This window comes from Furipterus horrens, unplaced genomic scaffold (genome assembly GCF_987537825.1).
Source record: "Furipterus horrens unplaced genomic scaffold, mFurHor1.1.pri manual_scaffold_11, whole genome shotgun sequence".
In the NCBI taxonomy this organism is placed as follows: domain Eukaryota; kingdom Metazoa; phylum Chordata; class Mammalia; order Chiroptera; family Furipteridae; genus Furipterus; species Furipterus horrens.
In genome coordinates this window covers 77,284,348-77,411,644 of record NW_028327181.1, presented here as the reverse complement: position 1 = coordinate 77,411,644, position 127,297 = coordinate 77,284,348, and the positions used below count along the sequence as shown (strand labels likewise).

At 50.7% G+C, this 127,297-nt stretch overlaps 2 protein-coding genes and 2 pseudogenes across 11 annotated transcripts; 2 read left to right on the top strand and 2 right to left on the bottom strand.

Moving 5' to 3' along the window:
• Window positions 1-7,362: 7,362 nt before the first annotated feature.
• Window positions 7,363-76,699, bottom strand: ARHGAP23 (Rho GTPase activating protein 23). Of its 5 annotated transcripts, none has more exons than XM_090257212.1 (25): window positions 76,631-76,699; window positions 50,651-50,812; window positions 50,021-50,131; window positions 48,149-48,176; window positions 46,911-47,006; window positions 46,632-46,710; window positions 46,414-46,468; window positions 42,190-43,354; window positions 40,587-40,742; window positions 40,266-40,380; window positions 40,012-40,069; window positions 38,625-38,768; window positions 33,597-33,911; window positions 32,226-32,287; window positions 31,852-31,982; window positions 31,121-31,242; window positions 30,595-30,750; window positions 27,400-27,478; window positions 22,446-22,519; window positions 22,083-22,172; window positions 21,323-21,448; window positions 15,631-15,672; window positions 14,967-15,063; window positions 12,848-12,879; window positions 7,363-9,090 (listed from the first exon to the last, which is right to left on the bottom strand). In XM_090257212.1, the coding sequence occupies exons 1-25, from the start codon at window positions 76,691-76,693 to the stop codon at window positions 8,062-8,064; spliced, it is 4,587 nt and encodes a 1,528-aa protein (XP_090113338.1). In that variant the 5' UTR covers window positions 76,694-76,699; the 3' UTR covers window positions 7,363-8,061. The 5 variants fall into 5 exon arrangements, with proteins under 5 accessions (XP_090113338.1, XP_090113343.1, XP_090113341.1 ...); XM_090257217.1 differs by having other exon boundaries at window positions 33,597-33,665; XM_090257215.1 differs by lacking the exon at window positions 76,631-76,699 and adding an exon at window positions 54,174-54,620.
• LOC149998343 (small ribosomal subunit protein eS12 pseudogene) lies at window positions 26,199-26,591 on the top strand (annotated as a pseudogene).
• A 17,261-nt stretch (window positions 76,700-93,960) lies between the features above and the next one.
• Window positions 93,961-124,104, bottom strand: SOCS7 (suppressor of cytokine signaling 7). 5 transcript variants are annotated; one of them, XM_090291210.1, is made up of 10 exons: window positions 123,131-124,104; window positions 116,553-116,617; window positions 114,117-114,221; window positions 113,552-113,653; window positions 112,557-112,687; window positions 111,896-112,064; window positions 108,640-108,768; window positions 103,248-103,383; window positions 102,704-102,853; window positions 93,961-99,595 (listed from the first exon to the last, which is right to left on the bottom strand). In XM_090291210.1, the coding sequence occupies exons 1-9, from the start codon at window positions 124,090-124,092 to the stop codon at window positions 102,733-102,735; spliced, it is 1,920 nt and encodes a 639-aa protein (XP_090147336.1). In that variant the 5' UTR covers window positions 124,093-124,104; the 3' UTR covers window positions 93,961-99,595; window positions 102,704-102,732. The 5 variants fall into 5 exon arrangements, with proteins under 5 accessions (XP_090147336.1, XP_090147337.1, XP_090147338.1 ...); XM_090291211.1 differs by lacking the exon at window positions 113,552-113,653; XM_090291212.1 differs by lacking the exons at window positions 113,552-113,653; window positions 114,117-114,221.
• Window positions 124,105-124,467: 363 nt separating this feature from the next.
• On the top strand, window positions 124,468-125,943 carry LOC149998340 (small ribosomal subunit protein uS11 pseudogene; annotated as a pseudogene). Its single transcript, XR_016507234.1, has 2 exons — window positions 124,468-124,491; window positions 125,206-125,943. The product of XR_016507234.1 is annotated as a small ribosomal subunit protein uS11 pseudogene (transcript).
• Window positions 125,944-127,297: the final 1,354 nt, after the last annotated feature.

Here is a 127,297-nt window from a genome sequence, read left to right as displayed (position 1 = left end):
GCAGCCCAGAGGAGGGGTATTTAATACTTTTAGTTTCCTAATTTAGCACTTTAAATGACATTAACTTATTTAATGGGGGTGGGGTGGGCAAGAATGAAGGGCCTGGATAAGTCAGTTTTGAGGCCTGGAGGGTGGGAAGGGCCTGGTTGTAAGGGAAATGGGGGGAATACAGAGGACGTTGATGGGGGGCAGTGAGGATGGCTCTGACCCCAGGGGTAGGGTGACTTGACCTTCAACCATCCTCTTTTGAGGTTTGAGGTTTTTCAGGGAAGGGGTGAGACATGGTTTTTAAATGGGGAGCTGGTTGGTGATCGCTGGTGAGATCCTTGAGGGTCCCCGAAGCCTGACCAATCAATCAGCCAGCACCCCCAACCTGGGACACCTGCCTTGCAGAAGCTGTCCACAGTGAGGCTAATGGCCAGGTCCTGAGATAGGAGGGAGAAACCAATTTTGGTTCTCAGCCCTGGCCCCCCAGAGGGCAGAGTGAGGGGCCAGCAGGGAGATTCTGTGGGTAGAGAAGGAGGAGGATGGCGTGGATCCCCAGGGAGCAGGGTTCCTATTTGGAGCACAAAGTGGGGTAAGCACAGGGGAGGGGGCTGGGATTAACCTCCCTTAGTAAGCACAGAAAGACGGAGCCGCTGAGGGGGCAGCACCTCCTAGACCTGGGACCTGGTGCGAAGGTCCTCTCTTAGGGAGAGCTTGGGGGAGCTGTGAGGGTTGGGGAGGGAGGGAAAACTGGGTTGTGCTTCTTCATTTCTCTTTTTGTTTTGTTTTTGTTGGTTCATCCTTGTTTTCTAGCTTTGAATCATTTTTGTACAAAGGCAAGTAAGCCTTTTTGAAAAAGAACAAAAGAGGAAAAAAATCCCTCCCGAAAAAAAAAAACCCTGGAAAACGAAAAAAAAGGACCTCATAAATGATGCAATTACTTTTAATTGCAGGCAACTCTTTACATTTAAGTGAAGTGTCTTAACATTTTATATTGTTTTAAAAATATATTTACATATTATATATATAATATACGTAATATAAATATATATAAATATTTAAAAAAGAAAAAAAAAAGAAAACCACTCTCCCTGGCCGCTGTTTTGGCGGGGGAGGGGGACTGGAGGATGCACATTGGCCTGGCTTCTGTGGTCCAGTGACACGGTTTGGTTTGATTTGGCTGTGCAGAGACCCTCTGACTTGGGAGGGGAGGGGGGAGTGGTGCCCCCTCCTCCCCCCACTCCATTACTCTTTGCTTGCTACTTTCACTTGCTCCCACCCTCAGCTCTGTGACCTGAATGTGTGTCCCACCGTCATTGTCCTGAGTTGAATGTCCCTTTTTGGGGGGTGAGGGAAGTGGGGGAAGTGTCCATCCCTGAGGGGGCAGATGGAGGGAAGCCTGGGCCCGCCACACCTGCTCATGTGGAGCCCCGTGGGATTTGCATAACTTTCTTTCACTTTGGTTCCTGCACATGATGGGTTGAGAGGTGTTTGCGTGGGATTGTGTGCAGCCTGTGTATGTATGTGCACTGGCACAAGTCCACCCCCCCCCCCCCCCCCGTGTACGAAGGGAAGTATGTGTGCATAGGTGGGGCCTACCACACCCTTGTTCAGGGAGGTGTGCATATGTAGGTGCATATAACCTGCTTGGGCATCAGTACTCGCCCACAGGCACGTTGGTGAGAATGCATGTAATGTGTGTATGCAGATGTGTGTAGCTGCGAGAGACTTGTATGTGTGTGGGCCACATATGTGTGGACAGAGGGGTGTATGTAGAGGTGCATGTAACCTGTGCATGAGTGTGCAAATGCGTGTAGACCCAGGCGTGTGGAAGTGCCTGTGGGTGTGTTCCATCATCCCTGCACCACTCGCTCCGGCTGCCCTCCCAAGCCCCCACCCCCACGGTCCTCTCAAAGCCCACAGCACGTCAACGCCTCCCCAGCTGCATGCGCCTCGCTGCTCTGTCCATCAGTGTGTGCTTGACCAAGAGAAAACTAAATTGTCTGGGGGGACCCTTGTACTAGTCCTCCCAGCCCCTGCCCACTGTGCTGTGTAACTCGCATGGGGGCTTTCTCTCCCACCCCTTCTACAATATGCTGTTTCCCCAGGAGCCCTCGGCTCTGAGAGGGGTCCCCCATGGGCCCCCCGTGGCACGCCCTGGCTCCACACCCCTCCCGGTCCACCCCGTAGGGCCCGTGTTGGTGTAGCAGTGATGGCTTCTGTGGATATTCTGTGACCTCTGTCAGTGTAACTTGACAATTTCTAAATGGAAAAGGGTTGCTGTGTTTTCTCTGTCACTCTCTTTTTTAATGTCCTTTTTCTTCTTCTCACTTCCCTGCTCTCTTTCCTTTTTGGTTTTTCTAGCCAAGTGTTTGGGGCTTAAATAAAACTTGTTTCTTTTTCCTCTCCTGGATCTCCTTCCTATAGGCTGCTGTCTCATTATTTCTCAGCTTCACCTTGGAAGGTGCTGGGATGGATGGGGCAGAGGATGGGGATCCTTGGTAGCCAACTGCCCTGCAGCTTAGCAGGCAGGGCTCAGGGAAGGAGGGGCGGAAACCCCCATGGGGCTGCTGCGGCCCCCGAGGGCCCTGCATGCTGGAGAGGAACATCACTAACTTAGGGGTGCCGGCTCTTGGCGAGGACTTGCCACCATCAGTGAGGTCGCTACTGGCATTACTTAAACTTGCAAGTGAGAAAGCCAAAGATGTGAAGTGTGTGGCTCAGAGTCGTACAACTAGTAAGGTGCATTCAGGGTTTGAATCCAGCTCATCCTGACTGCAAACCCAGTGCTTTCCCCCCAAAGCCAAGTAGAGTGATTACCTCCAGCTGTCCCCAGGGTTGGGTCTCAGCCTCCTGCCCTTTGGGTGGGATGACCCTTCATGGTGTCCATGATTTCAAGAGCAGCAGCTTTCAAACTTTTTAAAAAAGAACTGTAACTCATGGTAAGAAATTTTTCATATCAACAATTTAGACATGTATACACACAAACACCCATATATTTAGTGAAACAGCATTTACTATATACAATGCACCCTGGTGTTCTCTGTTAAATTCTAAACATTTTAGTCACAAACCACTAAACTGATTTCATGACCTTCCAATGGATCAAAACCCACTGCTTGGAACATACTGTCTGCAGATCTAGTTTCAGACCCCATCACGTCACACTTCTGCTTTCTCCTCCTCCAGGGTCTATTCGCTCCACTTACCCCATGGTCTCCTCTGAAACAGAAAGACCCCTGAGAGGAGAGTTATCCTTGGTTCTGATTGGGTGGGGGCCCTAGGCCCTCATCCTGTAGCCAGCAAGCTGCCTGAACCCTTCCAGGTCACCACATCAGAGTCCAGCCTGCCCCACCACTGAGTGGCCGGATGTTCTGATGGGGCTTTTTAGGTTTTCCTGGAATTCTGAAGGCTGTGTCATTGTTCCAGCATGTTCTAATGGTCCTTGAGGCTGTCCTTCTAGGCATTCTCTTGCTTGGCTGAGGCCTGGGGTATTATTGGGTTTCCTCTACCTTCACCCCAAACACCAACCCTTCTATTCCATGAGATAATGACAGTGTCCCAGAGCCAGTCTCCCAGGATTCACTGGACCTCCAGTTGCTATTAGCATCTTTGGAGACAGAGGTTAAGGATCTGTTCACTGTCTACAGGGAATGCCTGCTCCATGGGTCACCCACCTGCCAAGAAGCCTTTCAGATTCAGACAACCAGACCTCATTTCTATGTCCTTTAAAAAATGTCAGCAGATCTTGCCTTCTCTCTCCCATCCTATTCCCGGAAAGCTGGGAGATCTGCCAAAACCCCCCATATCTCCCAGAATAACCCCATTCATTGACAGTTCAAGAACAAGTAGCAAATGCACCCTGGCTGGTGTGGCTCAGTTGGTTGGAGCATCACCCCTTAGACCAAAAGGTTGGGGGGTTGATTCCCAATCAGAGCATATACTTAGGTTGCAGGTTCAATTCCCAGTTAGGGTGCATATGGGAAACAACCAAATCGATGTTTTTCTGTCACATCAATTTTTCTCTCTCACTTCCTCACTCTCTAAAATCAATAAACATATTTTTAAAAGAGCAGGTAGCAAATGGAACCATCAACTGCATGCAAGGAATTATGCCACTTCATTCATTTTTCTAATGCCTATGAAATGTCTACTCCTTGCCGGGCACTGCTCACTGGGGTGCTGGTCAGCGTCTAGTGGGGAAGGCAACCAAAACACAAGAATGCAAATACCTGAGCAAAGTTGTGAGACAGCGAGTCTGCCACAGGAGAGCAGGCCTGCAGCGATTATGGTAGTGAGTAATGGGGACCATCTCAGAGGGTAACCAGGCCTTGGGGTTAAGAATGTGTCTCCATGGGAGCCAGTGGCTGAGTGTCCCAAGCAGAAGTGCCTGTGGGGGAAGTAATTTGTGGCCTCTAGAAAATGGATGAAACCCAAGGAGAGTGATGGGGGCAAAGAGGGCCTGCCATGAGGTCAGGGTGGCAGGCAGAAGCCCTGCCATAGGAGATCTTGTGGGATGTAGTAAGAAAGGTGGATTTTGTGGAGCTGTGGAAACCATTTGGAAGGTTTTACGTAAGAGAATGACATGATCTGACACTATGTACTTCAGAAGTGACCTCTGGCTACTGTGTGGAGAGGAGATGGGGTGGGCTGGGGTCAGGAGTGAATGCAGACCCATTGCTGGAGGACAGGGGCCGTGGGGGCTGCTTAGCTCAAAGCTGATGAAAAAGCTTGCTTAACACTTTGTGATACTCATCACTACCACTTACTAAGTACTTGTTCCATCCTCACCACACGGCTGTAGGCGTGATTACCTTCATTTAACTGATGGGGAAGGCGGACTGAGCAAAGTAAAGATCTGACTGACTTCAGCTGGCCTTGGAGTTGGAGCCTAAATGGTTCTCCTACCATTTCTCAAGGGGATTGCTTTACACCGGACACCTGGGGAGCCCTCCTCTGCTCCCCTGCACTGTCTGTGCTGCTCTCAATTATGTGTTACAGGCCTGTCAGCACAGATTTGTAATTATTGCTTTATGCAGTTGCCTTTTAAAGACAAAAAAGAATTACAAATAAAAATGTTTACACTGTCTTTCATGATACCTACATAGTTATTCTTACTGGCATTCTTTATTTCTTTGTGTGGCTTCAAATTACCATCTAGTGTACTTTCATTTCAGCTTGTTGACTCCCTTTAGTATTTCTTACAGGGCAGGTCTACTAACAATAAATTCTCTGTTTTCCTTTACTGGAGATGACTTCATTTTGCTTTAATTTAAAAAAAAAAATTATTTTTAGAGAGAAGGGGAGGGAGGAAGAGAGGGAGAGAAATATCAATGTGTGGTTGCCTCTCACATACCCCCACCTGGGGACCTGGCCCACAGCCCAGGCCTATGCCCTGACTGGGAAGCGAAGCAGCGACTCTTTGGTTCACAGGCCGGTGCGCAATCCACTGAGCCACAGCAGGCAGGGCTTGCCTTTATTTCTGAAAGAGAGTTGAAGGAATTTTGATCCATTCTCTCATCCAAAGTCCAGTAAAGCCTACAGAAGGTGGCTCAATGGGCAGGTAACCCAGTCCTTAGGTCTTTTCTCTGGGCTTAGATTTATCCTGGCTCCACCACTTATTAACTGTGACCTTGGACAAGTAATGTCACCTCTCTGTGCGTTAGTTTCCTCTCATGTAAAATGGAGATGACAGTGGTATGGAGCTCAAAAGAGTGTTGGAAGATTGACTCAGGACCAGTAAAGCCCTTGGGGCTGATGTGAGTCCACAATTACACTAGCTTTTAGCTCATTTGCTAAACAAAAACCACCTTTGGGGCAGAAGTAGAGGAAGGAGGGGGATTTAGCAAATTACTCTCTTCGCAGCTACTGGGCCCCTCCCTCAGTTCTCTTTGATGATTGTCACCTGGTTTTCCTACAGATGGATACGAGGCTTATCAAAGGCAGCCTGGAAGCTGGCAGGGGAAACCACAGCACCAAGACAGCAAAGGAAGCCCACCCCATGTTGTAGATTCACACATGCGAATAAGGCAACAGGCAAAACCCATAATGTCCTCTTGGGGTACTGTCAGGGCCTAGAGTGCCTATGAAGACAGCTGGCAAGGGTGGGCCCTATTGGTGGCCTGGGCCTTGCCCAAGCCTCCTGTCTTCTGGGCAGCACCTCTGGACCATTCTGAAGGTCCAAGCAGGCCTGAGAAGGAAGGGCCTATGCACCTGCCTGGCCTCTGCAGGAATTAAGAGAGCAGGTGCATGGAGACCTTCCATGCAATGAGGGTCACCTGCTCTTCCACCCTGTTTTCTGTGCCCATGTCACTGCTCATATGAGTCCCCTAGGATAGGACCCCTATGAAACTACCAGGAGGTAAAGTTTTGCCCCAACTCTGCCACCACTTGGTCAGCCCCAATTGCCCTCCTTTCCCGAGCCACAGACCTCACTCTTCCCTCATCTCAGTCCTGCTCTGGCCCCTCCCTCCAGAACAAGTGAGACATGTGACTCATGCCTTAGGGAAGGCCATTTATTTCCAAGATATAGACTATACTTTTAAGACAGGACTTTTCGAAGCAGGATATCTTAGTTGTCGCCTAGAGAGGTGTGTCAAAGACACAGTGAAAGGAGACATGCTGACGAGGGCCAGAGGCTTTTGCAACAGTGTTACAACACTTCTTTAAATGAGCAAAACATCTTTAAAAATCCTTATAAATTCTTTATAATATGTTACACATTTAGAGACAATATTTACAATAAAAGGAGGAGAAAGGAGAAGATAAATCTACTTTACAGCAAATCTTTGCATAAATCAAGAGGACTGATAGACATGGCAGTAGGGTTCACAGCCCCACGTGGGCTTCCCTGGAATGAGTGAGGGTGAGTGTGGGAGGCCTGGGGATAGGAGGTCTATTTATAATGGGGGGAGGAGAGGGGTTGGGTCTTGCCCATCCTGAAGGAACAGCCCAGCTCAGACCCCATAAATCAGCGTGTGTGTCTGTGTGTGAGAGAGACTGAGACCAGGGATGTTTTACTGCTCCCCCCAACCCCCAAGGGCGGAAGGTGGGGATGTGTGCCTGAGTTGTGGAAGAAGCAGGCACAGCTGGAAGAACAAAGAGCGGCAAGGAAGGTCTAGTTGTGGGGAGGCAGGGACCCTGGACCCTCCCCAAACTGTCTGGGGAATGCGCAGCTTCCCATGGGCAAAGCGCAAGGTGGGGGGAGGGAGGCGTGATTTAGAGCAGGGGTCCCCCACCCCTCGGGCCTCCGTAGACCGGTACCCATCCGTGGCCTGTAAGAAACCAGGCCGCACAGCAGGGGCTGCATGGCAGGTTAGTCGCAGGCAAGCGAGGGAAGCTTCAAATTACCGCCTGAGCTAAGCCTCCTGTCTCCCGCCATCCCCATCCGTGGAAACATTGTCTTCCACGAAACCGGTCCCTGGTACCAAAAAGGTTGGGGACCACTGATTTAGTTTGCCAAAAGGTTTGTCGAGGCGTGAACCTTGTGCAAGTCTCAGTCCTGCCTCTGTGGAGTGGCCCCAACCCCCTTCTCTGACTGAAACGCAGCAGGAGGGAAGGATCCCTATGTGCACCAAGGGCTGGGAGCCCTGGTGGGGTGGGGCGCAGAGACAAAGGAAGCAGGGGTGGCAGAAGCTGCTACTGGAAACACCTTTGGACAGTGACTACACACACTTGCAAACACACTTGCAAACGCTAATGGGGGTGGGGGCAGAGGAAGGAAGTGAAGAGCCAGCACCTACCCCCTTTAGTCTGAGGGTAGGGGTTTCCCTACTCACACCCTGTAGTCAACAGGGTCTTTAAGTGCAGACACAGAAAGGTCCGGAAGGGCACTCTGTCACCTATCCAGGGGACACAGACCCCCAGCAGCCTTTCCCCTCTCCTTACCATCAGCCCCCTTCCTCCCATTCACACTCTGCCCACCCCTATCAATTCCAGCACATCAACTGGAGATGTGGCCTCAGTGCCCGACGCACCAGGGGCAACAGAAGAGCAGGTGCAAGCCAGAGGAGATGCCTGTTTCCCCAGGGGCTCTGTGGAGAGGGGAGGGGAAGGGAGGGGAGGGAAAGGTGCTGGTCACAGACACTGATGGAGGCGGGAGGCTGCGCGGCGCGGGGGCTGGCTCTGCAGGGTTCCGGGGTCCCCGGCTGTAGGCGGCAGCGAGGCTGCGGACGACAGGGCCCGCGCCTTGGTGGACTCCAGGCTGCTGAGGCCAGAGTCCTTGTTGTCACTGTGCGCCCGAGGGCCTGCGGGCTCCGGGGTACCCCCTCTGCCCATCTCCTTCCACTCGTTGAAGTTGAGGTCGGTCAGCGGGCTCTGCACGACCACAGTGTGGCGGCGCCAGCTGCTCCGGCGCCGCCGAGTCTCGGGCGACAGCGGCCGCCGCAGCCGCACTGCCAGCATGTCGTCTGCGGTGCCACGCAGGCGCAGCCGCAGAGCCTCGAGGCGCGAGGGTCGCGCCCCCAGCGCTGCCACCGCCGCGGCCACTGGGGGGCGCAGTGACTCCTGGCTGCTGGACGAGGCCGAGCCGGAGGGCTCCACGATGCGGGGAACACTGCGCCCCGCGCCCTCGCCGTCCTGTCGGTTCCGGGCCAGGCGGCGCCGCGCTAAGGTGTCGCAGGGCATCAGGTGGTGCGAGGTGAAGGAGGGCCGGCGCGCCAAGCGCCCCCCGGGCCCCACGCCTCCCTCCGTGTCTGTCTCCACGTGGCTCAGTTCGCTGCGCTCATCGTCTGCCTCGTCCCCGGCGCCCGCCCGTCTTCCGCCGGCGCCGGAGCACACACTGCGGTCCATGGTGGACAGCGTGGAGTAACCCGAGACGATGGAGCGCGTGTCCGCGGCCAGCCGCTCCTCGGGCACCGGGGTGCTGCGGTGCCCGGGGGCCTCTGGGGCGGCGGCGGTCGGCAGCTGCCCCTCTGGCTGGTCCTGGGAACCCGGCACCGTCGTCACCGCCCCGGACTTGTGTGCCTCCTGCTCCGAGTCGTCGTCTGTGCTGCTGCCCAGCCCCCGCGCCTCCCGCCGCTTCTTCCGCTTGCGGTTGACAGCCGAGATGAAGGAGATCGCCAGCATCTCCCGGGTGTACGGCTCCTTCTTGGGGGCCCACGTGCCCTGGACAGAGACAGGTCAATATTCAGGAGGTGTTCAGACCTGCACCAGCGCTGCGCTTTCACCCAGGCCCAGTCAGGAGGGCCTGAGCGCCCTCCACGTTCCCACCCGGATACCCCCGCACTATGGCGCCCAATCTCAACAGGTCCAAGCCCAGCCCCAGCACCCCCACCGGCACCATAAACCGTTTCTCCTGGACTGCTGTCCCAGCTGGAGTGTCAGTATCTGCTCTAGAGACTAACCCTGCTGCCCTCCTCCCTACCCTGGGGCCTCGTCTGCACCTCTCTGGTTTTAAGCCAAACTCTCAGCTCTCCTCTGAGCTGGGGGCTGGTCTAGCACCTCCGCCACTTCTAACTTCAGTTCCATTCTCCATATCCAGCACTAGATAAATCCTTTTAGACACAGTTCTGGTAATAGTCTCAACAGTGAATAACACTTGTCAGTTTGAACCCATTTCACATAGAATACCCTGGGTTATAATTACCAGATCCTGGCATGGACCTTTCTCTGACCACAGCTCCCACGACACCTCCCTCTCTCCACTCCCACCTGGGAAACCTGCCTTTCCACCTGCTCATTGTGCACAGGTCCCTCCAGGGCAACTGCCCAAGTTCACTTCCTTTTCCCACTGCACTCCACTGCCATGCATTTCAGCACACTGCACGTGCCGTCCCCCCACCCCTCGCCCCCCAGCGCCCACCCTCAACAATCCCCAACCCCAGATCAATCCAAACACCAGCTCTAGTGCCAAAAGCCCTGCTCAATCCAATGGTTTGGATGAAAGTCCCACGAGCGTATTTCAGTCTTGGTGTTCTGTGATCCCCAGCAGAGCCGATGCTGCCCATCACTGCCTCCTCCAACTTGGTGTTCAGTCCTCCCTTTCTGGCCTCTCCCCTGACTTCTGGTGACCAGGAGGGACTCTTCTTCTCCCTCTTATCCCTTAAGAAGTGTGTCTCAGGGGCTCTGTTCTCAGCCCCTTCTCTTCTCTCTGTTTATGTTCCCTGGGAAACAACACTTCCTGAACATCCCTGCTCCCAAGGCTTCCTTGTCTGACACCAAACTATTGCAGCTCCAGAACTCTTCTTACAACTTCGAATCAGTCTTCACCAGGGTGTCTGCAGGCACCTGAAACTCACCTATCTGGAACCACATTATGCTCCCTACCCCAGCCCCAAACCACCTCCTTAAAGTGATCTCTGACTCCTCCCTCTCCCCTCCTCTCCATTCTGCTGAAGTGACTCCCAAAGCCACCTCATCCTCATCATCCTCCATTGAGGCTCTCACTCTGACTTTTCTGGGTCCTTTCTCTTGTAATAGGACTCTCTGCCTCCACCCCTGCCTCATCCTAGTCCCTCCTCCTCTGGAGCAATCAATCCTTATCAGTCCTTCTAAGGGAAGGCTGGACTCGTCAGGACCCCGCCCCCACCACGGCACAGGCACAGAGCCCTTCACAACCTCCTTCCCAGCTTTCCCAGCCTAGTGCCCTCCCTGTCCTAACCCCAACTGAAATCAACCTTTACTCTGGCAATGCTGCCTACCAACCCTTCCCTCAATATGACCTGCACTTTAACATGGGCAGACCTTAGTTCCCCTCCCCTCTCCCCCCACTGCTACCCTATTTGCTGGATGAGTTCTTACTCCTCCTACCAGGCCCAGCTCAAACACGACACGCTCTGTGCAGCAACCTCCCAGACCTTCCTTTGGCTGAGCTGGTAAATCCTTTCTCTGTTCCCATAGCCCTTTGAAGATACATTTACATCGGCTCCTCTTACATCTGAATAGCTTTGTTTCCACATCATCTATATCAAACTCTGAATTCTTTGAGAACAAGTAAGGTCTGTGGCTTGTGTTTACATCCATGAGTCCTGGCACATAGTAAGTGCTCAATAAATGTTAAGTGAATGCAAAATGGGCGAATGGAGTTTCCTCAACATAGGAAGCCCTGTAGAGGCAGATGCTGGGACTGGTCCCCCTGCTGGACTGGAATGACCTGCCCTTGGACACCTCCTCATAGGCCACCTCCTGTTTCAGCCATAGTCTAAGAATGAATGGAGGAGTCACAGAGGTGCCTGGTGTGGCCACTGCATCCTGTGCACACTCTCTCACATCGGTTAATTCTAAGGAAGCCAGAACATGTCAGGAATTCAGGATTCACAGGCACGTGGTCCTAGCTCATGGCTGCCCACACTGCACGACTCCAGAGGCAACCCTGGAGTTCTGTGACATGGCAGCACTGCTATGATCGGTCTGAGGCACGTGGCGGCTAGTGCTGCTTTCTGTCCTGGCCATGCTCTCTGAGAGCCTTGAGAGGTCATAAGGACCATCTGACCAAAAGGCTCCCTCATCCCAACTAGTTACAGAAGTAATGAGGTCAGAATGGTCACTTCCAGTGAATGCAGAGGTCAGTAGGTGCACATAAAGGTTAAAGGGCCAGTCCAGGAGGGGCTATGGGAAACCAGGGGGCTAATAGGTACAATGGATGGAAGGAACAAAGAGCTAGATTCAGGTGGCTATAATGAACTTGCTCCCTGCCACAGAAGTCTTGTGATGGAGTGAGCTCCCCATCTCCAGAGGTATACAGGCAGAAGCTTTATGGAGAAGTTACAGGGCACCTGTGCTGACTAGAGCAGGCTTCTTTCCAGTGCATTAATTAGACACAGTGGGCTGACTGGGACCCACCAGTGCTTAGAGACCCAGACAGACATGAGCTCAGTTCAACCAGCCAATATGTAAATGATTTCACCAACTACTATGGAGAGAATTGTGCCCAGCCCCTCAAATCCATATACTGAAGCCCTACCCTCCAATGTGATAGTATTTGGAGATGGGGCCTTTAGGAGATAATTAGATTTAGAAGAGGCCATGAGGGTGGGGCCCTATGGTGACATCAGTGCTCATATACAGAAAGACACCACAGAGCTCTCTTGCTCCCTCTGTCTGTGCTCTATGAGAACACAGGGAGAGGGCAGCCATCTACAGGCGCTCTCACCAGAAACTGACCATGCTAACCCCCTGATCTTGAATCTACCCTCCAGAACTGTGAGAAAATGAATTTCTGTTGCTTCAGCCACCCCATCTATGGTATTTTGTATGGCAGCCTGAGCTTAGATGCACTCCTGGCCATCAACCTCTAATCTAGCAGTTGGGCAGGGCCTGCCTGGGGCAGGCATCCTCACCTGGCAGGTTCTGTCGCAGAGGGCATGCTGGAGCAAGTGAGCAGCTGGCTGTGGGATCTGGTTCAAAGAACCAGCTTTGGTTTTATTGATTTTCTCAATTGTTTTCAGTCTCATTGATTTCTGCTCTGCTCTTTATTATTTCCTTCCTTCTACTTGTTTTGGACTCTCCAAAGACCTTAAGCATAGTTAAATGGGGCATATTCATTGTTCACTCCTTTTATGGGGATAAATATTAGCCATCATTTACAGATGAGGAAGCTGAGGATCAGAAAGAGGTTAAATAACTAGCCCAGTGCCCCAAAGCTACCAAGTGGTGGGCCAGAACTTCAAACCCAGGACTATCTGTGCTTCTAACCAATGGGAAATACTGCCTCCCAAGCCAGATCCTTCGCTACACCAGACACCTCACTACCAAGGCAAGCGACTTCTCAGTTTATCTTGGACACCAGTGTTCCTAACTTCCTTCCCAGTGACCATCAATTTTCCTCAGGGTCCAATTGCAAGTCTCCCAATTCCCTTGACCAAAAAGTCAAGTGGGCTGGCTTATATAGGGATAAAGCCTTCAGAATTGTCTTGGCACTTACCTTGGACTTGGCTGAACTACAGGTGGTGGAATCTGTTGTTGAGAACAGAAAGAAAAATGAAAGTTAGGGGCAAGAGCAGGCTGAGACTTGTGAACACAATTCCCTTTCCTCAAAGACTTCAGAAACCAGGGAGTACAGAAAGCTGAGACCTCCCTGGGCCCTGGGAGCATGATTCACCTCTGATGTCATTTCCTATGGGGTAGGGACAGAGCTGAGAATGATGTCAATCACTACTTCCTTTTGAGGCAGGAAGTGACAGCAGGCAGCCAGCCACTGAACCCTCATTTGCCCAGAGATAATGGCAAGGAGGGCTTTTTGGGGGGCCAAGTTCCTCCCCCCTCCCGTCCCTGTTACTCTTAGGTACTAGAGAAAACGCCCAGTATCGGATGCCATCCACAAAACCACAACAGTGAGACACAGCAAACCACAGATGCTCTGGAGCAATGGAGACCACAGTGCACAGAGAGGGGGGTATCCTACTACATTCACCCTTCCCCCTTCCCCCACCTTCAGGACATGAGAAGGAAGAGGAACATGTGAATGAATGATGGAATATGGGGGCAGACAGGAAGCAGGCAGACACAGGAGGTAGAGTGGCCTGAGAGTGTTCATAGGTTCTACCTCCAGACCAGAGGTCAATCTGCCCTTATGGGGCAAGGCCCTAGTTTATAACCAGAGTTATGAAGGAGAGTAAAAATCGCCATTACCTCAATGGGACTTGGGTCCCACTCCTTTAATATCACTGGGGTGGAGAAGGAACCAGAAACGAGTCCTGGCAGTGTCTCCTCCAGAACTGGGGATCTAAGGACCTCCCAGGTCCAATGGGGCAGTGGGCAGGTGCGGTTAATCCACACTCTCTGGCAAGCAAGTTAGATGTCTCATCCCCAGCCCGCCCCACACATGGTGAGAAGAGCAGATGTGCTGATCACACAGCGACACACCACAGGGCAGGGAGCGGCAGCGGGTGATTAGAAGAGACGGGGGCTCCTCTCTGCCATCCCCACCCCATACCCTCTGGGCCCCTCCCCAGCCTGCCTCTTGCAATGAAGGGTGCTGTGATATGCCTTTGTCAGAGACAGGACCAGTCAAAATACTAAGAATAGGCCACCCATAGGGTGGGAGGAGTTAGTGGCTTGAGCCAAGAAGGAACTGTGCATTTCTTGGTCTCTGGGCTACTCTGCTACGAGAAGGCTGGATGCCTAGAAATAGGACTCAGGCTGAATGACTAGGGGTCTGGCTTCAGAAGCAGAAAGAGCCAGGCCTTGAAGGGAACTGAGGCAGGAGCTACAGCTCTAGAGGCTTCTGGTGTCCGGAAAGGCTGGTTCCTGCTACCAGCTAAGCCTCCCCCTTCTCGGATAACCGGGAGTGGTGGACTTGAACAGAGAGAAGGCTGCAGAGTGGGGATCTGTGGTAGGGCAGCCATGTGGGGCCCAGCCTTCTTGGCAAGGGGGGCGGGATCTGGCTCTAGCAAGTTGCCTCTTTCCCCCTAAGAAGGGGCTTTCCGGTGGGAGGAGACTGGGGTGAAGGTTGTTAACCATCATGGGTTGCTGGCATGTCGGGGTAAGGTCCTCATGGCCCAGAGGTCTCTGCCTGCCCCTCATGCCTGCCCAGCCTTCTTATAATCACCCGCTACTGTTAGTGACCGAGGCCGCGATGCCACACTGTACCCTTTAAATCTCCAACATGTCCGCTGGAGGAGGGTGAGGGGAGGGAAAGAGAAGGAACGGAATCCAGGGGAAGGGTGGAGAGGACAGGGAGGAGAGGGAGGGGGGATGGAGGGGTGCAAGGAGAAAAGGAAGAAAAATTAAAGAGGGGAACATGCCCAGAAGGACACAGCCCGTGAGAAATAAAAAGCTCAGGAAAGAAACCAGGAGTTTGAACAAAGCTCCCACCCAGCCCTGGGGTGGGGGCAGCTGAGCAGATGGGAATACAGGCACAGGCAAGCTGGACCTGCCTAGAGAAGGGAAGGCCCTGCCGGAGCCCCTTCTCAGTGGTGGTGGCAGGGAAAGGCCCCACTGGGGCAGGAGCAGGGAAGCTGGGCATCCGGCCTGGCATCTGGGACCCTCAGGAATGCAGAGCCCACCCTTACCCCCACCCCTTCCCAGGATCCTGCACTCACCTGAACCTGGGTCACCAGGGGGCACTGTCCTGCCAATGTTGGGCAGGAGATACTCAATGTTGGGCACTGACTGAGGCTCCTTGTCATCCACAGGGGTCTGCAAAGAGAAGGCGGGTCAGCCAGCATGCCCTCAGATGGCTGGACTGTGCGTCCTGCAGAGCGGGGTGCCCTGAAGACAGGGCCCAGGTCTCCTCCAGCAGTCTGGGGCTCCCCAGGGCAGTGACGCTCACTCATCAGTCAGGCCGTCTGAGGGCAGGTCCTAATGTCTCTTTTGTGCCTTCCCAAACACCTTGATTGAACCGCAAAGTGCTGAGCTGCTCACTCCGCTGAAGGCAAGAGCTGTGCCTGCCCACTCTGACGGCACCTTCCCAAAACCTAAATCCTCCACATAAGACAGAGGGTGGGGTCTGCCTTTGCTCCTGGACTCTATTTCCTTAGAGGAGGCCTATATCTCCCCACTGACTAAGAACTCATGAAGGCAAGGATGTGTCTCCCACCAGCCTAGATGCATCTCAAGAGAGGGTCTCTGTTTCCTCCACCAGACTGGGGATGCCACAGGACAGGGACCTTCCCCTGTTTGAGTTTTGCTTCTCCCCACCTACAATTTGGGGTGAGGGCCCACCTCAGACCAGCCCCCACCCCGCCTGCCCTCTGCGCCACTTACTCTCTCTCCCTTGTCCTCGTCATCACTGAAGAACCAGTCTGACTGCAGAGGAGACAAAAGCAAGTGATAAAATCAGCGTGGGAAGGGCTGAAGGGAGACAGGGAGGCATGCGCTTCCAGCCTGCTCAGTCCAGAGGACCACTCAGGCGCCAGAAGGAATGGAACAGGAGGGACACCGAGAGGCAAGGGTCCCCCTCTCCTCGACAAACCCCAGGCTGGCCTAGTTGCTGAGAGGTCTCAGAGGGAGGTTGACGGATCCTGGGGCCCAACCCCCAGACTATGAGAAACCCTTGAAGAAAGAAAAGATTGTACCCCCATGTGGACGGGAAATGCAGCTGCCAGAGCAGAGTGTACCCCACACCAGCCCTGGGCTCCACTCTTAAAGCCAGGGCGGGACACTCTGCCCAGAAAAGGGAAGTGCCTGGAAGGATGTGTTATCAGGAGGTTCCTCAGGAGGCAGACAGGCAAGAGGGTTCTCATAAATGCCGAACAGGATAGAAATTAAAGTTAAAAAATCCACTCTTAAATATATTTTGTGGAATTTGAGAATCCTGAAGCTAAAACTCTAAAAGTTCTCTAAAAAAGAAAGATTTCTTACTAATGAACAAGTATCAGCTATTACAAAACTTTCAGCAACAGACACAAGACAAGGAAGTAATTATTTAAATGTATTGCTGGACTCCAAATGTAGGAATTTAGGACCTAGAATTTTATACCCTGTTTAACTTTCATTAAAGTTTGAGTGTGAAATAAAACTATTCTAAGACATCAGAAAGTACTATGCAAAGATTCTCTTCACTAAGTGCATGAGCAAGTAAAGAAATGAATCCAGGGTTGAGCAATTAGCTTTGAGAAGGATAGACAGTAGAGTAGAAATGTCCACTGTCATCAAACCAAGAATGACACATACACACCAACAAAGTGTATCCATAACAATCTGGAATTCAAATTCGGAGGAAGAAACCAGTGACAGGTGAAAAGACACTAAGGCACTTGGTTTTAGATGTGGTGGAAAGAAGACACATATACTAATAGGCTTTAGAAATTGATAGTGAAAACTAAACATAAGTATGGGCTTTATAATTGTATAACTGAAGTATGGATTTTATAAATTGTATGATTTTCACATAAAAAAAATAAAAATCAATCCAGCCAGAGAAAGATAGGACATACCAAAATAAATGAAATGAAATGGAATGGAATGAAATGAAATGGCCCCAGTCAGTGTGGCTCAGTTGGTTGAGTATCGTTCCACAAACTGAAAGTTCGACTGTTCGATTCCTGGTCAGGGCACGTGCCTGTGTTGCAGGTTTGGTCCCTGGTTGGAGTGCATTTGGAAGGCAACTGACTGATGTTCCTCACATCAATGTTTCTCTCCCTCTCTTTCCCCCACCCCCTTTCTCTCTAAAATAAAAATACATTAATAAATAAATAATAATAATAACAATAAAATGGAATGAAAATGTGGTAACTAGAAAAAGAAAAGAAATGACACTTAGCATTAACAGAAATAAGTCCTAAAAGTACAAAAATTACAATAAAGTATATGAGCTAGGCTCACTGATTGAAAGTTAAAACACACAGAGAATATTATATACCATTAAGGATATGCATATATTTAAAATAAGTGTATAGAAGACGGATTGGAAGGACACATATTAACATGTTAAGAGTGGGTACTTATGGGAAGGGGAGGTAGAATGGAGTTAGGAATGAAGGGGGTGATTATGACCATGTGCCATGAAACTCAGTTATTATTCATCATAATAAGACATATGATTTACTCAAACAAGAGGCACAGAACAAAAACAAGAAAGAGACAAAAGAGGAAAGAATGAGAGAGGGTACGAAAGATCTGGAGTCAGTCATTTGGGGCTCAAATTCACCTCAGGCAAATGACCTCTCTGAAACTATTTATTTAATCTTGTAAAATGGGCATAATAATATCAGCATCTACATCTAGAATTTTGGTGAGGGTTAAAATGAAGTACTGTATGGCTATTGTCAAAAACATAAGGAATAACAAGTGCTGGCAAGGATGGGGAGAAAAGGGAAACCTTGTGTACTGGTGGTGGGAATGTAAATCAGGACAGCCACTATGGAAAACAGTATGGAGGTTCCTCCAACAATTAAAAACAGAACTACCATATGGTCCAGCAATTCCACTTCTGGGTATCTGAAGGAAACAAAAACACTTACTCAAAAAGATATGCACTCCCATGTTCATTGTGGCGTTATGCACAATAACCAAGACACGGAAGCAACCTTAGTGTCCGTAGATGGATGAATGGATGAAAAAATAAAACAGAATATTATTTAGCCATAAAAAAGAAGGAAACCTTGCCATCTGAGACAACATGGATAGATGTATTATGCCAAGTGAAATAAGTCAGAAAAAGACAAATACTGTATGATCTCACTTAAATGTGGAATAAAAAAATTAAGAAACCCCCAAAACCCAAGCTCATAGATACAGAGAATACATTTTTGGCAGCCAGAAGTGAAGGGATGGTAAAATGGGTGAAGGTGGCCGAAAGGTACAAACTTCCAGTTATGAAATAAGTAAGTCATGGGAATGTAATATACAGCATAGAGACGCCAGTTAACAATACTGTATTGTATACTTGAAAGTTGCTAAGAGATTAGACTTAAAAGTTCTTATCACAAGAAAATAAATTTGTAACTACATTTGCTGACGGATGTTAGACTTATTGTGCTGATCATTTCACAACATATATAAATATTAAATCATTATGTTGTATACCTGAAACTAATTTGTCAAATTATATCTTGATTTTTAAAAATAACCAAAAAATGCAATACCATATGTAAAACACATTGTTAATGCATCGTAAGTGACTATTATTAAACATAACATACAAATTATTATAAATGTGTAAAATACAAAAATTATTAAAAATAATAGCTGTTATTATTAAAAGGTACCGTCCCAAGAGACAGGCCTCACTAACTGCCAGGCACCGTTTTCAATGCTTTACAGATATTAACTCATGAAAACCTCACACTAACCCTGAGAAGGAGCTCCTATTATTATCTTCACTTTACAGATGAGGAAACTAAGGAACAAAGACAAGGCCACACAGAACATAAGGAGCAGAGCCAGGGTTCCACCATAGGCAGGCTGGCTTCGCAGCCAGTGCCCTCAGCTGACACACCAGTGGTTCTCAACAGGCGTAATTTGGTACCCCTATGGGGCACTTGGCAATGTCTGGAAATGTTTTCCATTGTCACAACTGGAGGAATGCTGCTGACCCCTAGCCTGAGATGCTGCTAAACACCCTATAATACACAGGGCAGCTGCCCGCAATGAGAACCATCTGGCCCCAAAGGTCACTAGTGCCAAGGTTGGAAAATGCCAGTGTACACATAGTAGGTATCACCATGTTTTCTGAGTGAATAGCTGAACAAATGCCTTGACAAGGTCTTTGAGTTCCCGTTGCCTTAGCGAACACACGTACGAGCTGGCTGGTGAGAGGCTGAGCACCTGGGTCTGCTCACCTTGCTACGCAGCCCTGGGCAAGTCACTGTTCTCTTCACACCTCAGTTTCCACCCTCTGTACAATGGGAGGGACAGTCTGATGCCTTAGGGCCACTTCCAGCTCTGTTGTCCAAGGGTTCCACAGATGACAGGAGTCCCAGGCAGGGGAGACCAGGTGATGGCTGCGGCTAGAACTCCCAGCAGCAGGTCATGTCACCCACTAACTCCAGCCATCAACTGACTGGCCATGGCTCAGAGCCAGAGCCAGAGCAGTCTCTGTGCAAGTTCAGCCCCTGCCTGGGCCCATGATTACACTGACCCCCAGCTATACAGCCTCTGGGCTAGGCAGATCCCTGAAAAACTGTGGGGGCTGGTGGCTAAGGGGCCTGCGGAAGGGGCAGCTCACTCCTTCAACAGCCATCCAGGGCTGACTATGTCCAAATGTCAAGGAGGCAGAAAATGGAGGGTCATCAGCTCAGTTTCCAGGAGTGAACACCTGTGTGGCAAAGCCCAGACTGGCATAACTTCAGTAGCAATTTATTCCTTCATTCATTCAATAAACACTGAGTGTTCACTATGTGCCGGCACTAGGCTTGGTGCTGGGAATACACCTATGAAGGAGACAGATGTGCCTCCCCTCCCCTTTCCCCCCCAGAGCAGGGGCTGCTGTTGGCTGGGGACTTCCCTTAGGGCTCTAGGGGAAAGCAAGTAGACACACTTTGGGCTTCCTTTATCCCTGAAGGCTGTTGTTTCTGATACCCCAGCTGACCACAGGCCTCAAGTTTCTAGGCACTTCTCCAGGAGCCATGGGGCCAGCCTCCCTTTTGTCCCTACTGTGCTTCCCAAAGCACACACTCATGGAGGCTCCAGTGGGGGTCCCTGTTGGGCTGGAGAGCTGAATTTTTACAAGAGAGATAAGCTTCCCCAGACCAAGGCCTCATCAGGATCCCTGACGCTGCCTGGTGGCCCTGGCCTCCCTGACAGCTCTGGGACAGGCAGCCAGGCTTGTTGTCACAGTTTTAAGGTGAGGGCAGGCCACGATGTCCCCTCCTATGGCTCAGAGTGCTGATCACACAGTAAAGGAAAGAAACAAAGAGGCAAGGCAAGTCAGCATGACCAAAGTTGACCCCTCTGCCCTCCTTCACTGGTCCTCACTCCAGGACAGACCAAGGAACCTGTCTTCCCAGGAGGTGGAGAGGGAAGCACAGGCTTTGGTCAGACAGACCCAGGTGAAAATCCTGGGGCTGCCATTTATTCGCTGTGTGACCTCGAGCAAGTCACTTTACTCTCACCATCCAATCTGGCTTTTGCCTGGTAAGCAGAGCTCCAGTCCAGTTTCCTCATCTGTAAGATGGGGGTAACATTATCCAGTTTCCCTTCCCTAAAGCCTGTATGAGGTGGGGGAGGCTAAGGCTCCTTTCCCTTCCTATGACTAGCTGCCAATCTTATTTCTCCTGGCAGGAGGGGTTCTGGTTCTGCCCTTTGGGGGCTGGACCACAGGCCATGCCAGGATTTCGAAATAGATGAGGGTTAATTTTAAAAAATCCTTGCACTCCCAGAAGGGGGCACTGCCGCTCTGGGTTTGGCTCTGGAAGACAAAGGCCTCCTGCGCCCTCTATTGGCCACTCTGGGTTATCATTCCTTCATGGACAATAACAAGAATCCTTAGAAACACAGGCCTCTGGGGCCTCCAAGCAGCCAAGAGAAGGGAGGTGACCAGCCCAAGATACGCGGAGCACAGTGCGGGATCCTGTTTCAGACCATATCTTTCCCTGCCCCGTCCGCTTCTGCCCAACCCCTGGAAGCCTCAGTGGGCCCCGTAGGGCAGAGCCTCCACTCCTGCATACGTCCACCTGTTGACGCCAGGACACCTCTCCTGGGGGCCAGCTTCTGAAGGCGCCCCTGCACGCACGCCTCGGCTCTGCAACCCAGCAGCACCTTCCCTGACCCTCCTCCTCCCTCCGACTCTCACCCCCATCCTGGAAACTCAGAGGCCTCCTGTGTCCCCTGCTGGGAACTCAGGGAATCCCAGAATGACAGGGATTCTAGGGTCTATTCCTGTTTGACCTTGAAGGGCATTCACCATCCCAGCAGCATTTTCTTGAGCTGCCTCATCCTTCCCTGTGCACACCCATCCAGGCAAGCGGCAGCAAGGTGCTCAGGGGGACGCGGCCCAGCCAGGGTAGCTACTTACGTGCTGGATCAGCGTCTCCACGATCTTGTATCGGTCAGGCATGTGAGTCACCATGTCTGCCATGTTGTCCTCAGATGTCCTCACCAGCGTTGGCCCAAAGACCAGGGCCAAGTTCCGAGGCTCCATCTGGGCAGCACAGGAAGCAAGCAGGTCAGTGTCAATAACCCTGTGAACCTGACTCCAGTCCCCCAGGTCTCCCTCACTCTGGGCCCCTCAGGCCCCTGCCCCGAACACGTCCTGAGCTCCCCCTGGCTTAGGGGCTGAACACCTCCTTACATGGGCACGGAGGTGCCTGGTGAGTCGAGCAGAAGCCAGATTTCAGCCCCACTCACTTCCAGGTCTGACAGCCACAGGCAGTGCCCAATCTGCACATGCACTCTGTACTAGAAATGGGAGATCCTAGAGTAGGACCCACTGGAAGTTCCGAGGGTATTTTAGGGCTTGGACAAATCCTATAGCTCCCCTCATTTTCCCTGCTGCAGAACCAGAAGATGTAAGAGGTGTGATCTGGGAAATGCAGTGCAAGAAATTCCAGCTAAACCAGAGGACAGATTTTCCTTAGCCACAGGGGGACTATGGCTCTGGGCCCCTAGAAGACCCTCAGGAACTCAAGAGACGGTTCTGAGGGGGAAGCACTGGCCAGGAGGAGAGGGTGCCTAGAGGGGCTTGAGAGTATGTGACCTAGAGGAGCTCAGAATATTCCAAGGAGGACCCAGGTGTGCTTCTTTCACCCACACTCCGCACCAGAGCCCTCGCACACCTTGTTTTTCTCCGAGTGGTCAGCAATGGTCTTCAAATGGCTCACGAGGAATTTCAGTGTTTCATAGTAGTGTCCTGGGAGGTCCCGGATCTGGGCGGGAGAGAGAAGGGGCATGAGACCAGGCTGTCATGGCCTCCCCCCAATCCATCACGCCCCAAAGGGGCTCCCACTGCCATATCTACGGGGTTCTGGAATCTACCCTTCAACTGCCCCCCTTGTAGACATGGAAAAACTGAGGCCTGGAGTAGGAAAGGGCTTCCTAAGGTCACAGAGGGAACTGGTGTCACTGGACTCCAGGCCTCCTGGGACAGGGGTACTCTCCCAATCCAGCCTGCCTTTGCCTGACAGTGTCTCTTTCCTTACCAGCTTCCGCAGCGTCTTCATTCGCTCCCTCGAGTCTTCAATGCGATTGGCTTCGATGAAGTCGTTGTATTTGTCTAAAACATACCAAAGAACCTTTAGGGAAGTGCAAGGCAGTCTCTTTTCCCACCCTCGGGGTGAGAAGCTTCCAGGCTGAAGGTCAAGAAGGCCTATGCCGTTCCAGTTTTGAAGGGCTCCGTGGCCTTGGGTTCATGTGACCAAACCCACCCCAGTTGCACTCAGGCGTGTGTGCACCTGACCTGGGGTAGCCAAAGTGCATACATTTGGGAAGAAATAAGACCTGAGCTGCATGGGATCCCTACACCAGCCTTCAGGACAAGGATACCACAAGGTCAGAAGAGAAAGTTACTTAGAGACTTCCGGCCAAGATGGAGGCTTAGACGGACACGCTAGGTCTCCCTCTACAACTAGAGAGGAATACAACTACTTCAAAACAAAGGATAACTAGAAATTCCAGAAAATAAAACTACACGGAAGCCCAACACATGAAGTTATAAACCAGCGGTGCCATTTGGGCAGGTAAGAGTTAAAGAGGGCAGCGCTGTTTGCGGTCGCACCTGGGACAGCGGCGGGCGGCAAGGAATCCCGCCTGCAGTCAAGCCCCTGGCGGTGCGCGACCCCGGCGCTGGGGAAAGCAGCCACCGCATCGCCTTGAACAGTGAGGCCCAGGGGGGCGGGAGGACGGATCCCGGTCTCCTAGCTGAATAACTGTGTGAATCCATCTTGGACCCCCGCCCCCAAAGAAAGCACCACAGGGCTGCGAAATAGGTCGCGGACAGGCGCCGGTCGCTGAATTGTGACGAGTACACAGGCACTGCCCCCGACAGCTGGCCCAAGAAAACAAAACGCATCTGTCAAAATGAGGCAGACAACTATAGAAATCCCGGTGGCACAGCTCACCAGGCAACAGATAGAGAACCTGACAGATGAACAGATAAGAAACCTGTCAGAGGCTCAGTTCTGGGCCATTGTTATCAGGTGGCTTACAGAATTCACAAAAGAGCAGGAAAAAGATAAGAAAGAAGCGAAAAACATTCATAACGAAAGGAACAAAACCACATACGAGACAGATGGTGAGGAAAAAAAAATCCAGAGTTCATTTCAACAAACTGGAATATGGAGAAGGAACAAGCAGTCAACCAATGCAGCGAGAGGAAATGGGAAGCAACAATGAGAGGATCAGAAACCTCTGGGACAGCTATAAAAGGCCCAACATAAGAATCATTGGTTTGCCAGAGAGTGAGGAAGATGAACTAGAACTTGAAAAATTGAGTGAAAATATAATAAAGGAGAACTTCCCAGACTTGGGGAAGGGAATAGACTTGCAGGTCCAGGAAGCAAGGAGAGTTCCCAATAGACTGGACCCAGGGAGAACCACTCCAAGACACATTATAATCAAAATGTCAAAAATTAAAGATAAAGAGAGAATCTTAAAAGCAGCAAGAGAGAAGAAAAGAATTATGTACAAAGGGGTCCCAATTAGACTATCAGCTGACTTCTCAAGGGAGACCCTACAGGCAAGAAGGGACTGGCAAGAAATATTCAAAGTAATGAAAATCCAAAACCTACAACCACGAATACTCTATCCAGCGAAATTGTCATTCAGAATAGAAGGACAGAGAAAGTGTTTCCAGGACAAAATAAAACTGAAAGAGTTCATTAGATCCAAACCACTGTTATATGAGATGTTAAAGGGACTGGTTTAAAAAACAGAAGCTAGGGAGATGAAACAAAGGCAAACTAAACAGGCAACGAGAGTGGAAAAGGAACTATGGGTACGGGAAGCATATTGGGGGGAGGTCAACAGGGAGGGGGAGGGGGGAGAGGGAGGGAGATGATATAGGAATTGGGGATCATGGTAGGAGGGAATGGAATAGACGGAGAGAGGTTGGGAGGAACTGTATGCACAACTAATGGACATAATCTAAAAGGGGGGGACAACTGGAGGGAGGGGGGCCACCGGGTGGAGGGGAGCAGAGGGAAGGGAAATTGGCACAAATGTAATATTTTAATCAATAAAACACATTAAATCTGAAAAAAAAAAAAAAAGAAAGTTACTTAGAAAGAGGGAAGGGAGCCCTGGCTGGTGTGGCTCCGTGGATTGAGTGCCGGTCTGCAAACCAAAGGGTCACTGGTTCGATTCCCAGTCAGGCCACATGCCTGGGTTGTGGGTGCGTGAGGGGCAACCACACATCGATGTTTCTCTCCCCTCTCTTTCTTTTAAAAAGAAAGAAAAAGAAAGGGAAGGGCTTTTCAGTCTCCACACACCTCACCCCACCTGTGTCAGTATTCCCCCAAATCCCTTCAGAAACCCATTGGGAAACTTAAAATGGAACACGGTAAGTTTACTCTAAAACTCATCTGGATGAGGAAAGGCAGAAGGACAGCCAACAGTATGTTTTAAAGGAAGAATGACGAGGGAGGATTTGCCCTATCAGACACTGAAACATACAAAAGCCAGCACAGCTAGAGCAGTGGAACTGGGAGGGAAAGCTGAACAAGGAAAGGCACTGAAAGGAGGGGAGCAGGCCACCTGGATCTTTACTGTGTGATAGGGCAGCCCTTCCAACCAGTGGGCAAAGATGGGGGCGTCAATAAATGTCCTTGGAACAATTAGCTATCTATGTGGGGAAAAATATATGTCTAGCTCACATAATACACATTTAGTTGCATTACAGAGTCAAATATAAAAGCTATTAAAATATTGGAAAAAATAAGAAAATGGTTTCATAATCATGAAGCCTTCTTAAACATGAGATACAGAATCCATGGAAGATTAACAGCTTTGACTACACTTAAAATAATTGTTTTCAATTTCCCTACTGAAAGGCTCAAAGGCAAATGGCAGACAAGAGCAAATATTTGCAAAAACAAAGGATTAATATCTATAATATACAAGAGTTTGATTCCTACAAATCAATATGAAATAAGACGACCTAACAGAAAAATGGGCACATAGTCTGAACAGGCGAGTACAGAAGAAATAGAAAAGACCAATAAACAAATGAAAATATAGTTAATCTCCCTAGTAATGAGTAAAATGAAAATGAAAACGATAATGAGATGCCATTTCTCCTATCCATTTAGCAAATGTTTAAAATAGTAACAACATCCAATGTTGATGGGGGTGGGGGTGCGTACCAGGGCCCACTTCTCAGAGTGCCTCCTGACATTAGCTTTCAGAAATGCTTACCAGGGAAGGGTTTAAGATGTGCAAATTGCCAGTTATAAAAACAGGCACGGGGATGTAAATTATAGCACATGGAGTATAGTCAATAATATTGTAATAACTATGTATGGTGTCAAATGAGTACTAGACTTACCAGGGTGATCACTTCATAAGGTATATAAATGTCAAATCACTATGTCATACAGCTAAAAATAATATAATATTGTCATCAACTGTATTAAAAAATATTTTAAAATTATTTTAAAAAATGTTTAAGAGGACTTTGACCTAACAATTCTGCATCTAGAAATCTGGCTTGAGGACACTGATCCAGATGTGCAGGAATATACACAGGGAAAGACAGCGCAACATGTTTTGTATAGCAAAAATTTGAAGGCAACCTAAATATCCATCAATAGGGGAGTGATTAGACAAATTATAGTCTATTCAGATGATAAAATACTATGTGGTTGATTTAAAAGAAGACTGGCTCTTTACCTGCCACTGTGGAATTGTGTGGAGGTTTGGGTACATTCAAGATTAAGCTGTTCCCATAACCCACCGCCATGGCCAAGGAAGGCACTGCTGCTGGAGTTGTAATGGACATAAATACTGTTTTATAAGAGGTGAGGAAGACTACTCTCATCCACGATGGCCTAGTGCATGGAATTCGCGAAGCTGCCAAGCCTTAGATAAGCACCAAGCCCACCTTCGAGTGCTTGCTTCCAACTGTGATGTGTGTCAAGTTGGTGGAGGCCCTTTGCGCTGAACACCAAACCCACCTAAGTAAGGTTGACGACAACAAGGAGCTAAGGGAATGGGCAGACCTCTATAAAATCAACAGAGGGGGAAAACCCTGTACAGTGGTTGGTTGCAGTTGTGTGGTGGTTAAGGACTATGGCGAAGAGTCTCAGGCAAAGGATGTCATCAAGGAGTACTTCAAATGCAAGAAATGAACACAATAAACTTGGCTTTTGTTTCTCAAAATAAAATAAAATAAAAGAATGAAGTAGAGGCTCTTTGCACTGACATAGATGAATCTCAAAATCACAAGTCTCCTTTTGTTCAGAACAATCCAACCAGTGGTGTGCTGGACCCCGCCCACACTGGCCCCCCAGTGCCGACTCTGTTCATCTTCTCCCAGCTCCACAGTGCTGACAGTGTACAGTAACTTGCAATCAGCCATGGCAGAAATATTTACACCATGGAAATTAGAAAACGCTACAGATCAAGGCTTTCTGCCCAGAGAGCCAGATGCTAAACATTTACCAGCACACCACCGGATGCATATGTGTCTTTGTTGTGTGGGTCAGAGGGTTTAGAAGGAAACATAACAGGTTGCTAATAAGCAGCTCAGCAAATGGTCAAAGTTGAGCTCTGAAGCCAGATACCTGGGGTCTAGATCTGGCTCCAAAACTTACAACCTGTGAGACCTTGGGCAAGTCATTTAAGCACTCTGTGCCTCAGTTTCCCCATATCTGAAGTGGAGATAAGAGTATCTACCTTCTGGAATTGTACGGCGGAGCAGTGTTTGGCACATAGGAAATGATCAGAGAATGTTAGCATAACCTCGGGAGACGGGGAGTAGGAGAATGGCAGGGACCTCTGTGTTCACTTTATTTGTATCTGTATTACTTAAGAGTTTTACAAGCACATGCTTCTTTTGTATTAAAACAAAAACCCCCAAAATAAAACCAACACACCAAATTTAAAAAGTGGTCAGGGTGTGCCTCTTCCTCCCATTCTCCACTTCCACCCCCTACTCACCATCAGTAAAAAGAGGTTCAGGTAGTTTTCGGAAGAAGGACTTGAGCAGGCTGCTGATCACATTGAGGTCTTGCCAGCGCTGGAGAGGGTGCAAAGATGTCAGGCCACAGGTAGCCCCAGCCCAAGTGCCAAACCCCCCCTGCCCCCAGGTCCAGGGCCAGCCTGGCCCAGCCCTGGGGCCCAGCCCTGGAGCCCAGCCCTGTGGCCCAGCCCTGGAGCCCAGCCCAGCCCAGGCCCTCCCTGGGATCCACTTATACCAAGCTCTGCCCAGGGATCTCTGAGCTAAGAAGACTTATCAAAGGCAGCAGAAGAGAGTCCTAGCCCCCTGTCTACCTGGCCCCAATCCTTCCCTGCTCCAGACAGCCCAGTGAACTCCAACATTGGCCCATGCACAGAAAGTACCAGGTGCCTCTCTGGTACCTGTAAGGGGCAGAAGTAAGCAAATCCCACCCCTACATGAGTGTGCCCACTGGACCTCCATGGTGACTACTCAGTTCCAACCCCAGTGCTCTGCATTTAGCAGAAAGTCAGCCTTGGACACCTCTCTCCTAATCCCTGACACTTAAAAGATCTAAGTCAGTGGTTCTCAACCAGGGCGATTCTGCCTCTAGAACCATTTTGTTTTTCATAACTAGGAGGTGCCACTGGCATCTAGTGAATAGAAGCCAAGGATGTTGTTAAACCTCCTCCACTTAACAGGACAACCTGCTACAACAAAGAATTCTTCTGTCCAAAGTGTCACAGTTGAGAAAACCCTGATCTAAATAAATGGTTGCTGGATACAAAAATGAACAATCGGGTCATTTCCCCTTCTTTCCACCAGGGGCCACCATCATCCAGCATAAAGTCTAGAATAACAACTTTGATGAGAATTTCTCAAAGGGACTCGTGCACAGAAAACCAGACAGACACACAACAGAGACATACAACTTGACAATATACACAGACACACAGCACAATATACAAAATCATTACAATGGATCCACAGTTTAATGCCTGACCATCCCACAAATACTAACCTCCCACAGCCTGAACAGGAGTTAGATTCACCCCACACATAAAGCTAAACTTCCAGCACTACACCTCCCCACGTCCCATCACCACCATCAACAAATGACACCATCGATATCTAAGGCAAAACCACACACCCAAAACACTAGGCACACCACCACTGCCTGGCCTTCTTCTCCCCGGCTAAGGCCCAGCTAATGTGCTTCAGTGCATACCCACCTCTACCCAGTGCAGCAACTGCCCACCTCCCTCCATTAGCTCCCAGCCCTGATACGTGAGCCTTCTCATTTCCCAGCTGCCAACTCAAGGCCTTGCCCTGTATTTCTTGACCCTTCCTATGTGCAAGTATCTACCCCTCTGCCCCAGCCTCATCTGTGCTCTCCTCTGCTTCAACCCACTTAAGAGCCTGGGCCTTGCACTCCTGATACCCACCCTCTCCCCAAATAGCAGCTCCCTCCATCACCTCACCTCCAAGCCCCAGCATGACCCCATGCCCACTCATCAGTCTACTCTTGGTCTAGTATTGAATTATGCCATCACCCCCATCTGGGTGACTGATCACCCCAAATCCAATGGGGCCACTACCTGCTGCCGCCTCCCTCTCCTGTCCTATTCCCAACGTCTGCCAGGGATAGATATACCAGCCACCAACTCAAACTTTTGACTCTTCTTGTCCCTCCTTCTTCCCTCTCATGCAACCAACTCACAGAGCTGCCCCCATCCATCCTCCTTATTCTTCTAGGACTACTGAGTCCACTCCAATATATCAATAATTTATTGCCTAGATGCTCTGCTCTGGGCCTTCCTCATTCATATCCATTAGCTATGAGCTAAAGCACTACTCTTTCTCAAACCCTGCTCTCACTTATGCCTCCTTAGCTGCAGATCCATTGAAGGCTTCCTATCATCTATTGCATCAAGGTCAAAGGCTTCAGTGAAGCCATCAAAAGCCCTGCTCTGAGTCTTACCCTCCCCACTGCCAAGCCCAGGCACAGGGTGGGGTGGGGGTCCACTCTCAGACCGTTCTCTGGGATTTTAGAAATTGCCACCATGCCCTGCCTGGACTGCCTTCCTATCCACCTGCCACCCCCCCCCACCCCATTCATCCTTCAAATATTCAAATGCTCATGCCTACCATCTGCTCCAGCACTCAGCACCCTCTCCTTCCTCATCACACAATCTGGTCCTTGTCGAGAGATCAGCCTTTTCTCCTGCCCACGATTTCACACACACTTGTCTGGTCTCCCCGTTCCCTCCCCAAGGGCAGGAAGACTGCCATGTATCACATGAAGTTTCACGGTATGTGACTCATGGGATTTCACTGCCCAGATTCATGGTTTCCCAAAACCTCTTTTTCAGCAGAGCCCCTTTCATCAAATAGAATCACACATGAAAACCCAATACATCAAGGTTGTCCTAGTTCAAGCAAGGATCAGGGGTCCTGGCCCTGGCCTCCCATAGCACCTCTAGGGAAACTTAAGGTTCTGGAAAACACAGTCTGAGAATCACTAGTCTTGCTCAAAACTCTTAAGTGTGGCTGTCGGATTCATGAGCTGATCTTGTCTCATGTGATCAGCCCATTCTCTTCCCAGCTTTTAGCCCCCAAAATGCTGGCCACTCTAGAAAACACCATATACTTCCCTTCTAAGCCAGAGGCCTGCAAACCATGGCCCATAGGCCAAATCCACCCAGCGGCCAGTTATTGTAGAGTCCTTAAGCAAAGAATGGATTTTACATTTTTAAAGGATTCTGAAAAAAACAGGAGGAAGGGGAGAAAGGTATGCAACGGAGACTGTATGGTAACCAAAACCTAAAATATTTACTACCTGGCCCTTTACAGAGAAGGTACAATATGTTGACTGATGGCAAACTAGAGTTCTCATCTTTGCCCAGGCCATTTCCTCTGCCTGGAGTGCTCTTGTCTTGTATTACATGGCTTTTAGTGAAACTCTACTCATCCTCAAGGTCCGAAACCCTGTTGCTAGAGAGCCTCTGTCTTTGGCCTTTTCGGCCCTGACTGCAACTATTTGTTCGACTTCAGTTGGGGTGATGCCTGTCCCCAGGGCTGGCTTGCAAGGGCAAGTCCTATCTTGCCCATCTTGGTTCCCAGGGTATGATGAACATAACAGACACACACATGCACCAGCTCAGCCCATCTCCCACAGCCCCCCCAGCCATGCCCACCTCATCTTGCAGGTTGATGTCACTGGGCCCGCGGTTAAGCTGCTCCTGCAGGCTGGACACCACTGCATTGTTGCCAGGCACTCGGTAAATGCCCGTGGACTCCAGCCCTCGTGCCTCCACAATGCGACAGCATGCAGCCACGATCAGGGGGACATGCTGGGGAAACAAGCAGGGTGGGAGTGTCAGGGAAGGTGACAGTGGAAAACTCCCCCAGTGGACCAGAGGAGGTGGGAAGGCCAAGATGGGGGCAGTACAAGCCCCAGCTGCTACCAGGGACCCTATAAGAGGACAAAAGGCCCTCAATGCCTCCAGTCTAAGAGCTAGAAATAAGGCCTAAGGCTTACCCTGGTCTGAGACAGGACATTGGCCAGGGGTCAGGGATTCTGGGCTGTGCCTCAGCTCTGCTGCTCCCTCTCTGGGCTTCCCCCACTGTGTCTGTAAGACCAGGTGGGTAGCTGCTTTCAAAGTCCCTTGCAGCTCTGTATGCCTCTTCCTGTGCCTGCTCTGCAGTGCGGCAGGGACCCACCTGGTTCTCTGTGGCTGGCTGGCATTCCTCCAACCGGACCCCAAATGCCCTGGGGGCTGCCTTCTTATTCTTCTTGATGATGTTAATGCCCCAGGGACTTTTGGAGGCGGCAACATTGTCATCTGGGGGGGGGGGGGTGCAAAAAACACCAGGATGAATTGAACCCAGGGAGAAGCAGCCACTGCATTCACTCACCATATTTACACATGTTTGGACATGAGGGGACTCTGTCAGAGTAGCCACTGGGATGCTGAGGGCTGATGGAAAATTATACAACAAGTGTGAAGGCCAATGGAATAGGGGTGTTTACCCCAGAGAAGAGAGGCCTCAGAATTATGTGAGGACTTCTGTCAGTCTCCAGGGCTAATAGAACAAGGTGGGAGCCACAGATTCTGTACAATCAAAGGAAGAACTGTCTAACAGCCAAAAATATATGAAGATGGAAAAGGCTGCTTCGTGAGAGAATGAGCCTTCTGCCCCTGAAGGGACACAGCAGAGACTATCTAGCAGGGAAGTCTTAGAAGGAAATCAGGCTCCAGACCCTTCCAGCTCCAGGACCCTGAGAGCCCCAGACCCTCACAGACATACACACATGATCAGACACACTGTGATAACCCTGACACACACACACACACACACGCTCACAGGCCCTCTGCTCCCTTGCAGACCCATGGAGCTGATCCCAGCCTCCCACCTGCATGCATGTCACCCCCTCAGCAGCTGCCTCCTACCCTTGCTCCCTGCAGGCTGGTCCTGAGTCCTGAGGCCACGTGCTGCACTCGGTTTGAGGAAGTCGGACTTGAGCCCCGCCAGGCCACGAGAGCCTTTTGGGGAGGAATCAGCTTTGGGCCCAGAGCTATGGCTGCATAGGAAAAGGGGGAAAGAAGAGGTCTTCATCTGGGTGACCCAGCATGTCCCCTGCCCTGACCTCCTGCCACTGGATCTTCCCTCTAGCCCTGAGGGGAACCCTTCCTGCCCTTCTGGGGATGGTCACACTCCCTACCCCCAGCAGAGGGCAACTCAGGCCTGGAGGTGAGCCAGGGGGAGTGCTCCCCAACCCCCACCCCATAGCCAGGACTACTCCATGAGCAAGCACCATGCTCACCTCACTTTTCGGTAATCATTAAGCTTCTTGCTGATCAGAGCTTGATTGGCACAGCCGGGGTCCTGGAGGAGGGGAAAGAGAGAGCAGGTGTGGTCAGTGCCTGCAGCCAGCCCATGCCAGGACTCACCCCTGGCTCCTGCCTCCCCTTGCCTCCACCTGCCAGCTGGGGGGGCACAGACCCTAGAGCAAGAAAGACCAGGGCTGGACTCCTGAGCACCCCGTCACCAGCCATGCGACCTTGGATAATCCTCTTAGCTTCTCTGAGCCTCAGTTTCCTCAGCAGTACCAGGGGAGGGTAATAGAGCAACCTCAGGGTTTGCGTGCAGAGTTATGCACACAGTCCTGCCTGGGCACAAAAGAAGTGCCATGACAGGCAGCCACTGCAGTAGTGAAGGAGACTTGGGACCCCTGACCATGTCCTGTGGGGACAGCCCAGCCAGGCCTCCCAGAGCAGGGGCCCAGATTCCAGATACTTCCCTCCTTTCGGTGAAGAAAGACAATGTCCTGGGGAGGGCAGAGCCTGGTTCAGTAAGAGGACCTGTCCTCAACAAGAGGGTCTGTGGCCCACAGGCTGTGCACTAACAGCGCTCTCTCTCTCCGTGACCAGAGCAGGTGCCCGCTGGACCAGGCCCCAGGCCCACTGTCCCCTTGGCAGAGACCAGCCCCCATGCCCAGGACCCCCACACAACTTTGTGCAGATATATCAACATACTTTTGTGTGGGCACTCGGCCAAGGAGGGGGCCAGTGGAGGTGGAAACCCTAGCACAGGCCCCTGGTGTAGCTGCCTAGGAAGGGGCGCCATTTTTTAAATTCTCCCAAAGTCCCTGCCAAAGCCTTGGCTCAATCCCTGCTGCCTGCTGCCAAAGGCCAAGCCTCTTGGCCTCCTCCCAAGGTCAATGTGTTCATGTCCCTGCAGACAGGCCAGCCCAGTCAGAAGGGCCAACCACAGTTCTGGCACAGGGGCACCTCATTCTGTGACATATTCCATAGGAAACACACACACACACCCCCACTGAACCTGCAGCAAGAAGCTGAGGTTGGCTTGGAGCTGACCTCTCCGTGCCAGACCCTTCAATCATGACGATAATTAATAATAATAATAATAATAATAATAATAATAATAATAACTATCATTCTTACAGTTATTATTGTTACCGCCAGGCATGGCACACTAAAGATGACGGGTACTCTGTGAGCCACTGTGTATTTTCTCTTCCCACCAAACCCTACGTGGGTACAGCTGTTAACCCATGTTATAGAAGAGGGAACTGAGGCTCAGAGTGATGAAGGGAGGCCCACGGCAGGTGAGGGGTGGCCCGGGGCTCTGCCCTGGCCTCCCTGGCCCGGTGGGGGCGGGGCGGGGCCCTCACCTCGCCCTCGGCCCTGCTGTTCTCTCGGATAGCTCTGATCCAGCCCAGCATGTCATCCCGGTCCTCAGCCTGAAAGAGATATTCACAGAAGTCAGCGGTGGTCAGCCGGAACACGTGCCTCCTCTTGGTCTCGCTGTAGGAGATGTCCACCAGGCAGGAGCCGATGCAGACGGGCGCCGCCTCGTCCTCACCTGCGACGGCCGCCGCCCCCGCCGCCGCCGGCCCGGGCTCCCGCCGCTCCTTGCTCAGGGCGAGGGAGCGCGCCCGCAGCACGGCATGCACGCGCTTCCACTGGCGCAGGCCGCCGCCCACTTTCTGCAGGGAGACACGAGGAGGGGGAGAGATGGGAGGGGGAGGGTGTGAGAGGCCAGGCCTGCCTCCAGCCCCGGAGCCCGGAGGGGTGGGGGGCTAGAAGCTGTAGGCAGTGGACACCCCGTTGCCCACCAGGAGCCTCCCTGCTTCACTCCAGTGGGAGCCCGGGGCAGCCTCCTGCCCACAGTCCAACTCTCTCAGCCCCGCACCTGTGCAGACATCCCGACCCTTCGTTCTCAGGGCCCCCAGAGCGTCCGCAACCTTCTCTTTAAAAACTAGCAGGCGTCCTTAAAGACGAGCATCCACACTCTTCTGGCCGTGGCAAGGCCCCAGAGAGCCAGCGGGGGCTCTGGGAAGGCAACCAGGCCCCACCGAGCACGAGCCACCGTATATCAAGTCCGTATAAAGCCAGTCCTCGTCCACCTCTGCTCCCCTTCACAGCAAAGCTCAGGAGCGTCAACCACACTTGCTCTCCCCTTTCACTCCAAAGTCCACCCAGCGCCCCTTCCCAGGAAGTCACTTACAAGGCCACTGTATCCTTTCCTTAGCCTCTCGGAAGCATGCCTTCCCTCTTAGCATCTGGGACCCCACGGTCCCCGGCTTTCCTCCTATTTCCACTGGCTCCTTCTCAAGTCTCCTCCACTAGTTACCTCCCCTACATCACTGGTTCTCAAGAGGTGTGAATCGCCCCCAGGGGACATTTGTCTGAAGGCATTTTTGGATGCCACACCTGGGAAAATGCTATGGCATCTGGTGGGTAGAGGCCAAGGATGCTGCTAACAGCCTCCAATGCTCAGGGCAGCCCCCACAACACAGAATCGCCTGGCCCCAAGTGTCAGCAGAGCTGAAGCTGGGACTCTGCCCTAAGGACTGGAGCTCCAGAACTTTGTCCTGGGCTCCCCTCTCCCTGCATGACGCCATTGGTCTGCTCGTGGTGACTCCCAGTGCACCCCAGTCTCCCCAGCCCCTGTACCTCCTGCGCCCAGTGCAGCATCCCCACCCGCATGGCCCACAGGCGCCGCTCAGGGTGGAGCACTTGATCCACCCGGTTCCCCAGAAACCCAGAAGTTGCCCTTGGCTCCTCCCTTTCCCTCACCTTTGATAGCCAGCCTATCAGAAAGTCACTTGAGCTTCCCAAACATCACCTGCTAACACCTTGTCCATGCCACCAACACCTCTTGCCTGGACAACTGCACAAACCAGTCCAGTCTCCACTCTCGCCTCCTGCAATCCACTCTCTGCCCAGCAGCTGCTGCCATGATTTCAAAATGTCACCAAGATCTCGTCTCTCCTCTGCTTAGCACCTCTCATGGGTGCCCACCATCCTGGAATCAAACCTAAGGACTTCGTTATCGGTCCTCCCTCTCTAAACCCGTCTTCTGTCCTCCTTCTTCCTCACTCTGTTAAGCCACAGGGCCTTCTCCAGTGAACAAGCCAAGCCCACTCTTTCCAGGCCTCTGCACTAGCTGCTCCTTCTGCCTGGAGGCCCTTTTCTCACTTCATGTGGCTTCTCCCTTCTCACCCCTCAGGTATGAGCTCAAATGTCAGCAGCATCCCCTCCTCAGCAAGGCCCTCTCTGACCATTTTTCCCCTATAGGTAACCCCTCCCCCCGACTTAAAGGCAACCCCATCACCCCGTCTGTTTTCCCTGGTGCTTACTGCAGTCCCAGGTGATGCTGCTGGTGGTGAAATTCTCCATACAGGGTAAGATCCTGAGGGCAAAAAGCTTAACTCGCCTCTCAGTCCATATCCCAGATCCTAGAGCCTGGATGGGCACATGGTAAGTGCTCATCAGTATTTACTGAACAATGGATGAATCATCCTGGAGCACCCTGAGGGCAGGGCTTCCATCTCAGACTGAGAGGGCCTATCCTCTGGCTGGCAGCCCACCTGCTACTCCACACTCATCACACGTCTCTACCCTCAGAGCCAACCAGGTGGACACAGCCACGTCCGGCTGAAAGCCTGCCTACCACTGCAGACCTGGGGCCGGGAAGGAGACAGCAGGGCCCTCCAGGGAAATTTTAATGTCAGAGTGAGGTGGCAACAAGGGTGATCCTTTGAGACTGAACCATCTAGGTGACCTTGGGCAAGTCAAGCCCCTCACCTGGCATCAGCATTCCCTGCTGCTAAAACAAGAGGTGAACTAGCTGGGCTCCAAGGTCGCATCCAGCTCAAGTGCTGGGTCTGTGGCTGCGGGGACATGTCACACCCCCTCCCCTCTCTTACAGTCAATGTCTCTGAAAGAGACTGAGGGATGGAGGGGGTCACCCAGGGGAGGCTGGACTTGTGGGAACAGCCAACACCTGGCTGGCACTCAGGACCCTGAACAGACCAAGGACTTGAAGCTGACTTGGGGACCCCTCTCCTAACTCCCAGGCCATGGCACCAAGGGGTAAGTGAAATCGGGTTCTGGCCAAGATGGGAGTGGAAGCCCCTGTCTACCAGAGCTGGTCAGTGAACAGGAAGGGACCAGCTCCTCTCTGCCCAGCAGACACTGTGGCTGGGCTTCCAGGGGCCCCCTAGAGCTGGAGGACAGGTTACCCAGCAGGCAGGAGTAGCAGTTCTCAAAGGCCCTGCAAGGGACTCCAATGTTGGGCTAAAAGGTTTGTCTACACCTGGCTCCCCTTCCTGAGCCTCCTAGGTCACACCTCCATCACTTGTCATCTTGCTGCGCCTCCTCCTTGGCCTCCATCCCCCCACTGCCTTTCAAGGTGCAGCCTGTCTCTCGCCCTCCCCTCCGTGCTCCTGCACCCTCGCTGCAGGCACCCTGGCACACCCTGAGAGATGAGGGCCCTCACCTGGTGGGCCTCCGTCCTGAATGCCATGCCCTCAGAACCTCTGTCCCCAGGATACCTCCACCCTTGGGCTCCACGAGGACCCAAAGGAACCTCTTGGATTCCTTTCTCCAAACCTATCCCTCCAGTGCCTGTGGCTCGGGGGACCCACCACCCCAGAGCCCAAGCTGGGACCCCAGGGAGTAGTGCTGCCTCTCCCATCCTCCCTCACCTCCCAGCCATCACCAAGTCCAGGCCTTTCTTCCCCTTGAATCTCTAAACTGTCCCTTCCCCTCAGCCCATGCCACAGTCTTGGTCACCTGGACAACAGCAATGGCATTGTCTCTTCTTGTCAAAGGCACAACACTTGCCTGCTGGGCTCATACACACACACCCCCCCCCATTTAAATCTTTTGTCCTGAATGAAAAAGACCCCCATGCAGGTGTCTAACCTCCCCCTTGCTTTGGTCTCCACCGCTTGCCCTGGGGCCCAGCCACCCAGCACACACTCCCCATCTTTCTCCAGACCATCAGGAGGGCATCTCCCACCAGACCACTCCCCTCCCTCCCAGCTTGGTGGGTTCTCACACACCCTTCATGTCTCACCCACCCAGCTGAGGCTGGGGTCACCGTACTGTATGCTAGTGCTCGGGATGCCTCCATCACAGCAGTCAGGACTAGTAACTATTATGCAACTGAGCTATTTCTGCTTGTCATGAACCCCAGCAGGGCAGGACTGGCCTGGCTCCCTCAACACGAAATCCCCAGAACCTCAACTGAGAATCAGGGCAGGCCGCACCCTTAGTCATCATCCACAGACTGAATGAGGGCACAGATGAGCCCGCCCTGCCTGGACGACACATCTCACTTCATCCTCAGCCCCTGGAGTAAATGACGTTGCCCCCATCTCACAGATCAGAAAAGTGGGACTTAGAAGTTAAGGGACCTTAAGCCCAAAGCCTGCTACACTTGATAAGTGCCTGGGCAGGAATTCCAAGTCTGTCTGACTTCAAAGCTTGCGTTCTTTCCAGCTATAAGACCCCTGGAAGGCAGGGTGGAAAATTCAAGCAAAAGCAAAAGCAGAGTAGCAGCTCCCCCCGTGCCAGGCACTGGGAAAATCCATCTCATTCAATCTTCAACAACAGGCGTATGAGCTAGGGATTATTATTAGTTCCATTTACAGACAAGGAAACTGAGTCATAGGCAGGTGAGTCACCCAAGCTTCCCCAGCAATTCGTGTTGCAGTCAAGAGGCAAGTCCAGGTTGTGGTAACCGCTCTGCTCAGCTCTGCCTGGGCTGCTCAGAGGGGCAGCAGTGTGGCTGCCTCTCCTCCCCCCTCCTCAGCTATGGTGCTGGCCTGGAACGGAGGTTCACTCTTCCAGACCAGGGACCCCTTCACCCCTCCAGGCCCTCCACCCCCAGGCCCAGGCCCCCTTCATCTCTCACCTGGATCTCTGGGGCAGCTCTTAACTGGTCCTCTTGCCTCACTTTGGCTCTAATTCACTCCCCAGGAAGTCACATGAAACAGGCCCCAGGAGCTTTCAGGTCCTCTTAGGATAAAGACTAAAACTTTTGCTGGCTTTGAAAAGGCTGACCTCTGCTTTCTTTGGGGGCCTCAGCCCCACTAAGAGAAGCACCCTGGCCTTGCTCCCTCATTTTCTATGGCCATTTTTGGGGTGATCTGCCAACCAAGGATCATTGTGGGCTGGTTTTGTCAGAATTCCAAGCACAGCTTGATCAGATCCATTCCACAGAGCAGACCTCTTTTTCATGAGTCCTTTAGGTCCCCCAGAAGGTCTTCCTAGCGTCTAACCTCTGCCTGTCCTGCTACAGCCTCAGCTGGTTCTCTTTGGCTCCAGAGGCTGTGGGGGAAGAAGCTTGAGGGTTCTTCTGGATTCAGCTTCCATCCACCTGCACCTCATTCCTCTAGCCATCTTACCTTCCCCTTCTTAGTGAGGACCTGCTTATAATACAGCCAGCCTTCCCTCCTGATATCGCTGAAGGTTGCGTCCGAGAGGTCAGAGGTTGAGTGTCGCTTAGAAGGAGCGTCGGCATCTTCAGAAGTGCCCCAGCTATCCAAGGACTGCAACAAGACAACAGAGGGCAACTCAAGGTGGTTCCCACAGTGCCAGCATCTCAGGAATCCCATGGACCACTCACAGCCACAAGGGCCTGGCGTGTGCCTGTGCTCTGCTGTGCTGTGCTGTGTGGCCTCACGGCCTTGCTTGCCCTCCATGAACCTCTGGGTTGAGGTCATGAGACATCTGTCCTGCGGAAGCCAGAAGGGAGGAAAGGCTCTGGTCTGCAGACTACAGGCCTCTCCACACCAGAAAAGCCAATCTGGAGCCTCTCTTAATTTTATAGACTTGAAGGAACTAAGGAAACAGAGGAAGTGATTCTCTCAACACCAAGTTAAATAAACAGAGGAAGTCAGAACATCAACAAAGACTAAATCAGTGGAGCAGGTAGTCATGTCCACAAAGAGTTAAACAGAGGAAGTGATAGTGTCAGTAGGACTCCGGTCACAGAGATGACATGTCAAGGGAGAGTTAAGTAAGCAGAGGAAGTTATAAGGAATAAGCCAGGTGACAATATCATCAAGGTGTTAAACAAACCAAAGTGAGAGTTTAAAATCAAGATGGCTTTTCCTGTCCATCCATAATCAAGAAGGTAAGGCCGTTTCAGAACTGACCCTGTTTCCCCAGGTCCTTAGGCTGGAAACACTCTAGCTTCTTCATCATTCTCAACCCTGTGTCCCCTACGCCTTTCTGATGTCCCTGGCCCCTGAAGACCCCACTCAAATACTGACCAAGTGCCTCCCCAGTGTAGGCACTGGTTTAGGTACCCACAGAGATCAAGCAGCGGACAAGCCAAATAAAACCCCGGGGAGACAGGCAGGAAAGGAGATGGATGCATGAATTACAGAACACGGGAAGTGCTAAGGAGAAAAACAAAGTGGCGAAAGGAGGCATAAAATATCAGGAGTGGAGGCTGAAATTTCATGGAGGGCCTAAAAAAACCTGAAGAAAGTAAAAAAATGAGTCACGTGGCTGGGGTGGGGAGCCGAGGAAAGGGAATCCCCGACAGGGAACGACGAGCGCAAAGGCCTTGGCTGGGAGGGTGCATGGTGTCTTTAAGTGATGACAGAGCCCATGGAGGAGGGTGGATCACGTGGGTGACACAAGGGTGAGTGGGTGCAGGGAGAAAGAAGAGGACAGAAGCCAAAGGAGCCCATTTCATATGACAGAGGTCACAGGCCCGGACCTTGTGCCAAGGCCCTGCCCAGCACTCCAACACCCTCGCCCACACACACACACGCCACTCACCCCATCAGTAAAGAAGCTTCGAAGCATCCGCAAGCTGGGTACTCGGTTTGGCAGGCGCCTGGGGAGCGAGGACCAAGAGTAAGGAATGCGGGACGTGTAGCTAAGACCTGAACCACCACCCTCCCCACACCCCAAGGCTCAGAGGCCTTCTAGGGAGGAAGCGCATTGCCCTGGTAAGGTAAGAGGACCCCAGGCCTGGGAGCCCCACCACAGCCCAGTCAAGCTAGCTGTGGCAAACCCACCAGCATCCTCACCGAAGAGCCTTGCCCTCGTCCCGGAAGGTATTGAGCCCATCATCGCAGGACTTGGAGCGTTCCGTGGTAATGGCCAACAGGTAGGAGGAGCGCCGGCGGCTGGCCTTGATGCTGCCTGCAAAACCACCCACATTGGGCCACAGGGTCAGTGGGGTGGCAGGTCAGGGGCTTCTCCGGAGCCCTCCTGTCTGAGCAGGGCCAGGAGGAGCTGAAGCCAGCCAGAATAGGTCAGACATCAGGTAGCAGACTCAACAGAGACGGTGGGGACCAGACAGCAAGGGGAAGGCTGGGGCTGGGGTTGTGGGTATGGGGAGCACTCACTGCAGTCCCGGGAGTAATGGCGGCCGAGGGCAAAGGTGAAGGTTGGGGAGGATGGGCTGGTGCCCAGGACGGGAGCTGAGTTCATGGCACTGGAGACCACAGCGGAGGCAGGGACGTGCTTGGCTTGTAGGTCAATGCTGGGGCTGGTGGGCTCATCTGTGAGAGTGGAGGGAGTGGCAGGTGAAGGTGGCTGAAAGCTGAACTTGCCTGTCTGCAACCCCCAGACTTACCTCCAGGCCCAGACCACATCTCCAAGGCCCCTTAGGTCTCCAGGGCTCTGCTGGCAACATGCCATGGCCAATGGTGCGCCATCAGCCAGACCGTGGTCATGGAGGCTTGGCCCCTGCCTCCCCCATCACATCAAGGGTACCAGGCAAGGGGTTCAGCCACCCTCCTTAGACCGGGTTCCTGAGGGCAGGGACTGTGTCTCCCCCGCCAGACTGGAGGCTTCTGGGGGCAGGAGCTGTGCTTCCCCCTCAGACTGGGAGTATTCTGAAAGTAAAGGTTTTACCTCCCCGTCAAGACTAGGAGCTCACTAAGGCTGTGCCTGCCAGCTCAGACTGAAGGCTGGCTGCAGGAGGCCAGGGCTGGTTCTCCTCTCCCTCCCTCCCATGGCCACACTACATCGAGCTCGCCACCCTCAGCTCCAGTTACCATTTCTCGGCTCCTAGATCCCAGTCTCATGACCTGTCATCTGGTCTTTCTCCCAAGCCCCTAGACCCAGCCCAGCCCAGCCTGCTCCCTCATATTCAGCAAATCCTAAACCTTTTCCTGCCTCACTCCCTCTCCTTCCCAAATGGAGGTGAGGCATTTCCCCTTCCAGTGAGGAAAGAAACCTGGAAATCGCCCGGCTTCTCCCTTCTCTTGTCTTTCCCTTATCTAACATCTACTCAAGAGGCAGCAAGCTTTCAGCACTCCCTCTGCTCTCACAATCAAGTACAAACTGCCTAGAGCCTGACAAGCCCCCTCCAGACCCATTCTGATGACCTGGAAGGGCATCCTGCCTCTATCACCTCAGTCCTTGCATATTCTAGTCTCTCTCCCTGAACCTTCTCCCCTTAGCTAACTCCTTCTTGTCCTTCAAGGTTTAGCCAAAATCTCCTTTCTCCAAGGTTCTCTCCTTGGCCACCAAGCCCCGGTCTAGGCTACATGGCCCTTCCCTGTCTCCTAGAGTTCCCGGTACTCCCATCACAAACCCATCCCACTGGATTGCTCTTGTCTGATCATATATCCCTCTGTGGGACCATACACTCCAGGGGAGCACAGAGCCTAGCACAGTGTCTGACACAAATACTTGTTGGGTGGATGGAAGGTTGGAGGGTGGATGGAAAGAACAAAGAGTTAAAGGGACAAAGGAAGGATAGAAGGATGAAAAGAAGGGAGAAAGAAATGAAAAAACAAAGGAAGGAGAGAAGAAGGAGAAGGAGGGAGAAAGGAATAGAAGGAAGGAAAAATGGATGGATGGATGGATGGACAGACAGAGAAACAGCTTGATCCCACCAGCATCCAACCCACAGTTTTTGCCCATGGTGACAGGTGGGTGGGGTACAACAGGGCACGGGCAACCAAGTCTCCCAAGACAGCCCCCTGCACTATCACTCACCAATGAAGGGGATGGAAGCCAGAGAGTCTTCTGTAGCTGCCAAAGGGGCCATCTTCCTGCCTAGACGTTCCCCTCGCCCACTGGTCTCTGGACCTGGGGACTCGTCACCAAACCCACGGTTCATCTGTTTTGCAGGGGGCAGCGGGACCTTGCGCCCTGTTGGAGGTTTCTGTCTCAGGACCACCTCGTCTCGGCGATCCTCAGTGGGAAGCTCCAGGGCCCGGGTGCTGAGTTCTGGCTGGACAACCCTGGGTGATTCAGAGGCCTCTGGGAGGAATGGTGCAGAGGACTGGGCCAAGTTGAAGGTGGGCAGCCCCCCAAAGGGTGAGTCTCGGAAGGAGAGTGCGTGAAGGAGGCCAGTCCGGCGCTGGAACGACGGGCTGTAGCTCCGGTACCCGATGTACCCTATGTCATCCAGGCCTTGCAGACCAGGTGGGGGTGGGGCCTGGGGCCTGGGCAGATCCCTGGATGGGCAGGCAGCAGTGCGGGCAGATGGATGCTGGGAAGCCCAGCCACAGCGCTCGAAGTGGGGCGATACCAGTGCCCCTGGCCCCAGTGCATCAGCTGAGTGGGTGGTCCGGCTCAGGTAGTCATCTGAGCGAGCTCGGTGCCAGCCTTCCTGGCCCAGCTGGCTCAAGGCACCCTGGGAGGTGGAGTAGGGCCATGGGTGGTGGGTAGTCATGTCTTCCAACCGGTCCTGGGAGGCACTGCGGACCCGATGGGGCATGGCGGGGCACCGTCTCTCCCCCGCCCTGCGGGGTACCTGGTTCGACAGCCAGTGTGACAACGCCTGCTGGCACTCCAGTCTGCTGGGGGGCACCCGGCTGCCAGGCTCCAGGAAGGCACGGGGTGTTCGGGGCTCTGAGGGGAGCTGGGGGAAGGCACCAGGGCTGGGGCGGGGCTGGCTCATCCCCAAGGAAGGGTTGTCCAAATGGGCGCGGGCAGCAGATGGGACGCGGGTTCCTGGGTCACTCCAGGCAGCAGGGCTCCGGGGGTCACTGGGCAGTGCTGAGAGGGGCTCAGGCACCATAGTGGCCCAGGCGGAGACCCGGGCTGGCGGGGCATAGGTCTTTCGCGGGTAGCAGATTGGGGGCGGCTCTGGGATGCTCCGGGCCTCTCCAGAATATGGTTCGTTCCCCTTCAGGTAGGCATCCTGGGAGTAGGCCTGTGTGGGGACAGAGGCAGGTGAGCGGGGCTTGGGAGGTCCCACAGGGCAGGACTACAACAACCCTGGGAGTTCAGGATGACAGAGAAGGGGATTGAAAAGAGAGGAGGAGCAAGCAGGGGCGGTCCTGAGTAGATGGAGGTAGGAGGGCATGCTGCACAGAGAGTGAGGTAGGGGGCAGAACTAAGAGGCCTTTGAGAGTCACACACACAAACACTAATACACACACACACACACTGGAGAAAGGGCCAGGATTTCTCCAAGACTTATGACAAGGACTGCCTTTAGCCACAAACATTCCAACATCTGTTTTCTGGGGTCCTCCCCCACACTGGCCTCAGCTGCCTCCCTGCTTCCTTATGTCCGACAGTGTCCACAGCCCCTCGGGTGGAGCTGGGAAATCCCACCAGAGAACCAGTCAAGGTGGCAGATGACAGAGAAAGAAGCCCATTAAGAGGTGTGTCTAAGCGGGGGCTGGGGGTAGGTGGCTGGAATGCCTAGCTGTCCCACCGTTCCCTGGATGGGGAGGTGGGGGCCTGGGAGAACTAGCTCACCTCCTACTCCTTCTGGGTCAGGTTGGGGGAGGGGCCAGACTGGCTGAGGGGCCTCGGGCCACCTTCTGCCACCCGGGGCCTGGAATTTGGCTCTGGGAGTTGAGGCTGACACTGCATTGCTGAGGAGTGACAGGGCCAGTGCCCAGGCCAGCCAAAAAAGGAGGCAGCCCCCAGGGACAGCGGCCTTGTGACCCTGCCCTAGCCTGCCCCTCCATGGGCTGCCTGGGGGGACTATCTCAGGGTCAAATGTCAAAGGGTGGGAGGGTGAAACCAAACACACACACACACACACACACACACACACACCCCACAGGAGACACAGGAACATACACACCCAGAAACACACTCACACATACATAGCGAAACACAATGAGACACACAGACAAATAACTACACCTCCAGTCCAGGGCACACACATCATGTGGTGAAAAGGAGCTAAACCACACCACCGCACACTCAGCTCCCTTCAGACCAACACAGCGGGCCGGGCCGGGGACACACATACCTCTCCTTCCTGCCATCCTGCTGGCTCCTCCGGCTCCAGCAATCACACCAGTGGGGGCAGCATCCCGCCGGCTTCTACCCTCCCCCGCCCCGCTAACCCCCTCTGGCCACTGCGTCAGCCCTGGCCTCCATGGCCCCCACCCCCAGTCTGCCCTCCCTACGGCTGCCTTTGGCTCCCACCGGCTCTCTTGGCTGGCGGGAGGAGGAGGGAGGGAAGGATGGGTGTGGAGGGCCCTCGCAGCGTCGGCGGTGGCGTCAGCGGCTGCCGCGGCCCCATTGGCCTCCAGCCTTGGCTCTGAACCACAGGAATGCCTGGGCCCCACCCTCTAGCCAGCAGGGATGGGGGTGCCAGGGGAGGCCTCCAGATGCTGACATCTGGGCCTGCCCCTCCTAGCCTGGGTAGCAGGGCTCCAGACTGCCTCCCTCCCCATTTCTTGCCCTCCTTCAGCTGAAGAGGGAGTGGGAGGACGAGCCCTACCTAGGTCCTGCCCTGTTACACTGTCCCATAGCTTGCCTAGCCTCAACCTTGGGGTGTATGGGCAGGGCCTGTGAGACTTGAGGGGAGCCATGCACCTCTCTGGGCCCTCATCCTTGCCTCCCCCTTGCCAGGAAGGGCAAGGGGACAATTGAGGCGAGGGGGTGGCGGTTCCCAGAGGGGCATGGTGCCAAGCATGGCACTGTGACTACAGTGACTATGAGAGCACGTCCAGGGCAGAAGCCAGTCCAGTGGCTCTCAGGGCCCCCTGGGATTGACACTCAGCCCTCCCTTGGGGGGCAGTGGCCTTGGGGGCAAGTAAGTTGGCATCTGGTGGGGACCTATGAGACAGGGAACTGGGCACTGGACAGAGAGAACTAACTAACTGCCTTGGGCTCTGGGTCAGGGCTGAGAGGTGGTCACAGAGAGACAACATGTGCATGTATGTGTGTGTGCACGTGTAAGTGTGCACAGAGTGTGTGGGTAAATAGGTACACATGTGAGTGCAGGGCATGCTGCATGCTTGTCCATGGCACCTGCTGTGCCCAATGCTGAGTGCTAGGAGCACTGAAGTGCCTGTCAGGGAGGAGAGTCTGGACCGCCCATCATGACTGTGTAAGTTTTGGTTAGTGTGTATTGGTGAGTGCAGGCACCTGTGCTGGCCCGGAGCTGTGATGTTTGTGGGCACACCTGCCACCACCACAGCGAGCGTTTGTGGTGTGAGCGAGTGTTCGTGGGATGGCAGTGAGAAGCTCAAGTATATGTGTTGTGATACACTGTGTATGTCTTGTGTTGAGGGGACCACATGATACTGAGGAGTATGTTGTGCTGTTGTGATGTCTGTGGCATTCCGGGGTGTTTGAGGGGGTTTGTGTGACAGTGGGTGCCTGTGTATGTGGTGGCGTGTGCCTGGTGTGGTGTGTTGAGTGCACTGTATGTGCCCATCACGTACTGCAGTAGATGGAATGCTAGATGGAGGTGCTAAGAGGTTATGTTATGTGGCTGTGTATCTGGCGTGTTCTGCTTGTGTACGGAGTAGTGAGCGGTGTGTTGTGTGAACTAGAGCACATGACAGTTGGGGGGGCGCTGTGTGCGTGGACACAACTTCAGGAGACACACTCACTTGGGTCAGGGAGAAGGTGTGAGTAATAGGCATCTCACGGGAGCCAACAAGAACCAGACTGGATGACAGCAGGTGACAGCAGCCTTCCTAACAAGAACGTGCCAGTCTGGCAGGGCCGCTGGGTCACCCTCCTTCCAGATATCCTGGCAGGAGTCCTGTCTGCCAAGGCCGGTGCCTCCCTCTCCCCCAACACAGGGCAGCCCTGAATGAAGCAACAACCAGTCCCAGCCCAGGGATGGGCCTGGCATCCCCAATTGGGCAATGCCAGGCCAGTGCTGCCCCCTCCCCTCTCTTCTCTACTTCCAAGAGGGGCAGACGCAGAAGGGAGGCCCAAGGAGAAAGGCTATACCCTGCCCCCCAAGCCCCAGGGATCCTCTACCTCAGAGTGCAAGGCAGGACTCACCAGCTGGAGGATGTCCTCATCCTTGGGCATGATGGAGAGCTCCAGAGTATCATCACTATAGAGAGAGGGCGGAGGTCAGGCCCAGCTGAGGCAACAGGGTCTGGGAGAACAGGGATCCTGGTTGTCAGGGCACCCCTAGGGCCAAGGGGATGGGGTGTGCAGGGACTCAGTGACCAAGCAGAAGCTATTATCGGAGAGGAGAGGCAGAGGGTGCTCACCTGTTCTGGATCAGAGCTATGACCTGGGAATAAGTCTTCCCAATGACGCTCTCCCCATTCACCTTCACCAGCCGATCTCCTGGGGATGAGGGGCAGGGCCAAGTGTGAGCAGGCCAAGGTATGTCAATGGTCCCACCTAGGAACCCCTGTACCCAGAATGGATGACAGCAGGTGACAGCAGCCTTCCTAACACCTGGGTCCAAGAATTCCATCCTAACCAGAAGGTCAGGAGAAGAGACCCAGAGGGGTGCAATGAGCTTGATAACTGGGACAGCTCACCTGTGCGAAGCCCCGCCCTATGGGCAGGGCCTTCATCCTTCACATTCTTGACAAAGATGGTATCCATGGGCTCCAGGCGGTGCCGGGGGGAGGGTCCTGGTGAGCATCAGCCAGGTTAACTGGGGGGACCTGCTGAAGGTCACACCCATGCACAGCTACACACACGGAGGACATACACTCATACAGACAAACAGAGATCCACACATTCAAAGGGGCACAGATGCACAGGATCAGACAGGAAGACACACTCCTGGGAGAACAAAAGCCTACACAGATGCAGAGCTGCTCCTTATGTATCCAAGCACTGTGCCAGACAGCAGGCTAAAAAGGGCAGAGAGACATGGTTCTTCCCCTTCTTAACTCACTGTCTAGCGGGACAGATAGACACCCACACACACCCACACACACACACATACACAAGTCACAAAGCAAAGGAAAGGGTAACATAAAAGAGGCTGTATCACGCCCTGCAGATATACCAGCAGGGAGAGACACTCCCATACACAGAGAAGGCCCACACCCACAGACCAGGGGGAGCTGCGGAAAGGCCCTGCAGCCCACAGACACCCAACACCCACACCTCCGACATCACACTGCACCCAAGCCATACTCTTCTGCTGCTGTCACCGTCAGATAAATGGGCCTGTTCTAGGCCAGCTGGCTCCTCCCCCACCACAGGCCTCTATCATGGGCACTCAGAAAGACAGTATCCCTATGTCTTCCCAGCAGAGACCCCAGGAACAGAGAAGAAAGAAGGCTGCCTATTCAAGGAATTCTGCCTTGAACACCCTGGGGAGCCTGGGTGCAAGTGAGGGATCCTTTGAAATAGCAAGGGTGACATCCAGAGATGTAGGCTCATATCCGCAGGGACAGCCCTTGGTCAGCTGCACCCCGCAGCAGCCGCCGGGCCCTGCGGCCCCTGTGTGTACCTCGGTCTAGGCTGGGAGTAACCCCAGGGCAGGAGTCAGGGCGTAGAGACCCACCCGCTCCCCAGAGTGCCACCTCGCCTGTGCAGTGGCAAGGCCCAGAGGGAGACCAATGTGAGGAAGGAAAGGGAAGGTAGAGGGAGAGTAAGCAGATGTCCAGAATGGCCACGCAGAGAAGAGCAAAGACAGGAACAGCAGACAAGGCCGAGGGGCACAGCAAAACCCAGGCTGACTTGGGGGATGGGGAGAGAAACAGGAGCTGGAGGATGAGTCCCAGGCACCCACCCCTCACCACTCCTCACCACCCCTTACCTCCTCCTCGGCCTCCATTCTCTTCCTCCTGCAGGAAGAGAGAGGTGGGTGTGGGCCTGCAGTCCAGCTCTCAGCAACACAGAGGGAGGCCCAGCCCCACCCAGGCGGGTGGGCCCCCTCAACCTCCCTCACCCAACAGCCTACCCTCTTATCTTCTTCCAATAGCCCAGCGCCTGGAGGGGGCAGGCGGGGTGTCTATGGGGGCATCAAGTCCCAGACCTGATTCCCCAATGACATGAGCTCTCTCTCATGCTGATCTCACCATGTCAACATCTCAGCTATCTGAAAGCCCCAATCCAATGGGGGACCCATGACCTCTTCCCCTGGGGAGCCCGAACCAAACATACTAACACAGAGAACCCAGACAGACATAGATAAGCAGACGTGGCAAGTGCTAACAGTGGCTATCAGTTCTTAGAGAATGGGAGGGGAAGGCCTGATGAGTGTCCCGCTGGGGGAGGGTATTTTAAGGCCCAGGAGAAGGCCTTCTGGGGGAGGGGAGTGGAGTGTGTAGGCACTTAATATCAGAAATAAGCAAAAATATGTAGGACTGAATCAGCTGAAGTGAAGAAGAAAGGTCAACACCAGCAAGCCACAGAAGTCAGACTAAAGCATTCAAGTTTGAAATGACAGAAAGACGGAGCCAGTGATGGTTCTCAAGTGGGAGAGAGTAGATGTGGAAATCCCAGTTAGAGAAGAGGATTCTGGCATCTAGGTGCAGGGCTAAGAAATTGAGTTAAGGGGACCCATTAGGAAGGCCTCTGGGATCGTCCTGGTGAGGGGAAGGGCACTGGATTTGGGGAGGAAATAGAAATGAAAGGAGAAGTGCAGAGACAAGATGGGCCAGCAGGACGTGGCATTTTAGAGCAGGATCAGACCTTTGGTATCATCTTGTCTGACCCTCTCCAGAGATCATCCATTTTACAGATGACTTGTCCAGGGCCACTCAGAGACCCAGTAGCAGAGCTGTGGCTGGAACCTAAGACTGGCACACCAGCCAGGACAGAAAGGCCTCTGGGCACTGCTGGAGAGTCTGTCTGCCCTACCCCTCTTGTGCCCACTGATATGAGCTGACAGCGCAGGGAGCGGGTGGCAGAGGCAGACAGATGCGTCTAGATGGCTGAGCTCCCTGCAGGTTCCCAGTCCTGGGCAGGTTCTGGAAAGGGAATGGAGCCTGTCCCTGGCTTATCCCGCCCTGGAGTCTGCCAATGCCCTATGTGAGCCAGGTCTCTCAGAGACAGGTCCACCACCCAGCCTAGACTACTCAGGCTGCTTTTGCCCTTGTCACCCCTCAGCAAGGACCCCCGAGAGAAGTTGGCCGGGGCCAGGAAGGAGGGGCATTCTGGAAAAGAGGGGAAGAACTGAAGGTTCCTGGGAACAAGGGAGCTTGTGTCCTCAGGTGTCAAGGGGTGGGGCAGTGCCCCTCCCTCACACCATCAGCCCCCACTTACACTCAGAAGCATAGCGGCAGTCAGTGAGAAGAGTATATGCAGCCCGCTCCCCTCAGATTCGAACACAGCTAGGAGAGTTGCACAGCCATGTACACATCATGTGCATTTACAGATACCAATATGCACACATGTGTGTACATGATCAGCATACTGTGTGTGCACATGTGCCCACATAAAGCTGTGCAAGTGCACAAACACAGGCAGTGAAATCCAATGCCTCAGTTTTCTAGCAAGTGGGACCAAGGTCTCTAAGGGAGAGCCCTCAGCAGCTGTGCAGGCAGTGGGGGAAGGGGAGAAACGGGTTTATTGACTCCAAAATAGATCTTTCTCCTCCTCTTCTGGGAGAGACTTGGGGAGGGAGCAGGGCTCTCCTGGGGAAGCCCTGGTTCTTGCCTAGGGCCCCTCATGTCTTCCTGCATACCTGCTTCACTTTCGGGGTCCCCTCGGCCCAAGTTGACACTGTGGGTTGGGCTGAGCAGCCCTGGTTCCTGGACTCAGGGAGCTTGACATTTATATGGGGGCTGGAAGAGTCCTTAGGGGTCAAGCAGAGAAATGCCCTCAGGTTACGGCAGGAGGAATGAAGCCCAGAGACCCACAGTGAGTCAGGACTTGTACCGGGGCTCGAACCTGGGTCTCCTTCATCCCAGCCCAGGGTTCTCTCCCGCACACGGAACTGAGGTCAGCATGGACCTGGGCTGCTCCGGGAGGGGTTCCAGAGGCATGTTAGGCCAGACTCACTGAGAGCTCAGGCTAAGAGGGAGCAGCAGACCCAGCTCAGAAGTGGCCAGTGGACAACGGGTCCCAGGACTGCCTCTCTCTGAGCAGGCTGTTCAGCTCCCAGGGACCAAGAGCCTGAAGTGTAAGCGAGCATCCTGGCTCCCTCACCTCCAGGTGTCCCGTACTGAACCAGCCACCCCTCCCACCTGCAAAGATCAAAATGACCCAGGCCACAGAGAAAGGACTGTGAGGAAGGGAACGGTACAAAGCAATCTCCTCGCCTGCATTGAGGCTTCCTCATGAAGGGCCAGGGCAAGGGGTGAGCTGGGCGTACCTTCGGGCCGCAGTGCACGGAGGACTCGGGCGGGTACACGATGAAGTGGCGCAGGGTGAAGCCAAACCCATCCTGGGGGCTTTTGTGCAGCAGCAGTGTCCGGGACCCCTGCCAGGGGAGGGGGCGCCCAGGAGAGCACCCATCTCTCGGGCCCAGTGGTGGCTGTAAAGCACAGGGAGACAGGTGAGCAGCCATGTGGCCCACAGTTCCGAGTCTGCACACTGCCTCCTGCAGCCCAGAGCACCTGAAAGGGACTGAACGGGGTCCATGGGGTTCCAGATACCCTCCTCTGCCCCTGACTCCCTCCTCAGCCCTTCCTTCCTCTCCCACCCTCATCGGCCCAAAAGCTTCTTCCCTCTTTCCTTCCCCTCACTCCCCTCATGACACCTTTGCCTCCAAGGAGACAACTCACTGCAGTGAGCCAGGTGTTGATTCAGTTCAGTTCACCAGACATTCACTGAGCACCTACTATGTGCCAGGCACTGGACACACACGACACTCAGACAAGCATACTCACATGCAAAGTGCACACAGATGAGCTCATACATGTGCTCTTATGTGGACACGCAGACATGTGTACACACAATTGCTCATGATCAATCTCACACACAGCACATGCCACACATACATACATATACACAGACGGACTGGCCCACACACACCCTCCAGGAGCAACAGCTGGAACAAGAGGGGCACTAAGAGCCTCGAGGGAGCAGATTGGACATCAGACACCTGAAGGGACTTCCTGAGGCTCAGGAGCCCAGCCCAGAGGCCTGGATGGTTCACAGTCACTGAGTGAGAAGCCAGGTGAGGGTCAGGGAACACTTTGCTGCCCTCTGGCCAGCCTGCTGGAATACTTGGGATTGCCCAGGATGACATGGCAGAGGGTGACTGAAGACGAGGGTTTGGGGACACACAGGACTGTTTCTGGGGCAAGAGGGAGAAGAAGATGGACAGTATCTGAGGGAAGGTTCCCTGCTTGGACACAAAGAGAGAGAGTGAGTGACAGGAGGGTGTCAGAGGGCAGACTGGATAAGATGAGAGCCAAGGGCGGGAAGCCTAGTGAAAAGCCAGGACTTCCTTGAGGGCTCTTCACCACCCCCCACTTCAGGCAGCCTGACCTAACCCCTCAGAGGACAAGGAGCTCCTTCATCCCCACCCTACACGGTCCTCAACCCCCTCATTCCTCCTTGGCACCAGAAAGAAAGGAGAGGCTGGAAGCAAAGAGGAGACCATCAATTCTGGGGTGAGGAGCTCCCACTTTATTCTTAAGTCTCCCTTACTTCCCCGTCTAATAGCTGGAGAAAGCTCAAATTTGCCACTCAAATGTACTGATAAAAGAAGTTCCATCATGTATCCATCCCACCTCCTGTTCACACATCTGGTGGCAGGAAGCTTGCCCTATGCCCAGCGCCATGCTAGGGAATTCTAGTGGGGTTGGAAAGATTAAAGAAAAATATGACAGAGGCAGTAGGCTGCCTTCAGGGCACACAGCCAGGTGGGAGATAGAAAAAGGATGAGTGATGTTCCGGGCCAAGGTGACCATTCTAACATGTACATCTGGAAAACTGCCCAGTTTTCCTTGCAAGGGTTCAAGCAAAAGCTGGACGGTCCACAGTCCAGAAGATCTTAGCTGGGATTCTGGCATGGGGGCCGAGGTCCAGTAATGGTCCCTCAGTTCCTTTCATTTATGGTGATAGCCTGGACTCTCCCACTTAGACCCACAGTCCCATGGGGGTCTGAGGAGCCCAGAGGAGAAAATTCTCTGGGAATTCTGCTGAGGTCTGAAATCCCTCAGATTTCCTATCTCTGCTTACCTGGCAATGAACTGATCAGGGAGAGAGACGGCCTCAGGCGACCCTTCACTGCCCCCTCCTTCCAGAAGCCCCAGCTCTTCTCCAGTGTGGGCAGCACCCCCTGCACACCCTCAACCCAGGCTCATTGCTTAGGCTGTTTGCAGGGCCATTGTTTTGCTGGTGTCCTGGAATAAGGTTTAAGCCACCAGCTGCCCCAGTGACGAGAAGTAGCTAAGACAGGTCCCCGCATGCCCCCCCACTCCTCCCCTAGCACACATCCTGCCTAGAGCTGCCAGCTGCCTGGGGAGTGCCGCCCTCTGGGGGGCCTGCCTGTCGCCCAGGGCAGTAGGCATGCATGCCTTCTCCTCTCAGGGCCCCTCATCACCCAGGCACTGCTGGCACCCCCAATCTTATCGCAGTCTCTCCCTTTTCCTTCTTTCCAGTTTCCCTTCCCCCATCCTTTCCAACTAGGCTTTTGAGAATGTCAGTGTGGTAATCTTCCTGCCACAGCTAACACACTCTTGCCTGAAGCAGGGACACCACGGCCCCATCAACAGCCATGCCTGGCAGCCCCACTGTAGGAAGCTTTCTCCCTTCGGTTGAACCTCAGTCTTTCTATGCTGTTACATAGGTTTGTTTCCTCTCCTCCCCTCCATCCGACCTGGGAAAATACTGGGGTCTTGCTCTTACCTTGATGGGGAGGAAGGTGACAGATGCAGGCACAGAGGAGCCAGCAATGAGAACTAGAAAGGTGATTAGACTGGGAAGGGTACCGCTCACACATGCCCCCAGCTCTGCTCTCTGAGGCAGGCAGGGAGACCAGGGGACACAGGGGGAGAGGCGCAGGGGAGGCACAGGATGTAACTGAGTAATGCTCTCCTGCCCAGAGCTATTTCCAAACGTTCCCACCTTCATGTTAGGAAAGAAGGAGACAGCCAGAAATGCCAACTGATTCTAGAAGAATCAATGGTGATAGCCTGGACGGCCCCAGGGCCACAGATTAGACGCAGCTGGACACGTGGTGGGCTGGCAAAACCAGGAACTAGAATGCAGGAGTCCTTCTCCCCCCAGGAGCATAAAGAGGTCATTACAGGGAGCACAACATTCATGCTGGGCAGGGTGCCCACTATGACTCACACTCTACCAGCCTGGTTGATCCCCAACATCAGAATCACTGCCCCCACCTCCCCATTCCTGCCCTGTCAGTCTTCACCCACAGATCACTCACCACCTGCTGGGGCCCATTCTGTCACATCAGTCTCCTTTGCCCACTAGAAAACCCTTGTATGCCCAGGTCTACTACCAAAGGGAGGACAGAGTGGTGCCGCCACTCCATTTAGTGGTACTCCTGCCTGCCTCTGGCTCAAGGTCCCTGCCAGCCCAAAGTCCCCAGGATCCTAGATGCCCCAGCAGCTCTTCAAACAACCCTGGTTGCCCCCATCCTTACACCGCCTGTAAACCAGAAGGCTTGAGCCCACTGGAGGCCATCACCCAGACTGGGGTTTGTCATCCAGCACCCCTGGAAAAGCTCTCAGCCACAATCCCACCCCCCTCACTGGCCTTTCTCCAGCTCCTCACTCACTCCCCACTCTAGGGCACTGGTCCCAGAAAGCAGGGCACACATAGCTCAAAGACCCCATGGAGCTGGTGGTCCAGAACCTCTCCCCCACCTCCCCACGAGGCCTGCCCAGGCCCCTGCCCATGTCCCCGACTCCCTCGGCGCTCACCCTGGCCCACCGCGACCCGGCCGCGTGGCAGTCGCTGTGACTGAGGTAGGGCAGCCAGAGGCAGCGCGGCTCCGGGGCACTGCAGTCCACACCGACGGCGCGCTCCCAGTGCCAGCCCCCTGCCCCCGCGCGGTCCAAGCGCCACACAGCGCTGCCGACCAGCGCCGCCGCCGGCGGGGGCCCCTGGCCCTGCCGGCCACTCCAGCCCCACCGGCCGCTTCGGCCCCACCGCGCCAAGGGCCCGGCTTCCGGAGCGGGGCGCGCCGCACACGGGAACACGGCCACTCCTCGGCGCCCAGCGGGCGGCGTCCTTGGCCCTCCCAACGGCAGACGGGCCCCAGGGGTCCCCGCCCGCCCCCCAGAGCCACGGGCCCGGGGCCCGGGGGCCCCGAAGGGACGACCTGCCCGCGCGGACGGCGGCAGGACGGCTGGAGCGTCTCCGCGCCTCCCGCTCCACTCGGCTGAAGGCGCGGAGTCCGGACACGCCAGCGAGTCGCGCAGAGCAGACACCTCCCCCTCCGGGGCGGCCCCTGTCCAAGGCCGCCCCAGCCCACACACTCACACACACAAACACACACACAGCGCCCCTGCACAGGCACGCGCGTACACAGCCTCTTCAGCCTCCCACCCACACAAAACTCACACCGTACCCCGCCTGCACACACCGCACCCGGCTTCCCGCGCCCAGAGAAACACACATTCACATGTGTACACATGTCCCTCACATAGGTGCATACACATAAACACACACCCTACCCACCTAATACAGACGTGCACCACACACACATCCAGCCACACACAAACACACACACGTTCACTCACTCTTCCTCTTTCACATACTCCACAGAAACACACATCAACACACTATTCCTCTGACATACAGATTGCGTATGGACTCCATTCATTAAGCACACACTCTGGACACCCTCCCATACATATATGGCCCACACATCCTACAGAGACACATTTGCAAACGTACCCACTTTGGCCTAAAAGCACACCAGACACTCCCCACATCACCACCCATATACTCTATACATATCTCACAGAGATACTCACAATCCCCTCGGTGGCAGATGATATGCATGTACCACCCAACACACCCACTACACACACACACTGCCTGGCACAGAAAGCAACACTCCCTCTCATAATACCCCATACCAGATAAACCCTAAGGCTACAGGTGGAGTCCCCGCCATCACTGTGGGGAAGTGTGACTGCCCCTCTTCACCAAGACCCACTGCCCATTCACTCTGTCCAGAGGGGCCACCACCAAGCTGACAATGGGTTCCAAGATGGCCCCCACACCACCCTCGCACGTGAGTCAGACAGGAAACCCAAGTGGATGGCAGACCCTGCCCTCCTCCCCTTCCTGGCTCTCTCCCTTCTCAGGCCCCTTCCCAGGTGAGGCTGGCTGAGGCCTTGGCTAGTAGGTATGTGACTATCACCACCATTTCTATCCCACTCGACTGTTCACAAACAGTGTGTTTCTCACCACAGCCCCTCGCTGTGGCCTCGGGCCACTGCTATGACCCAGTTTTCGGAGAAGGAAACTGAGGCTCAAGAGCACACAGCTTGTTATGGTATCACTGGGACTCCAAGCCCAGAACCCCTCACTCCAACCTTGGATCTTATTCCCAAATTCTAGCCAGCAGCTAGGGAAGGGAGACTGGGTTGGGGTGGTGAATGCAGCTCCAGCCAAACCCTGCTTCCAAATCTAGGAGTTTGGGGAGAAAGGATCCTAGCATTAGGCCCTTGCTGGCAGCCACCCAAGGGAGAACAGAGCAGAAGAGTTGGCTCCCTAATCCCATTGGAAGGACAGCCCTGATGGTGGACCCTGTGGGACGGAGGGGAGTGACATGGAGGGGAACGAGAGGAGAGGGGTCCCCGCAGCAGAGGGAGGAGAAATAGAGGACCATGGGGTGGGCAGGAGTGAGGGAGAAGGAAGAGAGGAGGAAGGGTGAGGGTGAGGCATGTGGGGGCCAGGGAGCGGTTTTGTTCTCCTGTTTCCTGTTTGCTGCTTGCAGGGCCCCCTGTGCGGGAGCTGGACCCCCACCCCCACCCTGGCGGAAGCCAGACGGGAAGAGGGAGGCTGCCACCAGCGCTGAGTCAGGAGGGCTTAGGGGCAGAGCAGGAAAGGACCACAGTCAAGGGTGCAGAACTCATGACATCTCCATCAGCACCCTCCACTGTTCCTTAGTCACTAGAAAACCAAAGATTCTGGGTCAGCCCCCTCCTGCTGGAAGCACGAAGATGTGCTCAGCCATGTCAGACTCTGTGGCCCCAGGCAGAGGCCAATGGCCACAGGGATGTCCTCGATCAGAGTCTGGCCTGTTCTCCCAGCAAGCAGTCTGTAAGTCCTTCTAGATACCTAACTTCCTTTCTTCTTGCTGTAAGTCCAGTCCCTGGTTCTGAGGAAATGGAGTGACTCTCTCTGCTCATGCCCCAGGGAGCCTCTCATGACCAATAGATGCTGTTGTGTGTCTGGACCAACCCTTGGGGGTTCTGTGTCCAGGGTTGCAGACACCTGGGAAGTGATGTGCCGTAGATAATGTCTCTTTCCTGCCCTCTAACTGGGCAGGGGCAGCAAGACCTAGCAAAGAAGGTAACAGCCTCGTCCAACACAAACCCACACATTCCCCACCCCTCCCCCTTAAACCCCAGCTGCTTCTACAGGGACATCAGGAAGGGGGTGTACAAAGTAGGGTCCAAGGTTGTACGTAGTTTGAGTAAATGATCCTCCAGGCCTGGGGAGCCTCTCAGCCCCTTCCCCCATTTCCTCTGGGAAAGGAATGTGGGGTGGGCCCCAGAGGGCAGTGGGGGAGGGGGCAAGGGCTGGGAAATACCAGGCGTAGCTGAGATTCTATTCCAAGCTTTCCTGTCTAGTGTGAGTCCTCCTTCCGTACACCCACCCCAGCTTCCTCCCCCCAAATCAGGAATTACCCAGCTGAGCAGTTCCTCCCATCATCCTCTAGTTTGACCAGCTTGCAAAATCCATTCAGCCTTATCTTCCAGGGGTCCTCGGAACAGGTCTTGGGAGCTGTATCCCCAAGGTGAGGGCATCTAGTTTTCTTCTCTCCAAATGAGATTATCATCCTTTACGGTTTCAAAGCACTTTCACTTTATCTCATTTGACCCTCACCCTAAGAACTGGATGTCCAGGTGTCATTTTTATATCCACTTTTCAGTTGTAGAAACTGAGGCTCAAAAGAGCACAAGTGACTGGTTCCGAGCCTCAGTTTTACAAAGCTGGGTCCAGATCCCAGGGTTCTAAAGCCTAAATCAGATCTTTTTCCCACCTCCCTCTCATTTATCCTCTCCACAACCGCGTCTTGAGTGCCTGCTGTGGGCCAGGTGCTGTGCCAGGGCCTGCAGCCCTTTGAGAATAAGACAAGAGCAGACCTTGTCCTCAGGACACTTAGGGTACTATTAGCGCTCCAGCTCCTGAAACCTTAGGGGTCTCCAAGTTTCAGATTCAAGCCCTAGCCAGCTGCCTTTGCCCAGAACAAAAGGAGACTCTTACATATCAAGGGGGGCCCTTTATCAGGGGTTTGGATCTCTTCTCCCTGGAAGGGAACAGTTTGTTTGAGGGTGGAATCAGAGCCCTTGAACAAGAGGTGGCCTAGGCTGGAGGAGCAGAAGGCTGCAGGGGCCAGCCTGACAATCAGGAACTGGGGAAGAGGAAAGTATCCTGGGGCCCAAGGGCCTGGGGATTTGAGGAGGGAAACTGATAGCTTGGAAGGGCCAGTGATTCAGGAAGTGAGAGAGAGGGGCTTCGGGTCAATCTGCCTGCTTTTCCTTCTGGTTTTCCTCCAGGAAAGTAGGCCCCAAACCACAAAAAGTAGACTCCCCACTCCGAGAATGATCTGGCACTTAGGAAGCTTCAGCTGGTCCCACACATACACCCATCACACACCACCAAACACAGAGCTATAACTACCCCACAACGTCACCCCCTGGACAGAGCATATCCACTGCCGGTCCTGTCCATCCCAGGCACGCAGGCAATGCAATACTCCAGGCATCTCACCGGCCCACGCCTGGGCCTCTGACCCCTGCCCCAGTCTCCTCATTCAAGGGCAGCTGCCCCCTCGGTCCTCCTCCACCCTTTTGCCCCATTCAGATGCCTGGTTCCCAGCGCCAGTTGTGTGCAGCCCTGACGTGCCCCAACAAGCCAAGCTGATGAGCTGGCCCAGCAGGCTTGCATTTCCCCAACACCCTCAATGTGCAGATAACCCCTCGTCACCGGGAGCCTTGGGACCCCGTACTTGGAATGGTCACGAGGGCAGGGTGTGATTCAAGTCTCTCCAGACTCATGCTTTCCCCTTTCCAGGGCCAAGCTTGCCCTGAGTTGAGGGGGTTGTGGCATTCCCCTCCCACCCTTAAACTGGGCCAGAGCCAAGGAAGGGCGGGGAAGGGGAGGAGGAAGTACTTTCAATGCCAGAAATCCCATTGTCATTTCAAGGAGGAACCAAGGTGATCCCAAGTAGCACAGAAACCCCTATAGTTCTGCAGTGGCAGCATGGCCCATGGGTGGGCACATGGGCTCTGGAGTCCCTGCCACTTTCTGGCTGTGAGACCTAGCCACTTAATCTCTCTGAACCTTGGTTCCTCACCAATAAAATGAGAGTGACACTAATTTCCACCTTATGGGTTGTTGGAAGAATTAAAGAAATTAGAGAAAGTCCTTAGCACAGAGCCTAGGCACATAGTAGGGATTCAATAAATGCAAGCTTTTTGTTGTTGTTGTTCTTTTTTCTTTTCCGTTTTAAAAATACTCTTTTATTGAAATATAAGTAGCATACATTATGTTAGTTTCAGCGGTACAACATAATAATTCAGGGTTTGTACATTGCGAAATGATCACCACAATGATCTGGTTAACATCCATCATCATCCATAGTTACAGAATTTTTGTTGTTGTTGTGATGAAAACTTTTAAGATCTACTATCTTAGCAATTTCAAATATGCAATGCAATGTACAGTAGTCACCACACTGTACATTACCTCCCCATGACTTCTTTTAGAACTGGAAGTTAGTACCTTTCGACTCTCTGCACCCATTTGGCCACACACACCCCTAACACTCTTACCCTGACTCCCTTACTCCCCTCAACCCCCTTCCTCACCTCTGCAATGACCAATCTGTCCTCTATTAAGCTTGGTGGGGTTTTGGTTTGGGTTGTTTTTTTTTAGGATTCCACATGTAAGAGAGATCATATGGTATTTGTCTTTTTCTCTCTGATTTATTTCACTTACCATAATGCTCTCAAGGTTAATGCAAGCTGTTTTGATTGTCTTTTGGATATTCACATTTTCACACACCCAGCCACACTCACACTGAGACATGCAAACAGCTCAGCCACATGTACACAAAGACACAGTGACACATGTAGACACTTAGGGAGGTCTACACAGAGTCAGGTAAACTCACTCACATGGGAATCACTGCCAACTCCCTCTGCCAGCCCCCTGCAGGCTCCTACACACCCCAATTGCCCCAAGCAGGAAGGAATCTTCAGGAGCCCTCCTGCCATAGCAGAACTTGGACAGGCCCAGAGCCTTGTCTTGTAGGTTCTTTGGGAGTAGGGAATGGGTGGGAGACGTGAGACCCCCAGGATGGGGTCTGCTCCTAGCAGGCAAGGAACTTGGCAAAAGTGCCAAGCTGGCAGGGTCTTTCCCAGCAGGAGATCCAGTTCCCTCCTCAGAGAGGGGAGACTAAAGATGAGCATCTTTCCTCATGGTGGGAAATGAGCACTTGCAGAAAAGGGTGAGCCTGGAGCCAGCCACAAAGTAAACAGCAGGGCCATTGCCTAGGCAACCGCAGGCCAGTGTGGGACGGGGCCCACCACAAGCCCTCTCCAACCCCCTGATTTACTCCACTCAGCAGCCCCTTGCTGTCTCAATGCATGCTCTCCATGTATCCATTCTGGTCTCTGGGCCTGTCTGGGATTCCCCAGAAGGAAGGGCCTATGCCTTCTCCATCAGAATGGGAGCTCTCTGATAGCAGCATTCATTGCTTGTTTGTTTGTTTATTTTTGCCTCATATCAATCTAGGGTCTCCCAGAGGTGATGACCCGTGTCATTCCCCTCAGATTGGAGACTGCTCATGGGCATGACCTGAGTCTCCTCCATCAGACTGAGAGCTTCATAAGGATGCAGATACTGAATTTTCAGAAATCCATTTGTGCTGCTAGAGTGCTTTGTACATAGCAAGCTCTCAGTGATTATTTGTGAATGGTGAGAACGTGGAGAAATTGAATCCCTTGTGCATTGCTGGTGGGGATGCAAAAATAATGCTGTTGCTATGAAAAACAGCATAGTGGTTCCTCAAAAAATTAAACATAGCAATTCCACTCCTCGTTCTGTGCCCGAAGAGGTGAAAGCAGGGACTCAAAATCTATGTGTACGCTCATGTTCATAGCAGCATTATTAATAAGCCAAAAGGTGGAAACAACCCAAATGTCCATCAACAGATGAACAGATAAACAAAATGTGGTCTATACATACAATGGACTTTTATTCAGTCTTAAAGAGGAAGGAAATTCTGACACAGGCTGCAAGATAGATGAACCTTGAGGACATTATGCTCAGTGAAATAAGCCAGACACAAAAGGACAAATATTGTACAACTCTACTTAAGTGAGATAACTAGATTCATAGAGATAAAAAACAGAATGGTGGCTGCCAAGGGCTGGGGCACTGCAAAATGTAAGTTATTGTTTAATGGGTAGAGCCTTTCAGTTTGGGAAGATGAAAAAGTTCTGTGGAGGGATGGTGGTGATGGTTGCACCACAATGTGAATGTATTTAATACCAATGAGCTGTACACTTAAAAAGCAGTACATTTTGCCCTGGTTGGTGTGACTCAGTTTGTTGGAGCATCAACCTGTAACCAAAAGGCTGCAGGTTCAGTCCCCAGTCCCAGGCATGTACCATCCAGGTCCAAGTGCATATGGAAGGCAACCAATTGATGCTTCTTTCTTGCATCAATGTTTCTTTCTCTCCCTTCCTCTCTCTCTAAAAGCAATGAAAAAATGTCCTTGGGTGAGGATTAAAAAAATATTTTTAAACAGTATATTTTATGTTATGTATATTTTACCACAATAAAAAAATGGCAAGATCAGATTTCTGGCCAAGATGGAGGCCTAGACAGACATGCTGCATTTCCCTCCACAACCAAGAAGGAATACAACTACCTCAAAACTAGAGACAACAGAAGTTCCACAAAATAGAGCTGCATGGAAGTCCAACAAACAAAGATATAAAGAAGAAATACTCATCCAGACAGGTAGGAGGAGTAGAGCAGGGGTGGAGAGGACAAGGTGTGGTGGTGGCAGCAGTGGCAGGCTGGTGGAAAGCGCAGTCATATGTTTTAAAAAGTTGGGAGGGACACCTGAGGAGCACTCCCAGCCCCAGACCAGACCCTGTAGCTCATGGTTCCAGCGCCGGGGAAAATAAAGCCTCATTGCTTCTGACTGTGAAAACCAGTGGGGGTTGGGGCGGAGGAAGAAACTGCTGGTCTCTCGTCAGAGTCCATTGTTTTTAAAGTGCCCCCATGCTCCTAGAATATCCGCAGACCCACCCACTCTGGGAATGACGGCCAGGGCAACAGCTAGAGAGGCACCAGTCCCATACGGAAATGGGAGAAGTGCCTGGAAAAGGGGCAAGTGCTGAGCAAGCGGCATTGTTCCCTCTCAAACCCCTCTTCCACATACAGTGCCACAATGTGGTGAAACGGGTTGCCCTATACTGATGACTACCGAAGGCTCCACCACTTACAACGTAACAGGAGTGACAGCTCTACCTAAAACACACAGGCAAACAAACACAGGAGCCTGTCAAGATGAGGAGACAGAGAAGTATGGCCCAAAAGAGGGAACAGATCAAGGTTCCAGTGGGAGAACTAAGCAACAAGGAGATAGCCAACCTTAATAGATGAGGAGATAGCCAACCTAACAGACGTAGAGTTCAAAACACTGGTGATAAAGATGTTCGCAGGCTTGACAGATATGCCTAAGTATGGCAAACGCATAAGGGAAGAAGTGAAGATTATGCTAAAGGAAATGAAGGAAAATCCACACAAAACCAATGGTGAAGGGAAGAAAACCGGGGTTCCAATCAATGATTTGGAACATAAGGAAGAAGAAAACAGTCAACCAGTACAGAAGGAGGAAACAAGAATTGAAAAAAATGAGGCGAGGTTTAGGAACCTCTGGGACAACTTTAAACATGTCAACATCTGAACCATAGGGGTGCCATAAGGAGAAGAGGAAGAGCAAGAAATTGAAAGCTTATGTAAAAAAATAATGAAGGAAAACTCTCCAAATTTGGTGAAGGAAATAGACATACAAGTCCAGGAAGCACAGAGAGTCCCAAACAAGCTGGACTCAAAGAGGACCGTACCAAGACACATTATAATTAAAATACCAAGGGTTAAAGATAAAGAGAGAATCTTAAAAGCAGCAAGAGAAAAGCAGAGAGTTACCTACAAAAGGGTGCCTACAAGACTATCAGCTGATTTCTCAAAAAAAACTTTGCAGGCAAGAAGGGGCTGGCAAGAAGTATTCAAGATGATGAAAAGCAAGGACTTACAACCAAGATTACTCTATCCAGCAAAGATATCATTTAGGATGGAAGGGCAGATAAAGTGCTTCCCAGACAAGGTAAAGCTAAAGGAATTCATCATCACCAAGCTATTATTATATGAAATGTCAAAGGAACTTACTTAAGAAAAAGATCAAAATTATGAACATTGAAATGACAACACATTCACAACTATCAACAACTGAATCTAAAAAATAAAAACAAAATCCAACTAAGCAAACCAGAATAGGAACAGAATCATAGATATGGGGATCATTTGGAGGGTTATCAGCTGGGAGAGGGAAGGGGGAGAAATGGAGAAATGGTGCAGGGATTAAGAAGAATAACTGGTTGGTACAAAATAGACAGGGGGAAGTTAGGAATAATACAGGAAAGGATGAAGCCAAAGAACTTATATGCACGACCCAGGGACATGAACTATGGGGGGTCGGATTGCTGGAAGGAAGAGGGGTACTGGGCAGAGGAGAGCAAAGGGGAAAAAAATGGGACTACTGTAACAACATAATCAATAAAATATACTTTAAAAATAAAAAAATGGCAAGATGAGAATTTAAATGGAAAAAAAAAATGTTCTTGAAAGAAGATGGAACAAATGAACAGGTGGGTCTCCCATTGGGGCCCAGAAGCAGACCCTGCCCACAGAGATTACCCGGGACAGCTGGACACCTCCTGCCTGGAGCACCTTTCCCTCCCACACCTCTCCATTGTGCCTTCTGAGACACCGTATTCTCATCTTTGGGGCCCTAGTACTCCCTGCACAGGGGGAGTTTTCAGGTTGCTAGGGATTCTAAACCTTGATACAGTAGGTTCTTGACATTGATGAGGACCTGCCATCTCCCAAAGTCTGAACTGATGGGGGCACAAACTTGGGGGATGTCACATCCCATGGTGTCAGATGGACCTTGGAAGAGTTTTCCTAGCAAAAGCTGGGCTAAGTGTGGGGTGCCTGCCTCCTGAGGGCTGATCCCGCACAGCATACACATCTATTTCAAGCACAAAACACCTCTAACATATACACACACAAGGGTGTGCACACAGAGGCAAGTTCCTATTCTCACATTCTCTCTCATGCACACATTCCAAGAAAAACATGCCTAAACACTGAAGGGTCAGAGATCAGGCAGGTCCCACGTGCAGGAGAGCCCCCTGCTGGCCCCAAGTGGGCAGGGCGCCCTCATTCCTTCCACCCTGACTCTCCCCACCGCTTTCTCCAGGCCCCTGGGTCCCCAGTCACACTCGAGGATTACCCCTTCCCATCTCCTACGGGGCAGCAGGGTCCCCTGCAGAAGGACAGAGTGACTACGGAAACTTAGGAAGGTCTAGGAGTACTGGGGAGAGGCTAGAGCCCCTCAGATCATGTTAAGGGCAGTCTTTCCTGGAGACAGGCCTTCCATGACTCTTCCCCCAAATCATCATATCCATTCTCTGACTCCACACTGGAAAGCTCCACACTGGGGGACCTCTGGGAGTGGCTCTCTCTATGAAGTTCTCCCTGTTGTCTGACCACCTAGGCAAAGATAACAGGTGCACCCACTGTTGTTGTTTGTTGTTTTTGTTTATTTTCCCCAAGTGAGAGCACAGTCCTAGTCAAGCTGAGACCACATCGCCTTCCAGAGCAGGCATTGGCAGATTCCGGAAGTCTTCCCCAAGGCACATGGGGTTCTCTGTGAAGAGAGGCTCCCAGCCCCACCCCTGAAACCACCCACCCCCTCACCCAGGCCCTGCCCAACCTGCCCGTCATCCCTTCACCCCACCTAGGAGCTGAACCTCTCCCTAATCCAGCCCCTGATGCCCCAGGGGCAGCTGAAAGGGTGGAGGGAACGGTGGCTCTACAGGGACAAACAACCTCCCCTGGGTCCTGCCCATGAGGGAGCTAAGAGGGTTTCTGGGCTGGGGTCTGTGGTCAGGACAGTTGGCATCGCCTTCGTCCCAGATCCTACCCCTCACCAGTTTGCCTAGCCCCAATGTTAATATTTGTTGAGCCCTTACTATATGCAGGCATGCTGCACATTCATTACCTCATTTAAGAGCAGAGCAACCTACTACCTTGGCCCGTTTCCCCCACCCCCAGTCTGATACTGGGTAGGAAATGCTGGGCTAACCCCCAGGAGCACTGAGGCCTGCGGGACAGAAGACTGGTGAGAAAGATCACTGTCCCAGCATCAAGAAGGCTGATATGGAGAAAGGGTCACATTTGCCATTGTTACTGTCCCTAATCTTTTTCTGGCTATGGGACTTCAAGGTGACACAGGTTTTCTTATTTCTTCAGCTACAAAATGAAACGAGGGGTAGAAGCCTGACAAAGTTGCTGGGAAAGCATTCTGGGAACTGACAAATGTGAGGTGTCATGGCGCAGCCCTGCATTCCACCCATCAAGAGTCAGCTTTGCTTTCCAAATGTCTCCTGAGTCTATCCATGTCCACTCTTCTGCTCCACACTGCCATCACTCCTCTGGCCCCTGACAGTCCAGACTAATCGTCTTAATATTATAATCACCAGACTCTGTGGGACATGTCTCCAGGCTCCACACCCACCGCACCCCCTTCCTCTGCGCTCCAGCTACCCTGGCCTCCTTCCAGTTTCTTTGAGGATCAGGCACCCCTCCAGCCTCAGGTCCTTTGCACATGCTGTTTCTGGAATGCTGTTTTCTCTTCCCCAGCTCCCTCCCTACCTTACCAGCCCACACCCTAATTAACCCCTACTCACCCTATAGTTTCAAAAAGAAAAAAAGAAAGTCACTTCCCCAGAGATCCCTCCTCTGGGCCCCAGACCTGGTAGGGTCCCTCTGCACCCTCTCACAGCACCCTTGAATTGGTGTCTGTGTATTTATGAGGTTATTTTGACCAACAAATCCCTCCTTCCCCCACCCCCAGGACTGTGAGTTCTGGAAGGAAGGGACCTTCCGCTTAGCTGGCTGTCAAGTCCAGAGCTCCTGTTACAAGGTGGGTACTGGGCAGACCATTTCTGAATGTGAAGGAATGAATGAGCCTTTCCTAAGAAAGAGTCCTTGGTGGGGGCGTCTACCTGGAGTAAGAGCTGCTTCAGATCTTTGTCTATCTTTTTGTATCCCACCCCTTCCTCAGTGGGAACCAGATCCAGAAAGCGGGGGTGCTGGAATAAGGGTGTAAGAGGTGGGGAGAAAAGGGAAACTGCTTCACTACCCTTTGCAGTGTCCTCTGTCCCCTCACTCCAGCTGGCCAAGCCCTTGTCCACTCAGGGCTGGCCCACCACATCCACAGTTCCCTCTCCCTGGAATACAACACTGGTCTCTCCCCTCCCCTCATCTTTCTTTAGCTGATCCCCTATCCTCCAGGTCTCAGCTTGACTTTCTTCTGAAAAGCTAAAAAACTTGCTAGGGTCCCAGAGCTGGTGGCATCTCTGATTCAAGCCCAGGTCTGTCTGCGGACAGAGCACGGATCCCAGGCTCTTAGCCACGGCATTCCTGTCCTCCTTACTACCAGTTTCTTTCTGGAGGCCCGGCCCAAAGGCATCCTCCTTCTCTCGGCCTCAGTTTCCTCCTGTGGGGTCGGCCGCCTCAAGATTTCAAGAATATTGGCTGAGAGGATGAAGGTAGCAGGGAAAGCAGTGGGAGGAGGGGACAAGGGGAGAGGAGAGGGAGGGAGGGAGGAGAGCGAACGGGGCGGCAGCTCTGGGCCAGCCAGACGTGAGAAACGCCAAGTATGCGAACTACGCCAGTCCCTGAGCTATGAATAGTGCGGCCAGGCTGGCAGCCCAGCTCTGCCCTTCCCCGCACTGCAGCCCCCCACCCCAGCCCTCCCACGCCAGCCCAGCGCAGGGGGCCAGAAATGGGGCGGAGGCCCGAGACCCGCTTGGACGCGGAGCCTGAGTGGCTGGAGCAAGGGGGTGTGGTCATGCAAATAGGAGCAACGAGCGTACCTGATTGGTGAGTCTCTGCGGATCTGGGAACTTGCGCCCAATAGGCACTCAACCAGTCACTAAGCGCCAGCCCTCAGCACCGAGCAGGGTCCCTGTTCTCACCCGCTTCCCTGGCGGCTGTGGTTCCCAAGCCTGGAGTCACCCTGTGACTCAAATTCCACTGATATTGTGCTCTGGACCTCTCACCCTCTTCTCTCAAGTCCCTGCAAGGATATGACCTTCAGACAACGTCCCTGCCCACCCCAGAGTGAGGTCAACCTGCCCTGCTTGGAGCTCATATTTCTGACAGTTGGGCACTTGGGAAATTGCACTGGCCTGTCCCTGCTCTGCCTCTGGACCTCTTGTCCTCATCAGTGACCACAGTGGGGAGCACACTGGGCTAGGGACCAAAGACCCAGTCCCCAGCCCAGTCCTACCCTTTGTGTGCCCTCAAACAAGTCAGTTAACCTCAGAGCCCCCTTTTTCTTTCATTCCAGGACTATTGGCTGGGTGTCACCGAGGGCCTGGCAATTGCGCTGGGCCCAGTGATGATGGGGAAAGAGGAGTCAAAGAGACCTAAGTTCAGGCCTTGGCTGTGGGACCCCAGTCATGTCTCTTCCCTCTCCAAACTTCAGTCTCCTGAGCTGTAAATGGTGTCCTTGAGAGGGCTCAGTATTAAGTGCCTGGAATCCAGGAGATGCTTAACAAATCTTAGTTTGCTAGTCCACAAGAGATTTTTTTTAATTAATAAAATAGTCACTGACTGTATGAAGATATAGACATGCAACAAATAAAGAGGCAGAGTGTTTAAAAGTTCTGAAGTAGGATTCAGAGGATTTTGGAATTTGGATCCCAGTTTGGTCCCACTTCCTGTTTTTCCTTTCACTAGTTATTAACCTCTCTGAGTTTCTGTTTCTGCATTTATAAAACAGAGATAATCTTTTCTTCATGGGGCTGTTGTGCAGATTAAAGAGACATTTTGTGTAAAGTGCTCAGTGCAGCAGTATCAGGCAGTGAAATATTCAACAAATGTTAGCTGCAACTGATTATCCTATTGTTATTTTTATGCCGTTCTCACAATGCAGTGCCAGGTGCTATTAGTCAACAATATTCAGTCAACAGGGCCTGAGCTAGAAGCTGAAGATAGAACAGTGAACAAGACAAAGCTCTACATTCATGGGGCTTCAGGCCTAGTGCCCAGAGGAGGAAATCCCTATATATTTGAGGACATTGTGGGGAGGTGCTTTACAGAGAAGGATATTTGAACTGGGCATTGAAGGATGAGTAGGAGTTTGAGAAATTGAGAAGGCAGGAAAAGGCTATTCAGAGAACGGGAAGAGATGATGTGGCAAGTTTCTGGAAAGGGGAAGATGGAGGGAGCTTCTATCCTGTCCTCTCCATCCCCAACTCCAGTTTCAGCCCTCATCATCTGGTCTGCTGCCTCCACTGCCAGACACCCTTCCAGGGCTTCACAGCACCTATGGGAGCAAGTCATGCTGGGTCTGGAAAGCCCATATCTCCCTTCTATGCCCACCACCCCTCCATTGTCCCAGCAGATATCTTTCAAGCCTGGGCCAGCCTCACCTCCTCAGTGAAGCCTTCTTTCCCCCAGAGCTGGAGCATCTTTAGAAGAAGCAGGGGCTCAATCCTGTTTGTTGATGGAGCCCTGAGACGCTCCATACCACTCAAGGGCAACCCTGTGCACAGCAGTCACAGAGAAGCAGAATATGATCACATGTCTGCATCCTCCATCCCTCCTTCATTATGTAGACCCCTACCTGGATTTCAAGGCTCAGCTGGGGGCAGGGGAGAGTGTTCACCTTCCCAGGGTGGGACAGTGTTCTCCCAGGCTCTTCTTTGTCAGGGAAGGTAGCAGTGACACAGGACAGGCTTAGGATTCAGAAAGTCCCAGATTTAAATTTGGATGCTGGGCGGCCTTTGGTGGAGTTATTTGCCCTCTCAGGGTCTTAATTCTTGTATCAGTAAATATACAGTCACTTCGTGATAACCCTTGAAAATTCATCAAAAAAAGTTTCACTAAAGAATCCTCAATGGTAGGCTTGGAAACAGGAAATGAGAGAAAAGAGATTAATCATGTCGCCAACTGATTTTTAACCAATCCCTATAGCAAGTCTACCCAGCCACACTGTTTCAATCTTTAAACCACTGTTACCGCCTTAGTGGCCACATTCATATCAAATGATGTCACTGTGAAGACACTCACTAGTGTCTGCTTTGGGTCTGTCTCCCCGGTTGTGCCAGATCATTTTTATGTTAATATTTTTGGCAGATGATGTCAAGGAGTGTTCTGGACTGGCAGACAGTGAAGATGCAAATCTCAGAATCTGTGGTTATAAAATCTTAGTGGTTTTTAGGTGGTAGGAAAAACAGACAAGAAACCCCTTGAGGGGAGGATTGTGTCTTTTTTATCCAGGTCCCAAGAGCCACAGAGAGGAAATGAGAGGGCACACAGGAATGATCACCAAATGAAAAAAGAGCAGTTGGCATTAAGATCTGGCTGCTGCCTGATTTTCCCAGGCACAGAAAGAATCTCCAGTCTCTGGAGTCAGGTCCTTCTCCTGCCACAGGCTGAAATTAGGGAGAGGGCAAGACGACACTGTATGCAAGCCAGGCCTGGGAATGTCCTCAATGCCCCAGTCTCTGGGAGAACACTTTCCCTAGCACTGTGAGACCTAAGAATCTGGGGGCCACTGGACAAGGAAGAGTCCCAGTGGGGAAGGAAAAGGGGATGTGTGCGTCTTTCCCTGTCTCGTCGGCAGCCCCAGCATGGCCCCCATTTCCTGACTCCCACTCTCCCCTCTTACAGACTCTGGGCTCAATCTCAGCTGCCCCCTCACTCCCACCAGGTGCTGCAGGGCAGAGGTGGGGCACAGTACCAAGGCTTCATTAGAGTTAATGAGGGCCCAGCTCTGCAGATGGCAGTGCAAGATACAGTGCAGAATCGCCTGCAGCCCCCACCCCCCACTGCCTTGGGCCCTCAACTCCCTCCGCCCCCTCTCTTGAAAAGAAACCAAGGTCACACCCTCAGACAAGGTAAAGGAGATTTGGAAGAATCTTCCCAAGTACAGAGAATGTCATGATGCCACCAAGAGATCGGGATGTGGGGGGCATGAACCAGAAAACAGCATCAGGGTAGGGTTCTCACCTGGGCTGCCAGAGGCTCCACTGTCCACTGCTCAGTTCAAAAACCAACCAAGCAACCAGAGAAACCCCTAACAGAAACTGATCTCCACTCCCTCCTTTCACGGAATCACAGTAGGTCATCAGGAGAGACCAGGGGCTCTTCACTACTCCCGGATTGGAACCCAGCAGCCTGAGCTCCCTTCTCACCTGGCTTCCACCCAGCCTCTTCCTCCCACTTTAGCCTTTCCCTTGACCTCTGCCTCTGTCTCCTCACCCTTGTCCTTTCTCTAGGCCTCAGTATCCTCAGGAGTCAAATGGAGAGGGGTGGCCTCCAGCTGAAACTCTTGAAGATGTTCCCTCTCAGGAGGGCTTCTCTCTTCCCTCCCTCTCTCTCTTTTGAAGAACAATACAGATCTTCCTTCACGCTGAGAATAAGGGAAGCTCTGTGGTAGAGGGTAGGGTCTCCACTTTAGCCTCTCCTTTCAGCCTTTTGGGGGCTCTCAGGAGCAGGTAAAGCTCTGAGGGCCCAGACCTCCACCCTGCATCCACCCCGAATTCCCTCCCAGGAGCTCTCACACCCTGTGAGGAACGTAAAAAGGAGAAAGAAGCTGTGGATCAAGGAGCCCAGAGTCAGACAGAAGCCGAGCTGGGAATGATAGAAGCCAGGCACAGGGCCAAAATGAACTCTGCCCTTCCCTATATTGACCCCCACTTGGACGCCAGGACCCTAGAGCAGTTGTCCTCCCACATGGCTCTTACATGTGCCCCCAGCCTGGCCACATTCCTCCAGCCCACACACCTCCTGCCAGCCTGCCCGCCCAAAGGCACTGGATCTGCTTCCATCCTTGGCTTGCAGGTCTCAGTCACCCTGACACCCAGCCCCAAGCTGTGTCTCCACCCAGGGATACAGGCTGAGCTTTGAAAGGGTCACTTCAAAGAGGACCTGCCTGTGAGAGCCCAGCCAGACCCAGGGCTGGCTCCTCGGCCAGATTCCCGGCGGCTGGGGACAAAGGCTCCACTGTTCCTCCGACCCCCGGACGCCCCCAAATGCACTGGGCATAAGAAGTCTTTCTTTCCCCAGTTCCGCTCCTTACAGGCCCCTGCTCTTTGCCACTGGGAGTAGCCCTGGCCCCTCCTCCAGAAGAGGCTGGGAGTGGTGGGACAGGGAGCTATCAGTTCCCCCATTATCACCACCACCATACACCCACCCCCTTGGGCAGCCAGAATGCGGAGGCAGTCCTGGGGCCGACTTTAGGACTAGTGTCCCAGGGCCTCACTGCCCGGTAAGCGCCAAGCCCTTCCCAGGCCTGCAAGGGCCTCCCACCTATCAGAAGTATACCCATCCTTCCAGGCCTCCTTCGGGCAGCCTCCCAGGACTCCCTGTTCTTAGAGGAGCCTCCCAGTACAGCCTAAACCACAGCTGCCAACCTCTCACTACTCTCCCCATCCCTGAGAGCGGGAACTAGGTCCCACCTGCTCCTCTCACTTCCTCCCACACGGTGCTGATCCCAGAGCAGAGCCCTTAAGGTTTTCTGTGTCAGCCTCACACGCAATGCCTGAGTTCTCTCTAGTCCAGAGTTCTCTCTAGTCCAGCCTGTGCTTGCTCAACTCCACTGACTGGGGCCCTCATTACCTCCAGAGGCAGCTCATTTCCTCTTCAGATTACTCCAACCATAAAGGGTTCTCTCTTTCTCTCTCTTTTTTTAAAAAAGATTTTATGTATTTACTTTCAGAGAGTGGGAGGGAGGGAGAAAGAGAGAGAAACATCAGTGTGTGTGAGAGATACACCAGCTAGGGACCTGGCCCACAACCCAGGCTCGTGCCCTGACCAGGAACTGAACCAGTGACCTTCCTGTTCACAAGCCAGGGTTCGATCCACCGAGCCACACCAGCCAAGGCTAAAGGGTTCTCTTTATTGAGCCCAAAGTGTGTTGTTTTCATTTCCATTCATCGATTATTGTTTGTTTAATAATAGTTGCTACTAATGGTTGAGATTCCCAAATGTCAGCCACTTTACCAATATTACCTTGTTTAATCCAATTTAATCTGAACCAATTTTGAGGGATTATTTCAGGGCTAAGAAATTTGAGGCTAAAAACAATTAAGTAATTTGGCCAGGGTTACATATTGAATGAGGGGTTGGGCTGAAATCTGAACCTCAGCAGGCTGAAGTCAGGGCCCAGACACTCGACCTACCTCCCAATGCACCGAGGGGCTGCGCTGGGGCAGACATCGTCCCCACACTAAGTCTTCTTTCTCCTGTACAGCTCCCCACCAGCCTTTGTCAGTGCATGAAGTGTGACCTGGTGATGGACACTGACTGATGTTCACTCAAACTGGCAAATGGGGAGCAGGGGAAGTCGGAGGGGAAGTAGTCACTTCCGCAGGGGCACACAGGTCTAAGGAGATGACCCTAGGCATCTTAGGGTTTAGGACTGGAAAGGACTAGAAATCCAGCACCCCTTCCTGTGAGAAAGAATGGATAGCTATGACTGGCCCTGCCTCCGTGCGCCCTCCAACTTGAAAGATGCAGAATCTCCCACCAAGGTGGTGCATTGGGCTGGACATCTCAGGGCCAGAGAAGAAAAAGAAACAGACCTTTTCAATCCAACCTGTAGTCTTTCCCCACGTGCCCATGGCTCAGCCCTGAACCCTTGGAACTCTGGGAGAAGAAGGGAGAGAGAGAGGGCAAGAGAGAAGTCAGAGGACTGGGAGGCCCTAGAGAGCCCTGTTAAGCAGTGGAGGACAGTCATGACAGGGTGTGGGCGAGCTTTCCTTTCCTTGCTAGATTTGGCTCAGGCCCTCCTGCACAGATACCACTGTAAAGCACCTCTAGGCTGCCTTCCCAAGACACCAATCCCAACTACTTCCAAAGGCTTAGATTATGGAATTCTGTGGTTTTTCCACGCACTGTCAGTCAGTCAACTAGCAGGGCTACATGCCAGGCTCTGTGAATATGAATATAAACATGACACCTCTGGGCCTGCTTGGAATGAGGGTAAGAGCAACGCCAACTCCTTGACTCTGTCACTAGCTGTGTGACCTTAGGAAGCCACGTTTTTGTCTGTCAAATGGGATGATGATAATGTACCTACTGAGAGTGGTAAACGTTTTGGAAGTAGTTGCTATTATTATTTTTCTTGCCCTCAAATAATGCCAGTCTGGTGGGGGAGACTGAAGTGTAGACCGACGGTCACAATGCCAGGGGCAGAGATGGACACGGTGCACCCTGGGAGGCCAGGGGAGGGGCTGCTCCCTGGCCTGCACTTCACAAACATTTATGGAGAATCACTCAGTGCCAGGCACTGTGCTGGCCACTGGGGACACAGAGATGAACGGGACACATTGTCCACTCATCCTTGCTCCTCCCCGCCCTCCCTCTTCCTCCCGGGCCCAGTCCCAGAACTCTGCACTGAGGGGAACACCAAGGACAGAACGATGTGTGGAAAGGCATGGCCTAGGGGTCCGGCAGTCAGAACACCTGGGTCCATGTCCACCACTCACAGGCTACCTGACCTCGGACACTCTCTGACCTCAGTTTCCCCACTGTAGCATGAGGGAGTTGGACAAGATGACCCCTCTGGTCCTGACCCACACTGACAGGTGATGAATAGGCTCCACCCCACAGGGCTTTAAACTTGCCCTGAAGTCCAGTCCCAAGGCCAGCCCAGCCTGCTCTCCCACTGCGGCAGTGGGGAGAAGATGCCTGCCTGGCACTGACTAACACTGCCCTGCTGATGAGCTGGCACAATTTCACATGGAACAGGGGCCTGGATCTAAAGGCGGGTGTTTGAAGGGGGTGGGGGTGCTAGGGGAAAGGCAGAGCCAGCTCCTGCAGGCCCTATTCATGGCTCTCTCTGGGGAGGGAAAGAGAGCAGGATAATTAAATCAGGCTTTGTCCAAATCCCTGACCAAGCCAATATCTCACCTTTGAAACTCTGCAGCCAACAGAGCAGGGCTGATGCTCCTTCAGAAGGAAAACACCAATGAACCGAGCCAAGGCCAAGTGCTATGGGCTAGCATGGGGGGATGGCGGATGGCGCTGGAAGAGTAAACAAGCTGATTCCCCCACCTACCAACCACAGACACCTGAGGTCTCACTGCCCTGATGTGGGAGCGACAGAAGGACAAGGCAGGTCCTGAGAAGAGGCATAGCAAGGTGAGAGTATGTACTTGAGCCAGGTAGCTGGGACCCTACCCTGGCTCTGCCACTTACTAGCGATATGATTTTGGTCAAGCTATTAGCTCTCTGTGCCTCAGTGCCCTCAACTGTAAAACGAGGATAATAATGATACCCACTTTATGTGTGTTGTGAAGATTAAATGAGGTAATTTATATAAATCCCGGCCCAGAGTAATTGCTATCTATGTCTTAGCTATCAACTGTACTATTAAAGCAACTCCTCCTTAAAAACACCTTTTTTTAGGCACTAATGTATATGCTTATTTGACTATATTTGCATCCCCTATGAATCTCTCTGGATTTCTGCACTGGAATCCAACTTCATAGGAACCTACCTAACCCACTGTCCTTGAGGAAACTTCCCTGCATGGTGTTCCAGGCTAGCCTGGGATGCTGTAGCTCACAAGCCTCTCCCTGGAAGTTCTCTCAAAGAGCTAACTGCAATCCCTCATATTGTAACTTTTTCCATTCTTTCCCATTGTAGTCTCTCTCTCTCTCTCTCTCTCTTTTTAAATCCTCACCCAAGGATATGTGTACTGATTTTAAAGAGAGAGGAAGAGGGGAAAAGACAGACAGAAAGACAGAGAGAAACACTGATTCATTACCTCCTGCACATGCCCTGACCTGGGATCAAATCTGAAATCTAGGTATGTGCCCTGACCAGAAATCGAACCCACAACCTTTTGGCGCATGCGATACATGCCAATCAACTGAGCCACCTGGCCAGGGCTAGTCTCTCTTTTAACCATATACTTCATGAAATCCTTCTAAGAATCCCTGCAATGAAGGATGAAGCAATAAATACCTATTCCCACTCCTACATGGCCCTTTTCTGTACCAGCACCCTCCCTTGCCCCCATTCCCATCCATGCCAAAAATGCTGCACCCCTGGAGGGCCAGACCGGCCTCCTGCTCCCCTTCACCATGAACTCAGGGTCTACCTGAGGAGGGAGCACAGAAGTCTCCATCCAGGCTGCCCAGACACAGGCCTATTCCCCAGGACCAGTTCCTCTCTACTTGGATTGGGATCTTCAAAAGCCTGTCCCATTCCCCAAGGCGTCCTAAAGCCACCTTTTTAATAATGCTCCCTTCTGAAAAGTTTTCATCTCGTGACTCCCATCAAGAGACTGGGGGTCCTTGGATGCAGGAACTAGGATCTCCTAGCTCCCTGGGGGGTGGACTCAACCACCCTGTGAGCAAGTGGAGAGGCTGGGGCTGGGGGCCTTTGGGTTGTGCTTAGAGGTGAAATGACTGGTTATGTAATCGAGATTCAAATCACATGCCAATGAGCACATCTCAGTGAGAGTAGCCACTTTTGGGAATGGAACGGTTGCTCTGGCAGAGGCAGACAGCCACATGGGATCAAAGCCATCCACTCCCAGCTGGGTCACAGGGTAGGGGTTGGGGTGGAGATGTTAGAGGGATGGAAATGAAGTATGTGTTGGGGTGGGGGGGAAGAGTCCAAGGGACTGAGGCTTAATGACCTCCACCCCCACCCCCTGTCCATCCTGAATTTCAAGTTTGTAATTAGGAACACTTGGCTGAAAGGTGGAGGGGGAGCCGGGGAGAGATGCGGTTTGAGGGAGAACTGAGCCTACATCCATCCAGTTCCTGAGAAACGCACTAGACTCAGAGTTTGCAAAGTGCCAGACCCCGCTTCAACTCTGGGGGAAGGGCTGGGGAAGAACATCCCTAAGTCTCTCAGCCCCGTCAAAAGTGAAAGAGGCCTCAGCCCAGACCTTGATCACAACCTAGACCCCCGGGGAACTTCTTTTGCAAGCTCAGGGAACGACTGGCCTGACAACGTTCAACCCTTCAACTTGGGAAGGGGAGGAGTGTGTGCTCGGGTGCTCCATCCAGCAGGGCTGTGCGGCCAGGCTCAGCAGTAGGGGGCTGGCCCGATGGGGCCCGGAGGCCCCTGCTGGCCCCTCCCCAGCCTCAGCAGCTGGCAGATGAAAGAACCCAAGCAAAGCAGCCTAGCGCTGAGTAATCCCCTGGCACCCAGCGACCAGACCCACCCACAGCCAGTCCGAGGGGGCAGAGAGAGCAGCCGCGCCTGCAGGACCAGGGGTCCCGAACCTGTTTCTCTTCTTCGCGACCCAGTGGGGCGGGGGAATCGCGCCAGGCAGTTCGTCGCAGGGTCCGGCCCGGCAGGGGGAGAGTGTGGCTCAGGGTGGGGGGTGTGCGGCCGCAGTGGTCAAGGACATCTCGCTCCGGGAACCCCCTCCCCCACTCCCTCTCCCTCCAGCTGTGCCGGGGCCTCGCCAACGGAAAACGAAAACTCGGGCAGAGGAAACGGCGGCAGGCGCCCCGCCTGAAAAATCCGGACAAAAGGCGCGGACCTCCGTCCCCGCTGGTCGGCCGCCGGGGTCCTGGCACTGCCGTCCTAATCTGTGCCCCTGCCCCGGCATCCCTGTGAGTTCCAGGCCCCTGCCTCCCTTCCTCCTTCCCTCTCCTCTGGCCAGAGCAGCTCTCGATCCGGCCCCCTTCCCGCTGCCACCAGCCTATACTTGCAGCCGTGCCCGCGGTGCCTGCGTCGTGCGTCCCAGGCTGTGCCTGACAAGCAGGGGCGCGACGACCCCGACCCTACCTCCAGTTCCCCGGCATTGCCTGGATCCACCCCCTCCCCTGGCCCAGGGCCTCACCTGGGGGGGCCGGGGCTCCGGACGGGGCGGGATCCCGACCAGGCAAAAGGCGACTCCATTCATCGGGCGGCAGCGGCGGCTCTGCGCCCAGAGCGCTGTTGGGGGAGCGGGCAAGGACCAGGGTGGGGCGGGACCCGCTCCCTCGCTCCTCCCCCTGAGCTTCCGACGGGGCGCACGCACCGCCTCTCCTTAGAGTATCAGACTCATAAAGGGGGCTGAGGCAGGGGGTTGCGCTGGCAGCAGAGCTAGAAGGCAGAACACAGCCTGGGGAAGAATTGGTCTCAGCGAGACGATCTAGGCCAGCTTCCAGGGCACAAGCCCAAACAGACGGTGATCTGGGCTGGCCAAGGAAAGTGGACAAGGGCACCCAACCCAGAGCTAGCACAGGGAGAGGGAGGGAGGCAGGCAGGAAGGAAAAGGGAAGCAAAGAGAAACACAGCCAGACAGACGTGTCAGAAACAGACGGAGGGACACAGAAAGCATGAGAGGTATAGACAAAATAGAGAAGAGAGAGACAGAGATGAAAGATCCAGGATGGATGAGAGGGAAAGAACAGAAACAAGCTTAAGGAAATTCCTATCCAGAGACTCATGGATAAGGGCAGAGATGGTGATATCAGGCCATGTGGACCGGGGTACAGGAGGAGGGGAACCTTCAGGGGCTCCCTTCAAGTTAGCCCCTGCCTCCCAGTCAGAGTCTCAGCCCACAGGACCTTACAGAGGCAGGGGAATGGAGGCTGGAAGACAGAGGCTGGCAGGTGCCCCAAGCTTTCCAACTCCCACCCAGCCAGCCTGTGCCTCGGGCCTCCGAACAGTGCACAGACCTGCTCCACAGTGGGCAGTAGTGAGAGCAGAAATCCCTCAGGCCTCCCAGTCACAAGCAACCCATTGCTTCTCTTCCCTGCTTCACTTGGAATTGGCCCAAAAGAGCCACTGTGGTCCTGAGCCAGTTCCTCAATTTTCTGCCCCCAAGCAGGACCCCTCTGGCCAGTCCAGGAAGGGACAGTCCCTCAATCCTTCCTTTGTGATGGACAGTTTTTTCTGCTATCTGACCAACATCCTACCTTTTCTTTCTTACAGCCTACGCTTACCCCTTTCCCATGCCTTCTTGCAGTTACGCAGATTATGAAGAAAGGAAGGCAGAAGCCACAGATAAATAGGAATATGATTTGGATAAGGCAGGCAAGGAAAGTGGGAAGGGAACTCTGTGCACTTTGGAATCACCTATGCCCTCTGGGGCCAGGAGACCTCATACAACCACCACCTTGACTCCTGAGAGCTGATCAAGCCCAAGGCTTCCACCCATCCCCCTCTGATCAGAATCAGGGAATCAGGTCCTGGAGGGGGCAGGTGGCTCAGACATCAAGTGGGCCATCTCTACTCCTGTAAAGGAGGAAAGAGGAAGGACACACTGACTTGTTTTTAAATCTTATGTTTAATTTAATTTATTTTAAATCCCTTGGAAGTCAATGGGAATGAGTCTTTTTATAATGATAGGCAGTCAATGACTCCTCTTCCTTCCTGATCTCTCTCCATGAAGGTTATGCACAACCAGAATTATTATCCTGCACTCCTGAGAAGTCCTTCCTGCTGTCTAGCTGCAATCTGTCGCATTGTTTTTTTTATTTTTGTTTTTTGCTTAATCTTCAACCAGTTTCCTGTTTCTAACACTTTCTACCCTGTAGCTCCAGTGGTCCAAAGCTTGTTGCCACCCTGACTCAGGAGTCCTTTCTTCTCATAACAAACGGGTTGTCTATGTAAGGGGGAAGCCGTAGCATCTGAGATCCAGACTGAACTGAAGCTGTGGCGAAGGGGAGGAGGTGGCCCCTGGGGTACCCCTGGCTCACTTTTTCCAGAGCCTGATGCCCTCAGACACTGCAGGAGGCGGTGAGAGGAAATGAGCTCACACTGGCCGGCAGGCAATTCCTCCCTCCACAATGCACTGCACTCACCTCCCCCACTTCCCAGAAAGTGTGCTCTGCCCCCACCCTGCTGCCCTTCCCACCTCTTCCTGCACCTTGACCTGCACCCCCATCCTGTCCCTGCCCTCCTCCATCCATCTTCTCTAGAACCTCTTCCCCTCATCCTTCCTCTCCATCCTGGCTCCCTATCTTCTGACTCCCCATATCTCACTCCCTGCATCCCACCATCCACCCCCAAATCTATTCTCTTCCTGGTATACTCTTTCTCTGGGGTTTCAAGCAGTAAAGCCCAACGGGGTGGAGGGTGTCCCTCACTGAGGATCTAAACTCCCTTCCCAGCCCAATCACCTTTCTTCATTCACAAATGCTTACTGGGCACCCTAACATATGAGTGGGTAAGGATGTGGAGGTGGCCCCTGGGGATCTAGAAATAAGGCCTAGCTCCTTCCTTTGAGGGACCTGGGTCTTACCAATCCTGGCTCTACTGTGAGATCCCAGAAAAGGAGCAATGCAAGGCTGGAGAAGCAGAGGAAGGCTTCCAGAAGGAAGTGGCTTTGAGTTTTTGAGGGCTTCATGGATGGGATGGGGGCAGGATAGGGAATGGGAAGAAAAAGCACTCCAGGGAGGTATATCATGGACAAAGCAGGGAGGCAGGAGAGAGCAGACTAGGGGTGTGGGAGTGGCTTGAGCCAAGCATCGGGTATGTGGACAGGAAGCATGGAGTGATGAGGAAGGAAATGCGGGTGGGGATGTGACCCTGGAGTGACTGGGACCAAGGCACTTGGAGTTTGGCCTGGCTTGGAGCAGGGATTTAAGAGGAGATGTGCCATGGCCACTGCGGTTCAATGCTGCGGGGACCGGGGAGAGGGGACGGCACAGGGGCGGGACATTGCACCAGGGCCTGGAGAAACAAACAACAGAGGCCCTGGGACTTGGTACCAAGTGGGTGTTGGGGGAAGGAAATGGGAGAGTCTAGAGCAACTCCAAGGTTTCTGTCTCAAGCATTCTCAGGGAGAGGGGACATGCCCTACATTAAGTGTTTTGTATGTATTATTCCAATTTAGCCCTACAAAAGGGCTATGAAATAGATAGTGCACTCCTCATTTTGTGGATAAGTAAACTGAGGCCCAGAGAGCTTGAATATCTTCCCCAAGGCCACTTAGGCTGTGAACCCAGGCATTCGGGCCCAGAGTCCACAGATTTAACTCTCAGGATGTGTAGAGTAGGGATTGGCGGCTTAAGCCCTGGGTCCATTTCCTGGAAGGGAGGCTTGAGTTAGAGACATGGCTTTGGAGTCATTGGTGGGCCAGGAGTGTGGTTCGGATTCTCCAGAGATGGTGCAGAGAGGCTAGATGTGGGACAAGATCTGAGGAACACCTACTGTTAGTGGCAGGTGAGGGAGGCAGAGGCAGCAAGGAAGACTGAGAAGATTGAGAGGAAGCTGGTGGCTAGAGGAAGAGGCACAGTGCTGGCCAGAGAGGACCCTTTCAGGGTGGGGTGGGGGCAGAGTTAAGACTGTGCTGAGAGGAAGAACATCAAGGGGGCAGCAGTGAAATAGTCCCTGCTAAAAGAATTAATTAGCAGGAAGGGACAGTGGAGGGCACAGGTGAGCCATGGATGAGGCACGGTTCCATTTAGGTAGGGGAGACATGAGCAGGCCTTTTGGTTGAGGAGCAGGCACTGAGGGAAAGAGAGCCTGAGGGGGTGCTGAGTAGAGTGGAAGAAAAACAACCTTTCATCTCAGGGCCAGGTAAGGCTAAGAGGGGAGCATGGGGGCAGGTCAGGGAATACCCAGACCAGACCATCCAGGGTCAGGATAAGGCCTGGCCCAGAAGCTAGCAAGGTGTTGTATGGTGTCATCAAGGAGCACTGAACTGAGTCTCAAGATCTGGATTCAGGTTCCCATCCTGCCCACCTGGTAGCTATATGTCTTGGAGGAAAAGAACATTCTCTGAGCCTCAGTTTCACCCTCTGTAAGCTGAAAACAATAAGGCCTGTTCTGCCTGCCTCAGATTTGATAATGTATTCAAAGCATGCTCTGAGCTGAGAAGAAAAAACAATGGAGGGAAGGCGGGTTATAGGACAGGTGGCCATAAATCTGGCCACAGCTTCTGGCTCTTCCATCAAAGGTAAAAGAGCGCCCCCTGGTGGAGAAGGGCAAGAGGGCAGGACTAGAGGGGAATGCTGAGGAGAGATCTGGCCTCTTATGCCTCTGGCTTTCAGCCTCCGAGTCTTCTGCTTGTCCCCCCACAGCAACCCACCCTTCCCTAAATTTTCATCTCCAAAGCAGGTGGGGGTCCAGTTCATTCAACTCAAAAGACATTTTATTGAGCATCGACTACACGTTAACTGCTGTGTGGGGTGGTGGGGACAGTTCAATGAACCACTGGATATGCCTGCCCGCAATGAGCTCCTATTCTAGGAGGGACAACAAACACAGAAGAGGATGGCCGGGATGGTGTTGTGATGGTGATGCAAGCAGAAAGTGGGGCAAAACAAATGGGAGCCTCCATAATGAGGGGGGAAGGCAAGGGCGTGGGAGACACTGTTTGACCTAGACCATGAAGGCTCTCAACTGGCAAGTGACAGAGAAAGGAGGCCTGAAACCTGAGATGCAGGGAGAGCATGGAAGAAGCTCCTGGTGTCCCACAGAGTGAACCTCATTGAGCATCTGTAAGGGTATAGGGTAGGGCGGCAGTCCACTCAAGATGATGCCAGTCCCCACCCTGAGGAATCTGGATAAGAGAAATCCCACTTGAACATCCCTTAGACAGGGGAGGTTACAGACGCCTGGGACACTGGAAACCGGCCAAACATCTGGGGTCCCAGCTCAGCAACCTCTGGACAGCCAGCTTGGGGTGGGAGCGAGGGACTTTGGTTTCTCTGGGCTGGCAGCAGGGCAAGCTAGCCACACCCAGAGAAGCCATGGTGTCAGAGCAGAGTGGATGACAGATGCCCCAGCCCGGCCACTGTCAACTGGCAGCCCCACAGGGAAACCATGTTTGGGGAACCTATGTCATGGTGTGAGAGAAGAAGTGGATTTAGGCTGAGGTCTCAGTCCTGTAGCCTTTCAGCTTTGTGGCACTGGGCAATTAAAGACCCAGTGGCCTGGACTGTTTGTGAGTGTATGTACAAGGTTAACAGATGACTTATAAGGACTATGACATCACCTAGCAAGGGCTTGGGAACACCAAGATGGAGAGAAAAGGAATTGAAATGTGTTGAGCACCTAATATGTACCAAGTTCTTTACAAACATGACTCCATGTGCTGCCCATGACAACACTGTAGGGCAGGCATTATTAACCCCACTATATAAAGGAGGGGACAGGCTCAGAGACGGTGAGTAACTTACTGAAGTCTGATGTTAAGCTCTTGCTCTTTCTACAAAGCATGACCCCTCTGGGAGAAGCCAGGCCAGGTGGTCCCTTCCAGCTCCCAGATGCTAAATTCCATGGTTCTTTGTGAGGTCTTTTTTATTGTTCCAGCAACTGACCTGCAACCCTGCTTTCTGCACAAGCCCCCAGACCCTGCCTAGCCACACCTGGCCCCTGCACACCCCTGCACACAGGACAGGCCTGTTCACTTTCTTCCCTGTCTCCAGTGGGGAAGGAGGGAAGAAGCAAGAAGAGAGAGGAAGGGAATGTAGAGGAAGGGAAGAAGGGACAAGAACAGAGAGGAGGGGTGAAAGGAGGAGGGGAAGGGTTCCTCCCCTCTCCCCCTGAAAGCTCTGGAAATCCCCGGCAGCTGCTCCGCTCGCCTCTGTCTGGCCCTGAGCCAGCCCTGGGTGAGAGTGAGGGGCGTTAGATGGAGAGGAAAGAGGGACACGGCACTGACCACAGTGGGGCAAGCCCGGCATCCACCCCATACACCACTGGCAATTCCAGCCCCTGTGAGAGATTCCAGGCATGCTCCCCTTTAAGGAAACCCTACATGCCAAAATCCACACATACCAAACAGACACATCAGGGTGGTTCTTGCACTATAAAAGGATTCTTTGCTTTACAAGAGGGATCAGCACATGGGAAACTTAAAATAGGAGCTTCCCCTGGTGCCGTGAAAGAAGCTCTGATTTCAGAAGCATCCCCCACACACTATGCTTCCGGCACATCCAGAAAGCTGGCAATACCCATGGGGCTGGCAGGGCTGTGGCTGTCTTAAGGAACTGACATCAGCCCGGGCACCTCCACGGTTGTGCTTTGTGCTGATCTTAAGAGTCCCCATAGGGTGGAGGGATTCACAGTCCAGAAGACAGGCTGCCTCCTCTGCAGAGGTGTCCTAGGACACCTAGAAAGGAGCTGCAAAGTCACCACTTAGCACAGCTGGCAGGGATTTCACAGCAGCTCAGAGAGAGGACAGAAGTCCAAGGCCTCCCAGTGTCTCTTTGATGGGGCCAGGGCAGGAGCCCAGTGTCCTGACCCTTCCATAATGCCAGAACAGGGGAGACAGGCTCTGTCCTCTGCAAAAAAGGAAATGGCTGACCCCCACAAGTACAGAAGGCTGATGGAGGCAACCATGGGGCTGCTTTGAGGAGCAACTCAGGGCAAGTTGCCCGAGATGCATTTAGGGTGATGTAGGCAGAAAGTAGTGGTGGCCCCTAGCCCTACTCCTCCTTTTTCTTTTATTGAGATGAAACTCACATAACATAAAATTAACTATTTTAAATTGAGCAATTCAGTGGCATTTAGTACATCCCCCTTCTCCCTCCCCCTCTCCGCCCCACTCAGAGTGGAGTTGAGGATAAAGTCAGTAATGACAATAGCAGATAATGATGGATTGAGTCCCCTCCCCCCAGCCAGGCCTGGTGCTCAAGGGAGCTGCCACTGACCATTTAAATTAACGACCAAGATGCCAAACAGGCCTGGAAACTAGACCAGCCCACAATCCCACCCCAAACATCACGCGGATCTCAGAGTAGATGCCCAGAGTGCTCCATCCTCCCAGTGCCCCTCTCCAACCCCAGAACTGAGGATCAGCCTATCCCCGGACTCCACTTCACCCTGACTCCTCGCCCTCCACCCCTTCTCATGCCCCTCCTCACCACCATCACAGGCAGCCCATGAACCCCTCTGCCACAGAGGCGGGGGGGGGGGGCTTACTCAGTCTGGAGAAAGGGGTTTCTGAGCCCAGGGCCCCAAGCCACTGCTTTAGGTAGAGCAGCCCCAAGGAGCCTGGGCACTGCACTCGCCCAGCACTCAAAGGAATTCCCAGGAACAGAAAATCCCGCCACTCTAGTCCCACACCAAGACCTCGCATGAAGTCAGAACTAGGAGGGGAGCAAGGCAGCCCCAGGAGCAGCCTCGCTCTCCGCTCAGGGGCCAGGTCGCTGCCCCTCTTCAGGCAGGGGGCTGCAAGTCAGGATAGAGACCTCCTCGCATTTAAGGGAACTGGCCCCGCTCACCCAGGATTTGCTGAGCTCCATGGTGAAAGTGTGGAGCTCTGACCTCAGGGAGCGTTTACCCCTGCCCCATTTGGATGGAGTCTGTGTGGAAAAGACAGCCCCCTCAGCCTGGCTGGTGTGCAAGTCTCTATTTGGAGGGTGTAGGGAGAGGCTGCCCAGCCCACCCCATCTTTTCACTGCCATGTAAAGGTGTCAGCAGCTCCAGCTGTAACTGGGAGAGGAGGGGGAGCCCAGCTGGAAGAAACCCTTGATGTGTAGGGGGCAAAGGGGACAGTCGTGTCTTGGGGTCCCACCAGCGTGGTCAGGTCAGCATGGCAGTTGTATGGCCTGGGAGAGCCACCCCCACCTTCTGTCACTCTTTCATTTGGCAGAGCCTGCAGCCCCCTCAGGCCTCAGATCCTAGCAGGGTTCAGGACCTTATCCAGTGGGGAGGGGCCTTCTAAATGCGGGTGCCCTCTTTCTGGGGGTGGGGAGCGAGGAGAGAGGCAGCGTGTGCTCCCTCCGTGCACACCTCCCTGTGTGTCGGTGGTGGGAGATACCCGCGTGTGTGCGTGTGTGTATGTGTGTGTACACACATTGAACAAGCCCCATTCCTTCCCCAGAGCCTCGGCCCCGCCCGCCCAGGGATCCAACCCCTCCCGCGGTGGCCAGGCCCCCTCTCACGGCGCGCCCACCCGCACCTTGTTCTTCTGTCCGCTAGTCTCTGCCCTTCCCTCCCAGACACGCACTCGCGCCCACTGACCTGCTCCATACTACTGCCAGCTATGCCGTTTTCGCCGCGCCAGCCCCGAGGGGCGCTGCGGGGGGTGGCCCCTCCATGCGCCAAGGTCGTGCAGCACCACCGAGCCCAAGCAGCGCCTGGTGTCAGCCGCCCAGACCCCCGCCACACCCCGCCCCGCCTGCAGGCCCCGCCCCCTCCCCGCCCCTCCCCGGTCCTCCACACACGCGGGTGGAGGCACCGCGCTCACACACGCACACACGCTCAATCACACGCATGCACAATGCACGCGCACTCCTCCCACGTTCAAGGGCTCATCCCTGCCAGCACCCCTTGTTCTGCCTGTCCTGGGGGCACTGTTAGTCCAGAGAAGACCCCTTCCAAGGGAAGCCCCTCTGCTCATTCCTGAGGTTCATCAGAATTAGATCACCCCACTCTCATTTTACAGGGGCCACGGAGGGGCCACACAGCAGCTTGATGTCAGGCCCAGCCCCATCAGACAGGCTGATGCCTCACCTCGGGGGTTGCCTGCGAGCAGGCCAGAGACACCCACAGAGCCTGGCACACGAGGAAACGCTGTTTGGCCTCCACCTGGGGGGTGAGCAGGGGTCTAGACCTTGTGACCCTGTAAAGACAGGGCCTGGTGGGGAAGGGCCACTCTCTGTGGCCAAGGTCCAGCCTCTATTCAAATGTGCTGTGAGGCTCTGGGCTGGGTGTGGGGGGCAGCATGGGAGATTCCTGCTGCCCACTGTGTGCATGCCCCAGGCACATGCCAAGCAGGAGGCTGGGTGAATTGTGCACCACAGAGAACGGTCACCTTAGCCCCAGATACCAACTGAGAACCTGGCCTCTGGGCTGTGGGGCCACCCACTCTAGTGAAGACCAGGGAGGCAGCAAAAAGACTGCCTCCTCCTCTCACCCCCACCCCCATCAGGCCTGGCCCCTGACTGCCCACTGCTCTTCTGTCCTGCCCCTGACAGGGCAGGGCCAGACTGAGGGGGGCATCACATGAGGAGGCATGTGAGAGCCGTCCATGCTGCCCAGGGCAGGAGGGTGGAGTCCCAAGTGGAGAGGGGTGGGAATTCATCTGCCCTGAGGCAGGTGGTGGGGTGGGGGCATCAGTATTCAGGGGCTGCCGGCCCAAACGCCCTGAGGCCAGTGCCCAAGCCAGCATGAAGGGGGTTTCACCACTTCTCACTGGACCCTGGCCTCTCCGTTAGGCACCAGAGGGTGAGGGGCAGGGGCCAGGAAGCTGAGATGGGAGAGTTAAGATCCTCAATGGGCCTGGACAAAGGGGGCTTTATAGGCTGGGTGTGGGGGGGCATGCTGGGGGCAGGAAGGCAGGAATGCAGGCCAGGGAGGCCCTGAGCTCTCAGGCAGCCCAGTTTGGGGCCGAGGTTGGACTCCCCCAGCCCTCCCATGCTTTGGCCCTGTGGGTTATTTGCTGCTTGCTCCTGGGACTGCAGCCAGCAGAACTGGCGGCCCTGCGGCCCTGACCGCCCCTCCTCTCAGGGATCTGGTGGGTGCTGCCCATGTCTTCCCAGTCTTCTCAGCCCAGCTGGCTGCAGCCACTCTTGGCTTCCCGGCCATGCCCTCTCTGCGGCCTCATGGCCCCTGTCTACCACCCGAGTGAGTGCCCTGCTGGCTGCCTGGGGAGGGGAGGGACAGACTTGGGTGGGGTCACAAGGCTATAGGGTCAATGAGGCCCTTTGTCCCTTCAGACGGGGTCTGTCCTGGGCTAAAGAGACAAAGAAGAGTGCCAGCCAGCAAGCACCGTGGTGGTTGTGGAAGGCAGGCTCTGTTCTTTCCAGTTGCTTTCCCTCTGGTTTTCTTCCAGAGCTGAAGCAGCCACTGGGAAATGAAAACAAGAAAGAGGAGGTGGCCTAGGTGGCAGCAGCCGCCCATGCTGGGCTTCTGAAGGAGCTGCTGCTGGGCCAGCCTCAGGTCTGGAGCTGGGCTTTGCAAGGTTGAGAATTGTCGGTCCCTGGAGATGTTGAGCTGGCCCTGAGGACCAGACTCCTGCCAGCCAAAGTCATGGTGGCTAGACTGCTAAACCCTAAAGTGACTTTTTCAGCACAGCCTGCACTGTAGGAACATCACAAGCAAAGAGTCCCTGGGAAAGGAAGGGATGGCACTGCCCACCCTCTCTGTCCCGGCCAGCAGGGTCTGCATGTGCAACCCACCAGTCTTCCCTGGCAGCCTGGATCCCCCCAAGCTCCTGCTCTTTGTTTTCTTTTTCTATACCCACTCAGGCCAGAACCTTCAGCAACAGCATGACCTCAGAGGGGCAGCAGTGGGGGGTGGAGGCAGGGCTCAGCCTAGGCCATTTGATATGTATCTTATTTCCTCCATAAGATTAAAAGAGGACAGGCTTGCCTCTCTCACTCTTGCTCACATGCGCGCACACCCTCTCTCTCTAAATTTCTTTTCCTCATCTGAGATTATGTTTTTGCTGATTTGAGAGAGAGAGGAAACATCAGTGGGTAGATCAGATCAGTTGCCTCCCTCCAGTACGTGCCCTGATTGGGGATCGAACCCCAAACCTAGGTATGTGCCCAACCGGGGCTGGAACCGCAACCCCCTGGTACACAGGGACAAGGCTCCAGCCAACTGAGCCACCCAGCCAGGGCAGGCGGTGTCTCTTGATGAGTATCTTTGGGCAAAAACATTCTTAGGGGGTAAAAAAAATGTCCAATCTGGTCAGCGTTGTATTTTCCAACCATCTCTTTCAAGTCATGCTGGAGGGAGATGAGCCAAGATTCAAATCCCAGGTCTGCCATCTAATAGCCATGTGGTACACTCCCTTCGCTGAGTTCGAGCTTCCTCATCCATAAACCAGGAATGATAATAGCTCCACCTCACAGGGTGGATGAAGGATTAAATGAGAAGTGAGTATAAAATGCTTGGTCCTCTGACCAAACACATAAATACTCAATAGAAATACTTTCCACAAAGAGCTGAATTAATTCCTTTTATGTTATTATTATCTTCAGTTTAGCAAGTGACAATTTCTCAATTTCTGATATTATTCCCCAGTTCTGGAGGCCATACCCTGGCTACAACCAGGTGTTCCTTTTAAGGGTGCCACTGCCTTCAACTGGGTGGGAAACAGATGACAAAGGGCAGCTTCTAGCCTGGTGCTGATTCCAGCCCCCAGCTTCCTTCCCTTTGCCTCTGTAACCTGTAGCCTCTGGGGCTCCCTGGGGAGCAGAAGAAGATGGGAAGGGAGCTGACAGCCTTGAGGTAAGGCAGACAATTCCTGGGGTGCCATGGTCTTGAGAAAGGAGGAGGGAGGAGGATTAATCAGGAGGGAGTGGAAGGAGACGAGAGGGAAGGAGGGTGGCAGGCAGCAGGCCCCACTCCTCCACCTGCTGCTCTGCACACAAAGCCAAGAATGATGCAATCCTGGCCTGGTGCAGCTGAGGCTGCAAGGCACAGAGGAAAAGTGGGCATCCAGGGTGGGGGGTGGGTGGGCTACGGGGAAGTCACTAGGGGCCTGTAGATGCCTGACCCTGAATTCCCAGCCCAATATGTGGCTCCTTCATGTGGCTCCTGGACTACTCCTGAAGTCCCTCCCCCAGGGCCCGCCCCCCTCCCTGAAAAGAAAAGTCACAGCTGGAGTCAAACATGATGCAACTAGGACATCATTCCAGGCAGCCTCCTCAGAGGGAAGGGCACCTCCCCAGGGGGGATGATAAGACACCCAGACACCCAGTTGACTCAGGGGCCCCAGATGGACCCTTCAGCCACAGACCTTGGGCTGCAGTTCCCTGTCCCCTCTTTCTCTCATCCCCAAAGATGGATAGCAAAATCCTCTGGGGAAGGTAGAAGGGGAAGGTTCAGGACAACCTTAACCCAGGGCCTGCACAAAATATTACATATTTTTAGAATTACATAAAACCCAAGGCAGACATTGAGACAGGTCTGGGCTTGCAGGGCCAGGAGGCCTTGGCATCTCTCTGGGGCCAGAATACCAGTAGTAGCCCTGGTCAGTGTGACTCAGTTGCTTAAAGTGTCATCCCATAAATGGAAAGTTCACAGATTCGATTCCAGGTCAGGGCACAGGCCTAGCTTGTGGGTTCAGTTCTTGGTTGGGGCACGTATGAGAGGCAACCAATCAATGTTTCTCATATCAATATTTCTCTCCCTCTCTCTCTCTCTCCCTCCCTTCTCCGGTCTCTAAAATCAATAAGCATGTCACTGGGTGAGGATTTAAAAAAAAAGAATATCATTAGTGGGGTTGAAGGTACACCTGAGGGTGACCTCCAGCAGTTTTGGGGTGTCTGCTTCAACTCCCCACTCTGCCTGGGAGCCAAGAGAAAAAAGGCTTCCCTCCACCAGGAGAAAGGGGACTTTTCCCCTACACCAGGGCCATGTGGAGGGTGTGTCATGGGCGAGGGTCCCCAAAGGGACAGGGCATTGAATGGGAGCAGCAGAAGAGGACTAGAGATACTGTGGAACATTTAAGCCCAGCTTCTCCCCACCCCCACCAGACCCGAGAGGACAGCAGGGTGGCCTAACCCAGAGGAGACCACTAGGTGGCAGGGAAAGCCCAACAATTTACCCAGCCCCACCGTTCCCCGCTTCCGCCCCCGCAGCACCCCCCACCCCCAGCAACCTTGCTTTCTTCTTCTTCCCCCAGACCCACCCATCTCTGCAGCCTGAAAAGGCTTGAAGTCTTTTCAGTTACCTTCTGCCTCTGGGAAGGCAAAAAACTCCCAGTTCTTCTCAAAATGCTGCTAATAATGGTAATAAGTAGTTCTCCTGGCTGTTTATTGAGTTCTGAAGAAGTGCCAGGTATTTTATTCACACATGAGGTAAATAAAAATGCTCTCCCTCTTTTCAAGAGGAGACAAACTGAGAAAGTATTAACACTGTATTAATAGATTGACCAAGATCACATGACTAGCAAGGGGTGGAGCCAGCACCCAAACTTGGATCTGCAAATGCTGGGCGGGGTCTTCTTCCCTAACACTGTTAACAGTGGGTATAGGGTGGGCCAATAGATGCATCTGAGAAGTCTTGTCCACAATCTTTGCCACTCCCTCCCTACCCCACTCCTTGAGTCTAGGGGTGAGTGTGAGGTTTAAAAAGATTGTTCAGGTGATTCAGGCTCACAAAACCCCTCTCCTGGCTGAGACCACTGCACCTCACCCTGCTACCTCCCTTCCAGACTCCACATGGCATTCTGGGTCATCCCCTCACCAGTACTACTTTGGATGAGAATTTGTATTCCATATGGTTGCCCCCCAACTCAGGACTAAATATGATTCCACCCACTGGACCCTCCCCCACTGCCACCTTCCTTCCTGTCTTTGACCTACTCCATTGTATCCAGCAAACACGGGCACATCTCTTGGTGTACTGGCCCAGTGCTGGGTTGTGGGAGGGGAGCCAGGGCAGAAGAGGAATGAGACCCAGAACCCACTCTCCACGTGCGATGAGTTTAACATGTCCAAAGCTGAGCCTGCAGTCACTTCTACGTATGGTGTCCCATTCAAAGACATATGCCCACCCTGGCCCTTGTGGTTCAGTTGGTTGGAGCATTGTCCCATAAACAGAAAGGTCATAGGTTCAATTCCCTCCCCATCAGGGCACATGCCTAGGTTGTACGTTTGGTCTCCGATCAGGGCAGGTGAGGGTTAAAAAAGTAATTAATTAAAAAAAAAAGTACTAAATGCCCATATCCAGAAGAAAAAGATATCAATCTCTATTGTAGTTTTCTTCACCAATGCCAGGGACTGGAGGAGGGTGCCAGCTGCAGCGGAGGGTGCCTGGGGGTAACACCCGACGCACACAGAAAGTCCCGGAAACCTTCTTTTTAAATCCGCACCCAAGGGCATGCTTTCATTGATTATCTATCATTATTATTATTTTGAGGGAGAGAGAAACATCAGTGTACAACAGAAACATTGATTGGTTGCCTCCCATACGTGCCCCATCTGGAAATCAGATCACAACCTAGGCACGTGCCCTGACCAGAAACTGAACCCATTACCTTCTGTGCATGGAGCGACCCTCCAACCAACCGAGCCATGCAGCCAGGATCCCGAAATCTTCTTTAACTCTATCAGTTCCTCACACAAGATAGCTGCTGCTAGATCCTCCTGTCCCACTCCAAACCTTCGAAACTCATCCCAAGCTCAGTCGTTACCTTCCACACTTGTTTTTCTCTCCCAGTATAAACCCAGCTAGCCTCTGCTATTCTCCTGCCTGTCCCACCACCCTCATGATCTACAGAATAAAGGCCCAGAAAGAAAGTCAAGTTTCTCAGGCAGGGGAAAGCCAGGCCTGCACACCCGAAGGGATGAGATGAGAAGCCCAGGATGTGAAGAAAGGTGGGGTTTTGGTTGCAACCTCTGGTCACTGGACAGAGCCTCCTGCGCCTATACCAGCGGTACCTTCCATGCCAAGGGCAGCGACAGCTCTGTCCTTCTCCCTGATGCCAGTGGCACCAAGAGGAAGTGGTCCAAGGTCCACATTCCACTTTTAGAATATCTTGAGTTACAGCTGTATCACACACACAGTTCACACTCTTACTCCAACCACAAAACTTCAACCCCTTGAAAAAATTCTGAAGACTGACATTTAGTGGCTACCCCTTCACCCCATACAATCAAGTTGCCCTGTGTGCAAATCCAGGTTCAAGGCTGGCTGACTAGAGACCAAGGATAAAGCAGCACTCCTAGGGAGGGGGCTGATCTCACATTTCTTCAGCCACTATCCTGGCACATCTACTCAACTATGCCAGACCTTGGGGTAGGGACAGAGCTGAACAGGACATGCACTCTGTCCCTCACAGTTGAGCAAGCAGGCGAACACACGTCTTTTTCTTTTTTTTTTTAAAGAAAGCACTATTTTTATTTTTACAATTTTATTTATTTATTTATTTAATTTTATTTTTAGAGAGGGCGAGAGGAGAAAGAGAGGGAGAGAAACATCTCTGTTGTGGTTGCATCTCATACGCCCCCAACTGGGGACCTGACATGCAACCTAATTATGTACCCTGACTGGGAATCGAACCAGCGACACTTGGTTCGCAGGCCGACACTCAATCCACTGAGCCACAGCAGCCAGGCGAACACATGTCTTAACAGAGGAAAGAGCATCTATCTGTTTGGCTGGGAGTGACTGGTGAAAATTCCAGAGGTGACCTTGGAGCAGAACCTTGAAGAATGAGCAGGAGATTTGCAGGGAAAGAGGGTGGCAGGCAGAGGGGCCGGCATGAAGGAAAGAGGAGGGGCGGGGGGAGGTGTGTGTGCCATGATCTGAGTACTTGGAGTCATGCATCATGACCAGAGCGCAGCTTGTGTGGCAGGGAGAAGAAACAGCCTTGAATGTCGAGTTGAGGAGTCAAGATTGTCTTTTCTAGGTTGAAAGTCATTGAAGGTTTTAAGCTTAGGAAGTGACCTGAGCACATACTTCTTTACTTTAGAAGGACTGGAGGCGGGAAACAAGAAGAGCAGTTGGGAAATTGTTCTGATGAAAAAAGGGGACTGCCTAAACTAGGACATGGCCACTAAAGAGAGATGCGTGATGAAACCTCAGCTTAAATGGGGATCAGTGCGTGGGTTAACATCACAGCCAGAATTCCTCTTGGAAGTGTCTTGGAATGGGGCCTCATTAGAGAACCACCACCCAGCTAGTGCCTCTTCAGGGCTAGAATCAACTCTTGTGCCTTTGGCTGAGCACCAGGCGAAAATGGCTGGTCTTCAGAACCATGTGGCACAAATAGGTACTAGAATCATTATGTACAAGATGCTCATGCTGGGAGAGGCTGGAATGGACCAAAAAAGACAAAATTCACTTTCCCCATCTTATCTCTTCAGTCAAGGGGACACACAAAGAAATGGAGGACGGAATCCCCTGTATTATTACTATCTGCCAAGTGCTTTTTAAAATTAGTTATTTATCTTTTTAGAGAGAGGAAGAGAGAAAAGCATCAACTTGTTGTCCCACTTATTTATGCCTTCATTGGCTGATTCATATGTGCCCTGACTGGGGATCGAACCCGCAACGTTGGTGTAGGGAAAAAATACTCTAACCCGGCCAGGGCTATCTGCCATGTGCTTATAATAGAATTCAAGAAAGTTACATATATACCTAACGAGATAGCACTGAGAGGTGAGATAGAATAGCCTTTGTGAGAATTAAAGTGGTGGTTAAAAGGAGACCACAGGAGATGAAGCAGGTGGTTTCAGGTTTTGGGAGTAAAGAGGGCGGGAGGTGGTAGTTTACTTTGGGGCTGTTTCCAAGAGAATGCCTTTCCTTCCATGGCTTTATCACCCAAGTCAGAGGGGACTAGTACCACCTTTCCAAACAAACCAACTCTAATATGATGCCAATTTGAAGTGATGAAAACCTATGGCTCTACTTTCAAAGAAATGCACACTAACACTCTTGACTGATGACGTTAGCCAAGTGTCCCTATGATGAACAAACTGTCCAGTTGGTGGTCATTAGAGCATTTGAATTGCTGATTCTGAGTTAAGCATTTTCCCTTGTAATGTTGTTCACAACTCATAGCTTGGAGCACCTTTTCTTCCAAAAACAAAGGAAACTTTAATCAGGAGTTAATGCTGTCATATTGGTAAGTTGCTGTTTCATCCAATCACAGGACTGGGGACTGAGGCACTTCTAGTGGGTCCTCGGGAAATGCAACCAGAGAAATCGGTTTTACTTTACTCAGCATGCTCCCCACAGAGTATGCAGAGAACTTGCAGAAAACTCCCCAAAATGTGCCAGCGTGGTATACTGGCCCTGACATCGGGAAGCCTGGTAAGGGGTTGGATGGGAAGGTGGAGAGGGGACACTTGAGTGGCTCCAAGTACACAGTTGTCAGAAAAACATACCTGGTCTTTTTCTCTCCAAGAGCACAGTTCGAGAGAATGGGCCAGACAGGCAGAGGGATACAGGTTAAACCTATGAAAAAACCTTGACTGCCAGCTGAGGCAAACACTAGAAATGACTATGTTCTAAGATAAATATGAGCTCTCCCTAAGTAAAGCCCCACACCACCGCTCACCAAGGCAAAAAAGCTCAGGCATCTGGTCCCAGAAAGCTCTTGGAATTTTCCGGCACTTCCTTCCTAAGGAGAAGCAGCTTTGAGAAACGGCCAGCAGACTCGGGAATTTTCCCACACCTCTGGATGTGCTCTGGTTGGCTGACGACACAGGACACAGGGGTTCCCCAGTCCCTGGGAGTGGGTCATCTGATCCTAGGGGGTGTGGTGTGAGGAGTCATGCGAGATGGAAAAAGGGACTGGAAAACAGACACTAGAATAACATGAAATAATTTCTAAACATTTTTATTTCAAATTTCTTTTCACCCCTCCCCAAAAAGACATGAGTCAGTACAGCAATCATAAAAAGGAGATACAAACACAAGGGTCAAATGTCTCCCGCACTGATACTTACAAAAACTGGGAATTGTACATGGGGTTCCAAACAGGACCTGCAGCAGCTACTAATGTCCCTTTACAAGAGTCAAACATGCCTATGAATACAATATATACAGACACCCGATTCTGGAACTAATCTACAAGGGACATCCCAACACCCACCCCTCTAGCCCCAGAAAAATACTGAAACACACCCAAAGTGCATTTGTTTTGCTTATATCAAAACATCTTTCCCCACCCCACCCTTGGGCACTCCCACCCCATTTAAGATTGGCCTGCAAGTCTATTTTAACCATTTAGTAATTTTTTATAGTTTATGAAAATAAATTATACAGTAACTATTTTAATAAATTAAGCACAAAAAGGGAGAGGAAAGGAGGAAAACTAAATGGGAAGATAAAAGCCAGGCGACGCTTTGGCTTGGAGGGTGTGGGCATGGGGGCCTGAAGGACACAAGCGGTTGCAGGGCGTGTGGCCCCCCTCTGGTGAAGAACTGGCAACCACCTGAGCCCAGAATGGCACCCCTCTTGAGTTTCTTAAAAACGACCAAAAAATGTACAGCAGTGGTGGTGCCACAGGCAGCACCAGTCTGGGCATCCCACTACCCGGCCTGCCCGCAGAGTGGTGCCTGGATCATGCCTGTCCTTTGGAATCAGTTCTGGGTCTAACCATGAGGGAGCACCAGGGGTAGTCAGATCAACCTTCCCGCCCCACCTGAGCTGGGTAGGCAGCTTAGGACACAGTGCTGAGCAGGGCTGTGCGGTGTGTGACTATCCTGGCTTCTGATCAGGAGTGTCCTAAGCTTTCCTTGCACTCTGTCACCAGGAGCGACTATGATCGCAGTCCAGCTGCAACCAGACACTCATGTCTTCCCACCGTGGCTGACTGCTTTTTGCCTGCCCCTTGTTGCTTCTTGGCATGACAGGGGTGCGGGGGTGGGGTGGGGTGGGGAGCAGTTCCAGGTACCCTCTAAATGAAATGAAGTGGGTGTGAACGCATGTCACAGACTCAGCATGCAGGACTGGCGTTCCAGGAGGTAGATGGCCTGGGAAGGGATGGGAGAAGGGGTGGAGAGCACAGGGAGGGAAAGAGGAAAGAAACCAAACAGCACCTACCAGGAAGGTCAGGAAGGGGTGAAAAGGACAAAGACAACATGGAATCTGCATGTAAAGAAAATACAACGAATTATTCCATTTTTCTAACTGCAGCACCTGAGTCCCCAGTGCCTCTGTCTCTGTGGTCCAACCCCTCGCACGCCTCCCAAGGCTTTCTGCTGAGCAAGAAGGCTCCAAGGTCAGAACAGGGCAGGTCATGGAGACTAGCTGACTTGACTTTGCCTTCTTGAGCTTTGTGGCGATCACGGGGGGAAGGGGGAGGTCACACTTTTATTTTTTTTCTTTTTCTTTTTTAATAAAAAAGATTTTACTCCCCAGGAGCAAATAAATCATTTTGAACTACTCATAAACACTGCTGCAGTGAAAAGAAAGATGGCTACATGTATGCAATAGCACAAATTCAATGTAAGAACAGCTGTGTTGACAATTAGAGATAAAAATCATTTATCTGTTCCCCCTTTTCCCAAAGACACAACCAAGAGGATTCCCATAGGGAAAATGTCTAACTCAAAAGCTCCTCCCTTAGGGACAGGGGCATGTCATTCGTTTAAAAGTGGAAAACAAATGGCAAGCATCCCCCACTGGAGATGCTCTCAACACCCCAACTGGTGGCAAGACTTCTGCAAATGAAGACACACGCTCAGGAGTGCACAAAGCTTTCAGCCTGCCCTCCAGCAGCCACAGCATTCCATCCCAGTGCCCCGTCCTCCGATCTCAGGGCTCACGGCCAAGGGGGAGGCAGTGGGGCAGACAGATGGAACCTCCCATCATCACACCCTGCTGGGCCCTGAGGGCTCCTAGTAGGCCATGCCTTTCTTGGGGCTCTGGGGTGAGGCCTGAATGGGCTGGCTCCCTGGGGCACCCAGCTCCACTCTCATCTCCCACACCTGGAAAAGGGACCACTAACCACCTTCCCTGGTCCCCAGTTCTTGGATGTGCACTGTAGGGGGGTTTGCAGCTATCTCAACATCATTTCAACTTTAATAAGGGTCCTACATAAATCAGCTAAGTAAAAAGGAAGAAAGGAGGCGGAGGAGTACAAACTGGGTGGGGACCTCCCCGGTGCACCTTCCTTCACAGGAAGGCTGATTGGCTGCAGCCCTCGGCTCCCATTCCAGCGAATATACATTCATTCCAAGGAGCGCACGCTGGCAACCAGGCCAAGGTCATCACCAGTGGTCCAAGCTCCCAGCTGTCATGCATTTCCGTAGTCCCTACACCAAAGCTCCTATCCTCCTTACTCCTGTACTCCTACTCAAGTTTCAAGTAATGGCAAGTTGTAGCAGTAGTTGTCACTAGCTCCAGTGGCTCACGCCGTCCGGAGGAAGGTTACAGCAGATCAGCCGTAAACAAGTGAGGCTTACACAGGCAAGGTCTGAGGATTCCGACATTATCCACCCCCAGCTCTGAGATCAGGGAGGGGTGAGAACCTTTTCCAGCTTGTGACTTTAAAGTACAACCCAAAAGGAGTAAGTACCCTATGTAGACTGCAGTTCAATTAGCGCTGCACAGAACTGGCGAAGGGGAGGGTGGGGTGGGCCCAGCCAGGAGAGAAGCAAGGCAATGCTGACCACAGGCCAGCTGCTCTTGCTCCGTGTTTCCTCTGACCGGGCTGGCACCTCAGCCCCACATCTCCTCAGGGAGCCTGTCTCCCCTTGCCCAACTCTGTCTTGTAGCCCAGTCTACTGAGGAAGGACTAGGTTGCAGCCTGGGCTATGACTAAAGCACAGACAGATCACAGACAGAGGTAAACACCACCCTTCCCAGGAGAAGGAAAGACTGGTGAGGTTGGGCCACCTCAGAGGGTTTAGATTAGTACCTGAGCGTAGGAATTTTCCAATGGAAACCTGGTACCACAGGAGGTCCGGGGGCCCCGCCTCCCTCAGCCAGACTGCACAGAGAGCAGTGAGGTCCTTGGCCATGGGCAGAACCAAGCTAACTTTTGGCTTTGGATTCCACTTTACCATCATGAGCCCTCAGCATTCTGATTGGCCCAATAACTAAGAAGTTTCAGTCTAGACAACTGCACTGAAAATGGATTCTTCAGTGCTTCTGCTCTGACTTGGGGGTGTGCACTGTACAGAATACACGATGCAGATTCTGCTTCCAAGCTTTTGGTTCATGTGTTTCGCAACTCATTGCCCCGCCCTTGCCTGCAACCCAAAGCCTCCCTGCCTCAGAGCTTTCCTACACCATCTGGTCTACCCCGATCTTACCCACTGAATTTCTTTAAAGGCAGCCCCCGATCCTCTGCCACACTGAGTTGTTCTCCAGTTGCTTTGTGTGTGGCAGTCACCTAAAAGCTCCTAAAGGCCAGACCCCATGTCTTCTGCTTTTAGTGTTTTCCACAGTATCTAGCCCAGAGCCAGGCAAACACACACAGAACACAGTTTTTAAATTATGGGTAGCAAAAACGGTTAAAAAATAAAAATCCCAGGTAGCAGCATATCAGCCACTCAAGGATCCCAATGGATTAATCTTCAGGCTCTACAGTGGCAGGAGTGGGTCTGGCACTTTCTGCAAGATGGCAAGTTATTCTGTACCTTCAAGAGGCAAGACTCACAGGTTAAGCCAATTTCTGGGATCAACAGTCAGCAATACTACCATGGAAACCAAAGACAGAAGACATACCTCCTGACAAGTCAGAGGTGGACCATGTTTATGTTTCACAGCTCATTTTGAGGACCACCTCTTTCAGGCAAGTGACAGTGCAAGTTTCCTCGCTATTAGGCTACAAGGAGGCAGACTGGTTATTCCTTGCAGGTAGTGAGGCAGAAGACCAGTGCTTCCAGATGAGGCCGTCCTATGAATTAACAAGACACCGGGGCCTCACCCCAAAACATCAGGAAACCACAAACCTGACAGTATTATTTATCTTATGAGATGAGCCAGATATAAACATAGGGGAAGCACTACAGGCAGTCTAAAGGGACATTTACTACAAAAGAGTAATAAAGACCAAACAGCTCAATTCTCACATCTTAATAGCAAACCTTTCCCCAGATTAACTATAGAAAAGCAAACTCATAATTTTATATGATTTGACAATGGCCAGCTTCAGAAAAAATTAAAGACCATTGAACAGCACTGGAGTTTTTCTCCCTCCTCCTCACTTTCATCTGGAAGACGGGCAACTATGAAATCAGCACCTGACACAATTCCAGTGACAGGAGGGCAAACAGGATCTGACCCAGGAAAATGCTTGGGATGCCAGAAAGAACCCAGGAAAATTGAGAAGTCCTTGCTACTTGCCATTCCAGAAGTGGGATGACAATGATAAACCTAAATACATGAGATGTAATGTTCTCCTCCTCTCTGACCTAAGGACATCTCATTAAGGCCGAGACACTAGAGAGCTTCCTCTAGGAAGAGCACAACTTCAACAGCTTCGTTTCACACCCTCCTCCACATTCCCTCTCACTAGCTGACAGACACAAGGAGGTTAAGTAACAATGACTTCTAAGTCATGGGTACGGTTTGCCATTAAGTCTGGAGGACGCTCCATTAACTTCAGCAGCCCGTGACGGGAGCTCTGCTGCTCAGGTGATGAGAAAAACTATCGCCTTGACAGCTGACAGAAGCAACAGGAATGATGTTACCATGACCAGAGTGAAATGTATAGTTATCTTGGGTAACAGGTTGAGGGTGGAAAAAGAATGGGGCTAACTTGAGGTCACAGAGTTTAAAAATTAAATAAAACAAAATAAATCCAGCTTCTATGAGAGGTGCTTCTGAAATTATATTCCTAAACCCTAAAAGGAGAGGATGCAAGGAGCCACTACTTCCCCCCCCGCAGAGGCCATCTGCTGGTTTGTGTCCAGTAATCTGAGGCCACCCACCTCCTTTCCTTCCTGCTCCTACTGAAGCTACCCAAGCTTAAAGAGAAGCAGATTCTCATCCCCCAGAAACTCCGAACTTTATTTGCACTTTCAACTCCTTCTCTTCCCTTTTTCAAGGTCAATGGTGAAACTCGCACTCAGCCTTTGGCACCAGCTGCTGGACTGGCACAGCACTGGCAATTCCCCGCCCCTGCCCCCTCCTTTGGACATGCTCACCCTTCGCACCACTTCCAATCCAATGGGCACAAACCCCAGCTGCCTTTGTGAGTTTTCCATACCGAGAAATGTAAATATCCAAAACAAAACTTGTGAAAAAGGAACAGTGTTGAGACTTCTTCCAGTTTTCCAGGAGCTCATCCAGCTCCAGGATAGCAGAGGGGCTGGAAAGGAAAGGTGGGCCCCCACTCAGAGAGGATGGTTGTGTGCTTCTTCCAAGCCCTAGGGTGGCGAGGGGAACCAAAGTCTTTGCGCAGAGGATCCCACCCCTTCCGATTTCCTCTTGTTTTTTCTCACTCCTCTTTTCATGGTACCTTCATTTGGGTCTTTAAAACTGGAGCTTGGCAACCAAATGCCTAGGGGGAAAAAATTAGAAGGGTTCAACAGAGTGGAACCGAAACAGAGTGAAAGAATAGCTTAGCCTCTGGAGCGTAGCTCAAAAGGAGAACAGAGTCTGGCTTGCCAAACACTTCCACAAACACTGTAGGGAGCCTTGGTGGGAGGCCTGAGCAGCCTACAACCCGGACGCCAAAAAAAAAGGTTCTAAAATAACTATATCCTACCACATTGCTTAACTTCTCTTTCCATTTCTCTTACCCCTTAATTTTCCACCTATCCTCCTCCCCGCTTCTTCCCGAGGCTCATCTGCTCTAGGGATTAAAAAAGGAGTGAGCCCCTGGAGTGACCCCTTGAGAACGTAGCTAGAAATAGCTGTATATCTGCAGTTTCTGGCTATTGAAGAGGATTGATATATAATCACAAAGGTCAGTGCAGCGTCTGCCTTCTGTCTGAAGCTGTTGTACTCCAGACACCCTGGCATGAAATTCCCTAGGTACAGATCAAGCGGTCTACTCAGAACTCCCAAACTAAAATCAGTCTAACCAACAAGAAGTCATAAGGACCAAATTTTACCCCTTAAAGACCTTTCCCTTGAGAAGTGTTACTTCCCTTTTTCCAACACGTCCAAGGGTCTAAATCAGGAGCGAGTACAGCATGATGCTCCTTCTTTGACACAGGCAACAAGGCCAGTGTCACAGTAAAAAGAGACCCTGGGAGTTCAGCTCAATCCCTTGCCAATACATGGCTAACTCTGGCCTACACCTGGCCACATCGTGCTCCTTCCCATCTCAGGGCCTTTACACTTATAGGGCTCTTTACCCAGAATGCTGTGCTCCCAGATCCTTTCATGGCTGACTCCTGGGTATTCAGTCGGCTGAAATGTCACCACCTCCTCACAGGAGGCTTCCTTGATCATCCGAACTTGAGTAGTATCCTGCCATTAATCACTAAACTTCACTTAGTTTTATTTTCATTACATGTACAAGCAACTGAAATTAACCTACTCATTTATTTACGTGTTTGCTGTCTGTGAGAACCGCAGCTCAGTGAGAACAGGACCTCTGACTGCCTTGCTCAGCACTCTTCCCAATTCACACCAGATGCTTTATATATAGATATATACCTGCTGAATGAATTTAAAAATGGGGAACTCAGCAATTCCTGTGGAAAACCCATTCCATTTTTGGACCTGTCTGTTGAAAAGGTTCTTCTAAAGTTGGACTGAAATCTAATTCCTTATAACTTAGACCCATTGTGGTCCTCGTCCCACCCCCTGGAACCACACAAAATATGCTCAATACTCTTCCTTAGAACAGTCCATCATTTACTGCTTTCAGCTCTCCAGTCCCTCTCACCCTAAGACTTCTCTGCTCATGTTAGTCATTTATTTCCCACATGATGAAGTCTGGAACCCTCCACCATCCTGAGCCGTTCTCTGCACATGCTCCTGTTCATGTGTGGACCCCCCCCCACCCCGGGCACCGAACCCACAGAAACAGCGCTCTAACCAAAAGGTCCTAATTACGCCTCAAGGGTGTGGTCGAGTAGGTGGGCCTTCCTGAGTTCTCGTCTTCCTTCCCACCCTAATCTCAACCACAAATTCACCAAGCAGAAAAATGCCGCTAAACATTCAGGCATTTACATGTTTTAGGAGACATTTATGAGGGCATACAATTTGCATATAATTGAAGATATAAGATACTGTACATCCAATCCAGGATCCTTTTAAGTTAAAACTCTATAGCCTTCCAGAGTTACCATTTGCTGACACCGCCTCTTCATTCCTTCTCCCTTGGTTAATCTTCATTAGCTCACTCCTCTCCTGTATTTTCTCCCAATAACACAGAATCAGAGTCTTCCAGCATCAAGGGGAGACACTCAGCTGGGTTGACCTTAGCTATGGCTCAAAAAAAAACCATGGGCCCCGGCTGATGCGGGCTCAGTGGATTAAGCGCCAGCCTGCAAACCGAAGGGTCGCCAGTTCGAATCCCAGTCAGGGCACAGGCCCGGGTTGTGGGCCAGGTCCCAGTTGGGGGCGCTTGCGAGAGGCAACCGCACATTGATGTTTCTCTCCCTCTTTTTCTCCCTCCCATGCCCTCTCTCTAAAAATAAGTGACTAAAATCTTTAAAAAAAAGAAAAAGGGAAACCCATGGGACATATACACCGTCACTCTCCCGTTATGGAGAGAGCTGAGGGTGAAGAGATTAAAGCCTTTTTTTCACTCTAAGTTGGTTACACCTGTGGTTTTTTTCCCCTTTGTTTTTTATGGGGATTGGGACTAGGGAACAGAGAGGGTTAGAAGAGAAGTACTCAGTGCTTAAAAAGGAAACTCCACACTAAGGAAGGTTGGGGAGGGCATCACTACAGCTGCTTGCTATAATGTGAGATCCTGCACGTAAACCCACACTACCAAAATCACTACTGTGGCAATTTTGTTTCTTACTTACCTTTACCTTTCAATGGGCACATTAATGAAATTTAAGGCTAATTAGAATCCATCTGCACAAACTAGTATTCCACAATATTTTATGGGAACTTAAATAAATAGAATTCAGTGTGGCAATGGGAGAAGAGCCACTTAAATCAATGAATTCCTTAGTTAATTCACTTATTCTATCCAATTTACTTTAGAGTAGCCCAAATGGAACTCCAAAGGGAAGAGTGAGCTGTGTTTCTCATCCCCCATTCCAAGCCATGGGGCCCAGCGGAGCTCTCACTGAAGTGCATGCCTATTACAATTAAAGGCATGTTTGTGTTCCCTTTGGTGAAGCTTCCTTCCACTTTGGTTTCCGGCTTTGCATGTCATTTGTGCAGTATCAGGCAGATCAGCCGAAGTATGAGAGAAGGCTGCACACTTGGCTATATGTGTGTGTCCTCCTCCTCCTTCATATTCAGTGGTTAGCCTGCACGTGGGCAAATATTCTTTAAGCCTCCCTTGACTTTCTGCTCTTCTCCAATTGGGGTGCCCCTTGGGGACTCCACTATCAGATGTGGTAACTCTGTGGACACATGCTTGGATCAGGGGCATACATATGGGATGGCAGGGGTGGGGGGACAAGGCCCATGCATGATGACAACTGCCCAAGAAGAGGCGTGGCTGGACAGAGAGGCAGGAAGTTCATACCCTTGGTGGTGACCAGCAGGGGCCCCTTGCTACGTGGACGGTTCCACCTCTTGCTTCTGTTTGGAAATGAGCTGCGCTTCCTTTAGAGACAGGTATACCTCTTCCTGAGGATCATAATAGTAGAACTTTCGAATATAAGAGATCAGAGGTCTGCAAAAAACACGAGAGATACCAAGTGTCATTTACATAGATAGTAAAAGAAAGACCACCTTTGCTCAACTCTTCCTTCTTCTCAATCCCTACATGGTTGAGACTACACCAAAGACTCTGCTTCCCTAACAACATTCCCATTTTCTCACTTATTATAGTCTCCTTCCCTCAACCATTCAGAGAGTCTGCAGAAGGGAGGTTGACACACAAACACACCTTCTTCCCTTCAGGCTGCAATGTGACAGTTTTACGGATAGGTGCCAAGACACGGGAGAAGTGAAAAGAGGATGCCTATGAATGTTGCCAGGCTCTGCCTGTGCAGTTGTCTTGCAAGCCTCATTAACATCTGTAACTAATCCTCCTTCCTGTCCCAACCTTCAAGACTGCATCATACTTAGGCAGTGGGAGATCCGGGATGTGATCTATCCGGACGAGCTGTCGGATTCGGAATCTGCAAAGGTGCTGGAGGGATTTGACATTGCTGAATCGGGACACTGGGTAGAGCAGCTGGACTGGAGTTGGTGGCAGTCCTTCAAGAATGAAAACCAAGAGAAATATTCAGAGGGAACAATGTAGTTAACAACAATTTCCCTTATGAAGAGAGTCCAGGGAAAGGAAATGGTATCTTTATAGTTCATCTATGTGTTCTGGGCAAAAACTTCCTTCCACAAAGGACTGCTGGTTTCCATTTGCAGGCACACCACTACCACATTTCACTCAAGAGAATCAATTCTTCCCAGCCAAGGGCCTCCTGAGCAACACCCTTATTTTTTTTCAAGATTTTATTCATTTATTTTTAGAAAAAAGGGAATGGAGAGAGAAAGAAAGGGAGAGAAACATGGATGTACGAGAGAAACATCAATCAGCTGCCTCCTTCCTGCACACCCCACTCCCAACAGGGGACCTAGCCTGCAACCCAGGCATGTGCCCTGACTGGGAATGCAAGCAGCAGCATCATCAGTTTGCAGGAGGACGCCCAACCCACTGAGCCACACCATCAGGGTCTAGCATCACTCTTAACAGCTGAGAATCTTACTATTAAGAATAGTCCAAAGAAAAATGCCAATCTAGAGACTTCGCTGGGAGCCAAGTGGCCAATCCCAGGCCTGAGGCTCTCAGGGAAGGGTGAGAATAGAAGGCATCCCTGCTGGGAATGAGGATACTTGTTCAGCACATGCAGCGGTACCATGAAGGTGAGGACTTGAAAGGCTACTCAGAGGGGGTTCCCATCAAATTCCAATTGAGAGGCTGGTAAGCAGAAGGCAACAGCTGGGATCAAAGCTTACAAGCCTATCACTCCTGTCATTTACTTCAAGCCAGGACAATCAGGTGTAGCCACTTCTTATTTCTCACCCCCAACCACCCTTCTTGCTTCTGAAATTTTAAACTGGTTATAGGGACAGAAAAAAAGATTTTGTCATTAAAAGCAAAGCAACTACAGTAGCTTGGACAAGCTAGAATTAGTACTACTCAGGGCACAAGTGCCTGCTGACTGATGCCAGCCAGGCCCAATGGGAGCCCCACACCCCTGTGTTTCATCAATATCAGAAGGCTCTGCGTTGAGAAACTCCAACCCCTGCAGGATGGCGGAGACACTGAAACAGGTTCAAAGGACAAAGAATATACTAGTTTTAATAAACAAAGGGGCTATGGAAAGTAAATAAGCAAACTGCTCTCAGAAAGAATCTGAGTTGCAAAATCTTTGGAAAAAATTTTTTTCTCAGCCATTGTACAAGCAAGAGAAATTCTGTAGACACAATTGGTGAAAAATAAAACATCTATTATTTTTGAAGTTTAATTTCAAAGTTTTAAAATTTGGTTTCAAGGCATGAGACAAAAAAGTCAGAACTTGCAGATTTGCCTTCCAAACCCTTTTCACGGTCACTGACAACTGACTTTCTAAAAAGTTTTTTTAAATTGAAATACATACCATACTGTTACTAAACAAGCAGGCTTAGCCTAAAAACATAATTCATTTAGTCTTCAAAACTATACTTTTGAGAAAAATATCACTATTATCCTCCACTTCATATATGAAGAAACTGAGGCCTAGAGAACTTGCTCATGGCACAGACCCAACAAAGCTGTCCTGCCTTGAATGCTTGCTGTCTGAGGGAGGTTAGCCCAGGGGACCTCTCAGGGCTGTTCTCTAGGATAGTCACCGCACCTTGATTCATGACCAGCCTCTCTGAGTCCTCCAGTCCTCTCCTTCTCACCCCTATCCTCTTGAGCCTCAGGCTTATATCTGAAGTACTGTCACCCGACTCCACCCATATGATCAGCCCTCTCCTCACACACCATTAAAAAAAAGAAGAACTCAAACATGGATTTCACTCTTAAATATATTTAAACTCAAGTGGTTTTAAAAATTATTTTGGACTCAAATACCTCTTTGAATTTACCCTTTCATATGTTTTAAAAATATTCTTTATCAAGTTAACCTATGGCCAACAGAAAGCTTTTGGGGTTGGTTGTAATATTGCTAAATTCAACATGATGATGCTTCAGAGATAAAACTAATGTATGTATCTAATTATTTATTCTCAAAGATGCAGCACTATAGGACTTGTGCCTAAAGAGATTAGAATAAGCAGCATACATCTATCTTGTTTGCCTACTAGAATTTTAATGACTATATAGACTTGCCTATTTTAGTGTGTTACTTTCAGCCTTAGGTTTATAAGTAGCAATTTGAAACCTGTTAACTCTCTGACATTCCCTGGTGTCAACCTGACCATTTACTGTTTGCCCCCAAACACAGCAAATGATTGGAGCTCTCTCATCCAGAGCCTGTTAATGGAAGAAGTTAAAATGGAAATAAAGCCAAGGTAAGACACCAGTGCAGCTAAAAGGGAAAGGGCGAGGTGAACAGCAATCATCAGGAACTTTCCTCTGGTCCTCATGCCAGGGCTGCTGGGCATGGATCCAGTTACCAGCTACTTCATTATTTTTTCTTCCCCCAACATGGACCAGGTCTAAGACAGGAATGTGTAGGTCGTTCTATCACACCAACTGTTTCTTGAAGACCAGAATTATCCAACCCCAAATGTCAATGGTGCTAAATTGAGAAACCCTGAAATACAGGGAAGACATATCACTGAAAAAACAAATATAAGCTCAATAATGGTTACAAAAAAGGAAGTGACTGATTTCCTTTGAGTTAATTCAAAATGTGATTAAAAAACAAAACGTATTTTATCTTCATACACTTCACAGATGACAAAGATTCTCCCAACTAAGGATACGTTCACTAATGTCTTAATCCAATTACATTCTCTTTTTGAGACTGCTGCTTGGTGTTAGGGGCTTAATTTATGACTATAAAATGGACCAGAATGAGATGTACTCAGTGACCTCAAATTTGTTATGACCATTTTCCAATATTACAGTAACAAGAGGTAAGGGGAAACCAGGTTCAGGTGCCATCATTTTTACCAAGGGTCCCTCCCCCAGATGCTAAGTATTCCAATTATTCTAGTTAATTCCTCTGCTCCTTATTTGCCACCATCCAGAACTTTCACAACAGGCCCAGCTTTAGGATTCCTATCATCACTGGTGTCCCTTTAACATGAGTCTGGATGCCCTGTTACATGTACCCGACTCTAGATCTGAGCCAGAGAAAACCTGACTTTGCCTTTTGGCTCTGCAACAAACTGTATCTCAGTTTCTCAATTTGTTAAAAAAGAGTGAGACTGTTAATAAATGAATAATACCTGACCCCTTGTGGGCATTCAGTTATCATCCCCGTCCGAGCAAGGAGTCTCCTTTTCAAATCCAGTAAGTAAAATCCCTGGTGCAGAATGACAGAGCTCAACCTGAATACTATGACTACCTCTCCTCACCCCGATTCCTGCTTCTAAGTCAGCCTCATGGGATGCCTAGACCTTTACGACAAGCAAAGGAGGGCGGTAAACAATGGTGAAGGAGAACGATGGCTCTGCCTTCGTTGTCCCATTCCATCAAAGAGAGGTCACTTAGGATCTTGGGGGCAAATACTAACTGACCTGCCATCTCAACCTGATTACATTTTTAAGTGCAAATAGATATCCTACTTGTAGCATTCATTATAGAAAGACACTGTCCACTAACAAACACAATTCTGTCTTCTTCGTGTAGTCTCTGCAAATCCTAGCACTTCCAATTTGCTTACTGCTACTTCTTCCATAAGAGTGGTGGTAAATAAAGCTTAAGATTTGGAGTCAGATGGGCCTGGGTCTGAATCCTGGCTTCAGCACTGATCAGCTAGGTGACCTTTAGAGTAACTTCACTTTTGAGACTCAGCCTCGGTTTACTCACTGGTAACATGAAAATAGTCTTATTCATAAATAACAGACCAACCTATGAGCTAAAGAACTTAGATTTAAATAAAGAACCTGACAAAGTACCTGGCCTACAGTAGGCACTCAATAACTAGTAGCAATTATTATAATCTCTAGCCATTAACAATGTTAAGACTCCTAGTTAAAATTTCTGCAGACAGGGCACATTTGTGGATTGAAATGAGCTTTACTTGAGGAGTCCAAGATTCCACAAATCAGTCATTTACAAGTAGATACATGCTCCAGACTCCAGGATCCTTTGAGAGGATTTCCCTGGCTCACCCACAGTTTATTAGCCTGCCCTTGTTGATCACTGCCATGCCTTGTATTGAATTTAACCTGTGTATTTCCTTTATCTTCCTACCTGTTTCCCCTTGGCTGCTATAACTTTCTGAAGGCAGAAATGTAACTTATTTTCAATATATACAAAATAAATTTTTGTTACATGAATGTCCCCAAAAGCTACAAACTTTAAAAATTGCTAAGCAGAGTCAATTCCCTCTAACCAAGTCAACTGCATTAGACCCAACCGTGTTGACAGTACTGAGGCAAATACTAAATGAAGTGAGAATTAATACGGTTTGCACCCTATCATGCCTTATTTAAATCACCAAGATTTTAAAACACATTCATGTAACCTATTACTGATGTTCTGCCTGAGGCTCCCTGCAACTTCTTTTTAGGGCAATTTCTTGACACCCTGTTTGTTTAAAAATGTTAAGTTGATTCCATGGGGAAGCGTGACATTCTCATCTTAAGTTCTGTTTGTATCTTATAAATGCCTCAATTAAAGTGCTTTTCATTTTACTTTTCCCAATACTTTAAAGCAGATTCTTCCAAACCTCCCCAATACCCCCTTCAATAGCTATTATATAGATAACTCCCTACTTAGCGGGCAAGAAGACTATATAACCACACCACCCAGGATGGGAACTGTCCAGTGCTACCAAATGGAGAAAAGTTTTTGTATTCAACACTGGTAAGGATACAATCTACACTTTAACAAAAAGTTTAATAAGACACGGACAACACCTAGATAGAGCAGACTGACAATGAATTCAGCGTCCTTGACCCTCACCATTGCTCTTCTAGTGAACACTCTTTACCTTCCCAGGTTCTCTGGAAGTGGCCTAAGAGCTCTCACCTCTGTTTCACATGTAAGTGTAGATGCCTGGATCAGGGACAAGAATACATCTCTGAGTGAAAACTATTCACATGTCGCCTGGATGTCAGCAAAGGTTTCTCATTCATGTGGTCAGAGAAGCAAAGATCCCTTCTCAATATGTTGAGGGATTAATGTACAAGGGTAGGGGATTAACCACTGGACTGTAGAAAGAGTGATTGCTATAAAAGCCAGGATAAAAAACTTTAAGTAAGTGTGGCCTTCTTTTGGGGTGGGGGGTGCATTTTAATATTCTACTGGACCATACCCAAGTAAGTTAAACAATTCTATAACTACAGCCTTACCTGGAACCCTGGATCTCAAGAAATAGAGAAACTTCCCATTCTTGGAATGCATGATGGCTCTCTTAATGAACTCCACCACAGACTGGCAGCGATCCTCAAACTTGGGATGACACCACAGGCTGAAGGTTCCTGACATGGAAAATTAAGAAAAGGTAAAAAATGTGAAACATTTTTCAAAGATCTGGGAGGCTGGCTCACACATTTTTATGACTCTCATTTTTCAGAGGACAAGACTTTATGGGCAAGCTGAGTCAGACAAAGGTCCCTGAAGCCACCTATTTCACCTGTTCCTGCTTGTTCTGTAATTAATGAAAAGAAAGATACCACCTTTACTAAAACATAAATTAGGTCTTACAAGGCTTAAAGTAAATAATAAATTCAAGTCAGAAAAAAGATATAAAAATGCTTGGTTGAATTTCTCGTAGCAATATTTTTTCTGATGTATCTCCTCAGGAAAGGAAAACAGAAGAAAAAACAAACAAATGGAACTGCCTCAGACAGCAGAAAACATCAACAAAATCAAAAGACAACCTTCTGAGTGGGAGAAGACATCCACCAATGAGACATCTGATAAGTGGTTAATATCCAAAGTTGATAAAGAACTCACATTAACTCAACACCAAAAAAACAACCATCCAACTAGAAGGGGGCAGAGGACCTGAATAGACACCTCTCCAAAGAGGACATACAGATGGCCCACAGACATATGAAAAGATGCTCATCATAACTAATCATCAGAGAAAGGCAAATTAAAACCACCTCACACTTGTCAGAATGGCTGTCATCAATAAATCCACAAAGAACAAATGTGGGCAAAGATGTGGAGAAAAGGGAACCTTTATGCACTATTGGTGGAAATACAGATTGGTGCAACCACTATGGAAAATAGCATGGAGGTTCTTTAAAAAATTTAAAATAGAACTACTGGGGAGGTTGGCAGGGGAGAGCAACAGGGGGGAAAATGGGACAGCTGTAATAGAAAAACAATTAAAGAATAAAAATTTAAAAATAAACAAATGAAATAAAAATAGAACTACCTTATGACCCATCAATTCCACTTCTGGGTATATACCCCCCAAAAATCAAAAACGCTAATTTGAAAGGATATATTAAACTCCTATGTTTATTGCAGCATTATTTATAACAGCCAAGATATGGAAGCAATCCAAGTGTCCATCAAAACACGAGTGGATGAAAAAGTTGTGGTACATATATATAATGGAATGTTACTCAGCCACAAAAAGGAATGAAATCTTACCATTTGCAACAGCATAGATGGACCAAGAGGGTATTGTATCAAGTGAAATAAGTCAGACAGAGAAAGACAAATACTATATGATTTCACTTGTATTTGGAATCTAAAGAACAAAATAAACAAAGAAACAAAACAGAAGCATACTCATAGATAGAGAACAGACTGATGGTTGCAAGAGGGGAGGGAAATTGGGAAGCTGGGTGAAAAAGGTAAAAGGATTAAGAAGTACAAATTGGTAGTTAACAAAACAGGCATGGGATGTAAAGTACAGTGCAGAGAACATAGTAAACAATATTGTAATACTATGTATGGTGTCAGGTGGGTACTAGACTTATTAGGGGGAATCACTTTGTAAGTTATATAAATGTGTGATCACTATGCTATACACCTGAAACTAATATTGAATGTCAACTGTAATTGAAAAAAATTTTTTAAAGACTGCCATAGCAAAAGCAAGTTTAAATGACATTCCCCTCAAGCAGATTTCAGTCTTCAGGTATTCATGAGATAGTCGAAGAAAGACAAGAAGAGTAGTTTTGTGAGTATTACCTATTCATGTATACCTTGGGCACAAAAAAATTCTAAGTCTTCTCTTTAACTTCTAAAATTCTACACCCCAACATGGTACAAAGATCACATCCCAAACGTAAAAGGGAATCTGAACTCCCATGACTTCAAAAAACAACAAAAACTCCCAAAACTAAAGCTCTTAATCCAAAAGAATCACCCATAAAGGGGATACTAAATCACCCAAGAGTACTGCAGATCTGAGTCTCTCTAGCTACTCTTACAGTATCACTTAAAAAGACGAAGACAAATGCTCCATTGCAAACCAGCAACTGAAAGGCCCACAAGGCTTCTATTAAAAATTCCATTTATTCAAGGAAGAAAAGTTCCTTTGAACAAAAAGTAACTGGAGAACCATTTGAAAGCTCTCTCTCATTCCTGGCATCTCACCTATCAGAAACCTAGAGGTCAAGCATTTAGTCATCATTCCCGTTGCCTAGGCATTTATCATTTTAATAGGTTTATAAAAATACTTTGCTCTGAAATGCTTTGTTTTCCATTTGTTTGTTTGATTTTTGCTTTTAGGAAAAGCAGGAAAATAGGCAACAGTCTACCCTATGGTTAGCTAACTAATTCTCTGGTCTTTGGACTGAAGTTCCTTTCTCTTCATGCATCTCTAAGGCAAAGGTGGGGGCAGAGGAAACCTTGGACGAAGCTTTACTGACCTTAACAGCTACTTCCTGCCTCACAAGAGAAGCAAACCAAATAAATCTGGCAGACCATGGCTGAGAGCAAGAAAGACACGGTGGTGCCTTAGGAGAGCATGAAAGAGACTCTCTTTTGAGATAAATGTCTAATTCAGCACATTTAAGGTGACCACATGTGAGAAGTGTTAAGGATGAAAGGGACAAATCCCCAAAACTCCCCAATATTCTCTATGCTTTTAAAATTTACAGCATATGCAGATATTTTAACAAGTGATATATTATCCAGCCCTAGCACCAATGACCACCATGAGTTTCTGGCCCAAGTCAAGTACAGAATGCCCTGCTGCAAAGTCAATCCAGACAGCAGTGTTTAAGAAGCCATCTCCTAGACATGACATGATGGCAACACCAGCACAACGTGACCACAAAGGAGGATGTGGCACCTGGGAGGCGGGCAGTCTAAAGCATGTTGGTTCCACAAATTCTCTCAGTTCTAAGACTATTTCATAAGAGACTATAAGAGACTAGCTTTGTTCTGTTCTTCAACAGTCTTGTTCAATACCTCCTATTTAGGAAATAAGATGCTGAGAATAACTAGTAAAGGGAACGCTTACTCTCTTCCCTACCTGTGCCAACTTTTCTTCTAGTGACTGAAACCAGTGCCCATATTAGCATTCAACTGCGTCTATGAGATTTTTTCCCTTATTCACAATTCCACTTCTATGAATTCTTCCCATGAAAAAGGAACAGTAGAGAAGGGCTTCCTTCCAACACCAGCATCTCTTACCTCTGTAGTGCTCCATTCTAGTGTGGTGGGTGATACCCTGTGATCGAAAACTGAGGCTCAGGATGTAACGAGGATCAGAGCTGTCTCGTACCAGGAAAGAACCATCTGGCTTCCCTTTCAGCTTCATCTCTGCATCTTCCCAGTTCATTGGTCCCCAATACCAACCACACTATCAAAGATAAAAAGTGGTAAGGGGTTAACAGAGCAAAGAAATGTCAAAGTGTTCAACACAATCTATCTTACCACAGGAGAACCCCTCACTTCTAAAACATTTCAGTAGGGAAAAGCTGTAAGAGTGTTCTTAACCACCAGCAATAAATATCAAGTTCATTATACTTTTAGCCCTCCAAAGTAACAGAAGAATAATTCTACAATTCCATTACCAAGGCCCTACAAAGAAGAGAAGAAGCACATAGGTCAGTTCATCGGCCACAAACAGCTTAGACTATGTAAATATTTCTCTAAAGACTTTCCTTATCATGTTTAATCCCCCCCACCAAGATTCAATTTTAGAATATCATTTATGGAACTGATAACAGTAGCATATTGTTTTGTCACTATGAATATAGAGACAAAGAAACTATTCTTCCTCTAAAAGTAATAAAAGCGGAGCCAGGGCGTGGGAGAGAAGGCGAGCCTCCAGTGCTCAGGTGCCACCTACCTTCTCTAACTCTCGAAGGCTGGCCGCAAAGCTGCTCGAGTCAGGCCGGTAGAGGGGACACTGGAGGTGTTGGGGGGGCTGGCTGTGCAAGGATTCAGCTGCTCGGATGGGAGCAATCCGGGGAAATGCATCTGCAGAGCAAGGGAGTGGTGGTCACTTGTTTACCCTCAACGCCCAACCATAAGTACACCCTCCCCCCAAAACAGAGATGCTAACTGAAAAGGGGCAAGGCATTAGAAGCTAAGCTGGAAAGGGTGAAGCCAAAGCAGTGGGAAAAAGCTGGATGGGCTGGAACAAAAAGCTATGTGGGCTTGTGTAAGCTGTGAAGGATGGGTGGGGGCACTGAACCCCAGGAACGGGGTGGGGAGCTGCTCACTAACCTGACTAAGGTGACTACTTCAGGGCCTTCACCAGCCTAGAGCGATTCCAACTTCTCCCACCTCGAGGTGAAGTGCCGGTAAAGCAGCCTTGGAAATAGTGACTCGCTTACTTGCCCAGGAAGTGTAATGGTTTTGCCAGGCAAGTAGAAAAGAGTGCCGATTTCATTCATTTTATTCCTTGGGTACTGGAGGCTGGCAAAGCAGGTATGGGCTACTAAATGCTTGGTACTTATTTACAAGGCTGCAGTCAGTACTAAAAGTTTAGAAAAACCACAGAACTTTGAAAACCAGCAACATATTAAAACTCCTCACTATGCTGAAATTAAGGCAGTTTCCTCAGTGATGACTACTCAAGGATTAAAAAGTCTCAGCAGCAAAAAGACAAAAAAGTTCGTCTTTTATTTCTAACAAAAATCAGATTCAACTCCAAAAAAAAAAAACGGGTTAGAAAAATCAGTTCTTGGCCTCATTTCCAAGGAGTTCTGGTCTAGCCAAGGGGATAAAATGTAAGCTTTCTTGTAAGTTCTGTTATTTCCATAGTGTTCTCCCATCCTTCAAAAGTTTATTACTTTGTACTCCCAACTCCTGGGAGTCTTGCCTCTAAGCTAAGCTAACCTGGGGCATGGGGTGGAGGAGGCGGAGGTAGGGGGAAAGACTGCAGGGAAGACCCCATCGGAGCCACAAGGACAGATGTAGGCAGCGTCCCACTGATATCATCTAGAAGAGAGAACAAAAGCAAGAGGTTCAGAAATATGAGCACAGAATGAGCAAGGTGAAGCAGAGGAGAGGGAGAAGGATCATCAGGCTGCCCCCTGCGGCAAGTTGGCCTGACCTTTGCCCCGTCTTTTTGCACAGAGGTCAACCATCATCTTAATTCGGTTTCCTCTGCTTGAAAGCAGGCAAGTAAGGCTATTTCTAAAGCAGTCCACTAGCTGTATATTCAGGGCAAGATAAATACAGGTCTAATCAACATATGGATAGAAAAGGCTATAATAGCATGCAGGTAAGAGACCTATTCAACCACTTAGGGAGATGGGGGGGGGGTGCTGAGAAAGGGACAGGAAATAACAGGTTCATCATTAGAAACCCAGGAGCTTAGTGGCTCCTGGCAAAGAACAATAGGTCTGTAGAGCGCCCCCTCCCACTAGGGCAAGAAGGCAGAGAGTGGAAGAGACTATACCTAGGAGGCTGAGGCTTCTTCTTGGAGGAGGGGGGGGAGTTGGAGGGTGTGGAGAGGTCAGGCCCCGCTGAGAGATGTCCACATCCACAAGCGACACTGTTTCACCTGAGGGATTCATGGAGCAAGCATGTTATAGAGCACCATGCCCAAAGCTGAGGCCAGAGCAAACAGAAGCAAAGGGCAAGCAAAGGGAAGTAAGAGGTCCACAGCTCTCAAAAAGCTCAAAATCTAATGCTCCCAGGGCTGGCTTTACCCCGAAACAGCTGGGAAGTCAATTTTAAATTCTACCATTTCTCTGCCCTGTTAATGGTCAAGGATTCTTTAGGACAAAAACATGGACTTGACAGTGGAAAAGTCAACTAGTTGTGGTTTTGCCACTGACAATATAACCTTGACCACGGGGACTTCTTTATTCAAATGGAAACCACATTGTTTATTTTTCAGATTTGTATATAAACTTCTGCCTTAGGGGGCAAGGCAAGCAGCTTGTTATAAACTCCCAAAAGTGCCAGAAAAGTTTAAGAACTGCATGGTACACTGAAAGCAGATAAAGGTCCCCATGTTAGCCCAACTTCTTCCTAAATGGCTTTTCATCTCTAGAGTTTTCAGAATATTCACTCATAAGAGAACCCATTTCAGATACCAATTAATGCCTGATAGCTCAGGCTACAAAGGTCGAAAAGCACATTTACAACCCTAATAATTAAGTACTTCCACAGTCAGCCCAGTCAGGTAAGCTTAGAGGAAGCTTCTCAGTGGGAACCTAATGGGGGAGGGGCATAGCATGTGGTTTCTCTTTACTTCCCAGCATGCACTACAGTTCTGTTCTCCGCCACATCCATTCCTTCTTGCCACCCAGCCCTATCTACCCTCTCTCCACTGAGTCACCAGAGGATGAAGGGTATTTTACTAATTCAAGTGGACAGCCTAAAATAGATTTGTTTTGGTAGGTCTGATCCACAGGTCAAAACTCAGGATTTCTCTAATTTGAGGGTGTTATTTCCAACACCTTTTTCTTATTCAGGAGGCTGAATTAGCCCCTCGACTAGATTTTAGTAATTTTAGAAATAGAAACCAATGTCTCTAAAAGGTCAGGAGCTGGGCTTTCAGAATCTAATACACATTTTTTTTTTTTTTTATAAAGTTCTTGAACACTGATTAAGATAAGCAGGAAAGCTCTTCTAAAAGTCATCAGTGGAAGTTCTAGGGTGCTGGTAGTACTGGATTCATCACATAGTTTGGTAACTGAGAGCCTAGCTGCCTGGACCAATGCACTGAACCTAGACAAGTGTGCTTCCTGAAGGGTCAGAGGGGACTAGATTGTAGGTTTAGCACCTCAATAAAAATAAGTAATTCAGAAGAGCTAAGGCTGTCTGAAACAAGACCTCCAAACCTAAAACTACAGATGTGGGTGTTCCTTACTTTAGAAAGGAAACAATTACTAACTAGAAAGACATATTACTAGAGGATAAGATTCTTTAATTCTGGGCTTGGGCTATGCACAAAGACTCCTTCTCCACCTGTGCCTATCACAAGCGCTAACTCATTTGTTCTGACAGCTCAGGGCCGTCTATGAAGGAATGGGGGTTTCACTTGCCCGCTTAACATCTGGAAATGCCTATTTCCTAATCATAATTCTTGCAATCATCTTTTTAAGAGACACAATACCAAAAGAGTTTGAAATTGGGATTTTTTAAAAAAGGTTTCTCAGCCACAACCAATGAGTATTCAGTTTCTGAGACTCGAGGCTGTGTGCTAAAGACCTTCTCTTATACATCTTATTCAAAAGGGAGCTTCACATCTGACCGACATAACAAAAGGTATCCCTCTCTAAAAAAGTTCCTCATTAAAGAAAGGCAGTTGCCCAAAGGACATTCAATGGCTTTCCTACTTTAGCAACTGTGTTCCTTGCTCCAAGAGAGACTTAAATTAGATATAGTGAAGAACTCAAACAGCTGCAGGAACTGCTAGCCCTTAAAACGTGTAATACAAGAGTTCATGTAATCCCCTTTGTCCAAAGTCTTTAAAAATAGACCAGATAACGGTGGGTCATGTTTATTAGATAATCCATGAACTTCCTTGGAAGCAGGGACAGGAATTGTAGTCTTCTAGAGACTCTTCTATGCACTGCAAGTCTATAAATTTCTAATTCCTCCTTTTAATTTATATGTGATGACCCCGAACTAAGAACTGCATAACTGCCAGGGCCACCTAATTACCAGCAAGCAGACACTACTCAAACTATAAAGCATCCAAAGTCAAGAACACATTCCACACCATAAAAATAGCCTCACCCCAAATGCAGCAGGCATGGAATGAAGAAAGTAACTGCAGACACGCCTGAAGCTCCCTCTGAGATGCATCTGTGTTTCCTGACAGGCCTCAGAACACTCCTGCTTTTAGATGTCAGAAGAAAAAGAAAGAGATCACCCTTACCTGTGAACAGGGGGCTGAAGGAGACCGGAGAAAAGGCACTTTGAGTTCTTGTCAACCTGGGTTTCCTAGGGGGTGAGAAAGCACACAGAGAGAATAAGAGGGGAGAGGGGATGCATTTAAATCACTACAATACTTAATTCCAGATGCACTGTAAAACAAAGCAAATTCTGATCATTGTCAGCAACACTTTTATAATAAAACCTAAAATTTTAGGGGGGAGAATAAAATAATTACGGTAATTCCTTAAATAGGTCTGGCTATAGAATTCACCAGCCTGCAAAGCAAAGAGAAATCCCTTTGGATCTCTCCACACCCAGCTCATAACAGGAGTAAAACACCTTGAGTGGTAATTAGCAAGTCTGTTTCTAGAGGAAGCAAGTCAGATGCACAGTTGATTTTCATATGGGAGCCAAGAAAAAGGCTCTTGACCTGACCAGGTGCCATGTCAGAGCAACAACTTTCTCTCTAGGCCTGCCCCTGAGAATAGGAGGTCCCAAAGTGAACCGGGAGCATATCTGGACTTGAGACCACCACTACAGGACACACATGCAATCTTCAACCACGGAGACTCTGATTTCTGCACAAATGTCCCCAAGCCATCAGCTAACAAGGGGCCTCCTCAGGTTAGGGTCTCTGCCTGGCACCCAAACAAGAGGGCCCCTTCCCCTCTCTGAACTGCCAGTCACATAGCTCTTCCCCATGACTTCTCCTTGGTGCTTCTCCAGGGAACCAGCTAGAAAACCCAGACCTCCTGTGAAAAGATACACAAAAGGTAACTTTGCTTTGTACAATTTCAAATGTCTTTTCAGAGATAAATAAAAGAAATCTAAAGACTGTGACAAAGACTTTCTGGCTAAAAATGTGTTAAGGTCAAAAAATTCATCTCAAGATGACTGAACCGACTACAAGAGAAAGCCTTGTGGGGGTGGTAGAAATGTGTTGCATTTTGATTGTGGTAGAGGGCATGATGATTATAAACATTTATCAAAATTTATAGAATTGGACACCTTAAAATGGTGAATTTTAGGTGGTATATAAATCATACCTCAATAAACTAGACTTTTAAAATAATTCCCACCACCAATCTGAGTGCCTGACTCTGGGCCTTGTAGCTGGCTCACCTTTCAAAATTGCTCTCACCCAAAAGACGAAGTGAAACTTCAACTGCACCAATGGAGGGGGCGGGGGGGAAGCAAAGAAAACCCTATTTAGAATTGTCTGATTTTAGAAGATCTTTATGCATTTATGTTTTAACATAGATAGCTGAGATTCTCAGAACTCACTTCACACAAAATTTCAAAACGATTATGTAAAGATCTTAGAAATAGCCAAGATGCCGGATTTCCTCTCCTGACCTACCTCACACTCCCTCCGCAACCCCCGGCATGCTGAGACTGAAGAAGTTTAATAATGGCACCCACAGGAGAGATGACTGCATCAGAATAAGATATAAGCACACGCAGTCCCTCTATTTATAAGAGTTGCTCATGACAGTCTGCAGCTTAGTTCCCACACTTCAGAGGACTGAAATGGAAAGTTAATTCCACTGGACATGAACTTCAAGACTGAAGAACTTCCAAACTAATTTTTATTTGGTAATGCTGGGTACAACATTAAACTCTGCAAGTAGAAAGCTAAAGCACTGGCCTTTCAAAGGGTTCACACCTCAGCCACTTGGCCATTTGCCTCTTTTCAAAGGAAGCTGCATTACTCTGCCATCTGCCCATGCTGGGGACGAATCTCTTCAGTGCCAAGCACTGAAGAATGGCAGTACCCAAATGCACACAGCTTGCGGAGGCCTCCTCACTCCACCTCATTTTCTCCCCCGCCCCCAGCATTTTGAAGAAAAAAATCATAGTTTCTAAGATCTGGAAAAAGAAATACATATGAATCTAAATCCAGGCAGAGCCATTTAAGAGGCCTGGGAATTTTTTTTTTTTTTTGGCAAATAAGGGAGCCTCAGAGCTAGAACCTTGGAGAGGTAGAAGGTCTAATAGGCTGAAAGGCTAATAATAAATGAGTGCTTCCTTCTCTCTTCGGGGAGATGCTGTGTAACTGAAAATCCAAAGCAGGTTCTGTCTCAAGGATCCTCAGAGTATTCTAATGACAGTCACTCATGAAAAGACCAATCTAGCTGACTATAAAAAACAAAGCAAGGGAATGATTAACATAAAATTGAGGATGGTGGTTATGGTAGCTGTAGTGATGTGATCAGGAAGCAACACACAGGGGTCTTCAAAGGTAACTGATAACATTCTATTTGCTAAGCTCAGAGATGTGTACCTGGGTATGCATTTGATTATTATTATATTGAACACACTATATACACCTCTTTTTGTACATATAAAATATTTAAAATGATAAAAGCCCATTCTAAGATGGATGTGCTGTTTTTTTGGAGAGCATCATGAATAATATGGATAACACTTTTAACTAACCTTTCTATACCACACTCCCATTTATTTTATTCCTCCCCAGATCACCTTGATGAGCATTAAGGCACAAAATTAAGCCACTGTAACTTTGCCAGTGTGCCATGTGCATCTTAGTAAACTGTAAAAGCTAACAAGCAGAAAGACTTGGGGGGTGGGGTGGAGTAGGCTTGATAGGCTATGCCTCAGGTGAAAGAACAAGATAGGGGTGGCAGAAGACCTTAGGCAAAGGTCTTCACTGAGGCTAAGCAGTCCTTTGAGTCAGCTATGCATTGCTTGTGCTTCAGGTAACAAAGAGACAAAATGCCTCTGTCCATTTTCACTCTGCAAACTGCTACCAGTAATTGTTTGACAACAGATCTGTGGGATAAAAGGAGTTAAAAGCATTAGACTAAATATGCCAACAAAACACTGATATAACCAGTGGCCACCTTTCAAATTCCTTGAAACCTAAAATACAAACAATGAACTAGTAATGCCCTCCCCTTCTTGTCCATTAATCTCCTCTACTAATGTCCTAAGACTTACATGTTCTTTTCGAAAGTAACTTCCAAACGAGAATGTACAAATATCAGGATTTACAGCTATAATTTACCTCTGCCCCTGCTAATGCACACAGTGCCAAGTCGGCCAGCCTGTGCCATTTTCAACATGTCATAAGCCAGTGTCTGTTCATGTGCTACAGGCACAAAAACCATGTGTTCATTTTTAGTTCCAATACACAGACATCTGCGCAGCAAGGTCAAATCCAACACTCCATTATAAACCATCTTAAGAACCTATGAAGGGAACTTCCAGGGAAAAGCGAAGAGGGGTAGTCCAAGGTCTAGAACGTTAGGAATGATGTTAGCAGGGAAAATATTAAGAAGTGAAAGACCCAAGACTCAAATGGACAGAGATTTCTGAAACCACGCTGCTCATTCCAAACAAGAGCTGCCAACCAAAACTACTCCGTGAAAAAGTTAAAAAGATCTATGGGAGTACGGCTAAAACCCAAGCATAGAGTTTTGCTCTCAGCATGTCATGCTATTTTTAAAAAATATCCCTTTGGACCTGAAGACCCAAGGAAACAGAGAAAAGGGTTTCTCACTTCTGCCAAGTCTGTCCACGACAGCAGGGTCTCAAAACTGATGCCAAGGCAGCTGCCTCTCTTTCCAGAATTGTATCTTTTTCCCCCACAAATAGATAGGAAACCACCACAGAACTATTCTTCATTTTTCCTCCTCACAACTATGGAGATCCACTGTTAGCTCAGGGGAAGAAAAAAAAAAAAAACCTTAAAAAATGAACAAGATACCCATTTTCAAATGATTGTGTATTATGTGATGATTCAAAAGAGTCAGATCAAATGCCATTTCTCACCAAATATAAAGGAAGACAATCAGTTCAACATATGTGAAACAGAAAAGGGAACTTTACTGGTTTTCCTGAAATAGCTATTCTATATTACACTGAAGCCCACAGGCATCAAGCCCAACTCTGTGAATTCCAACATATGTGTTAAAGGCCTGGCCCAGTTCTCCACAACAGAAACCTGATTAGTTGGTGGGCCCATTTCTTCCTTCGCTTCAAAAAAATTTTCTAAGCTAACTTATACTAGACTTAAGACAGAGTATCCAGGCAGGTCCACTTAGCACACTCCAAAGCATTTGAAAGGAACTAGTTTTGCTTAATGTTAATATATAGAAACTGTTAAGTCTTATAAAATGATTGCAGGAAGTACTTCTAGTGAGAGCTGTAGGAAAGATGTTAAGAAAGATTTTAAGAAGAACAAAGAGAATCATGCCCAGAGGTTACTGTAAAAGCCCCAAATTATATAGCAAAGAGTACAGAGACTCCAATCAACAATAAGGAGGAAGGCATATACCTTCTTGCAAGAGACTAAGATTTCTCACAGCTTCCAGGTCCTACCAATCAAAACAAGAGAACAAGCTAAAAATCCAAACTCATCCTTCCTTCCAACAGGACGGACTTACTTAGGAGGTGTAGATCCATAGAAATCACAACTACCCTGGCCAGACTTACCAAGTTTCTCACAGCTGTGAGGCTGCCAGCAAGACTGGCACATAGTAAGCTGTGTAAAAGCTAACAAGCAAATCTAACAGCACCAAATCCTAAGCATAAAAAGAGAAAAAAAAAATCACCAGTTCAATCTTATTACTTCTCCAAAAGCACAATATATTCTATCTCCATTTATCTTGTCTTCGCTCTATTCCTACAAGGACAAGAAGACAGGAATCACTCCCAGTTTACTGATGAATATAAAGGAAGAAGCATGAAGAAGATGAAATTGGCCAGTGTCCCAAAGCTGATGCTAGAGTTCTAAATGGAATTAGATGTTCACATTCTCTGTCCAACATGCTGCCTCCTAACAGCAGTCAACCGAACGTTCATGCACAAATGCCTAGCTCTTCTCCAATCATCAGAAAAAGCCCTTGGACCAAAAAATGTAATTCTCCAGTGCCCTGAACTAAGCTTTTCAGAGCTACAGCCCAATTTGCTCTGCAGCAGAAATCCGTATTGTGCTTAGAGTGAGTCTTGGTGACAGAGCAGCCAATGACCATTAAATTCTGCTTCCAAAGGCAAAAAACCGTATAATGTTATATGCCTTTTCCTCTTCCTAATCTATTAAACGGAGGACCTAATTTCACGCCACACCTCATATTTGGCATGTCTGAAATCTTAGACCAAGTCCTGGTCAATAGGGAACAAAGGCAAGACAAACCACAAGAAAATTAACAATCTATTCTATGTCATTACCCATAGCTTCAATCCTGTCCTCCCCACATATGATGAAAATTTCATCTACACTGGTTAAGTGGAGCATCAAATGCAGAGCCTACTACAAAAAAGCTGTTTCAGCAGACACACGCTTTTCAAGACCTAAGCATGAGTTCACTGGGAGACAAATGCAGAAATACAGGTCTACCTGAAAGAGGGTAACATGCATCAACCTACTGATTTCTTTAGGGAGTTTGGGTTTGGTTTGATCCCCAAAATGAGTCCCTGGCAGAGCTGTTCAGGAAGGGCAGCAAAGTCAAACTGACCCAACACTTTCATTTTGGGGTATCCTTCAAAAGAGAAGTTCATGACTGGTTCCCAGTCCAGGTGATACCTCAGGATCAACTGGGGAGCTTTTTAAAAATTCAAATTACTGGGTCCTAAGACATACTGATCTTTTCCTAAAGCTCCCTAGGTCATTCTCGTGCACAAAACTCTCAGTTTATTCACCTCCCTGTTCTTCAGCCTTGGGTTGTGGCTGCCAAGTCAATCTTAAGAATCCATCGCATGAGCTGCACCAAAAGCAATTCCAATCTTTCTAAGAACCCACTCAGCAGCACAAACCACAAGGGGGTTGCCACAAGGGAAGTCTCATTTCATTGACACAAAAGTTGACAGTTTTCTAAACCAATACACAGACCTAACACTGGATCTTAGAGAGCAGTCCACCCTTCAGAAATGCAGGAAAAAATTCAATGTCTAAGTCTGGAAGTGTCATCAATTGGCCTAGAACTCAAGCACCAGTGCCTATACCACATTCACAGAATTCTCACATGGGCTTCACAGCAAAGCTATTTTCTACTCTCAATGACAGTGGTCAGCACATAGGCTTGAGATACCAAGTACATCTAGGAGGTCAACCCAGAAAAAATGAAAACTTGGAGTAGAGATGCCCAATTGATTGTGGGCCTACCAACTCCTCACATCATTGGTACGCAGGAGTGTGAAGGGGGTGGGGTGCTGGTACACAGAAAGAGTGATAAGTAAGGTGGTCAAAATGCAACACCAACTTTCTGTCCCAAAGACCAATCATTTCCAGCAACTGCCCTTTGGAAGGTAATAGTATACAGACACCTTGGGAAAACTTTAAAAGCTGGGCCAGGGTATGGGTGGGGGCATGATTTCAAATCATCTCGGGTCTAGAGAGATGCTAACCAGCTGAGAAGTGTCAAGGGGCATGAACTCAGAGTGAAAGCTGTCTCCCATAACTAGCCCTGACCTAATGAGCGATGTCACCACCTTTAGCCCCAATTCTTTGCCTCCTTATGAAGGCCATATCATAAGACTTGTCAGGATCCTGTTAGAATAAAAGGAAAATGAAGCAAAAAAGGGCAGTTTGTCAGCCAGCCCCCCAGCGGGTCTCACCTCCCTGCGTCCAGCTCCCGGCCGGCAGAGGCTCCCACGTCGGTCAGGCTCGCGGCTGAAGCCGCCAGCTCTCCAGGAGGCCTCTTGCCGGCTCCACACCCGCCACCGGAAACACCGCTGGAGCTTTTCGTGCGAAAGAGCCGACTGAGGCGGATTTTGAGGGAGCCCTTCAGGGAAGGGCCCGCGAGTGGCCGGAGGGGCCCGGGAGGAGGCGGGGGCGGTGGAGGCGGCTGCTGCTGCTGCTCCCCTCTACTCGAGCGCCCTGAAGGGACCAAGTCCTGCAGCGGGAAGGGCGCCGGGGGTAACTCTGGGCCTGGGGCCTGCAGCAGAAGCCGGCCGCCGCCGCCTCCGCGGCCCGGGCTGCTGAGCTCCTCTTCCGAGCAGCTGTTAGTCTCCAGGCTTTCGGCCTCCGACTCCAAGCCCTCCAAGACCAGCAGCGCGTCGCTTGTTTCCGTGGGGTCCTCCCCGGCCTGCGGAGCGGCAGCAGGCGGCTGGGGCTGCGGAGGGGGTGCCTGCGGGGGGCACGGGCAGCAACCCCCACCAACCGTCTTGACCCCCGGCCCCGCCGGCTGCCCGATCCCCAGAGCTGCCAACTGCGCCTCTAGTCCAGCCGCCGGGCCCCAGGTGCGCTCGAGCGCCAACCCCGGGGGCAGGGCCTTGGGGTCCAGGGCACAGCGGTGCCGGGGACATAGCAGTTCCGAGGGTCCCGGCTCCGGGGCCGCCTCAGCGTCCTCCTCCTCCGGCGGCCGACCCACGTTGCGGAATACCATCAGCTGCGGCGGCCGGGAGCCCCGCGTACCCGGTCGTGCGAGGAAGGGTGGCGGCGGGGGGCCATGGCCTGGGGGCGGCGGCGGCGGGCCTGGCTCGGGGGCCGCCTCTCCATAGCCGAGCAGGCGGCTCAAGACGCGGTACGAAGCGGCCGCTGCCGCCGCCTCACCATCCCGGAGCTCAGCCCCCTGCATCGGGGAGAGGGAGGGAGGGCGGGCGGCAGGGAGCCTGGCTGGGGTGGGGACTAAGCCGGGCCCCGCCGGAGCCCCGCCCGCCGCGGGCCCCGGAGCGACAGCGCAAACGGCCGCGGCGGCCTCTGCCTCCTGGAGGGGGCGGGGGGCGCGCGGAGCCCAGCGCGAGCCCAGGCCGCGCGCCGCCGCCGCGGAGAACCGCCCCCCATATGGCATCATTTCCGGGAAGCTTGACCACGCCCCTTTCCCCAGGGCGTGCTCGCGCTAGCTTCCAGGGAGTGTGACGTTACGCGCGGCCTGGTCCGCTATTGGCCGTGAGCTGCTTCTCGCCTGGCCGTTCGTCACCTGCCCCGAACCTTGCTTTTCACTTCCCGGGCGCTCAGACCGAAGCCACTGTTCCCGGTAAGGTAGAACGGCCGTGGGACACCTGGTCTGGTCCTGGAAGAGAACCGGTAGCCTTGCGAGTAACTCCGAGTCTGGTCCCGCCTATGCAGCTTGCGATGTGTAACCGAGGCGGAGTCATTTCTTCACTGACAAACTGTATCACCCCTAGCATCCGGTGAATATTTATGTAATGACACATGAATAATGTGTTCTAAGACTCAGAGGTATGCTGATAAATGTTGGAACACCTGACCCTCCAGGAGGAAAGGGGGATGTATACGTATATAGATGCATAAATATATAATAAATTTTACTGATGTAAAAGGTGTGTAGCACACAATTTACCAAAAAGAAAAATAATAATAATAATATACAGTTGCAAATTCCATGTAACCAATTGATTCTCACAGAATTCTTTCATTGATTTTTGCCAAGCTCTTGAGTGGGTAGTCCGGTGGTTTCAGTTGACCGAGGAGTGTAATTGTGACATGAATGTTAATGATTAATATTTTCTTTCTGTCAGTGTAAGAGGAAAGTAAAAAAAAAAAAAAAAAAGAGTCTATAAACTGTTAATTATGGAAGTGACCTGTTCGCTGAATGGGAAAACAGTTTTCAAATAGTGAGAATGTCTGCAACTTTTGTTCTATTCACAATCTAATGGCTAGCTACAGGCATAGCACATTAAATTTATTTATTTTTAAATATTTTATTTATTTATTTATTTTTAAAAAGAGAAGAAGGGAGGAAGGAAGAGAGAGAAACATCAGTGTGTGGTTGCCTCTCACACTCCCTCAACTGGCGGCTTGGCCCACAACCCAGGCATGTGCCCTGACTGGGAATCAAACTGGCAACACTTTGGTTTAAAGGCTGGTGCTCAATCCACTGAGCCACGCCAGTCAGGGTGCACATTAAATTTAAATAGAGCTTTCCTGTGGTGGAGACTGGACCCGATGGGCAGAAATGGCAACTCACAAGGGGAAGGAAAAGAAAGAAGAACAGGTCATCAGCCTCAGACCTCAGGTGGCTAAAGAAGAAAATGTATTTGGTGTCTGCCACATCTTTGCATCCTCCAGTGACACTTATGTCCATGTCACTGATCTTTCTGTCAAGGAAACCATCTGCCGTTTGACTTGTGGGATGAAGGTAAAGGCTGACAGAGCAGAGTCCTACTTATGTGCTGCCATATTGGCAGCCCAGGATGTGGCCCAGAGGTGCAAGGAGCTGGGCATCACTGCTCTCCACAGCAAACTCCTGGCCACTGGAGAAAATAAGACCAAAACCCCTGGTTTAGGGATCTAGTCACCTCTCAGAGCCGTTGCCTGCTTGCTTGGGAATGAAGATCAGACAGATTGAAATGTCACCCCCACTCCCTCCAACAGCACCCTCAGGAAGGGGTGTAGCCATGGTCATTGTGAACAGAAATCCTCAAATTATTGTTTTCTGTTAATAAATTACTTTTGTGGCAGCTAAAAAATTTAAATCTGAATTGTTAACATTTTCTTCATCATTTTCTTAAGTCTAGGTAATCAACAAAACACTGAATTTGTATGGCTTGCTGATTTCCATGGGGAGGAGACAGATACCGTGTCACTCCCGAGTCAGACTGCACAGCCATTCTCGGCAGTGCAGATAGACTTTTAAGAAGCTACACCATCGTCTCTCGAGACGGACGGCTGCCGAAATATTCCCATCATGGCTGATTTCAGTCTACCAACCTGGCTTTACTGAACAGAGTTAAAAGGCATTGAGCAGTAGCATACAATTATGTAGTAGTTCATAATGCAGATACAACAATATAAATAACCCCAAGGGCATAGATAACTAATAATAGTAAAATTATTAAGAAGTGATGAGTTTTGAGAATTTATTTAATATTACCTTTGTTTTTAATATTTATTTCATTATAAATTTGTATAATTAATTTTACCAGTGGCTGTGATAAACAACTGGCTTGCAGAATTCCTAAAATATTAATAATTGGCTCTCATAAGCCTGTATGAGCCAGCTCCATAGCACTACAATTTTCTCATCAGCAAAATAGAGATAAGGATTGCTGCTTTGCTTACCTGCAGGCATGGTGTGAAGATCAAACAAGATTAAGTTTGTTGTGTAGAGGAAGTGGGACTGGAGGCAGGAAGACTAATTAGGAAGCCATTGCAATGGTTCCATGCGAGGTGTTTAGGAATGCAAGGGATAAGGAGGAAGGAGCAACCAGCGGAACTTAGCAGCTTAGGTACCCAAGGTTGCATTGAGGGAAAGAGGGTTGAGGGTCTGCTATGAGTCCTGCAGCCAGAGAGACCTTTTCAAAATGGAAATGTATCCATGGCTGATGCCTCATGGTTTCCCATTGTTTTCCCCATTGTTTCTAGGCTAAAGCCAAAACTCCTTAAGGAGGCTTTTGGGATCCCAGGTGATCTGACCCTGCCTCTCTCTGGCCTCATCTCCCACCAAGCTCCCCCTTGTTCTCTCCCCCATGCAGTTCCACTAGCCCTGTGTCAAGCTTGCACATACATGGCCATTGCACAAGCTTTTCCCTTTTCTTGAAGGCTTCCCCTGAAGGACCCCCTGCCTTTTTTTTTTTTTTTTTTTTTTTTGCTTAGTAAAGTCCTACCCATTCTTCACACTGAACTCCTCAGTACCTCAGGGAAATAAATCTCCCTGGCAGGGCACTTTCTCCTCACTGAGGTCCAGGACCACTCCTTTGGTGCACTTAATTGCACAGATATTATTTGCCAGCTATCTGTGGGGTTATTTGATTAAAGTCTGTCTTCATTACTAAGCTGTCAGCCCCATGAAGGTAGGGGCCACAGCTGCCCATCGTGGA

Bases quoted from the DNA above. Each gene is read 5' to 3' on its own strand.
- ARHGAP23 (XM_090257212.1), bottom strand. From the start codon at position 76,693: ATGAATGGAGTCGCCTTTTGCCTGGTCGGGATCCCGCCCCGTCCGGAG. The intron at 31,983-32,225 runs GTGAGCATGGTG...TTTCCTATGCAG, and splicing joins AATGATTACCGAAAAGTGAG to CCATAGCTCTGGGCCCAAAG. The intron at 9,091-12,847 runs GTAAGTGCCAAG...GTCTCTGTCCAG, and splicing joins GTAGTTCAGCCAAGTCCAAG to GGCACGTGGGCCCCCAAGAA.
- SOCS7 (XM_090291210.1), bottom strand. From the start codon at position 124,092: ATGCAGGGGGCTGAGCTCCGGGATGGTGAGGCGGCGGCAGCGGCCGCT. The intron at 114,222-116,552 runs GTAAGGGTGATC...TGAATCCCTCAG, and splicing joins CTTCAGCCCCCTGTTCACAG to GTGAAACAGTGTCGCTTGTG. The intron at 103,384-108,639 runs GTAAGGCTGTAG...TCATTCTTGAAG, and splicing joins CTTGAGATCCAGGGTTCCAG to GACTGCCACCAACTCCAGTC.